The 103,623-nt window shown below is 38.9% G+C and overlaps 4 protein-coding genes and 1 long non-coding RNA gene across 5 annotated transcripts; 4 read left to right on the top strand and 1 right to left on the bottom strand.

Moving 5' to 3' along the window:
- The first annotated feature begins 33,852 nt into the window (after nucleotides 1-33,852).
- On the top strand, nucleotides 33,853-74,416 carry fgf11b (fibroblast growth factor 11b). The gene is made up of 6 exons (XM_079448071.1): nucleotides 33,853-34,214; nucleotides 34,310-34,914; nucleotides 54,731-54,841; nucleotides 57,362-57,465; nucleotides 68,182-68,380; nucleotides 69,382-74,416. Exons 2-6 carry the CDS (start codon nucleotides 34,722-34,724, stop codon nucleotides 69,513-69,515), a joined length of 741 nt encoding a protein of 246 aa, XP_079304197.1. The 5' UTR covers nucleotides 33,853-34,214; nucleotides 34,310-34,721; the 3' UTR covers nucleotides 69,516-74,416.
- Nucleotides 74,417-80,177: 5,761 nt separating this feature from the next.
- cldn7b (claudin 7b) lies at nucleotides 80,178-84,781 on the top strand. Its single transcript, XM_079447871.1, has 4 exons — nucleotides 80,178-80,678; nucleotides 82,676-82,840; nucleotides 83,048-83,132; nucleotides 83,324-84,781. Exons 1-4 carry the CDS (start codon nucleotides 80,456-80,458, stop codon nucleotides 83,478-83,480), a joined length of 630 nt encoding a protein of 209 aa, XP_079303997.1. The 5' UTR covers nucleotides 80,178-80,455; the 3' UTR covers nucleotides 83,481-84,781.
- Nucleotides 84,782-85,278: 497 nt separating this feature from the next.
- LOC306889147 lies at nucleotides 85,279-87,787 on the top strand. The gene is made up of 2 exons (XR_013786174.1): nucleotides 85,279-86,491; nucleotides 87,501-87,787. It is a non-coding gene; the product is annotated as an uncharacterized lncRNA (long non-coding RNA).
- A 5,228-nt stretch (nucleotides 87,788-93,015) lies between these two features.
- On the bottom strand, nucleotides 93,016-95,965 carry LOC306889242 (uncharacterized protein). Its single transcript, XM_079447990.1, has 5 exons — nucleotides 95,890-95,965; nucleotides 94,569-94,697; nucleotides 94,329-94,427; nucleotides 93,953-94,227; nucleotides 93,016-93,695 (listed from the first exon to the last, which is right to left on the bottom strand). Exons 2-5 carry the CDS (start codon nucleotides 94,607-94,609, stop codon nucleotides 93,613-93,615), a joined length of 498 nt encoding a protein of 165 aa, XP_079304116.1. The 5' UTR covers nucleotides 94,610-94,697; nucleotides 95,890-95,965; the 3' UTR covers nucleotides 93,016-93,612.
- Nucleotides 95,966-96,032: 67 nt separating this feature from the next.
- ponzr2 (plac8 onzin related protein 2) lies at nucleotides 96,033-98,523 on the top strand. The gene is made up of 5 exons (XM_079447991.1): nucleotides 96,033-96,116; nucleotides 96,206-96,282; nucleotides 96,777-96,890; nucleotides 97,038-97,192; nucleotides 97,311-98,523. The coding sequence occupies exons 3-5, from the start codon at nucleotides 96,785-96,787 to the stop codon at nucleotides 97,431-97,433; spliced, it is 384 nt and encodes a 127-aa protein (XP_079304117.1). The 5' UTR covers nucleotides 96,033-96,116; nucleotides 96,206-96,282; nucleotides 96,777-96,784; the 3' UTR covers nucleotides 97,434-98,523.
- Nucleotides 98,524-103,623: the final 5,100 nt, after the last annotated feature.

The following is a 103,623-nucleotide window of genomic DNA, read 5'->3' as shown; positions in this document are numbered from 1 at the left end:
ACACATAAATGACGGTGGAGAAGATAAACGAAAATGACAAGTGCTACGTTCGAGAAAACTCGGTTATTATGACGTAAAATTTCCAACTTCCGACCTCAATCCGTTCCAGTCAACCACGCGTCACATCCGCATGTTTCCAACGTGATGTCGCTATCAGATGCAGAGAGAACGTTATATGGTAGCTGTAGGCATTTGTTCATAAACAGTTTCTGGATATATTAACGTTCATGTTGATACATATTACGTGTTGTAAAAATAGTTTAAAGTAGGTTCACATAAGCCTGCGCAGAGCTGGCCGCCATCTTGTTGTTGGAACGCAGCATAAGCTGTGCTGCCATACTTTGTCATACTTTAGTATGCAGTATGCATACTAGACGCAGTATGCAAATCTTGCACAGAATGTGCATATGCTATTATACATGTATGCATGAAATCGGAAAACATACTATACTTCTTAAGACGAGCAACACAGAACACAATCCACAAAATAATGTATCCCACAATGCCCTGCACTTTACCTTCCCAATTGATTCATTATTTGATCAGTTTTGAAGGTCCACTGTATGAAATTGTGAGGTTGCGAACTGCAGACAACAGCAGCTCGCTCCGCCCCTTCCCCCTCCCCCTCCCTTTCGAAGCACTACGGTGGCTGACACAGGACAAAGATGTTGTCACGTTTTCACTTCTTTCCCGAAAGAACGCTTCATTGTGTATCTTCTTTATAGAAGGTCTTTATACACCTCTGAAGACATAGGCATGCATATTTTATTGCATTCTGTCAATAGATCCTCAAAAAAAGCACATTGGCCCTTTAAGAGTGATTTTGTTAAAAAATGTTGATTTACTTCATTGGGGGAAAATGCATTGTATAACTGGGGACTATAACTTTAGCATTTTTTATTTTACCTACAGTAAATACTTCAGGCAGTAATTAAACTTAAGAGTATAATTTGAGTGTGCTGATTATTTTTACTGTGAACAAAACTGAAAGAAATATGCAAATTAACTCCTTAGATGACAGCTGGATGCCACCCAGCGAATCTAACATGCATGTAATGAGGTCACGTGACAAATGAAATGAGGTTGTTGCATAATTTGTACAGTTTCACATACTGTCGTTTGAAAACAGTAGGAACTCAGTGTACTGCACTGGCTGCTTTTCTACTCTGAACATTGTCTGTTTTCACTCTATAGGTTTATTTCCCAAAGTGAAACCCTCCAGGTCACAGCCAGAGAAAAAAGAATCAGCAAACGAACTCATCAAATAAAAGTCATTAAAGAAGACTTTGACAAAAGAAGGGGAGAAGCCATTGACAAATAAATAAAGGAAATTCAGGACACATCCCAGCAATAAGGGGACATACAAAAAAAGATTTTTAAAAATCAACACTCGGTTTGGTCAGACAATCAATATATCACCATGGGCCGTCCACTTGGATAAATATAAACTAATTACACATACGATTCCAATTTCTACTAACAAATTAGTCAATTACCCTAATTTATAATGTCTCCGATTCGTATCCAATGTGGAAAGAGGGTTCAGTGAGGATGTTAAGTTGATAAAACTGTATGTTTTCCATTAGTCGGTTGGGTCTGTAACGCCTACCCTACAGCTGACTGCTGTGACTCATGGCTTATTCACAGTTCTGCCTTTTAGTTTATTAAGTCTTTTTTACACCAATTTGTTTCAATCCCACCTTTTTACACCACATAAGGACAAACTGTCCTTTTCGGCTGTGTGGGTTGCGCGTGATCATGTGTGTGTGTGTGTGTAAAAAAGGAGAATAGATGTCTCTTTCATTCCCTAAGCAGCCAGCAGCCTTTGCTCTCAAAGTAGTGTACAAAGTGTTATATGTATATATGAAGCATCTTCCCTCCATAAGAACCTTCTTACTGTACCTGCTTTTTTATCAAACATGACTCAATTATGATTACAGGATGAATATGATCTGTTATGACTACAGGAAGAATGTCACACCAACTTCTTAATATTCATAAGCCTGGCAGGAATGATATATAATGGCGGCCTACTTCAAAGCATGTCTGCAGGCTCCTTTTACGCAATATTATGCTTTAAACACCAAAAGTGCTCCATTATCAAGTGTTCCTGTAGTTCTACTGGGATGGATTCCCAAGGAACCAACAAATGGATAAGACGCACCTTGACTAGATGATAAAAAACCAATAAATGCAAAAAAAGTTAAACTTTATAAAAGCGACCATAACATGGTATAAATTAGAATACACGATAACAAAGATTAATGGAAATTCTAAGTACAATAAAGTACCTACAGTAATGCATTATAGAGATGACTGAAGTGGGTGTTTGTTGCATCAGAGCAGACTGCCATGCAACCACAAAACCGGATCCATCTCTTATTCTTTCCTTTGGTTCCCAATTCTCTCTCTGGCATTATTAAATCCAGCCCCTGAAAAATCTAGGTCTGCCAAACTACATGCAGACTGTCATGCCAAATCCCCCAGCAGACCACACACACACATCCACAGCTTAAAAAGCATCTCCCGCTCTCGCCAGCACCCCTCTCCGATCCACCCACCCAAGCGAGTTAACCCACACATGAAAGCGAGTGAGACAAGAGAGAAGAGCCAGCCTGCAGTCTCCCGAGGCCACTCTCTTCTGTTTAGAGGCACCCACAGCTTTCTTCTTGAGGGATTAAACCTTCACCGCTAGCCAAGCTAACTGGCCCTACCGAGAAGCTTGCGGGGAGACAGGAGGCAGAGCTTCAGCTAAAAAGACCACAGTTTCCCTTGTGGCTTGCGCACTTATCCGTTTAGGCTTCGGTGTGAGTACGTATAGCATTAATATGGATATTAAAACACTGTAGAGCGTTTGCAGACAGAGAGGTAAACTTTACAGGAGAAAATGCCACTATGGCACAATGTTGCTGCCGGTCAATGATGGAGCATGGTACTCGTAAAGCCAGGAAACGTCATTTCGATTTCCAAGGAAAAATAGCTTGAATGCACTTAAGATAGAAGTGTCTGTCTGCCCTAAGGCAATTTTTATATTAATATAGAAAATATAGATATAAAAATATAGAAAATGTGCCACTTTTTATAAAAGTTATTTACGTTTCTGAATAAAAAGTAAGAACTTTTAATTAGATTTAAAAAAAAATGGGCCTCAGAAAAAATATATAATGTAAAAAAATGTCTGGTTACACAGATTGCCTGAATGGAGTACAGAAACATTTCAGCTTCATGAAAGTTTGGCCTTACATGTTTTTATTGTTGTATGGACTGTTAAAGTTCAAAATCATTCACTTTGGCTTAATCTTTGCTTGAAAATTTTAGAGACATCACTTTTGGGATATAATTAAAATGCACATGAGTTTATCACATTGACATATGAAAAATGAAAATATATTGAAATATAATTAACTGAAATATAAATATATACAGCCGCAGAAAACATTAAGAGCCCATTTCAAATTTTGACTAAAGCAGCATTTCTAGATGTATTGTGGCAATTCCAGTCCAGTGACTGTTGAATTTCAACAAATTCAGCATCTTTTCTGTTATTTTTTTCCAGTTCTTATTTTCTGCAAATAAATGCAAATAAACAATATATTTACTTGAAATTTGGGAGAAATATTGTAAGTAGTTCATAGAATAAAACAAAAATAATAATTTACCTAAACCTATGAATAGTAAATTCAGAAAAACTAAAAATAATTTTGAAATTTGAAATCTGTTATATCCCACCTTTACTCAATCATTATACTGCTACAATACTTTTTTGTAAAGTAAAGAGCACCCCATGAGTATTTATTGGCAAGTTTAAAGTTGTCACAGCTGTCTGGGGATTGCCAAACATGTCCATATTATGTTTTAAAGAGCCAAATCTCGTGTGCCTTCTTTTTATTTTATTCAGTTCTCTCTCTCTCTCTTGCTTTGGGTAATGAAGCTGATCTCTCGCTTCTAGTCTTGTTACACATATATAAGGTAATGAGATCCAATAGGAACAAATAAAACTGCCACACATATTCCTAAGATGTTGGCCATTCCTTTAAGCGTACGAGAGCCCTGAGGAAGAAATGGCGGGGGGGGGGTGATTTAGTTCAGGGTCTGGGACAGCCTAGATGGGTCCCATCCATCTTTGAAAGTAATTACGCATTGACGCTCCCTATTGGGAGGGGCTCTCCATGGCTTTATAAATCACCACTCGCTACAAGTAACAGGCCAGAGGGAGAGAGCGCTTTAACTGTAACATACTGTAGCGTTTTACCGTGTAAGCCTACTGAAGGAAAACAATGGTTTCACTACCACGGACATGCAACAGAGAGCCTATACATTCTGTTCAAAACAAATATTCAGGGAAAAAAAGGAGGGCCATCAAAGTTAATTCACACTATTGGAGCATCAGTTTCCTCATCAGTGATCTGTGGCGATGTACTTGTGTTTTTAACATCACACTGTTGTCCTCAGGGAACGTCTGGCCATTTTCCAAACCATGTTGTCTTCTAAGACAGTTACTGCTAACACAGCTAGAGTCAAGTTCTTGGGCGCCTGTGTCCCTCTCCAGACAGAGTGATTGGTGGCACTGGTCCCAGCTGGGCTGGCATATTGATTGGGGGTCAGAAGGTTGGACGAGCCCAATTTGTTTCCCTCAGAGACAGAGCTGTCAGTCAGGCATGTTGTACGCCCCATTTAATGGCAGTGGCTATGAGAGTGATGGAATTACATGGGTGATCCCTGTGCTTACATAGTGATATGTTATCAGCCTTCTGGGATCTCAGCTATTCAGTCACTCCCTTTCAGAATAATGGGTAGCGAGAAAGGGAGGGGGGAGAAAAAAAAATATTTTAGGGAAGAACAATTCTGGGCATTTAATCCGGAGACTCATTTCTATCAAAGAAATACTGTAAGCCTTTCTAGAATTGTCCTTCATGCAGGAAGCAAAAGACATCTACACTCAGTAATAATTCAGATTTTTGGCCACTTGAGAGGAAAAAATGAATGCCGTACTAAACAGATGACTATCTTGTTGTACGGCAATCAAACACAACTTTGGCAGCAAGACAAAACAGGCAGCTTCATTACATTGCTGGAGGCGGCCCATCAACATGCCTGCTTGTAAATCTGTCGCTGTCCACAAGCTAGAGGTGCTGAAAGGTCTACAGGCAGGACGGGCCAGCTGCTCGACATCCAATTTTATACATCCTTTTTTCTATATTATTTCCGCCACCACACCTAAATTACATAAATTATTAATTACCATGCAAGGCGTAAAACGGCAACGTATGTAGCCATTCTACTCTTTGACACTTAACCTTTCTTGCATTATGTAATGGTCATTTTAATAATTCTTGCACACACGGAATGATGTTCAGCTGCTGGACAATTACACCCTGAATTTTAGCGGGTGGATTAAAATAACTCAAAGGCTACAAGGCACATTAACACTTTACTGAATACAAATTTATGGAGCCATAAGTTCTACAGCCCGATTTAAAGGTCAGACGAGAAGTAAGGCAGTTCAATTTTGAATTGCTCAGCATCAACACCAGAGCTTGTTTGAGAGCTCTTGCAGATTTAATTTCTCTAATCAGTTTAAACTTTGAGCGTATAAGAATTACTGAATTACATAATATTGCTTGGTAAATATCAACAGACCAACATGCACCTCAGAATTTTAGATTCACATTGATGAGCGCTCGGAACGCATCAATCGATCAGCTTCTGACTGTGTGTGAATGACTCAACCAGCGGGCCAATCGATAGTCAGTGTTCATGAATAATTCACGTTCGTAATGTCGTTATTTTTCATTCTCGCATTAACGCTCGAGACGTGCTGCGTGGCACCCGTGATCGGAAGTAGCTGTTCAAGCAGAAGTGAAATGCTATTAGTCACATATATTTCGGCATGTCAAGCAACGCGTCTGTCATTACAACGCATTTCTACAAAAATCCCATTCATGTGCAGGACAAATGGGAAACTTGTTTGCTAACATATTGACAGTGACACAAAATAAACAAAAAATTGCAAAACTACCAAGTGAATAATGTGCTCGATTTTTACAAGCTTTTAATGCCCGATGCCATGGAGACCGTAGACAGCTGCTGGTAGGACTCACGCTGAAGCTGCTACAGAACCTACATAAACAAAAATCTTGATTCCACATTTTTTACGTCTTCTTGCGACTAAACCAGAGTTTGGCCGTCTTGCCTGCCTACGCATAACAAACAGCCTTACATCCTCTTACGTGTAGGTTCTGACCAATAAAAGCCTCTAATCTCTCAAAGCCAGGTAGAAAGGGTCAGGGAACTTCAAGCCATGGAAGATGTGGGGTGAGAACTGATGTCTTGCAGAGCGTGAACGGCCTGAGACGATCAACATTCAGAATGAAGAGAGGAAGCGTGAGGTGGAATCTTGGGAAGGTTTGTTGATGTGATTACACTAGGCGGCACTCGACTATGTTTAACACTCAAGGGTGGGAGGGCCACACTAAAACTTCAGATCAATACGCAATTTTACAATCATCACCTCGTCCATAATTGGCTTGAAATGAACCCGTGGAATGTCAATATCGGTTCGAGTGTCACTGTTCGCTCGAGTCTTCTTGCAGTAGCGGATGAGTCGCTGAACCCAGACCCTTGATAAACTCCTTCCATTCACCATTGTTGGGATGCATTTTCCACTCTAAAAACACATTGTGACACAGCCAGATGCTCACCTTCGGGGCAATTTACTGTGCTTGAAATAGAACACGTTTTACACAAGGTAATTAAGTTGTGACGCTGGATTTATGCCATTAGTGTGAAATAATGAATGAAAGAACTAAGTGCAAAGAATCTTCAGCATCAATATAAAACTGGCCACAACAAAGAATGCCGGGTAAAAAATCAACATGACTCAACAGGTAACACTAATACAAGCAATATTTAAAGTGATAGTCATCATTTACTCACCTTCACAAAAGAAGATATTTTAAAGAATGTTGGTAACCGAACCGAGCAATACTAACCACCTGTCTCCACCGAAATGTTCTCAGAACATCTAATCTGAAATTGCAGATATTCCCCAAAGCCCACATCATGACCTGCTGACTCAACGGACCTCAACCATGAGTTTTCTTTCGACCTTTTTCTCGTCTTTCTCTCAATTTTCCTTAGACAGGTGCAGTGCATTGAAGAGCAAGAGAGCACCATGTTCTCGGGAACATTAAGGCTCAGCACCATCCTATAAAATACCTCACTGAGGGATTACGAGGTTCTTTCAAACCCAAGCGAAATTTAAGACGAGTGGACTGTCTGGCCCTTTCATTCCCATCCAAGATAGACCGTGGATGCTGTGTTTAGCGTGTCTATCTATGGAATCCAGATTCGTACACCTGGAATTATTTCAGGGAGCAGCAGAATCACTCTTCTCACACCACCTCTAACAAACGCCTCTGCCTTCACTCACGTCAAACAGGCAGGAAACCTGACTCAGCATCTACGAAGCGACAACACGCTACCTGCTTCTAGCCGGTGCGCGCTTCGCTGCTTCAGGTAAACTTATGATGGGAGATTTCTGACAAGCTAGTTTTATAAGCAAGCAACTGATTTTTACAAGGCTAGGCCTCTGTTGAGCGTGCCGCATATCACGTGTGGAGGTTGAAATATAGATCTAGACAAGAAGAGGCTGTCAAGTTCATCCGATGATTCACTGCTTGTGGCGATGCTGTGAGTGTATCATGCCTCACATGCCAGGACAGTGATAATGGTACCCAGATTTCCAAGCACATCAGGACACACAATACAACGACTGTTACTTTACAATCACATCCCAGAATCCAGTAAAGTGTGTAGTGAGTACAGACATCGCGGTAGATATTAAACCGTCGGTAACTCAATGAACATGACTTCTTTTTTTAAGAGATGGCCTGCTTATGTGAAGCATAATGCTTATCTGAGCATCGTGTGCTTAAATGCTGTGTCCTCGGATGAAGATAATGCACTAAATAATTTTTTTATTTTAGCACCATAACTGAAATTGTGCTTTTTGTGTGGGGGTCAAACCTTCAAATAATTTCTGCATGAGCACAATGCAGCTTTGTTGCTGTGGGTTTAAAAAGTGAAACTCTGACCTTGGGTATCTACATGTAGCAATGAAAACACAATTATCATGAATTCTTTATATAATAATTAGCCCTGCATGCATTAAGCAACTTTGGTGCACTGAATCAATAACATACAGTCATTATCCGTTGTTTTCATTACAACTGTCCATCATGAACACAAAACCTCCAAAGAAAGATTTTCCAGATTTTTTCATAAGTCTCTTTTAAAAGGGGCCAACACAAGAACCCAACCCTTTCAGTTTTGCCCAGTGCTCTGAGAATTTTAATGTTTAATAGGGCTGCAGTCCATGTGAGCGCTTCCCCAGACGGCGTGCACGCACAGTAACGTCAGGCAAGATCGAAGGGCACATGCAGGGGGCTGGATCAAGCCAACGCTGCACTTTTCCTCATTATTTACCTGTTCTGAGGCCCGAAACACAAGTATCTCACCGCCTTACATCACAAACAGCAGCTACGGCTCTGCTCATTTTAACGAACACCCTTTGCTCTGACTCCAGGGCATTCCGGCTGCGCTTCATCCATCTATCAACATATTGTAAGACTCATTAAAATTGGGTCTGATGTGGGCATTCAGTAAAAGCACTGCAGGAGGGAGGGCTTAGAAGGGTGACGGTTCATTTGAAGGAAACAGTCAAACAGAGCAAATAATATTTCATATGGCCAAATTTCATATTAAGTCAACCAAAAAGTACACCTCAACCTGATCTCCGTGCAATGGATCACTTAGGAGTAGGTCACCAAACTGAGATATTTTGATTCTCCCCTTGATTAAATGAAAGCTCTCGACAGAAAACACGGACTCCAACTGTGCTCATGCACAGTAATCCATTTGAGATACTGCAGCAAAACTCTGGTGAAGAATGGAAAGCTTCGAAAAACACAAACTCTAAATCCTAGTGTGCATCAGAAATATACAGAATAGCCAACGGGCGATATCAGACATTAAGATTGAACAAACAGCACTTTGGAGTCAGAATCGGGCATTTCCTCAGCCTTCAGGGAAACAGAGGTCTTCTTGTCTGTGTTGAATTCTGCCATTGACAGAGCACTGCTCAACCACCACAGCATATAAATGCGCCCCTCGCCTTTGATACGGGAACGTAGCCGTCTATGCGCGCCACGGTTTTCCGTGCACCTCGATACCTATGCGCGCATGGGCGTCGTGGGTGTGCAATTGGGTTAGGTGGGTTGTCTGGTTGGCGTGATCCGGTTCTCGCCATCCTATCTCGCACTTACGTAAATGCCATTAAACATTTAACAAGAGGCGATGGGAAGTATGTGGGTTGCGGATGTCTGCCATTATTCAGGGCGCGTTACCGTTATCTATCAAGTGCAAAAATAAATCAATCCCCACGTTGCCAAGGGGACGAGAAATGGACGCAATTAGAGGCGCAAATGGCCGGTAAAGACACATCCGGGCCAAGCGACAGACGTGTCGAGATCTCATTTGATCCAGATCTGATGGACGCGTCGTGATTCCGCGTTTTCTGTTTGCATCACGCCAGAATTCAATAGCAGGATATGCGGGTAACTGTAACAACATTACGGTATCTCCGGAAAAAGCATTTCTTATCATCGGGTCAGGGCTGTCTTTATTGGCCAAAGCGCACCTATATTTAAGGTTTGCTTAGTGAATGTCTAATTAGACATTTCGTTCCTCAGCGGTGCGCAAAAACCCACACAGAAGCTTCGCGCGCGCGTCTCGTGCAAACACAGATATGCTGTAGGTACTCGAATAAAAGACGCTTACCGTGATTCAACGGTTTCTCGTCGACGTGCCGGTGTTATTCAGACTTCAGTCCCGGAGCCGGTGTTTATGCCATCGGTATCTTTTTTCAGAGGTAATTCGTCATGAATGTGTCGCAGGCTCTCGCACATCAATTTACCGTCCTCGCGTCGGTCCGTTCGTCTCTTTCTCAAAGCAGCGAACGATAAAGTGAAGAACGCGTTAAAAGAAAGAAGGGAAGTTTAAATAAAGGAACAGACAAGCAGGGGGATTTAACACCTCTCGACCCCCACCTCCTTTTTCGTTTTTTTTCTGACAACACCCTTGTCTCTCCCGACGGCGAGGTTAGCGCATATTCGATCACAGTAACGGATGAAGGGAAACGCTAAAATAAAACAACAACAGAAACAAGTGCGTATAACGCATTAGCGGCTAAGTCGGCGTGGGAGACGCGGGTCCTCTATTGTCATGGCGACTCATGTTAGAGTCCTTTCCTCCAGACAGCGTTAAAAAACACAGAATAAGAAAAAGCATCCGGTGGCACGACTTCTCATCGGATCTCTTCTTTTGAGCACCAGACAGAAAACGGCATGGATTTTCGTTTTTCCCGTGTTATCTAATGATGAAGATTTTCCCCAATGGATAATGATGTGAATCTGGCTTTCAGATATCCATTCCTCACTTCACGCACAGCTGTCAAGATTCAGGAGTCCTGAATCGCAATGTACGACTTTCTCTCTCTCTCTCTCTCTCTCTCTCTCTCTCTCTCTCTCTCTCTCTCTCTCTCTCTCTCTCTCTCTCTCTCTCTCCCTCTATCTCTCTTACACGCACGCACACACATTTAACAGCTACCGCAGATTGATTGCAATTCTCTGCACTACCTCCGGTGGCTGTAGCGTCCCTTACGTTCACTTTTGCACATACTGACGCTTTGTGTGTGCTGAATTTACATTCCGTGCCGCAGCTTTGAGCGCTCTCATCGAACGCTAATTAATTAATCAACGCGATTAAGACGTGAATGCACGTAAAACCTCCGAACGTGTCGCCATGGTGAAACGTTTCGCCCGCCTCGAGGAGCTGCATCGGCGTGACGTCAGAGCAAAACGTCAAAGTGATACAGATGTTCATCAAGCATGCTGAGCTCACTGTGCGCCATGGCCACCTGTGGACTGGCGAGATAGGAAAGGTGTGAGACAGTGAGTGTGCGTGTGAAAGAGAGACCGACATAAATGTAGGCTCCTGTATTCTATTTGAATACTTTGTAACTGTACTGCATAACTAATTTGTATGCCACTGAAATGTATGGCCCATGCAATATACCTACACCTTGTATTCATAGTTTTGACTAACAACAATTACTTGCCGTTTAAAACTAGCATATCATATGATTTGTGCTTTTCAAACGTAGATTATTTAGCTTTCTACAAACCAGCAGGGCACTCAAGCACACACAGAGAATAACAAATATTTATTTCATCGATTTATAAGCTTTGGCGAGCCAGCGTATAAGAAACACCCAGATGAGCTCATTATAACGTCTGTTCTTTTTCGACAGCCTGCAGAACTGAAAGAATATACAAATACGTAGTTTATATTTTAATAAAAGCACTTCCATTATGTGTTTGCGTAGGAGGGTTGACGTTAGAGGTTACATTTGATGTGCTTGTGTGACAGCGTTTGTAAAACAGATTTGAGCTTAGATAACGAGTCAGCACAAGGTGATCTGACACCCAATTTAGTCAGAAAACAAACTACGCGTAAATAGTTCAACGTCGCCCTCTACTGCATGTAACAAGCAGTCAAACGTTTTCCTGCTTTTACTCTGTACTACAACAGAAGCATCAGATGGTGGCACCAGACAGGGTGAGTGTAAATAAAATGAGTGTTGGTGTCACCGAGCTGTGTGTTTAGGAGATTGTGACCTCAAGAAAAAGTTGAAATTGACGCACGTGTACGGGTCAAAAAGATGTTGAAACACACTCCAGCAGCATGTTAAAATAACAATTTATAATACATGTTCAACATTTCACATTTCATGTGCATTATTTTAGTTAGTTGAAGGTCTTGCTCCTAGGCAGGATGTGTTCTCTAGTGCTAAAGTTTATTTCCCCTTAAGACAGGTAACAGAAATGTGTCATTACTTACTAAAAGCCTTAGTGCGTTTTCCACCACTTTAATGGTATTGCATGGAATACAAAAATTGGGACTTTTGCACTTCACGAAAAATATAACAGCAATTGAGTTAGAGATGACATCACAGATTAACAAATGATGACATTTATCTTTTTTGGGTGAACTTTCCCTCTTAACTTCCGCCAGAGAGTGGCGCTGTTTCACAGATCCTGTTGAGTGCTTCACTTCTCAGATCCTTTCCCACTCACATTCTCTCCTACCTCCTTTTTCCAATGTCTTGAACCTCAGCAACCCGCCCCTCTCTCTCTCTCTCCCCCTCTCTCTCTCTCTCTCTCTCTCTCTCTCTCTCTCTCTCTCTCTCTCTCTCTCTCTCTCTCTCGCCCCCTCTCGCGCGTGGCTAAGACTCTTTTTTCCTCAATATCACTTGAATGACAGTTGTAAGCCTCTTAGGATATTTTCCTGCTTCCTTTTCAAATGGTGAAAAAAGGAGATTCACTCAGCAGGGACATTTACCTCATTTCCCATTATATCTATTCTATTCTTTACTCCCATCCTCTCCCTCACTATCACTTCACAGTTTAATTGCCATAACAAATATGAAAGGGATTTATCAAAGGGCGTGAGGGCCTCGGTCAGGAGATTCCCAGAGGAATTTGGATGGATTTGTACCTCTGTAGGCGTAACACAGCAAAAGACGTTTAATATTGACCAAACCAGAGACTATGTCACATGAGACATACACGTGCTTTTAAATATATACGAGTGCTGTTAATATCACGAGGCAGTAGGGTAACCAATTTTGAATCTTCAGATTTAGCAGGGTGTCAAGGAGCACCCCTTTGCAGCCATTTTTGGCCATGTCGGATGTACAACGACCTAATTAAGGTGGTAAGCGGGTTTTAAATATACTGGTACATTGGAACGGTGTTGTTATTTACAGATGTTCTCCCAATAATAAAACAGTTCAGCAGTGCCTGTCATCTTCAAATAATTGAAAAATAAGTTACATAAAACTGTAAATCTCTTTTCCTGCGATAATAATTTTTCTGTCAAAGGCAAACAAACCACTCAAATCTACACATTATGAATCCTAATGAAAACAGACAATCTCACACACATGATCAAACACTTCCTATTACCAGGACTACCCGTTGCCCGAGCATTATTCTGCAAAACATTGGCTGCAAAAGCCTGACACATTGCAGCCGCTCTGACAATACAATGCCATATAAATACAGCTGTCTCACCACAGCCGCACTGTCTAAGGTTGGCTACAAGCTGTGGCCAAAATGAGTCAGAGTCACATTAATCGATACAAAATAAACGTAGCTCATTTGTTGTAAAATATGCTGGTGCAATGCTGCCAGAACCTCTATTACTTCAATATTTGTGTTATGCATAACAAATAGGAATTTCTGATAATAACAAAGGTTTAAAAATGTAAAAATTAACACATCATGTCCCAACTTAACTATGTTTATAGCTTGTGGGAAATTTTGAACAGTCAGAAAAGTTTTTATTGGAATCGTGGGGTTTTATCATGTCAAACACCAGGGGACAGTAGAGAGCAGAGCTGCGATAGCCACCCAAAAGGTTTGTTCTGATGAACACAGAGAAAGAGATTTGGAAGAATGCTTGAAACCAAACAGTTCTTGGCCACCAAGTGTTCATCAGAACAAAGACATTTATACAGATTTGGAACAATTTAAGGGTTAGTAAACGGGCAAACTGTTCTTATAAACTCTCTGAGTTATTTACTGTTGGATTTCAGTTTTTGCAGTCCCACATCTGCAGGTCTGTCACTGTGGTCCTCTGGTGTCCTCATTAACGTGCAACGTGTTTCACTCGTCCGTGATATTTATTGAGCTTTGATCATAGTCTAAAAAACTACACAGGGTGCAAATGACTTGCATGACATATGCTGTCATGCAGATGCCCTTAAGCTTCTCAACCATCACGTGTCAAGAGCATTATATAAAAATACAAAAATATTATTTTTAACAACATATTTTCAGAAAAGATGGTATTTTATGACATAACAGTTCATTAATGCTGTCATGACATCTGGCTTTAATGACTAAGGATCTAATTTGATGACATAATAAGAAAGCAAGAGGTAACATTGAGCCCCAGTAGTGTAATGCATGCTCCTAGGCCTACTGAATTTGGACAGACAGAGGGGTCTTTCTAATGGGCTGGCATGAGCCAAAATGTTTTTTACAACCAGGTTTTAATTAGGTGCCTCGGGCTGCGGTCAGGAGAGACGGCGTGAAAGCGAACTGCAGTTTCGGAACATTTTCATCTGGCAATTAATTATCACGTTCAATTTGATTAGAGATAACCCCTTTTAGCAAATCCCATTTACATACAGATGCAACTTTCTAATACCACCAGTTAGTAAAACACACCCACGCAAAGAAATTCACATCAATTCGACTTAGCCAAGTCTTTTTCCACCGTTTCCTGATTACTTTCCCCAAGGCTCCCCGTTCTCTCCCACCTGAGTGGCGGGAGCTCAAAGCTGGATAATACAAACACTGAATGAATGCACAGGAGAAATCACAGGCTTTCTAATTGCTGTACACCAGCGCATCTCCTCAGATAACACCAGATGCCTATCGCACCTGCAGCCTGCCAAATCAACCAATTTGGAATCCATCAGAGTCTCTGTCGGACCCCAGAGCCCTTCTGATTACGCAGCCGCCGATGCATCATTAAAAATGAATCATCTAATCGAATGAAGATGCGGCGAATCGTCCATCTTACTGATTTATGCAGCTGCCGCTCGGCTGCGGCGCCTCGATGGGGGTCGCCTGCAGAGGGCGGCAGCGGCACGCTGCATTACAGAGGACCCCGAACATCTACATCTGCTTCGCTTTCTTGCTTACTCACTCTTTCTCTCCCTCTGTCCTAATCCATTGGAAGCTCTGTTTGCAAGAGATAGTCACGCTTTGAGTAAAACTATCAGGAGTGAGGCTGAGAAAACGGAGAGTGGGGAAGTGGAGAGCGAGGGAGCGTGTGAGAGAGATTGCGTATGGAGTTGCTCTCCTTAAGGACATGGCTGAGGCTCTGTGTCTGCGCTGTGGTTCTGCTGGCTCTGGATGCTTTGATCTGGCCCGGACTGGCTTTACTATTCCATCCTCTCCCTCTCTCTATTCCTAATATGTGTGGATGAGGGATGCTATTTCACACAATCAGCACAAACCAGGCCCTTGCTCACTCCACCTCAGGGCCCAATTGATACCATCCTGTACCTCCTGTCTTCAAGTCCTCAATCTTTCCTCAACACCTCCTTTTAAATGCACATCTTCTCATTAGGCTTTATATTCTTGTTACACCTTTATTTTTTAATGCACACGCTCCACAACTATTAAAATATTCCTGTAGTCAAACTATTCTGACCTAATGTAACATTCTGAATAAACTAGTGAATATTCTTTTCCGGTTTTTCTCTTAATAATTTGCTCCTGTCGTGAATTTATGAATTTTTGTCTTTTTAACTCATTCATTTTGTTGCATCGAAATGTGTTTACAGGGCACGCTGTATAAGGGATAATGTACAGCGCATAATCTCACAGGAATTTGTAACTATTTTACGAAGTGGCTAATTTGTACGAAGTCATATTTTTATTTGAAATGTTTTAAACAACAGTAAGTTATTTGTATGTTTTAGTACAATTTGCTTTCATGGCAGTGACGAGAGGTATGGGGTGGGGCTTTTCCCAATAATCGTGTCTAACTTGTGTGAATTCGTACAATGTGAATTGTACCTTTTAAAATAGAATTTTCATGTAATCAGGGTCTTATATCACACAAAAGGGGTTATTTTCGTGATAACAACCGGCTGGATGTACATTATTCCGCTTATTGCACTGCCACTTACCTCATGAGGAAATTATTAGTCACTAAATAATGATATTAGACACTAAACATTCAAAAAATGTATTAGCTCATTTATAACAATTAAAGCAGTTAACTTTCGGTTTAAAACGCTTTTACATTATCCCTTACATAACATATTGAAATGCCTGTACATTATCCTTTACATAACATCCATTCAATGTCGGGACTGACCAATCAGAATCATCTGTAAAATATTTACAATTAACCAAAGCCTTTGAGAGATAGAGTCGTTACAACGAAGTTCAAAATTGTCATGTGATTCACGGAGCCTTCAGTTATTGATATAGTTTCAGATTGTGTTTTCTCTTTAAATGCTTTCTTTCTTTTTTCATTGATTGACTTACTTCTTTAAATGGATTAAAAGTTCGTCCCAATGGGTCTGTTTTGCTTCAGCTCCATGTGTTGGGAACTATTGAGAGGCTTCAAGAAAAAAACTGTTCCATTGGAGTCAACGGAATTGACGCAACTCTCTCTCTCAATGGCTCTGGAATTAACCATGTTCTTAACCAGAATAATTGTGTATGTGACACATAAACATTCCATTTGAAGCAAAGAGCGATACGTTTATGACACGATAGTCCATGAGTTTTTTAATTTGGTGTTAAGAGATAATTCATATTAAAGAGATGAAATTATATGATAGAGCAAGGATATTAAAACACGATCCACACACACACACACACACAGAAGCACATGGCACCAATCTGCTAAGGATAAGCAGATTAAGTACACGGTGTTTCCCGGAATGTGCATGGGGAGTGGTCCCTACTGACATCCTAGATCCACCAGTCTGTTGTGCTTATGTAACCAGGCAATGTTTCTGTTACCATGCTGTCAAAACAAAAGTGTTACCATACTCCCAAAACACCAGCAGAGTCTATCTAATTTGAACCAAGTCTATAAATCTCTCTCATTTGTTTTAAAACTTTATTTAATTTATGATTTTTTAAAGTGTTAAAAAATAATATAACATATACGTTTACATTTAGTCATTTAGCAGACAAAATACATAAGTGCATCAAAACTAGTCCATTAAAGCCCAGCACAGTATACAAAGCTAAGAATTGTGAGGTTAGTAAATTATTTTTTTTGTTTAATAAGAAGGAAAGGGATAATAATTACGATAAATCAATTAGCGACGTGTTAATGGAAGAGATGCGTTTTTAGGCGTTTTTTAAAGATGGCAACCGAGTCTGCTGATCTTGTAGCAGCTGGTAGATCATTCCACCAATGTGGAACAGATCCAGAGAAGGTACGGGAGAGTGACTTTTTTCCTTTTTGGGGTGGTACCACTAGTCGTTGTTCCTTTGCAGACCGCAGTGATCTGGCAGGAACATAGGTCTGCATCAGCGAGTGGAGATACGATGGTGCGGACCTGGTGGTGGTCTTGTAGGTCGGGAGCATAGCTTTGTATAAATTCTGCCATTCACCCCTGTGTCATTTAAAACCTGTATATCAGTATCTCAAGATATTTTGAGAATGTATCAGTGGTTTTTGTGTCCATACAATGAAAGTCAGTGTGGTTTGGTTACCAGCGTTCTTCAAAATATCTTCTTCTGAGTTCTGCAGAAGACAGAAAGTCATACAGGTTTGGAATGACATGCGTGTGGGTTCATATTTATTTTGGACTGAACTTTTTTGGTTATACAAATCATTAAAATGATTTAAGAGAAATACTTAACCATTCTGTAACTAAATTCAGCTGAATTTGCACAACTCAAATAGCTTTACTCACTTCCAATGTGCCTTGCCGGTGTTCCTAGTCTCAAGTGTGAGGAATTGGTTCAACTGCTCTCTCTTTAAAATCACACCATGATGTTCCCTCTTTAAAATGGGCTCCACATATTTGGTGCGGTGCGATATAAAAAAACCTAAAGAGGATTCAGAACAGCCATTAATCCTTTGAGAGAGAAAGGAATAGACCCTCGAATCAGATAGTCTCACAGAGCATAAATCTGACTTGATATATGACTTGAATTTCTCTGACTTGTACAGATGTAATGCAAGGTAAGCTCCACTTTATATAAACCACTGCTTTTATTGACAAATTATTAAAGTCGAGCTTTCAAGCATCACTAATACTATTATTCATGCTTGGAGTTAGGGGTTTGTTCTAAATAGGATAATTTCTCTATAAAGAACTCTAAATATTCTCACTTGCAAGATGATGAAATGTGTAAAAAATCTATTTGACTTCCATTAATGCAGGAACTCGAGCCATATCTACAGACCAAAAGTTCAGAGGCTTGGTGGTGTGCTTTTTTTAGTTCGTTGCCTTTGGTCCGCGTTGCGTTCACATTTCAATCGACCAAATAAACCACCAGGAGATGCTGACATTAGATATTATTTACTAGAATAATTTAATTTACTAAATAAAACACCATGTAGCGTGTTTTACCCTTTTTTGGGGGGTTTATTTTTCCCCTGTAAAGCTGCTTTGGAACAATGCAAATTGTGAAAAGCGCTATATAAATAAAGTTGAATTCAATTGAATTCAATCGAAGCGCGACAGAGTCGCTTGTTTGGTGCGTTGGGGAGCAGCATTCACACTTACACAAATAAACCGCACTAACAGATCAATCGCACCAGAGTTCGTTTTAATCATACCAAAAGCACATCCTGTTTAATTTTTCAGATATTTTATGTTTCTAATTTCACATAATTAAGTCTTAAAAGACGTTTAACATGTCAATTCAGTTCTATACGATTGTGTAGTGTTAAAAAACCATAACATGAATCACGACAAAACGGTCTATAGGGACGCATCCAAAAACATCTGACACAAAACCATATGGAATACTTGTGTAACAGCAGTTTCCTCTTGCAGTGGTGTGTAAGTATGACTCAGGTTCTCTCAGCAGGTGCATGATGGGAATCGTTAGGAGGGAGGACACCTTGTTGGGGGGTGGGGGTGTTCGCAGTCTGTTTATCAAGGTGTGCTGCACAGTGCCAGCCAGTGTTCCCCCTTCTGCCTCTAATGTTATCCATCCATCTTTCAGTTCGTCCTTGTTTTCCACTCACCCTAATGTGCCCCCTCTCTCTCTCTTATTGTGAGTGTCATGCTCTCTCTCCCCCTCTCAATTGTTAGTGCATTCGTCTTCATTAACAGAGTGAAAGTATTAATAGCTTCCGAGGCAACTCATAAAGGGCGTTGCAGTTACTGTAGGTTTTAGAGGGGATTTACTGAGCAAATAAATCGTTATAATGGAATGGGGTACTCTCACTGTTGTTGTTTTCTGTCCCTCTTCTAGCGCTCGACCAGCGTTTCATTTCCCTCAGCTGTACTCTTGTTTCTCTAAAAGGGTTTGGCTTGAATTCAGAGACTTCAGCTCCTCTCTAATTGGTCTAAAAAATGGAGCTATACGTGACTTAATGCTGGGTAGAAGTGACTGGCATTTCTTCTCCTCAATGCCTTCATATAGGCAGATGAGAGATGTTAATTAAAATGTTCTTAAATTATATATTTCTCTCACATCCGAAGGAAACTCAGGGATATGCGGTAATTGGCCAGCGTTCTGAAGCTTTGATGTGAAATTGCTCAGGCAATGTCGGATAAAAAACTGGATTATGATTCGTCAGGATATTCCTTTTCTTTCCTTTCCATTCCTTTCCTCTCCTTTCTATTTTGTCCTTCTTTCATTCGCTCTCCTAAAATGGCACTTGTCCCTCAATAACCCTCTCTATTTTCTCTCTCCTCTCTGTGTGAGATGTCACATCAGAATTCACTTTCTTTCAAAAACAGAAGAAAAAAATCTATTTCCCCATCGCTCCTGCTCAGTGGTCTCACCTCTCTGCTCGGTGTTGAGTTTGGCATGATGTGTTCTCCTCTGAGGCTACACTTGCTGCACTTGTGAGAGAATTCACACAGCTGTGCTACTGGGTTCGGATAAATGTGGCCAGCGGGGACGTTTGAGAATACAGCAGTCTGTGGAAAGATAACAGAAACATTCTCCATAATAACTGCTGTACTGTGAAGAAGCTATGTGGAAACAAAACTGGTCTTCAAAACTGGTTACTCTTCTATTCATAATATAAACATTTGATAAATAAGGCTGATATTTAAAAACAGATGATAAAAATGAAAAAGTATATTTAGGTTTAAATCTTTCATGATCCTGCCTCCCCTTGTTTTGGTTTTCGAGTCTTGTGGCAGGATCATGTCAGTCCCATGTGTTTTGTGTGGAGAAGGAGCATTGTTTTGGTTTGAGAAGCCATGCTCTCTCTCCAGTGTCACGTCCTTTAGTCCCGCCCCCTTGTTTCCCCGGTTAGCGGTCCATTAGTGTTAGTCTTGTCTCCAGCCCTGGTCCATCTTTCCCTTAGTGTTTCAGTCCCCTCACCTGCCTCGTGCAATCCTCCTGTTAGCTTTCCCTTAGTGTTTCATTCATGTCACCTGCCGCCACTCTCCCTGTGTCATCAGTCCTTGTTAGTGTTCCCCTTTTTCAAGCCCCATTTTTCCTCTGTCTCTTGTCGGTTCATTTTGCACACTTTGCACATTTACCCTTCGTCTGTCTGGATTACGCGTGTTCCTGTTCCCTGGACTCAAGTTTGTGGACTTAGTTTGTTATTCTTAAGACCTTGTTTGTTTTGTCCCCCTTGTGGGAAGTTTTAGTTTTCAGTCTTGTTTGTGTTCATGTTTTCCCCATCGAGGGTCTTTGTTTTGAAATAAAGTCTTGTTGTTCGACACATGTCTGCCTGCGCTTGGGTTCTGTCCACAACCATAACAAAATCCATGGTTCTAATTTACAATAGTAAACAGTACCATATTCATGAACCGTAATGTTCAGACAGTACTCAGTACAATAAGGCAATTCTAGTGTTGGATGGATATGTTTTTCAGTCAAGACTTAACTCTACTGTATATAACCTCAGAGAATGTATTTATTACCAATATTTGAACCATCTGCTTTTTTCCCTAAACCCCCATTGAGTCCATACATCAGAAAAATTTCAGTCTATACACAGTTTTAAACAAAAAAAATCTGAAGTTGCGATCGTTTGCACATTTGTATTTTGACGCATTTTGGAGCAAAACAGACTGACGAATGAGAAAAGAATGGGCGTGGCTTGCATTTTTCGCAGCAAAATGATAGGATGTATACAAAGAGGAGTTGCATTTTGAAATTGAACTGGTCGCAGACTGACAGTTATAGTGGAGGAGTTAATGATGCTCCGCCTAAGCCATCAAACGTACGTCATTTGAGACGAATAGTGATAGAGGGCGGAAGTGCATTTTCAGATTTCCAGACATTCATGTGTCCTCCAGACTATGAGGACACAGGAATTTTCAAAACAGAATGACCCACACTGATCCACTATTAACAATAAACGCTGCAATATTTATTGAAAATAAAGGAATTGTAATTTTTTATTTCACTGGGACTTTAAGATGAAAGGAATATGCGTTATGTAATTAATATGACAAACCAGAAGCAATAATATAATCAAACTTCTATATTTAAACAAGTTTTTATATTTAAATTATCATGTACCATTCATCAGGAATAATGAAGTGTTATGGATGTGACAATTCTGAAAGCGGCGCATTCTGTGACATTCTGAAACTTTGTGACAATATGAGAAATATTGTAAAAACTAAAATAAAGTGCTTTAAAATGTGTTTGTAACCATTGTGATTCTTAAGGAACATTTTTAAACGTATGCAATACGTATGTTTGAGTGTCCGATATTCTAACATAGATACCAAATGCTGCTGCTGAATTATTAACAACGTTATCATATGTGTAGTAGTAACACAATATCAATAATCAAGGTGATTAAAGGGACAGTTCACCCAAAAATACATTTCCATGGTCATTTAATCACCCTCATGTAATACAAAACCTGTATTTCTTTTCTTCTTTTGTGGTTTTGTGTCCATACAATGGAGGTCAATGGGGGCTAATGTAGTTCGGTTACCAACATTCTTCAAAATATCTTCAAAATATAAAATATCTGCAGAAGAAATAAAGTCATACAAGGTTTGAAATGACATGAGTGTGAGGAAATGATGAAAGAGTGTTTTCTTTATTTGGATAAACTATGACAGCATGTTGTGACATAAAAATATTCAATTAAAAAAATTAAGATATTAAATATAAACAAGCAGTGAATTGAATGTAGATTAATACACATTTTCAATCATTTGCATCAGAAAGTCAACAAAGTCACCATGCTACAAAAGAGTTTTACATGTGTCTGATAGACAGGCGGCAGATTCTGAGGTGATGGGTACTTTGAGGACACAGACAACATTACGTCCTGAGAACATGTCTACGTCTGAGGTCAGATGTGAAGTGATGTAATGATTTAGAAGAGTGTGGGGGGCCTAACAGCTTGAATCACCTCATCATGTTTTTAATGGCTTTATGCACAGGTAACAGGAAGTGGCTCAGACAGGAGGTGGATGGAGAATCATTTCGTGAAAGCCCTTGAGAAAATCTCTCTCCCTCCGTTACCGCAGCTTGGCAGCGATCTCTCACCCACGCATTCTTATGGAGCACTTAGCATCTGGGGACTTATTTGCATTTTTTCAATCGGATCTGAATATCTTGTATTAGAATCTATATTTTCGTGGCCCGTCGATTCAGCTGTTCCCGGTGTGAGGGAGGGAGGTTTCTGTGTGTGTCCTTTTTTGTGTTGCAGGGGAGACTGGGTTTCCTCCGATGGATCTGAAAGGTGATCAGATATCAAGCAGAACAGATCAAGGGCATCTTTGACTTCGGGGAGATTCCACCTTTATTCTGTAAATGTACACATTGTTCAAGGAACAGTCACCCAAAAATGTTCTTGGCCACCATTGACTACAATAGGAACAATTGCTTTATATGTGTCTTTGTTCTGTTGCACACAAAATAATATATTTTGTAGAATGTAGGAACACAAAGAGTATTGGGGCACTTTTAAGCACTATTGTAATTTGTCATAGTCTATGGTGGCCAAGAACTGTTCGATACAAGCATTCTTTCAAATATATTTCTCAGTGTTCATCAAAACAAATCCATTTATACAGATTTAAAACAACTTGAGGGTGAGTAAATGACACTTTCTTTTGGGTGTCTGTCCCTTTAATGTTAGTTAATACCAATACAATCATTGTGCATTAACTAATGTTTCAACTTTTGATAAACATCAATAAATGCTGATAAAAGTGTGCGATGGGACAGTTGTCAAATGTTGTGCAACGCAAGATTCATTTCTCAAACTCAATATCATTTAATAGCCTTTATGCTCGTAGAGTAAACGGACGTATTAAATTCCAGGGTCTTGGCAGCCATTTCCGTGCTGGCTCCATACTGTCATGGTGACCTCGCAGGAAACTCACGGTTCCTGTTCTCGCTTGGACACTTCAAATTATGATTATGGCAGGTTATGTAAAGGCTCTTTTGACAAGGAGACGGAAGGGATACTGTTCATGCAATGCGGGGTGTTCTGCAAACAGTTTAATAGAATGCTGATCCGAACACACGCTTGCGCAAACACACGCTGAGTACACTCACGGGTGTTTGTCTGTCTGGAATTAACCCCAACTCTGCACTCAGGATCAAAGGTAAATGATTACACCGAGCGAAAGCCTCATAATCCCGCCAAAGCTCCCGAGGCATTATGGGATGTTGTATGCATCTTATGTTTGTTAGCATCCACGGTAAATTTCTATTCATTGAGCTTTGGTCAAACACACCCTTTTTTAACCGTCTCAAAATTACCTGAAAAGTGTTGGGAGGTAATTTACTAAATGTAGTGATGCTACAAACTCAGCTGCATTTTACAGTAGCTGAATGTGACATTTTCAAAGGCACTACAGCAACTGTGCTCCTGCAAAAGACTTACTCAGCGCAAATGCTAATTACCCGTAATTGACTTTTTTCCCAATGTTCCCAACCTCCGAAAGCTTAAAATTCTAAACAAAGCGCAAAAATACTAAACAAAACCCTCTTTTTTCATCGAACCATAAATAAAAGGTAAAAGCACTTATTTACTAAACAATCTCCAGACTTGTTTCGCATCAGCGTCTCACTGTTCTGAACAGGTTTGTCTATAATTTATGCTGCGTTGTGCCGGTAGCATTTAATTCTGTTGTATTTATTTTCCGCCCTTGTGTTTCGGAACGTCTGCCGAGTGCTGCTGTGGGCGTCCAGGCATCAGTGCGTGGGACAGCTGAGGAGAAGAGACCTGATGTTGAAGCTGTCACAATTTAAACAGACGTTCAAGTGAAAACTGTTCATACACTGACTCACAGATGACTCTGGTGCCCTGGAACGAGAAGAGGGGGGCGGGGAACGGCGACGACTGAATCACCCTACAGAAAGTGGTGCTAGAGAAATCAAGAGCCACGGATACAGAGAAAAAACAGCAGAGAAAAACATAAGAGTGTTAATCGAGATGCCAGGTGAATTTGCCCAGTCATTTTGAATTATTCATGCCCGAGCTAAAAAAAAGACAGTAGAGAGAGAGACTGCAGAATCAAAGAGAGCAAATAAATGAGTGCCAGTGAGAATAAGTGAGTGTTGGGTTCTCTAACTTCACTCCAGGGATTCAGGCCTGAGCTTCCTGTGAGTTGACACAAGACAATTCCCCAATACTTGCGTTTCGCTTTTTTCTTTATCTCGTTGGGTGAAGTAAAAAAAGCATATTTTTCTGTATTTAAATCAAATTTCCAAAGAGTTTGATGATGCAAAACTTCTTCATTATGAGAAATCTAACAGAATTTTTTTTCGAAACACCACCTCTCTGAAGCACACTTGAAATGAGAGAATTCAGTGTGCGCAGAAGGAACTTATTCCCAGCTAACACTGAAAATTAAACAGACTATTATTAAGATTAATCAGTTAAATAGTACGCTTCATAAAAGCATTTAGTAAGACAAAATCAACAAAAATATGAAGTAATATTGAAATGAAAGAATGTGTGATTGATGAACACAAAAACACATGAATGTGGCTGGATTGACTAAAAGTCTAATCATCTACCCTAAGGTATGTGAAACTATGTTTGAAAAACATTGTTGCCTCAGCAATAAATTAAGGGGAGGGACTAAAATGATTAACTAGACTAAAATTGAACTAAAAATATATTCAACTTAAATAGCAATGTAAAAATAAATTAATAAATAATAATGTAACAAAAGCACATAACAAAATAGCTACAATTTAAACTAAAATTAACATGAAAATAAAAAATGTAAACGCCAATTCAAAATACTATTAACAACAATAAAACGGAAAACAAACCTATTATAACCTATTATAACCTTTCTTAAGACATTCTTCATACATTCAAGTAAATTTGCTAACCGACAAATAAATATTTAAACAAGTACAGAATGAAAAAGAACAAACAACACATATTTTGTTTCACATTTAAAACAAGACTCATTTACATTAAAACTCTCTGTAACTTCCTTCCAACTTTCTGCCAAAAAGTCTACACGATAACTTTTACAATACGTTTTTCTGTCGATTGTCTTCTATATAAGTGTCTTTTAGTTGCCTGTCAGAGATTTCTTTATATAGCTCTTCTCTCTGACATCATTTGCTTCTAAAGAATCTCTCTTAAATGGCTTTCGAGCTCTGCCAGGCAGACACTAATGCCTTTACATAATGCCCTTCAAATGTTGTAATTAAACAGAAAATAAAGCATAAATCGGAGGTGGCTGACATTCAGCCAATGGCCGATAGTTTTAGACAGTTGGAGAACATCGTGTGTCTATTAATAGTGGAGTACCACGCCAATGTTTACAAGTGGCATTTAGTCATGCTTGTACTCGATTAGACAGATGTGAACTTCTCGCCTAAACCCGAATTACCGCTAAGGCCCGGCACAATCGCGACAAATTACACCCGCATTGCCGTGAATGATCTGACGCGCTGCTCTATTGTAAGGATTAATCTCCCTCGGTAATGCTGACCAGACTGGCAACAGTCTGGCTTTCCCATCTTCTCACACTCTTCAATCCTGCTTGTGTTGTGCTTAAGTGTGCGTGTTTCTAATGTAGCTAATCCGTCACCCTTTTTATCCCCGTTTTAAGGGTTGTTCGGTGTGTGTCTAACAAACCAGTTTCGATTAGTTCCTTTTTTCATTTTTGCTTATATACATCGACTTTCATTTCAAGGGGATCCGTTGATATCATTCATTCTTATTGACTGTTCAGAGTACTGAGAAATCATAACAATACAATAAATTGGATTTTATGTACAACTTATAAACAACATGTGAAGACCAGTCCAACAGACAAAAAACAGAATCAATGTTTATGTGGCTAGAATCAATGAAGCAGGGATAGTATGTGGTCTCAAATACAGTTCATGTGACCATTTAGATACTCTTTATTCTCTACACAGTCTATTTAACATAATATTTGTATATATAAACACCAACTCACCAGTGTTTGTAACTATTTTACAAGATGTTTTTCACAAGCTATTTTACAAGGACCTTTTTCACAAGCCTGTGATGATGCGTTCAACGGTCATCAGCATCGTAAATCTGTATTTTCATTTTTAAATAAAAATGCATGTACGTTTTTATAACGCCATACTTTGTACAATACCTGTGCATCAAAGGCCAGTTGCATGAACATAGCCTCTAAAGACTGTGTCTTAACAATAAGTCTCACTTATAGCAATAAGTCTTACTTTCTACATTTTATTAGACCAATCTACATTTTTATGTGACTGACTTAATGTGACCAGTTTTGAAGAAAAAATTAGATGACTAACTTGTAAACGGTAATGCGAGGGTGTTTTTCAACAGCGTCTTAGGATGTCACGGTAAATTTGACATCATTTTCCCTTTTGACTGCCATTATCAGACTTTTTTCCAATAATCGTATGTTTCTGTACGAATTACATCGTATGCATTCCAATTAACCACCTCATACAATAGTTATAAATTCCTTTGATCTCAGGTTGAATAAACTTGTTCTGGACCACTCAAGGGTTTTTACGTAGTATGGAAAAATGGAAGAGGGATTCTCCCACATGTGTAAAGATGCTTTACCATACACACGCGAAGCGCTATTGAGCATGGAAGCACAACTGGTTACGATGGTAATGAATAATGACCCCCTTGATCTACCAAATGAAGTACATTACACATCTGAGATAAAGATGTTTAAAACAATACAGTATTTCTGTATTGCATGCAATTAAAATATAATAAAAATATAATGTTATTGAGACAATTAAACCTTATATTTATTAATTTAGGTGTATTCTTAACTAATGGAGGCATGTGACTAGCACACTGAGCATATGGCAAGCCAACTAAACAATAGTTGCCTCTCTCCACATTAAACATGAGGTTCTGTCATGATCCTGCCACTAGATCAAGAGAATCATGCATGTATTAATTAAACGATGTATTAATTCGAATCTAAGTATTGACAACGATGAACCTGAAGAAATATCTAAGACTGTGTTGCTGAAACACATTCAGTGTTCTAAAGTGTTTAGGTTTAAATCAAATCCCTTTTCATTTCAACGAAGTCTTCATATTACACTTGAACCAACCCACACATTCATTACAGAAAACACAAGACTTAGAGCAGAAGAATGACTTCAAACCGGTAAGCTCAGCTCTTTTGGCCGAGGGACGAAACTGATTTATTGGACATTTGATTGAATGCTTTTTAGAGACAAGCAATAAATGTATCATAAGTAACAGATGTGTCATAATCGCCAATATAGCAAGTGTCTGTTTTGTGATCTGATTCTCTGTGATGACAAAGCGCAGATATTTTTCAAAGACACATTTATACCGATGATGAATTATGACACAGGAGGGCGATGCTGCAAAACTTGCACACAGCTACTACTGTAAATTGGTTTGTCATGAGTTCAAACTCGCTGCCTTAAAGTCTGGACATACAGGTTACAATGGTTTAAACTCAAAGTATCCGGAAATACGTCAAATATTAAAGTGATTTGTGGGTCACATTTAAAGATTTAGTTATAATCTAATACTATAAACCTTTTTTTCCGACTCACCCAATCTCATATTCACAGGCTGGTATTTGAGACCCTGCTTCAGGGTATTCAGAATGGCTTATCCGACAGTTTTGTCTATAAGTCTCACTTTATGGTGTCATACTTTTTTTTCTCAGAGCCACGCTGTATCTCTTGATCTGCACGTCTGTCTCAGATGTGCTGCATTCGGGTTACCTTAGATACTGAAACATTACAGAAGCGCAGGGGTACAGCAGTGTTATCACTCAGACGTCTCCCCTTTTCTCCCACACACACAAACACTGATGTTCAAACACAAACATCTCCGCCCAAGGGGCTTAACCGATTTCTTCCTTTCTCGTCGATCTCCATCAGTATTTCGCCGAGGCAGTTTGGAAGGAGTAAAAAACCCCTCTTTCAAAATTTACACTGATGACAGAGACATCACATGCTGAAGAAGGCCTCTTTTCCCCATCTGGAAGATTTTGAGTCAAATTAATCTTTCATATTTTACTTTTAAATTCCTCAAAGGGAAATTCAGAAAAAAACTCTAAAGAAGGGAAGGAAGGATTAGGGCGTGCAGATGCTGGGAACCCTGGGGTGTCGTCTTTTCACGAAAATAACCTCTCCCTTACTGTCTGGCATTTAAGGCGCCTAATATAAATGTATCTGCTTAGAATATCAGGGGCTTACTACCACCTGAGATCACAGTTAAGGTGTTCTGCTAAATCCTCTGAAAGTCATAATATTTTATCAGTAAGAATACACACAACTGTAGGCATAGAACCGAGCCATAGACGTGAATTGCACACCACTTCAGATTAAGTTAAATTATATCAGAGAGTTGTGACCGTCTCTGGAAAGCAAACATTTCTGCCTGGAAGCAAACATTTGCCATATTTGTCATCATTTCTTCTAAAATATGTTTTTTGATGCAGTTTTGCATGCCAAACCCTGGAGCGAGTTAGCATTTTAGCACGTTCGGTTTCATCTGCCCTAAGTCAATAGTTTTTTTTTATTATTATTGTTTTAAATGCCTGAAAAAAGTTATGTGATCAATATTTTCACGTTTCAAATATGACATAAGACACTTGTTATAGCCCGACTGTGATTTTTTAAAAGCTTAATCATGTCTTAAAAATGAAAAAATTACATATTTTCCCCCTTTTTCTTGTAAATTTGCGGCCTTTTCTGTAATTGAAGTTCTTTTTTAACTATATTTAAAAATACATGACAATTCTGTTAAATTACTGGTTTTGACAGTGTTTTTTTTAAGTTTGAGCGAGCAGGCGGACGCTTGGGGTAGTGGTGACGTGGATATCGAGGGACCATGGTGTAGTCTGTTTATAGCCTTTTCACTTCTGGCGCCTGTACTTAACAAATGTAATTTGTTAAGATTATTTTGAAGAAAAAAACTTATAAGTATCATAAACCTTTGTTAATCACAGATCTTTTCTTCCAAAAGTCTATGGGAAAATGCGGTCGAGGGAACCACTCTGCTGCTAACTTCTGGGTCAGTCTACAAAAATATGTCATCCCTGCGGCACTCTATTACGGTAAAACCATGATAAATATAAATATGCTTTAAAAAATAATAATGTATCAAGTCACCATCGATATTTCTATATAGTTATACGGGGCTGGGACAGGTATACTGTAGTTACTACAGTGTAGTAGCTATTGTATATTTCCGAAGGAAAATGATTGTATTGATCACTGTAAAATAATGCAAGTGCAGTGTTATTGTGCATAACTGATCAGCATGCAATAGAGTGTTGGCCATTCATCAACCTTTAGTGACTGAATTGCCATAAATTCATCATCATGCTTTCATTAGAGGTCTGAAAGCCAGTGGATGGGTGGAGCGAGAATGATCTGTTGTCATTACAGACCTTCATTCATGGTGAAGTCCCTTAAGAGAATGCAATAAAAATAATGCAAGCAATTTAAAATGAGTGTTCACATATTATGTGCAACTATCCACTACAAACTAAAAAAATGAGAGACAGAAAGACAATTTACAAATCTGCATATGCACACGCTCACACACAATCCACTAATCTTAATATCAGAGAGGTACTTTCAATTCAAGGCTAATTACAAGTTTCTGTGGGTAATGTCACAAATGAAAAGGCAATGCATACAACCCTTTTCCCTAATAAGATGTTGACCCAGAGGTGATGCAAATTATGAGAATAATTTCCGAAACAAAAAATGTAGATCTTTTGCACACTTACATAATGGAAGGGGGATTACGAAAGAACACATCCTGTCATCTGTTCAGGCAACGATGAATAGAGTAGTGAGACAGAGAGAAAGAGAGGAGATGAGACGGACTGAAATAGAGATAAGGCACTGGGAAAGACAGAAAGACAGAACTGGGCCAGTCGGGTCAGGCCGAGCACCGCAGACACATGGGGAAACAAGGGAGGAGGGTTGTTCGTGTTTGTCGGAGAGGTCAGGGAGACCTTTATGGAAAGTAATTGCTTGGAAAAGCAGAGGAAGGTCACACCACTCATAAATCTGCAAAATAAACTACTCTGGACTAGTATGTCTAGGATAAAGATGAAAAAATGACTATTTCTTTCTTTGTTATTTACAATGACAGTAGATGGGGGATAATCGCACACAAAAAATGTTTTGTGGGATGATTTTGCTTTCCACAACAGTACAAAAATGGTCTATATGAGTCATTCCATATTGCCTCAATTTATACAACATTCTTGTGTGGAAGACACTGTTTAGTATTCTCTCAATGGTCATAATAGAGAATAACTCTTGTGATAAAACTGTAAAAAATTGTTGTCTGTCAGCTTGTCCCATACTTCAGTATTCATACTGAAAATTAAAATAGGCATTTGGCTTGTGGCCTGATTTGTGAAAGCAGGTGTTCGAGTTTAAAAAGCTTGACATTTACTATATCTTCCTGTTCTTGAAAAGTGTAGAGGTTGCATTTTGCTGTTTCGTGTGGAAAGTGGAGTTACAACCCTTGCTTTTGAAATGAATACTACTTAAATTGTTGCCATTTATCCATCTTTCTTAACAGCTAGGAACTTTAGCTGTCATCTGACGATCAGCTGTTGATGGATTGTGACCTTGCTTATTGAGGCGACGTCATTTCTGAACCCTCTAAATCAAAACAACGCTCTCTTAGTGCACTCACAGAAGGACGCCAAATCCAATTTGATTGATTGACAGGGTCTGATTTGCTGATTTATTGGAAACGCACTGAATAGCTGCAAATATTTGTCGTGGAAGCATCTTGCTATCGCTACAAGCAAAACAGCCAAGACAGATTCAATAAGCGCTTGCTAAACTTCTCAGCACTGCGTATCCATATAATCAATGCTAATCACGAAGCAATTTGGCACAGAGATCATGGTCGAGTGTTGTCCCTCAGGACGAAGTCTCCAGAGAGCTTTGTATATTGGTGCGTGGGTGATACGGTGCATATTGGTGAGGACTGTTCTTGTGAGTTTGTGTGTCCATCAGTTCTCAATGTATGACATTCCTATAAAAAATACAGAGCAACAAAAGTGAACCACGCCTAAGAAAAAATGTCCCAGCCCTAGGAATACTGTCCCAGGATTGACAAGGATGTTGATCCAGATCCACTTGTCAAAATCCAATCATTTACTTACATTTCCAAGCCTGCACATACTTGCATAAACGTCTGTGTTTGCATTATTTCGTATTTGAGGAATACAGACACAGCTTGTCATAGACCAGTGGAATGCAAAAAGGAGAAGGTTACTGTCTCTACCTGTCTGTGTCACTATTACAATGAAACAACCTCCCGTCCTGTCGCACCCTGTCTCTTTAAGCGAACCGCCCTTCGGGTCCCGTTCATTTCACATGCTGTATTTGCAGAGTGCCAGGAGACTAGAAAATACACTCAGATAAAGAGAAACTGCAGTGATACCAGAGAGAAGAATGAAAAGAGAATGGGAGGGGGGATTGGGATGAGTAATAAAGTAAATGAGAAATAGAAAGATGGGATAAGAGACAAAAGAGAAGCTCTGATCCAAACCTTAGTAATCTGGCTTGATGCCGACTGCCTACATAGCTGACTTCAAACGCAATGTCATGCTTCCTCATAAGAGACCGATTTAGAATGTTGTACATAGACTGCAAGTACACTTTACAAAATAGCAATGGAGACTCAACACGCAGTCGATTTCAAATTTAGCTCGTTGCTAAGCTAACGTTGCATTATCATAGCCGGTGTCTCAATCAGTTCCCTTGTTCAGTTGTCAGGGCACTGAACAGGGAGGCAGCTATTTTAAGGGCTGTCTCATTTCGCAAAATCGTTCCAGTGCACTGAAACGATCGTTCCCAAAGAATTCCCATAATGCACTGCAAAAACCAGGGTTTTTCATTACTGGAAATCACTGGACAAGTTTTGAAGACGTTTAACCAAAATCGCAGGAGCCAATTCAATGAACTTCATGAAACGCAATATAACGTTTGAAAAGACAAGTTTATGGAAGTGATGCAGCTTGTCAATATACAGCTGTGGAATTTTTTTTTATGTGGCTCAGTGGTTAGAGCATGGTGCTAGCAACTCCAAGGTCATGGGTTTGATCCCAGGAGATTGCACATAGTCAGAAACAAATGTATAGTATGCAATGTAAGTCGCTTGTAAAAAAAATCCTGAATAGATTATCGCTGCTGTGTTGCTTAAAAGTGAATATGAACTAAAAAATACAGAGCATCTTTTGTCAATTATTAATTCTGATGTAAAGTGAAAGTGACCTATTTGTCAGATATGTGGGCTCATATACAAAATGAGACCCATCCAGAGAGTAGTGAACACACGCACAGGAAGTCGTGAACACACCTACATCCGGAGCAGTGGGCAGCTATCACTGCAGCACCCGGGGAGCAAGAAGGGGTAAGGTGCCTTGCTCAAGGGCACCTCAGTCGTGACCCGCCAGCCCTGAGAAACGAACCTGCAACCTTCTGGTCACGAGTCAGACTCTCTAAGCATTAGGACACTACCGCCCCATTTTTTGCAATCGATGACAATGTCGCCAGTTTGTCCTTACTTTGTGACCACATTCTGAGGACGTGTTGGCAACGTTCCATGTCTTCGAATTTTTGCTAACATTGCAGAAACATCGCAGCCATGTCCTCAAATAACATGGTGAATTAATCCCATGAAGAACATTGTAGTGACGTGGTATGCTGGTCTCCAGATAATCTTATGATCCCAAAAGCATCATAAGCCTATATTGATCATAGCTCCATTGCTTGTACTGTAGCTAAGCTAACATTGCATGACTCAAACAAAAATACCTGCACACAAACATTGGGTAAACTTCTTTATTTTGTTTACTACTATTTCAATATATTTCAAAAAATATATAACATATTTTGCAACGTATTTTTCTTTTTTATTGAGATCGGTGAAGTGCATTCTGGCATAGGTTTATCTGCAATGAATATGCAGCGCTGTCTTCGATTCTGGTTTAAAACTATATCTTAGGAGGCAGCGTAATTAAGATGTCTATCTTTAAGAACAGCCTTCGAATGGGGAGAGCCAAAGACGTCTTAAAATTCTTTGTCCACCAGGTTCTACGGCAAAACTACTTCAGTTACTTTTATTTTATTTGCACAAGGGAACAGAACTCTAAACCAGTAAAAGTGGTACAATCCTAATCCAGTAAAAGTGATTGTGTACACGAGAATGTGTGTAGGCGAGTGAGGGGGATAAATGTGTGTGAAAGTGTGTGTGTATTTGGCAGAGATAACCGACTCCGAAGGCTTGACTGCGATGTTCTTCCGGTGACTGAAAACTGTCACCATTGGCAGCTCACACACACACTCACTCTCTCTCTCTCTCTCTCTCTCTCTCCTCCACTCTACTCATCAAGGACAGTCGTATCGTACGGTAGAGCGAGGGAGGAAAAGAATAGCATTAACTCTCTCTCCTGTCTTTTTCTTCCTTCATCTCTCTCTTTTCTCTCCTCCCTTGTTCTCATTCATCATTCTTGTTTCACTCCCTCTCTTTTCCCCTCACTCTCTCTCTCACGATCGCTCTTGCTCTCCCTCCCTCACTTGTTCTCTCATGAATGTCACCTTTACTGGTGGGAGCCGCTGGATTTGCGCACACACACTCATACAGACACACACTTGCTGGCTTTGGGGTGGAGGGGGGTAATGTAGGGCTGTGGGGAGAGATAGCGTGTGCCAGAAGAGGCAGAAGGGAAATTTCTCGGAGTCCATTCTTCTTTTTGCCGTCTCCCGTCCTACGACTCGGGGCTTTGTTGGTCCCAGCAGCTGAAGCAGAAGTGCCTCTGGACGTCGGAGCGCTGGATTACAGCTCCAGATTATTATTTTTTAAAGTTAGCCACAGGGACGGTAGGCTGACCATCTGCCTGGAACCGTTCCTGATTCGAGCTGTAAACCCTGCTAGTGGTGAGTGAAGAACTTTCTGTTATGGACCAATCCAGCATTGTTTTTCTCTGAAACAGTGGTCTAAACTTTACCTTTGTCTGTGTCTTTGTCTTCAGAAAAAAGAAAGACACAGGGAGGGGAAGTGAGAGGAGCAGGGGGGGCAAATATGTCGGCAATGTCGCAACGATGACTTCGCCAGCATCTTTCTGGTTCTTTTTGGGGAAATGTGACGGTGTTGATTTATGTTTTGCGGATTTGATTTACCATCAATATGTATTTTGCGAAACCAACATGAAGGACAATCCGTGGACGGGTTGTGAGTGGACCAGAACTTAACCTTTTCTATTTTAGGATTGGGAAACACATCGGGACACGTGAGGAACCTACTCTAATTCTCGCTCTCCGCTCCGGATTTGATCCTTGACTTTTATATCTTTGCGCTGCTGGTAAAGAAGGCGAAAAGTTTATCCAGAGAGGGTCTCCTAGGCAGACAGAGACCCCCCTCCCAAAGGCGAGAGGGGGGGGAAGATGGCAGCTCTCGCCAGTTCTCTCATCAGACAAAAACGGGCTGTCAAGGAAGACCAGGCCAACCGACCGATACCCAACAAACGCAAGCCGTGCCCCAAGAGCAACAAGTCCCTTTGCCAGAAACAAATTCTCGTTCTCATATCAAAAGTTAGGTTATGTGGCGGTCGCAGAGGAAGAACAGAAAAAAGGCCGGGTAAGTTCATTTTATACTGTATTATAGTAGTTTGACCGGAGCAACTACATTCATAACTGGGCAAAAAATTACCAAACATTTGACCAAACATTACAAAATGATTTCATGGTTTCTCCGTTAACACTTCACAGTGTCACTCAAGTTGTCACTGTGTTACAAATGTAAGCATACACAGCTGTAATACATCACAGTCCAGTATGAAATAAAATCATGTCTCTTGAGTAATCTTCCATAGGTCACATAAAGAAGAAGCTCATTTAGTTGCAATCAGATTTATATGGGATGAAAAGGGTCTGACTGTCATTTATGACATGATCGAGCTGAAATAGGTGAGCCTTTTATAAGGTGTGATTTACAGTCTTTTGAAGCGTCCCACATGCATGGGCTATTCTGGGTTGCTTTAAGACCTGCCCTGAGGATGCTAATTACAGAGAGACACACCATCTCCTCTATACTCACGCACGAGTGAGCACGTCTGCGTATTAAAGCAACACTCCACTTAATTCCAATTGTTTTCCATGAAAGATTGTTACTCTATGACATGCGATTGGAATTTGGACTACGGCCATGTTTTAGTACCGTTAACCTTGCCATTGGCCAAATAGGAAAAAACAACACGCTCTCTGATTACAGCACTGATATTGAGACAAAAGCCCAGCAAATGTTATGCCAACCTACAGGGCAACAACGCAAACAGCAGCGTCCACAACATGGTTCATGTTTTATTGAAATTACAACCTCTCTTTAATTAGCCTTTGGGTGAAGATGGGGACCAAAGTGTTTATGTAAATATCCCGAGTCTGATTATGAAATTGATCCCACAGCCTGAGATTTATTACACAGTGGATGAAAGAACAGTCAACCCAAAACTAAACTGAAGGAAGGATACGGAGATATAGCAGTGAGTGAGTATGTGTGAGAGAGGGAGTGGGTGTTTTGTACGTAAATGAAAATGATTACAGTCAGGGATATTAATCTAGCTTTTTATCCATCGCTCTCGCCATTGAACATGAAACGCACCCTGATGCAATCACAAGGGGTAAAAATGCATGTAGAAGAGGAAAAACAGAGAGGGAAAAAGAAAAGCTGAGAAAATGAATGAAAGAGAGTCCATTTATGTGTGTATTTGTTATGGCACTGAAGTAACGCTGAAAGCCTATCAGGCTCCTGAGACCCTATTTTGTAATATTTACGTTCCTTTGAAATCAACCGAACACGTTATTACATTACACTTCAGCACCGTAGGATAATGTGGCTGGATACACAAAAAATTATTTTCACACACAGACATATACAAAAACAGGCTCAGGCAACTTCATTCTTATGGCATTATTAGCGTAGTTTATATTTCCATCACAACTCTATCCCCATCCTATGCAAAATAAAACTTTTAACCACCTCAGTCTCTGACCTTTCAGAGTTTTGCTTCAAAATTTCAGCTCTCAAGAAGCCAAAAATTGACAAATTAGTTGGCGTTACTTGGGCACAGCGGTGGAGGATCATGAGATCACTGCAGCATTGTCGGGTCAGTGATCTAGTGCGTCCATCATAACAATGTCGAGCCCCATCTGGACCTCTGCGAACCTGTCTTGCACACCTTTGTTTGGTTTTGGACGGGTTCCCCTGCAGCGCTAAGATGATGGCCAGGTTGACGTTGAGTGTACTGGTCTTTCGATCGATGCAGCTCATTAACGTATATGGATTAATCAATGATCACCCTCTCCGTTTGCCCAGTGCCCAATTTCACGCAAGCTGGAGATGGTATAGAAATGTGAAACACACACACACACACACACACAATTATCTTAGTAGCAAAGGCTTTACCGTTTTATGAAGCGCTTCCAGTGAGTGTTTGGTTTTATTCAACAACAAATCTTGTTACAGAGGAGAGAAAGAGGGAGGAAGAGAGGTGATTAATATCGGTAAAAGAGCAAGAAAACCCCTCTCATATGGGCTGCGTTCACACAGTCAATGTTTGGGAAGGACGACCGTGTTTATTAATAGAAGTGAGTTAAGGATTGCCCTGTTCACACAACAGCTTACAGAAGCGGACTGAATAATATAAACTCTGAATACATATAAACACATAACAGAAGTATAGACATTTCAATTTTTGCAGCAGGTATGTTAGTGATAGTGAAAATAAATGTAAAAACATAATAAATGGTGACTTCCATGTCGCCAGCACAATCTAGGACATTCAATTGCGATTATCTATCAATTCTCTATAAACAAATTAAAATAGCTGAAATAACATCTGTCTCTATATCACCATCTCTGTTTCAAACATAAAACTGCAAGTTACGTGTGTTTCAGTCAAATGAAGTCAAACTGACATTTCCCATGAAATCATAACCAACAACACAAATTAAAAAGTATTTGTTATAAGCTAACCGTTGAGAATAAGTGTGGTGTGCGTCTTTATTTACTCCCCTTCCAGTTGTGCCAAATCTATGTGTACATTTCTTTGTTCTGACAAACACCTACTATGATTTTTAATACTGTGCTAGTCAATGGTGGCCAAGAACTGTTTGGTTATGAGCATTCTTCCAAATATCTTTATCTCTGTTCACCAGAACAAATAAACTTAAACAGACTTGGAACAGCTCGAGGGTGAGTTAAAATTGTCAGGTTAAACTGTCCCTTTAAAGATTTAACACGGTGGACAAACCTAATGTGATGCCACAACCTTATACAAAAAGTTTATTATATAATCTAAGCTCTTAAATTTAACTAGGTGTAACTGACAAATACTACAGCTCAGATGGGTGTTAAACAAATAGCAGAGCCATTGAAGAACAGAGTTACGATATTCGCATAGATGTTGGAAGAATGGAATGCGGAAGTAACTCTTGTCATGGAGTGACTAATAGTTCCAAACATTGCACTGAAGCCCATTCATTTCAATGTGTCCCAAATGCATTTGCTGTACAGTTGGTGAAATAAAGGCATGTTTATACATTTTAACGAATTGGCGGACATATATTATTTCATAGACCTTACATTCATATACTCCCCAGACAAAATGCTATAAATCAAGTCAAAATTTTCAGTGTACAAAATGTGCTAATATATTTATAAAAATGTATGCACGTATAGTTCATGTTGTTTGTCCTGGTTAAATCCATTCAAATAGGTTGACAGCATGGATTTGTTTGGATCTATTGAGCACTCCATGAACCACGTGACCACACAGCAAGGTCGAGTGTCGTAACTCTGTTTTTCAACGGCTGAGGTTTAACCCTATTGAAAATTCTGTCATCAACCTCTTGTCATTTTAAACCTGTATTACTTTCTTCTGCAGAACACAAAAGAAGATCTTTTGAAGAATGTTGGCAACAGAAGTCCATGGGTGCCAATGGTTTTTGTTTACCAACATTTTTCAAAATATCTTCTTTTGTGTTTCATGTTAGAAATATATACAGGTTTAAAATGACAGTAGATGATCACAGCATTTTGGGGTTAACTATCCCTTTACAGTAATTGTATTACGTAAAGTTCCGGCGCTCACACCTCCTTTAATATATCTACAAAGTCAGACAAGATATCTAAAAAGACAGAGGTCTGCAGATGTGCAGGAAGGAGAATGCAGCAGTTCTGCACACTGGGCTGGGAGTAAAGGAGTCGCTCAGGGCACGAGGACGTGTCGCTGAAGGAGGAGACCATTAAGCTGACCGCTGAAGATGGGCTCTATCTCGCTTACTCGACAACACCTGATCGCACTGCACAGTGTTAGGTAGCCTCTCATCCGAGTACTCAGAGTGCCAGGGGTCAGAAAGAAAGAGAGAGTGAAAGAGACAGAGGATGAGATAGTAACGCAGAGAGGAAGGAAGTGGGGGAGAGAAGGAAGAAGGTGGACGAAAGGGGAAAGAGGAGGATAGGCAGGTGGAAACGCAAAACATGAAGAAAAAAACGATCAATGCGGAAAACAGAAGGGCAAGCGAAAGGAATGCTGAAAAAAGAGAGGGAAGTAGTCCATTAAAATAGCAGTCCATATTTTCACAGCAACAAGGGTTTGCTCATTTTTTTGCAATGATATAAGAAAACCTCCTAGCAAAAACCCAAAAGTTGTATTATCTTTGAGGAATGTTGGGTTCAAGATAAGGTAACCTGTACATTGAGTTCTATTGATTACTACATAAAATCATTTTAACTTGTTCCTCGGTTTTTAAAAACAAACAAAGATTGAGTGTACAGTAATACTCTTGAAATGGAATCCTATAGGGAACAATATTTATGGGATCAACATTAAATACACTCTTTTCAAAGACTAACCACAAAACATATATATATATATATATATATATATATATATATATATATAAATAAAAACAAAAATGGTAGCTATAAAATATTTCAGTCCCTTAGACTTCCGCAGAATGTGTTTAAAATTGGTTAGGTTGTCATGATTATTAAACAATCGCTCGTCTGAGGTTATTTGACCTAACCACAGTTATTTCATATAATCACAATTTCTGTGCACCTTAAGAAGACAAAACGTGAATACGTAGTATTTGCATCCACCGTCCTTGTTCTGCGAGTACTCTTACATTTTACCATCATTTGCGACGAATCAGCTTTTTATCTGTGTTGATCAGTTCAATAAATTCCAAAGTGTATCAATACTTCATAATAAAACCTAAAATACACAATTAATGAACTAATAATTTTTTAGACAACTAATAGGCTTTATGCATATGATGACGTACTTCCACTGAAATCTCAGCCAGCTAAGCCACTTCCACTCTCATAGAGCTGAGGTGATTTGTCACCAAGTGATAATAACACGTTTACAAAAAAATCTTACAATTCTCGTCAAAAACATCAATTTCGTGCGAGTGCAAAAGTTGACTTACTTTTCTTTTAATATTTGTGGATGTAGCTTGAAACATATACAATAATTTAGTTTTTTCACATTTTCATGAAATGTTGCAGTGTTAATTATAAATAAGTTATCGGTGCAGATCATTTTTAACTAATGTGCCCTGATAGTCTCTCCTCAAGTAGCCTACATGAAATGTCTCGGTTGAGGCGGGACTATGCTGACTTTCCAATGGCCAGGCTTTCAACAATTCAGTAAATTTCCAAATTATGCGACCAAACCCCACCCTACATTTTTCCTTATTCAGAAAGACATACAGGTACGTCCCAATTCATAAGAAACCACATCTTGCATTTCATGCAAACTTGGAAACTATTATCGATCTGCTGGTACAGCCAAACTAACAGAATCCAGTTTGTTTTCTGTGGTCCAGCACACAGTACCTAATCAAGTAATTAACACAGTTCATTAATTAGATTGTTAGTCCACAAATGAACAAAATGATCAACAGCTCTCAGGTCCCTCTGGATGAGCCCGAAATGGATGGAGATATTACTTGAGAAAAAAAATTCAAACGACAGAACTGAAAGACATGGAGGCATCAGGTTACCGGGCGGTTAACACTATCGATCTGTGCGTCGGGGCTGAGTTGGACGATGTGTGATTGACCATCTTAAATGTGTCAGGGAAGAGAACCCAGATGTGACTAATGGCTCCTACAGCACACATTTTATTGGTGTTAACATTAACCGAGGCATTCTCAGAGCTAACAGCATTAATCTGCGCTATCCTCCACAAGAGAGCCTTAAATATAAATTGAAATCTATTAAATGAATAATTAGTGTGCTATCCATCTGTCCGGTTTCTGATGGGTACTAGTGCTTCGAGTTTTAGGCTCCAGAGTCTAAAATCTGCAACGGTTGACCCCTGACAACGGAAGCGCCCAAAATGTCTTACAAATCTGCCCTACCGGGAGCCCGGTTCCAGACAAATCCGAGCTCTGGCAATTGCTGCTTGCCACCATCTGTATGAAAGCAATATCCGATTAGTTTTTGGTGTGCAGCTCGAGCCGGACAAGTTTCCCAGACTTCTTTGTTGATAATGAGGACATCAAACATCAGCTTATGCCGTTATACAACCGAAGATTAAGAAGGCCCTTCCATAATCTTTCAAAGAATTTAAATTTGAGATGGAAAAGATAACTAAAGCTGAAGGAATTTATGGTTTTGTTTTGGTGGGTTATTTTCGTGCAGCATATATATCATTCCTCGGGTATGAACGCTGGACTAAGCGTGCAGATGGGAGGGAAGGTCCATCAGTTCTGAAGAGATCAGATTAGGGCTTTATTTGTCTGAAAGAGATGGGAGAAGGAAACATTCATCATATGAATACATTATGCGTATGATTAGTAAAGTCAACTCATCCTGGAAAAAGGAAATAGAAACTCATCCTGGAAAAAGAACTCATTCTGTCACATACAGAACAGTACAATGATCATGCAATGATCATGCTAACAAAAGACATCATTGGTGGTAAAAGGTTTGACAGACTAGCATGACATTAGGAAAGTCTATGAGATTTCAAAAATGGGCAATAAAAATGGAGGAAAGGAGTTCTATTGCAATGACGGATTTGGTATTTGGGACAAACTTCTAAAATTAGTGGGTGAAGCAGAGCTTAGTAATGAACAGAATAAAGAGTGCTTTATCTTTTTGGTGAGCCAAAGACGCCGTGTGGTAAAAGAACAAAATGCATTTAATCTACTCCCCGTTTGACTTTTGTAGGGACATTTTTATAAATATGTTTCAGAATGTCTACATACATTTGCTAGATACATGTAGTACTAAATAAGTTTCATAACCATGTCTGATTGGAATACATTGTATGGTAAAGCATATAGAATGAAATACGCACGCAGTTTGTATGATTACATACATTTCATGACTCAACAGCAGGCATATAAATGTTATAGGCAGATACACAAAAGATTGTTTTAAAACGGAAAAAAACTAAGTTGAAAAAAAACAATGGCGAGGTCCAAGAATAACCAATAGTTAACTGATTATCATAATACAATTTGAAAGCATGTGACACTTTTACGGATAGATATACATTGGTAAAACCACAGTTAGTTGAAACGAGATAAACAATTCCCCCAAAATTAAATGAAATAATTCAAATTCATGTTCTGCTTTTTTATATACGGGTTGGGAATGACATAAAGGTGTATAAATGATTAACAGATTTTTCTCACTTTACCATTAAGATCTTTGCTGTTACTTTGCAATCAACAGTGTGCTTTTTAAAGCATTTAGAAATCTCTCTGAGTGCAATGAATGAATTCTGGCACCTTGTGGGAGTGACGGAAAGCTTTATTCCCTCCTAAAACGATGAGTAAACACATCAGAATCGGAAACACCCTCCTGCCCTCTTGTCTCCCTCCCTAATGACATTGCGAATGACAAAGAATGCCTTAATAGCCTCTCTCACACAGCGCTTGAAATTGAATTTGTGGATACTTTGATTAAACCTGACAAGGACAGATTGAGTTTGACCTCTAACAAGATGGACACACACAAAGGAGGAGTGCGTGTACGCGTGGGGCAGAGGATAAAGAGGAGCAGACAGAAAAAAGTAGACATTTACCTCAGTAATTTCTGAGCACTTAAGCGCCTGGTGTTGACGTCATGAGCGAGCAAGGCTCCATTACTGGTGGGCTGCCATCCCAGAGACTCAGATTGCTTTATACTTAAGCAGAACACGTCCTCCACTGCAAGTACCGAAACCTAACCGGCATGTTAAATCACCTTTCATTCAAATTCTGAACGTTCAGCAGCGTGCTATACAGTATTTCAATGCTTGCTAGTCATCATTAATCCATTCTTTCAGGCTCCCTCTCCATCTCATTTTGTCAATTCAAAACAAAAGAATGGGACGTGCCTGTCGTCTCAGGGGATGGTCCGTGAGGTCTTTGAATGACATTGACAGAGTCTTGTCAAACATACAACCCCAAGAAAGACTGACTGGATCATCAATCCCTCAAAGAATAATAATAAAACACAAGCGGGGTATATACTGGATATGAAATGTGCTTGCTGATAGCATTGTTTATTTTCATACGCTGTTTGTGTTTATGTTGTACCTGGTACACTGAAGAAATAATGCAAATTAATTAAGGTTGGAAACGCGTCCAATATATATTAAATATATATTTCTTTATCATTTGGGAAATTTCTGCAGCCATCATCAGAAAATGTACCCCCCAAAAAAAGAATCAAGTACCACCAGCTAATTTCATTAAATATTCAGTTGCCCTAGGACAAGATTTTTAAATTGTACAAACTTTATCAATTGGATAAGCAAAAGCAGGTTTTGGTGCCAAAGTATTGTTGGCAAAAAAAGGAATGGCGGCCCCTCAGTAGTACGCAATATTATATTCACCCAACTGGGTCTTGTGATAGAAATGAGTTTCGAAAGCCTCAGAGAGATGTGCAAGTGCAAAAGCAGCTCAAATGGGTGCCTTCTTTACTTATTCCTGCAATTTTCACTTTTGCTGATATTTCGCACGGTGAACCCAACCCACAGAATTAAGTAAAAAGAGTGGATGCGGTAGAGGGGTGCAGAAAGATAAGGAATGGAGGTAAAGAAAGAGCTAGGCAAAATCTGATAATGAAAAGAAGAACTTAAAAAGGTCTGACGGTCAAGTAGGACGAGTTCCGGAACCAATATTCCCTACTGCAATGAATGATAATGTAACAGATGGTGGATTTTACCATTTATTCATTCACACTACATTATTTATTGAAAATCTGATGTATAATACAGTCCATTTATTATTTTCTGAATGTCATGTGCATACAACGGCATGTCATTTAAGATGTTATATCAACTAGATACACACAAATGTCTCGATTTGTAATGAGGATGCGGAGGTGCCTTTAGAATCCATTTGCGGAAGTTTATTGTCAACATCCAAAGACACACAACTTGAGATCAGTCCACACAAGCAAACAATCCAGAAAGGGAAATCCGTAAATCAATGGTCAGAGAACTAGGCAGAATCATGCACTTGCAGACAAACAGAAAATCAGGAACAACGCTTGGTAAGGCAGGGTTAAACTGGCAATACTTCGCGATGTAAAAGCACATGGTCACAACTTAAGTAGTCTCAAACAGGAAGTGAATGTAGAAGCAGCAGAGGGAGCGTTCAGTCAGTACTCGGGTGATGACTCCGTCTGCTGGCTTGGCATTACACGATTTAAATTAATTGGGGACATTATGCAAATTATCATTGACTTCATTCATATAGATCATTGACAAAAAAACGATATGTTGACCTGTACAAAGCCCAGAGCCGGACTTAGAGGTAAATGAACTGGAGAATGAATGTCAAAGATTTAAGAAGTACTTCACACTTCGTATTGGTAAGGGTTAACGCCATTGACATTGTGCAGACTATTTGTTTGACTGAAGCAAAAGATGCTCACCAGGAACACATCCTTCTTGGCGAAAGCGGTCACGATTGAAAGAGCTCAAAAGAATAACAAGCAGAGTATGAGAGAAGAGAAAAGACTTGATGAAGAAGAAAAAGAATACAGAGGCGGAAAGATAATGGCGAGAGAGGAGAGAGCTAAGACTGTAAAACTGCTGAGAGGTGCAAAGAGCAAGAGACAGTGGGGAGAAAGAACCTGGTAGGGAGTCCTAATAAAGGTTGAGGGAAGCCCTGGTAGTTTGGCCTTAGTCAGGGAGGGGAGTCACTGATGCCCTTGGCTTCTCGCTGAAGCAGCGCCTGTAATTACTCTGTACTCTCTTATCATTATGGGGTAAGCCTGCATCTCACAGCTATAAAGCAGCAGGCCACACCGTACCAGACATCTTAACACTCTGTTCCAGAACCTCTCTCACACACATCCACAACATAAAAAATGCACAGAAAACTGTTTTAAACATGCTAGCTGGTCAATAAAATGTGGTGTGCATAGAATCTTGTATCTTGGACCAGCAAAAAAAAAGTTACCTGCTGGCTATACCAGGGTAAGGCAGGCAAGCTGTTTTTGCAACGTGATTGTTGACCAACTAATGGCCCGTGTACACTATAAACCAGCTAGTATGTTTTCCGAGAACACTGCTTTAAAGGGATGGTTCACCTAAAGATTCTGTTATAATTTACTCACTCCTACAAAACTGTATGACTATATTTCTTCTGCAAAACACAACAAAAATATAAATATATAAATAATATTTTAAAGTATGTTGATAACCAAACAACACTGTCCTACATTGAATCACAAAACTACTGAGACATTTCTCAAATATCTTAATTTGTGTTCCACAGAAATAAATCATATGCAGGTTTTGAACAACATGAGGGTGAATAAATATTGACAAATGTATTTTTGACAGGTGAAGGCTTTCCTGTAGCTCAGTGGTAAGAGCATGGCGCTAGCGACGTCAAGGTCATGGGTTAGATCCCAGGGATTGCACATACTTAGAAACAAATGTGTCACTTTGGATAAAAGCATCTGCCAAAATTCATAAATGTTATGTTAATTAATGATACTTTTAAAGCGACAGAAAAAAAGTTTTCTGTGGTACACAAAAAGATGACAGCCTCGGCCACCATTCATTTTAATTCTAAGACCATTCTACAAAATGTCTCACTATGTTCCATTGCTCCATTTAAGAAATTAAATCACAATTTAACAAGACTGATTAAATAAATAAACATTTGTGAACTAACACTTTCCAACAATTTCCAACAAGGAAACACACACACAAATGCATTTCATGCACGCACACACTTACGTACACATAAGGCTACAGCACAGTTAACCTCTATCGATCCATCAAACCGTCTCCCTATACCAGCAGGAAAATTAGGGTGCAACTTTTGGCTCTGTTTCAGCGTGGCTGATCAAACCACATGCACATAATTGAACGCACACACAGAGGTCTCATCTCGCTTATTGCATTTTCTGTCTTTGAGAAGCAGTACAGGCAGTGCCGCATTTTAAATAAACAGTCAACGCTTTCAATACGGAAAGCAGTTCCTCTTTACAAGAAAGTGCATATTACAGTTTGAGGGGTGATTTTGTAAGTGGCCAAAAGATTTGAATCAAATACAAAGCCGGAAAGCTCCAGAGAGAAAAGATTTATTATCTTAATCACGCATTTGAATCATTTTAGCCAGTGTAGGGAATATCCTTGCATCACTAATTCTACAAAACCACCATCGCTCAATGCTGTTCCCAGGGGAACACAGAGAGAAGGATATGAGACTTTGTCGCATGTATGTACGTCAGCTGTTTAATTTCTTCACTGGGGGTGACAGAAGCAAGCATGAGAAACACAATGAAACAGTACGAGAATACCAGAGCCAACCGTGTTAATTAAAAGTTATCGATGCGTGAGACTCAATTAGACAAAGCCAGGGGTGAAAGGGGGTAATGGTAAGGTGGGGGAAAGAGTGAAAAATATTGCCAAAAACAATATGGAGAAAATGATCTGTTGCAATGCAGAACATGCAAAAAGCCTAGAGTGAACTGATTGGATGAAAGAGGAAAAGCCAATTGAGTCACAATGTGTTAACAAAGTATTCAATCTACCCAACTGGGAATTGATTCATTTGTGTCATATTGTGATACAAAGAGGAAAGAATGTCATACGGGTTGGAATATCAAAAGACAATATTTTTCAGTCAAACTATTGTCAATATTTACAGATCAGTCTCAGATCAAACAAGACATTTATTTTGCAGTAAGTTTATTAAGCTCTGTTTCAAACAAAATGGCAGCAAAAAGGCACTTTTAGTCCAGTGTGTATGGTGGGGTCAGACTATGAACAACATCAAGGGACCAAAGTGTGAAGTGATTTAAGAACAAAGAAAAAACAGACGGCAGGAAAAAAATTGCTGATGTATGGTGCAGCTAGCAAGGCGGGAGGAGAGTCGTGAGCGAGACCAGAGACGCGATTGATAATAAGCATCAGCTGCGCATTGCATCGGTCTCGCATCTCTCACGGAGAAGCTCCAGAAGCATTATAGGAAGGAGGCGGGAACCAGCGAACGTAAAACCGACTTTTAATTTAACAAATAAATAACAAAACGAAAGAAAAGAAAAATAATTAAACATAACATAGAGTCCAGGCCTGGTCCTCTCTCATCGTACACGCCTGTCGCTCTATCTTTTATGCTCCCGGAGCTCCTCCGTGAAAGATGCGAGACCGGTGCAAAGCGCAGCTGACACTCATTAACACTTGCAACAATTTAATACTTTCTAAGATTCAAATTGATCAAAGACTTTCATAAGACACACTTTTACTTGATGTAGTCAAAACAGCAATTCTGTGAATTTTTTTAAAATGTTTTTACCTATATGTATTTTGCATGCTAACATAATACGCTGCATGCCAATTCACAAATTATCTGTCTCTTATGATTTTCAAAATCAGGTTTTTAACCCTGATGTAACCGTATGGTCTCCATTTTACAGGTGAAAATTCGAAGCATTCCACAGCTGACATTTCAAATGTGCATTCACTACTTCACGTAATACGTAATTACATTGAAAAGGTCACGCTTGACGTAGGCGGAAGTACTAAGTGTTTACAAGTTGAACAGGCAAATACTAAGTCAAATGCCGTTTACAAAAAAGGGAGTTAAAAGGTAAAACAACGATGTCAGACGATTTTGAACTTGGAGGAGAAGATGAAATGGATTTATTCACTCTGCCCTATCAACGTCAAGCGTGACCTTTTCAACGTAATTGCGTATTACGTAAAGTCGTGAGCACGCTTTGCAGAACCGAGCAAGGCTAGCATTTGTGTTTATAAAGCATATACAGTTTTCTTTTTTTTTTATGACCGATCGTTTTGCTAGATAAGACCCTTATCTGGTAACATTTAAAGCCCATAGAAGCTGCACTGAAACTGTAATTTTGACCTTCAACCGTTTGGAATCCATTGAAGTCCACTATATGGAGAATAATCCTGGAATGTTTTCATCAAAAACCTTAATTTCTTTCGGACTAAAGAAAAAAATACATAAACATCTTGGATGACAACAGGGGTGAGTTAGAAATAATCCTTGAAAGAACCGTCTCAAATGAGTGAATTATAATGAACGCCTGCTAGTTCTGAACAGCCATCAAAACTACCGAACATACAACATTGTTGGCTAAACTATTGTCACGTTTTGCATTTCGGAAAATTGTATTCTCTGTCATCAAACAAAGATTTATCAGTTGTATTGACTGCAGGCACGAGTCCACTAACGCTACCAGCCAAAAGTAATTAAAGCTTTAAATTTGAACAGCAATTTAATCACTGGACTTCCAAACACTGAGACATTTTAACACAAGTATTGATGCCAAGTAATTTTGTGACGTCAATTGCTAATCGAGCGATGTGATAGGGGGACGCGATAACTAGCTGTAACACACCATAAAAATTGGGTTTATTTTAATATACAGATGTAGGGACAATCAAATTCATCAAATTACAATGGACAAAAGAAAGAATATATTACATTTCATATTGTATAAATACTTAAAAATATATTTCATTTAACTGAGAAATTGTGATACTTCCCCATTAAGAAAGAGAAGCACATTCAAAACAAGCACAGCAGTAGTGCAAAGCCTAGAACAGAAACAGAACAAGATGCTGAGGAATTAAATGATTAACGTTATCTAATTTGTTAAAAGTTGATTTGAAGTTGCTAAGAGGAAGGATTAATGCCTAACTGCATTCCAAAGTGAATGATCTTATTTTTGGCAAATTGCATTTATTTGATGAGTTTGTCTAACTTGATAATTGTATATGCTGTTTAACGCTGAAGTCCGCCATTACGTGGCGAGCTGTGTAAATATGCATTGCTTAACATATTATATAAATGGAATATATGTGTTTAGTGTGTGTAATGGAATTTGATTGTGTACATTTGTACTATTTTGAGTTGTTTGAATAACGTGGTGGTCTTGTTGTGCTTTACGGTTTTGTATGACGAGATTGTGTGCACACGTGGGTAAAGACGTGCACAATAGAGGAACCAAGATGGCGAGCCAACTCAGATTGTGAACTTCTCTTCCTCTCTCTGTTGCCGTGCAGGCATGTTGCTTTGCTCGGCAACCCACTGACAGAGCGGTAGGAGAGATTCTTTGTTGGAATCGGAATTGGATGATAAATCCCTTTTCGTATTTTTTTCGCTTCAATTGAATTGGATCACTTTTGCTTTTGCGCAAATCAAACAATATTATAAAGGTACCGAACTTTATTCCACACAAACCGAATTTGAGTGAAGAAACGTACATTGAATAGAGTATTAGTTGATGTTATACTGATTCTTGTTGTGACATGATTGTGTTTATCTTGTGTATGACAAGCTCATTTTGCACCTGTGAAAGAAACAAGTTAATACCGGAAAAGATACACTTATTGAATAGCAAGCCAATTAACCATCCAGCTCGGGTGGATTTAACTTACTTTTTCTCTTGGAGATCGGGAAAAGAAAAAGATTACAAGTGTGTTCACCTACCATTTGATTTGAACATTATTTTGTTTACTTTGTTTTTCTGTTTATCCTTTCTTCGTTGATTTAATGCTTGTTCTGTGTTGTCATACAGTAAAGTGTTATTTTAAATCGAACCTTTCTGGTCCCCTGCGTTAGTTTTCTATCTCCTCTTTTCAAATCTAGAATTGGTCCAGTGCACAGTGTTTGTATTACAAAGTGTTACATCATTTGGCGAGCCAACCAACGAGTGGTAAAGGCAGATATAAAATGACCAGAAAACAGAGTTCTTACTGATACTGAGGTTGTTCAAACAAGCAGTGTAAAAATCCCTAACTCGGTTATAGTCGGCGGGGTAGTTGGTGAAGAGATTGATGGAGAACTATGTGATTTCCTTAAACAGTAGGGGTCTATTCATAGGATAATCCCAGTGGACTCTTCAGAGTATGACAAACAAGTTATAGTAGAATTTGCATATGAGGCAACTGTGCAGTCCCTTTCATCTGTGTTGCCATACAAGCTCCTCAAGTTTCATGCTAAGACTGACATTACTTACCACATTAGATCCTTAGCCAGCACCTATGCACCTGTAGTCAGTAAAACAGCCAGGCAGACCTACCTCTTTGAGTTGAAAGAGATAGCAAAGCTAACCGGGAGAGATTTGGCTACTCTCCTCAAAGAGGAACTTTTTACCTAGCACAGACCACGAGTCACATGTTTATCCGGGTGGTAGCCGGTCTCCACCAAAGACATCATCTGATAGAAAAATACAGCCGGTATGGAACCTTTCCGATGTAAATTCTACAAAGTACAGAGAGTAATTGTTGAACACAGAGTAAGAAATTAAGAATCTGCTATGAACATGCATCCCTAAGACTTAGACCATTCTCTGGACTCAGCCAACCAATGAGGTGGATAACAAGACTTGGCAATCTAATCAGGAGCTCCTACTCAAAGAAGCAAATCAGCCAGACCTATACAAATCAAGAAAAAACCTTGAACGCCTACTATGCCCTGCTGTTGATGTAGTGAGACACCTGAATCTCCTCCAGCCATCTATCGGGATATCTTAGATTCTACTTTCGGAAATTTTCGAAGATCAAGATGACTCGTTGGCAAGGTATTTTAAATCAATGCAAGACAATGGGGAGAAGTTTGTTAGAGGCTGTTGGGACAACATGCTAACATCAGAATTGCACTTAGAGCAGAAGAAACAAATCAGACCTACCTTTGCAGAACTTCTACTGTTACTTCGCACAGCAGAGGACAAGAGAGTCTCCAAAGAGTCTCGTATAAAGCAGGACTTCGGTGCTTCGAAGCAGAAAGTTTTGTCCCATTACACAGGTTTTTACCCCCTCATCACAGTCTACTTCGAATTCTAAGAGTGAGATTCAAGACCTTAAAAGACAGATAGTGGAATTACAATCCCAACTCGCACGGATAACACAAAAAGACTGCCAAAAGACTTCAAGTAAGCCAGCGTCTAAATCTGTGACTCACAATCTAGCAATTGCAAAGTCTCTAGCTGATGCTCCCTTACCCCAAAAATCACAATTATGCAGCCGAGACATAAATAGCAAAAGCAATAGACTGAAGCCATGGTATTATTTCAGGTGTGGTGAGGACGGGCATATCAAGCCCCAGTGTGAAAGTGAGCTGGCCAGGAAAAGATTGTCTGTTGACTGCAGTTTGAGAGAAGTGAGACTTGGCAGCAGTGGACCTGAGACCATTGCAGCCGGTCAAACCCAAGTCTTTAAAGGAACAGTGAATTACAGGATGCCAAGCGCAGAAAGATGGGTGATCGTGGAGTCCCCAGAATCAGCCCCATTGCCAGGCAATGGTAACAGTTGGTAACAGATAGCATACCAAGTCTGCCATCTCGTTCTGAAAAACGAGTCAGATCATGATATAACCTTGTCTCCGAAAGCAGTGATAGCTGAGATTCATACCATCAAGAGTGTTCAGCATATCAAATCTTCCAAATTAGACTCTCGAACAGAACTTGATCCTGAACCAAAACTAACTTTTGACTTTGGGAACTCTCCAGTACCCAGCGAGTGGAAAGAGAGGATAACTGAAAGATTGGACTCCATGCCTGAAGTATTCGCACATCATGAGCTTGATTTCGGTCGCACTGACAAAATGAAACATCATATAAACCTCAGCAATGAAACACCATTTAAGCACAGAGTGAGGCCTATACACCCTCAAGACATTAAAGCTGTGCGCAACCACCTCCAACAACTTCTGGATGCTGAAGTGAATCTGAATCTCCTTTCTCCTCTCCTATTGTAGTCATCAGGAAAAAGAATGGTAATGTCAGACTATGTGTCGATTACAGAAAACTGAACCTCCAGACTGTAAAGAACTCTTTTGCTCTGCCCAACTTTGAAGAATGTTTTTCTGCACTGATTGGATCCAGGTGGTTCTCAGTTTTAAATCTGGCTTTTATCAGATTTAAATGTAAGAATCAGACAAACATAAAACTGCTATTGTTTGCCATTTAGGATTCTTCGAGTTTAATGGGATGCCTCAAGGTATAACAAATACCCCTAACACATTTCAGAGGCTCATGGAGCGGTGCATATGAGAGTTCTACTTGAATAACATGGTGGTCACGTTGTGATTTATGGTTTTGTATGACGTGATTGTGTGCTCACGTGGGGAAAGACTTGCACAATAGAGGAACAAAGATGGCGAGCCAACCCCGTTTTTGAACTTTACTTCCCTTCTTTGTCGGCAGGCGGGCATGTTGCGTTGCTCGGTAACTACCGATAGTTTTCAGTACCCAAAAGAGAATCATTAGCTGAGATTCTGCTTAGTCCAGTCATGCTCGAGCTGCTTATCAAATGAGAGTGTAAGTGTACAACCGTATAGAGTCTGTCCAACACGTAAAGAGCTATGTGAAATGAGAGTATATGTATATATGAAGAGTTTGGTTCCAAAATGAGAGGTTTTTTTATTGTGCATTACAATTAATATCAATCAAACTGCAGTTGGTTGGTTTTAATATAAACCATAATAACAAAAAGTACAGCTAACTACCACAATAAAACACAACAAAACATCATAACATTATAAAATACATGATTTTAGAAAATTCCTAAAAATTGATTTAACTCATTTTGGAACCAAACTCTTCATATATACTGTATATACATGCGCTATTCTGCCACCTTGCCTGCCAAATGATCACTTACCTTCTTTTTTTAATGGCTAATGCATCACGCCACGTAGAAAGTGCCAGAGACAATTTCCCATTGCTAACAACCTATACCTTCTTGATGATCTCAGAAAAAAGGACTACAGCGAAAACCATCTCTCTGAGCTTTCGCAACATCTTTGTGTCAGTAGGATTTGTGGGGGTGAGATCAATATGAGCTTTCACAGGTCCTGGGAAAAGTTCAGCAGATTCTACAGTCTTCTGAAATGCTAAAGGTGTCGTGACAGCAAAGAGAAGAAAAGCCACACACTCAAAAACGTTTTTCCCCACTCTCTCTTTGTGCGGGATGCTTAGTAAAAAATTATTCAACAGCCATCAGATAAAAAAAGTGCAGATCATATTTCAACCAGGCTCACAATTAAACAATATAAACCTTTAACTAATATTTTTCACAGTGGAAACTCATAAGCCTTCCTACCTCTCCAGATAAGCACTTTTTAATTTTCTCTTTCATGCGAGATTTATTTTGTGCACCTTAGGAGGTCAAACTAAATATTTTATGTGCAGTTTTATTTAATCTTTTTTCAATATTTGCTACCCTGTTGACAAACTTTGGGACTGTTTAAAGCACTAATTGTGTGGTACTGCTTTGCTCCAATAAACGTGAAATGTTAACATAGATATTAAATAAACATGTTAATGAAATCCTAGGTTAAAGGTTTTTATAAAATAAAAATACACCATATTGGGTAACAGGGAGTTATATTGCAAGCCAGTGCAGCCCACATTTCAACTGGGCTTGTAATATTAAGACACAATTTACCCGTTGGAAACTCATAACAAGTCAACCCACCCCTCTTTATAATGACTTTGAAATTACCCCGGTACCCAGAGAGTTTTATTTCATCAGAACGGATTGTAAAGAAACAGCACCTAACGCAACAACAACATGTTTTTTTTAAAGCTGGTGTGTTTACACAGAAGCGTAATGACACACTTTTGCTTTGTGATGGGGACATATTTCAAAACCTGCATGCTGACAGAACGGAACAAGCTCCTTTCCCACTTGTTTGTCAAATGAACACAAAGTAGGCCAGAGGGATTGTGCTAATAAAACATTCAGCTTCTGTTCTTCTCCTCTCATAAATAAACGTGCAATGCAAATAAATATTTTAGGGAGTAGGATGCACTTCAGTCATGCAGTTTATTTCAAACAAAAAATGAGGTAAAAGTAAATACAAAGCTTTAGATTGTTTATATTTAGAATGCAAATGTTGTCTCTGAGCATTTTTACATGAATATGTTTTAAGTTGCATGGGGAAAGTTCAGGACTAAACCATGATCTGGCTCATGTGTGAAGCCTGGAATAGGTGGCCTAGTCCGATCTGACCCATCAGGTCTTTTGGGTAAATCTAGTGAGATCTCAAGTGTAACAGCTGCGTTCTGGATAGTGATGCTAAATAAGTCAATACCTGAAAAGCGACAGTCAATGTGGAAGACTTTGGTTTGCTCAGTTTTTGTTTAAGATAAACTGAAATTGCTTATTTTTCCATTAGTGGACTACTAAAAGATTAGCAAAAATTGATGCCATAGAATATTCAATATCTATATAATATCTATTACTGATCTTTACAAAGTTTTTACATAAACATAACGACATCTTAATTTCTATGCATTATCAAACCAAAGCAACTCAAAGCAAATCCTGACCTGCCAATCATGTTGATTGATGCTAGTGGTGCTGAAATTACTTAAAGGGGTCCTAGTTTGACTATTTTCAAAGTCTTTATTGTGTTTATTAAGATGTCCCGCCAATAATAATTAGGATTTATGATGTCACTAACTCACTAAAAAGTTTGTTGTTGAGCCATTCATTGTAGTATTAAAGTTTTTGTAAACTTTGACGCCGTCCGTAAGACCGTGCCACATTCGGCGTAGACAAAATTAGAAACTTATGGGTTTGAATGCGTTCTATTGTCTTTCGTCACAATGCGATCAAATCTGCAATAATTTTAGGGTTTTATACTTTTAATGTATTTGAACGTTTGTGTCAGTTCAATGTATTTTTCATTTAGGAGAAATATTTGAAACTAACTAGTCGAAAAACAACTGAGATCTCCTTTGATTATACCGAAGAACGATGTATTTGAGCATGTTGTTTTGTTTTAATATATGGTTTACAGTAGGATGTTTTGTATGAATTCCAAATAAAATATTTTTCATGTTGTGCACAACATGACGCTCCGTGTAAACTGTCATGCATGTAAAACACAAGCTGTGATGTTTTCTCCTCAGGCTAACAGCGTGTCATGTTCTCAATCTGCAGAGCCGCAGCTGAAAGGCATCGTCACCCGCCTGTACAGCCAGCACGGCTATTACCTACAGATGCTGCCGGATGGCACCATGGACGGCATAAGGGACGAGAACAGCTGCTTCTGTAAGTGTATGCATGCACATGCTCATTATTCACACCTGACATGCTCGACATGACCCCTGATTGGTCAGTTGTCGAAAGCCTTATTGTTATGAGTTGTTGTGTTGCGTCTGCTCAAGTCTGCTGCCTTGACCGCTAGACGGACCTTCAATAAATGTCTGCTGTCCGCATCACTCTTTTTCTGCGTCTTTGAGTCTCCTCACGCAGGTTTCTGTCTATCTGTCCGTTGTAATTAATTTGAGAGCTCAGTGTTGGCATGTGTCCGGTGTGTGAGGCCTAAGGCCAGGTGTATAACACTTAGCCTACTACGGTCACTGGTGCCAGTTTGAAGATTCACACTCCGTAACGTGATTGAAGATCACACTCGCTGTACTTTCTCAGCTGAAATGACAAGCTTAATTGTTTAATGCTGATTACTGCTCCTCTATATTTAGTCATTGAATAGTTGTTTTATACAAAATGATGTTAAAGGAGCAAGCAGGAGCCAGAATAGCTACTCACCAACAGTTCACCCAAAAATAACAATTTTGTTAAAAACCGTTATGTGAGTCTCACCCAAAGATGACACCCATGTGCTTGTCGTACAAAACCATGGTTATTGATAGAAAGTTGGATGTCTCTTTTCTGCAACTTCACTGGATTGGTTAAAACATATCTGTGGAGATTTGATGCCATTCAGACAAGAGAGCATCAAAAGGTCAGGCACCGATGTTGGCTGATGGGGGTCTGGCTCAGCATTCCAAATAATCCCAAAAGTGTTCAGTGGAGTTCAGATCGGAGCTTTGTGCAGACCAGTACTTTCTCAACCCTCAGTAAATCATTTGGCCCTCACTTTGTCCTCCGAGACATTGACATGCTGGAGCAGAAAAGCACCTCACAGAACCATTGCCACAAAGTTGGAGGTAAACAGTTCTCTTGAATGTCATTGTTGAAAGATTTACCTTTACTGAAATTAGGGGTGCAGCCAATCCTATTAATTAGAAGTGGATGTCATACTTTTGGCCATGATGTGTATTTTAATCAGATGTCTGGACATATTTCACCTATTCACTCTTGGATGTTGTCGTACTTTGTTAAACAAAAAAATTGGTTTAAAACCAAACACAATAGAAAAAACCCCATTAAGAATTACACTATATACGTTTTTCCTCCAGTTCCTCTAAAATCTGTCTGCACACTCATTCAAGCCTTGTTTATACCAACGTATTGTGTATGAGTTCAATTTTAGGTCTCTGTCCTTGACTGATCGGTACAGTAATCATTTTTATGTTGAGGGGCCAGAACATCCACAAAAAAGGAAGCGACAAAGGAAAACATACCAAGGATGGCAGAAATGTAGTGTTAGTTGTGATTGTGCTTTTTGTTTGTACATATAACAGATTAAGAATTACATTGGCTTGGCAGTTGTCATTGTGCACTAGTGAAGCACATTCCTAGTGGCTTGTCAAGGACTAGCTTACATGTCACGGTTATATGTGGCAATGATAACTGTAGCACATGTTAAATATATATATATGTCAGGCTCTTTGACGACTAATTGTAGAAATAATCTCCCCCCATATTTGCTATGTTTATCTTCCTCTCATTTTTATAGATCCATAAATATAAATTATGTCATCATTTACATGCCCTTGTGACATTTCAAAAATGTTATATGCTTCTGTTGAATACAAGAAGAGAATTTTTTAAGAATATTTTCACAGCTTCTTTCACATGAAGACATTTTCCATTCTGCAAACATTCTTCTCTTGTGTCACACAAAAGAAAGTCTGGAGCATGAACATTTTTAAATGGTGACAAAATTGTGATTCTTGGCTAAACTGTTCCATTTAATGTGCAGTATGGTTTCTTGATATACTGTATATCATGGATGATACATATCAAACAGTATCCATCTTTCTATCAAGGACAACGGACGGAGGACAGATAGTGTCTCTCGGACTCCCACATGCACTCACTTCCTGCCATTATCTTTGCCATCTCTGTTAGTCATTCATCCTATGTTGGGACCATTTGACTGACATGTAAAGCAATGGTTCTCAACAATCGACTGCGGCCCGAAAGGGGGCCCCAGCTGTCTCCCAGGGGCAATGTCTTATTACTTGGCAAATTATTTTATTTTATTAGTGAATGCGAAGCTCCATTTCATTGCGTAGAAAGTGGGATGGGGCCTTTGAATATTGTTTAATACACTGGGGGGCCTCCGAGTCGAAAAGGTTGAGAAGCCCCGATGTCAAGCAACCAACAAGATTTTTGTGACATTTTCTACATTAGATTTTATTCCGTTTGTGACTCATAAGTCTTGTTGTACTGAAAACTTTGTAAAAACATGCAGAAAATGTCTCTTTCTCCAAAGTGCTCTTTGTCAACCCTATACCTTGTAAACACTTAATGTCTGCCTGCCTACTGCTTCTCTTCACACACTCCATATGTTCCCCTGACATCCCTGACAATGATTTATTTTCTTCCTCCTGTGTTTTATGTGGTTTTCTGAGGACACACCTCTTTGATTTTGGTCCACAGCACAGTTCAACTTGATTCCTGTGGGTCTGCGGATAGTGGCGATTCAGGGAGCGAAGACTGGCTTCTACCTGGGCATGAACAGCGAGGGGTACCTCTACAGCTCCGTAAGTAACTGAACGCTCTTTTGAAGATCGTGATTATTATCATAATTAGAATGATTATAACGATGCCCTCCGTGTGTCTCCACAATAATGATTCACAGATAATTGAAAATGTGCAGCTATTTAAGAGGTAAATTATTATGCAGAGAGGATAATTACTCGTCTCATATGAAAGAGTTGTGCCAAACAAACTGCCATGAAAAAGTGAATGTTGGATAATCAGAAAGATGCGGTTTCTGTCCGTGGTGCTGAAACCCTCAGGCGCTGTCTGTGATACTGAATTCCTTGAGTTTTCCATTGGGTCACAGTTTGCTGCTGAGCTTCTGCGATTTTTCCCTTGCTGGCAGATGCAATATGCACACTAATATGGAGACAATATTAAAGCAAAGTAATACTTCTTTTATTTTTGGCAACAAAAGCGTCAGTAGCCAAGATAGATCCTTCTTTAGAGCAATATAGAGAGTCACGTGGCTTGTTCAGCTCAAAAAATCCCTGTGTCCTCTGCTTAGTATCAGATTCCTCAAGCTCTCCCCATAGTGCAAAATTCCTTGGGTTCTCAACTTGCCATCAATTTTCTCAGGCCCTACCCTTGGGGCCAAATTTTAAGTTCTCCTCTCAGTGTCAGATTCCTCAGGTCATACATCGATTCTGTTTAAAGTGTTGATTTTGTGTTTATAGTGTTGATCCGATTTGTAAACTACGAAAGAATATGATTTATTTTCATAAGTGCTTTCATTGAGATCACAAGTTAACACATCCACATTTCTGAAAATATTCACACGACTTGATTAGAAGAATTGAAATTTATATCAAGTATCCCATTCCTTACCTTTCGATTTTCAATTCCCAACTCTAGTGCAGATTCAGATTTGTAGCAATCCACCAGAATGGTTTAGTTTACAGTTCTGTTTGCTACAAAACATGTTTGAAAAAGAAACCCAAAAGCAATGCACAGATTGCACACACACACAATCTCTTTTAGAGGCTAATCAGAAACCTCAAATGGCTCTGGGAGCGTTTTGACTCCTGTGTTAAGCGTACGAGAGACCCCACTGCCGTATTGAATGTTTGACGTTACCGCTCCCAAAGGTCAAGCTTTCTCATATAAATAAACACAACAATAACAAAGGATTAGCCAGTGCAGTGTGACCAATTACCCAAATTGTGTTTGATGTGGAGCAGAGTGGAAAGCAGCAGCATTAGCACTCAAGGTGGAGCAGATATTTAGACTGTGTCACGACTAGAGCGGGATAAAAGGCAAGAGAACGTGATGAGACAGCTCGCAGAGAGAGAGAGATTGAGTGTGTGTGTTTGTTAAGCTGTGTACATATGTGTGTGCGCATCGCAGAGCTGGCGATTAGAATGCAGGGATGAGAGAGCTTTTGTCTACCGCCTCTCTGTGAACTGAGAAATGAGGGGATTTTCTTCTTAGAAGTGGTTCAAAGGGAACCGACTCTAAATCAAACCCAGCGTAGCTTACTGATGCACTGCGATTGGGACATACTGTCCTGTTGTGGCTGTCCTGTCTCTCGGTTTGGTAACTTCCATTATTACTGTTTTTGTGTTTACTACCATAACCGTCCTGTGTCATTTGTACTCCCTGTCCCCTGTTTGTTACAAGGAGAGTCGATTATTAGTTTGAATTCTGGGTAATATCATGTGAGAAAGGTAGTTTCATTTTAATCAATGTCAGAAGGGTTATATAAGCAGATTAATTTGCCAACAATATATTTGTTTACAATGCTGCTTATCTGGCATCTGGAAGCAGTAAATCATGGAAATCATCTCTAGGCTCAGTTATATCACCAGCGCGTTTGTAACCTACTCGTGCGTTTTTGCGCACGTTTCCGTACAAGACCGCACGAGCGTGTTCGATAACGATCGGCTTAGTGTGTGTTGCCGAACAAACAAATGGGAGAGAGGGAGAGGACACAGCCAATGGGGAAACACCTCACTCCTTGGGGAATGGGGCTCCTCCCCTCTTCTCCTCAATGCAGTTAAAGAGAAGGTCATTCATAATATGCCAGTATATTGTCAAGCCCTGTGAGTATCTCATTGTAATAAGCTCATGTAAATTAGAGGAGCTGCTTCAGGGACTGTGCTCTTCTGCCACATAATGGATTTTATACATCCCCTCGAGGAAACGTCTCTCGCGTCTTCATCCACCGTTTGGTGCAAAGCCTATAATGACCATTAGAGTTTAAAATGCCCCGTCAAATGTGAAAGGAGCAATCCGGCTGCATTGATTTAAAAGGTTAAAATCCACTACATCTCCAATTATTTCGACATTCCATTGCCATTCTATTTAGAAAGCGACACATTTGGGAAAGAACAACATTGTTCAATTCATGAAGGGACGGTTCACTCAAAATAAAAATGCATTAATCATTTTTCACGCTCATGTTGTTTAAAACCTTTATATGTGGAGCACAAAAGAAGATATTTTGAAATGTCTCAGTGGGTTTGAATGCATACAATGCTAGTCAATGGGGTCAATGGTTTTTTTGGTCACCAATGTTCTTCAAAATATATTCTTTTGTGTTCTGCAGAAAAAACAACGTCATCTGGGTCATTCTGTCCTAACTTTTTATTTAGGTTTTATTGCAGCTTGCGAACCAGCTGCAGAGGTGTGTACCAGGGATGATTTTTGCATCTTAATACTACTTTATTTACTCAGAAAGTAATACTATGGATGTTGCCTTTATTATATATTTGTTATATTTGTTAGAATTTCGATTTTAGCGTTAAATTACAACTGCACCAAGCTCAGAGCTTCAGTACGGTGCTGAAGGTATAGCTCTACTTGTTTGACTGTTGGTGCTGTAGCCCTGGAGAGCGATGGAGGATGGACTGCAGAGGGAACCTCCGAGTTATTGGTCTGCATTGTGGGAGTTGTGTGAGCATCGAGCTCTGTGAAATACCTGTTGTGAAGTTATGAAAATGGTTTTCAGTTAAAAATAGAGCCCGGTCTTGTCCTGACCCATTTTATAGACCGTATGCTGTGGAAAAACCCTCCCGGGCTGAACGCAAGGGTGAGAAAGAGAGCACAAAGAGGAAATGCAGAGTGGGAGGCGCTGACACAGTTGTAAGATTCTTGACAGAAATACTGATCAGCCATTATTCAGATGTTTAAACCTTAGATGTAGGGCGACTTGCTGCAAACAAAGTTTCAGACTTGATGATGTAGGTGCGTGCGTGGGTGTGCGTGGGTGGGTGTGAACTCTGCAAGAAGTGCCTAGCGTGTTTTTGTGCCTTTATCTCAGGTTTGATAAATGGTTTCTATAGACTGCTCTCTGCACCACGGATGATATTGAGATTCAGAAAGCTCCCGTTATCGAGATGCAATCACACGCTGCAGATTCAGAGAGTGATGTCGTTTGTAAGGTAAATGAAAAGACTGAGACGTTCCGACAGGAATCCAAATTAGAACACATGCAGTTTCATAAACAAACCTCATTCCCAGAATTCCCCCACAGACAGAGGAAGTGGAAGGGGGGGAGAGAAAAAGACAGCTTAAGCGATTTGCAAATCTTCTCATTTTCCCTCGCAGATAATGAACTGCAGATTGTAGCCGTTCATCCTAGTAAACCTTTTACGGAATTTTTAGCTGTAGCCATTTCCTGTAAACCCTGTTATGAACTTCTTCATTTGGGATTCTCATTATTTCGTGACCCCTCTGTCTCATGTCTCACATCCGTATTTGTGATGGCTTGAGGAGGGGTTGGCCGTACAGGCCAATGAGTTATATGGGGGCTCAAATCATGTCTGCTGTAATCCTCAAAAGCAAAAATTGGATGTAATTCGGTAAATTAATAATAACTTTGGATGCAGGGTAAATTTAAATACAGTTGTGGCCGAACGTGCATGTTGATGGCATATTTGCACAATTTTGCTTTTAAAGACTCATCAGGCCAATGGAAGCATCTTAATATAGCAAAAAATCTACTTGGTTGAGGCATTTATTTGGCAAAAAAACGCTAAATACAGCATATGAGGGAATATGTGTTTTCCTAATATACAAAATTGTGTTTGGTTTCAAAATAAGATGACTCTATTTTTTTTCATGTTATGCTTTTATTGTGTTTTATTGTGTTAGTTAGCTGTATTTGTTTAGTTATTATGACTTAAAACAAAACAAATCAACTGCTGTTTGGTTGAAAGTAATTGGAATGCACATCTCATTTTGGAACCAAACTCCTCATCTATAGAAATAACAAAAAGCTCATCAGACATTAAGAATATTTTGACTACATTTTTATCACCTAATTATATTTTATTTATACTGTTGTTTTTAAATAATGAAAAATTAAAAACAATATGTAATATGCAATATAATATAGATAACTAAGTCTTTAGAGGTGTTTAAAGACCTTACCTAATGAAGCATTATGTTTTATTACCTTAGAATGAGCTATTTCTATCTACATGCACAGCGTTCGCCATGTTGTTTCTACAATATCCTTAAACTGACAAACTGATTCACAGAGCATGTTTCATAAATACGTTATCTCCTTCAGCAAAGAAGCAAAAACGTGATGACATTTTAGTCCTGTGTCAGCCACCGTAGTGCTTCGAATGGAAGGGGGAGGGAAGGGTGGAGTTAGCCGTTTCTTGCAATTCGCAACCTCCCCACTTGATGTTGCAAAATTTCATTCACTGGACCTTTAAGTGAAGCCCATTGACACAACATGCATTTCAATTTTTAAAACATATTTTTAATATGATCTTGTAATAAAGGGCAAAGTTGTCAATTTTTCAAAGCTGGACATCACTTTTGGCCATTACTGTATGTTCTCTCATTTCAAAAGCCCATTGACACATATGCTTGATTAAATATAATCAAAAAAACTATTTAATAAAACGAAGTGCTTTTTTAAATTAGTTTGGAAACCATAGAGCACTTTAGTACCCCATAAAAGGTCACCTAATATTCCATAACATGGATCTTATTGACAGTGACTCTCCATTCATCATCTGAAACAAAGATGAATGCCATCAGTGATCAGCAATAACCCCACCCACGCTCACCAGCTCTGTGCCCATTAGTGAAGCGTCACCACAGGCACAACATAAATGGATTATGACCCAGTCTGCAATTGTTTAATCTCCATTGACGTGTCTTGCCACTGATATGTAGACGTATCTCATATATACTGTAAGTAGCAAGACACATTACACGCACATACGCTCACATGTGCCCTTCTGATGTGAAGTGGAAGTTTAATGATACATAAACACATACGCTTTATGGTAAGATATGTTGCGGAAGGAGTGTAGGCTATTGTTTAGGGTCCATTAACATCTAACAATCCATTAACATCTAACAAACGCAGAGATGCGCCGCTTTCTCACCATTTACTGTTGCTCACATTCGAAAGTTATATTTGCGGTTTCTCCAAAAACGCAGAAAATTCCTAACAGGTTATTACAGAAACAATTTATGAAAGTATTGTTTTGTCATCTCTGTCCCCACCAATTTTAAAAACGAAGTTACGCCACTGGCCCCAAATAATATATACAGTCAGAGAAGACTGTTGTGTAGTGGCCACTTTTATTCAGACCACCTCAGACTCACTGTACAAACAATGTCAAGGTTAGGTTGGTTATCGCGGTCCAGTGTCGGGAGATGCTGTAACTACACCCTTTGGCATTTAAATATAATACTAAAACTAAAAATATATTTTTTTTTTATTTAGTTTCCAAAGTTCTAAAGCACCAAATGCTTACATATGAGGAAAGTTTTTAAAAATATTTTGGTAACTCTAAACTGTATGTATGATAGAAGTAAAGAAATATAATAGTCTTTGTTTGCAAAAAATGTATTTGTTTATTGTTATTATCAGTAGTAATATTTTGATTCTTAAATGACACTGTTTGAATTATGGGCTAAGAAATTATGTGTGGTTATAAGAAGATGTAAAACACATAACCATAGTGGCTATTGACTGTGTGTGTGTGTGTGTGTGTGTGTGTGTGTGCGTGCGTGCGTGCGTGCGTGCGTGCGTGCGTGCGTGTGTGTGTGTGTGTGATTGTGTGTGTGTGTGTGTGTTGTTACAAATGGAACAAATCACATTAAAATAAAGCTATAAATTAGTGTGAAAAAAGTTATTTATGTTTACTTGGCACAGATATATATATATAATATTAAACTCTTTCAAACTAAGGAATAACATAACAAAATATGTATTTGTATTTTAACATTTTCCTTTAAATTTGCATTTTATCAATCTTCTTGAGGTCTCATCTTATTGGCTGCTTTTTCTTTATTATTGGGTCTAAGTCATCCATTTCAAATAAAATTCATAAAATTTTGTTCCCACATAACTAACTTTCAAGCATGTTTTCATATTAACATGTTTTTTACATCATTGAAAACATTTCAGTCTTGAGACTGTAAACTGGAAGGGTTGTAAATAAACAGTGTATTTCAGTTTACTCAACATACTAAATTGGTTTGCATTTGCACAACACTACAGTTGTAACTCAGTGGTAGTTCATTGTCTGAATAAGGGTTGTCTTGTTTGTTTAAACCAGATATCACTTCTAACAGTATTTATCTAGAGCTGCCTTTGCTGGTGAGGGCCATTCTTATTCTTCTTCCCAGCATGCATTCCATTGCTCAGCTGCTGGCTTTCGGCTTCTTCTCTTTCAATTTCCATTCTTCACTCTCTGCAAATTACTGCCATGGGCCAGCTCCATTCACAGGATGCGTGACACTTGTTTAGAGCTTGAATTGTGTTGTGACGAGAATTCTTGTTTTGTGCGTTTCACATGATTTTGAGATGGGCACATTTTCTGTCTACTTCCTGTCTCGATATAACGCCTGTAGCTGACGTGGATTTGGGACTACTACAAAGTTTCACTGAATAATACATCTGTCTTTGAAATAGCATAATTAATATAAATTATTCAAGTGTGTCTTCAGCATTGTGTTACGTTTCAGAACTTCGTGCTGCGAATCTAACACAGAATAGAGGTCAGGTTTGTTTCATTCTACCCAAAATCTTCCAACAAAATTTTGTTCAAAGTGTCTGTGTTGCAAAACTTCAGTGAACTTAATCTTCTGTAACAAGCTCCAGGCTGTGTCTCGTTCTAAGGTCTCTCATGGACATTATAGAGAGTTTTAAAAAATGCTGAATCGTGCACTTTTCTTGTCTTGAAGATGGTCACCGGCTTAACGTCGCCGTAAATCACTGTTTTGCTTATCACCATGACGACCATTAAAGGTGCGACGGGCCTTATGAAACATTGCAGATTGCTCTTTGTAGCACTTCAGCGGCCGTCGTAAACTGCCCCCCCAAGCAAAATGTTTTTGAGTTTGCCATGTGGCAGTTACAAGGTCATTAACTCCATTTCAACGAGAGATGGAAACAGCGCAGCAGTCGGATCCCACACCCTCCGTCTGTCAATTTCATGCTCTCTGAACCAAAAGCTGTGAGAAGTTTGCAGAATGTCTTGGTTGGGGACGTCATAGCTTAAAAGCCTGTAGCGTCTGCAGAGTGTGCGCAGGCGTGTTTTTGGTAGGGGCTGCATGTTTGTTTGTATATGAGGGTCACACTTGAAGAAATAACAAATGTCTTTTAAAGGAACAGTTCAGCCAAAAATGAAAATTCTGTCTTCATTTACTCATCCTCAAGTTGTTCAATCTGTATAAATGTCCTTGTTCTGATGAACACAGAGAAAGATATTTGAAAGAATGCTTGTAACCAAAGAAAAATGTCTTTGTAAATGTCTGTGTTCTGTTGAACCCAAAAGAAGATATTTAGAAGAATGTAGGAAAGCAAACGATTCTTGGGCACTTGACTACCATTGTCATGTTTCCTTTGGTAGTCAATGGTGTCCAAGAACTGTTTGGTTTCAAAAAATAATATTTTAAAGATATTCTTTCAAATATTTTTTTTACAGCTTTAGTATTATAACAGTACATAATACAGTAGCTAGAGTAAAAGTTTCTTTAAAAAACACATATAGCATATCCGTTATCTAAACATTGTATTTTTCATACAATTAAGGGTTTTCTCAACCAAGAACTAAAATATCTGTGAAGGACATCTGAAGGTTAAGAAGGATTTTTTGGTGTCTTTCTGAAAATACACAGAGTATATTTACACCATCGATATATATTTTCAGTTTAAAAGCATAAAAACCTGAATTCATTTTAACACAAAGTAGGCTTTATCTCTATTTTAGACACATTATGACTATTTACATTTTTGTAGAAGATTGATGTCACACCATACACCTGTTTAGGCTACACAAATGAAAGAATATCGCTTGAATGTGGGACTATACTTAAACATATAGATTAAAAAAGATCGGCATAAAGGAATAGCAAAATTTGCCCCCATTCGCTTTCCAAGGTAATTTTTATTCCTACTATGATAGGTCAATGCAACCAATTTTGCTGTGAACTACTTAAGTGTGTATAACCAGGGACAGGAGTTGAGAATTAGCACTAGCTATAAACTCTATATGCTGCGCATCCGTTGCAGTACTTGTATTGTAGCAATGACTATATGCATTGTCCCTGTCAAATAAATAAATAAATAACCCCTTTTTACTGATAAAAGCCAGATTTATCACTGTGTTTATATCCAGATAACAGATCTAGTCGTGTAGGGATGCCGTACGTTCATAAACGGATGTGTTGTCATTACGACCAGATGAAAAAGATACAGTATAATCCGACACTGTGTACATGGATGGAGAAAATGGTGGGAGGTGGAGGACGAGAGGGGGCGGAGCAAGGGAAACTTCAGAGATCTGCTCTGCATTGTAAAGAGGCTGAAGCGGTCATCGGAATTCTCCGCACGTAGGCCGGATATTACCTCTTTCTTAACATGTCATTTCAGCTTATTCCTTTAGGACAAGCCTGTCTAACTCCCTCAATGAGAATTAACTTTTTATTTATCCCCATAATCAAGATACATCTCAATGTGAACTCACATTCACAGATTTTCACATCTAGAATGGTCATAGTAATCTTTTAGAGAGAGATAGAGTCTGAGCCCAGCTTGGGAATAGAGGTCAAGTTTGGTTTTGGCTTCATTTATGTTTGTTGTAGAATAAAGCCAGTTTTGTACCATGCATGCAAGCATTGCATATTGGATGCGTCCAAATCATAGTCCGTAAAAAGAATGAATGAAGGGAACCCCATTTACTTCTGTAAAAACGTTTTTTTACATGAATAGGGTGTGGTTTATGACCTATACTGCAGCCAGCAACCTGAGGGTGAAATAAATGCTTTATGCTTTGGTTTCACTTTCAGGGCGTGTGCTGTACATCTGGTCCAATTATAAGATATTTGAGGATTGAATGTAAAAATGCTTTTTCAAATATTGCGGTTATCGTCGTCTTTATCATCATTAAATTTGTACATTTTGACAGCTTTGTGTGCAATGTTTTGGATAGGATGTCTATCAATTTTAATCAATTTATTTAGAAAATATATTAAATATAATGACTTTAATAAAAATAAATAACGTACTGTAGTAACTCAATTTTTTGTTTTGTTTTAGAGCTACAAGTCAGTTACGGAAACACAGTTTGTGGAACGACACAACACAAAAATACAAATCGCCTGCGATTTCCTAATGGCTGCCACAGGCTTATATTGTAGCATGTGATGTATTTTAAAAAAATTAGTTCGGAGGTACATTTTCAGGTCGTGTATTAAAAGTTTGGTGGCTTGAGTTGATGTCCTTCAGTTCCCCGATAGGTAACTTGATTCACACGATCAGATTGTCATTAGTATTCCATGAGGCTAATCATGTATTGATCTCAGTCTGTGATGGAGATTCCTAGGACATCAAATGGAGCCAAAAGCTGCTTAGTTTGATGCGGAGGGTTGGAGGGAGGGTGGGCTGGATAAAATGAGAGAAAGATAAAAAACCAAGAGAGCTGATGAAGACAATTCTTCTTAGATAAACAACTGAGCGTTGGACGTAAAAACAGACAGGCAGAAATTTGGCAAAATTCGCTGGTTTTCACTCCAGTCGAGCTGAGCTGCTTCATATTGCGGGGAGAAGAACACTGTAACCCTATTGCGCTCTTCCAGACGCCTGCATGTCTTCTGTCTGTCCCTCACTATCTCCGTCCGATTCCCTCAGTCTCCGTTGGGTTGCTGAAAGGCCTCAGTCAGCCATTTCTGCTTGGCTACCCTCGGTAAATCAATCCTGCTGATTGGGTCTGCTCTCTGACAGGGCAAGGACCCTGACGAAGACTAAGAGAGATGTATACATGTCGCTCTTGGTTACAGTCATCCGGCAACAGTGGCTCAGATTGGTGGGAAGAGCTGTAAGCGGCTAGGAGATGAATAGAAGCCGTGAGGTTATCTTCTGAGCCGACCAAATTAAAGTTTTAGCTGGAAAGTGGAAAGTATTTTTCTTCATCTCAGGCCGTGACATTTCAAGTATATCCTAGATTTGTGGGTTGTGCTACTATGTAAGCATGTACCTTTGGGGCCAGTATTAAAATCATCAGTCATGCAAATGAATGCGCAGTTAGAGTAGAATAATCTACCTACTGCTTTCCGGAGAACATTGCTTTCGAAGAAACACCATCAAGAGGTTTTCATTTACTTTCTATAAATTCAACCGAACCAGTCAAATGTACAAACAGTGTTGTTTTGGTTCATAACGTGCAAACTGTTTCTTGTGTTCATGTGCACGCAATTCAGATGAAAGATCTCATAAGGATGTTTGTGTCTTCTTTTTACAGGAGAACTTCAACCCAGAGTGTAAATTCAAAGAGAGCGTGTTTGAGAATTACTATGTGACATACTCCTCTATGCTGTACCGCCAAAGCCAGTCAGGACGGTCCTGGTATATCGGCATCAACCGGGACGGCCAAGTGATGAAGGGCAACCGTGTGAAGAAGACCAAAGCGGCCGCACACTTTCTACCTAAAGTCATCGAAGGTCTGTTGGTAGATTTGATTAACTGCATTTTGGGATTTGGATAAAATGCCTAAATGTTACACACAAACGGCTGACACAGAACCTTCTTTGGTGAATGAGATGACGTTTTTCAAAAACTCTGTAGAGCAGTTTATCCGTTTGGGGCTACTGTAGAATCAACATGGTGAATTCCATGTAAGGGGACCCACGATGTATGTAGATAAAATACATTCTAAGATATTCCAAAGATAAGGCTTCATTATGTAAGGTCTTTATGCACCTCTGAAGACATAGTTATGTATATTATATTGCATTTCTGTCAATAGATTCTCCCCAAAATTACACATTGGACCTTTAAAAGGATATTTCACCCAAAATGTTATAATTTTTTCATCATTTACCCACCAACATGCAGTTTCAAAACCATGTGACCTTTCTTGGTCAATCTCCTCATCTGTGGCATTTAGGGAATCTGCCAAATGAATAAATGTAGGCCTAAATGTACATTTTTTGTGTAATGAAAGGGAAATGAGACTAAAGCTGTCAAAATGCAATTACTAAAAAAGCACTATAAAAGTATCAAAAAGTAGTCTGTAGTATAGTTTAGTTTTTCTGAAAATCTTAGCAGCCGCTGTGGTTATCTAGTAAATGACCCCTTAGACTTGCTGCATCCGGTTTAATGTCATTTGGTTATGAGGATCAGGAAAATGAAAGCAAGAATGGCATTTTTATGGAGCTTTTTATGAATGCACTTTCTTCAAAAAAGGATTCTAAAAAATATCCCTTTTGTATTCCACAAAATAAATCTATACAGCTTTGGAACAACATGGCAGTGAGTAAACGATTCCATGATTTTTATTTTGGAATGAAATATTTCATTCAGGACAATCTTGTATATTTGGTGTCCATTTGGATTTGGATCCGAATGGTTGCACTATTTATGAGACAGTAAATTATTTGTTTTCGTGTGTTGTTGCCTAAAATAACATCAATCTCTCTTTGTTCTCCTCCATTTCCTTCAGTGGCCATGTACAAGGAACCTTCGCTGCATGTGCTTGTTGCAGAGCAGAGTCCTCCTCGCAAAACTGTAAAGACTTCAGACTCCCCCTCCCACCAGATCGGCAGGAAAAAGGCCCCCAGAGCTGATGCTTCATAGCACGGGGGCCACACACAGGGAGGGTGAGGGACTACTAGAACATTGAGAGCTCCATTTCCCATCATGCAATGGGGCAGGAAGAGTTGGGCAAGATCAGACAGCGGCCCCTGGCTCAATGCAGGGCGAGGGGATCCCCATCCCACGGAAATACTTCACAGACCAATGAGTCCACACTGCAATGTTTCAGAAATAGGCCCCCACAAACCGTCTGCCAATTTCAGTGGCTATATAGCAAAATACAAACATCATCCATCCTGCCAGGTTTCCACTAAATATATTGACTTTCTTTCCCTGTGGTTTCTTTTTGTTAAAGTGGTTTGTTAGGTGAATTTATGTGTGAGAGCAAAAGAGAGAGAGGGAGATTAATTTTTAATATCTCCATTTTGATTCTAGCATAAGAGACCCTTGCTGGTTCATTTTTTGCCATCACATTGTGAACATCTGCCCTCTGTTTTCTGTGCCAGTCAAAGCTTTAAAACTAAATGAGGGAGATAAAATTGGTTTTTATTGGGTCCTTCATGAAAAATCAATTTCTATTGGTCAGCGGGTGTAGACTAATACCTGCCAGAATTCATTATGTGGGACAGAATCAGATCTCAACAAAATACATTAGATTACATTTACATTCTTCTGCTGTATTTTATTGTAAACAACACCAGACTTGATTTGATCTTGACAGCAATGATGAGTTTAAAGCGAATCCACAACCCAAAGCATCTGTTTTTGGTTCGGCTGTCACATTTACCTGCGGGCGAAAAAGAAAAGCAAGTAAATTCTCTCGTGACAACACTATTCATGTTTAATGGCCAGTGGGCTCTGCGCGACATCCGTATCATTGGCAGACTATCGAGATTATAACAGGGCTGTTGCTTGATAGTTCTTTGATGGAATTCGTATATGCAGTCCAACCACGATTGCTTGAATTATTTACTCCAAACATTCGGCTCGTTCAACCAGCGCGGACGAGACATTTTAATATGCTAATTTAAATTATGGAGAGCTGATCAATAACACGGTGTTCGGAAGCGTTAGTATGTGCGTGGTGAAGTGTGAAAAAGACAGAATGATGTGAAATTTGCTTCTGTTATTTATTTGAGTCGCGGGCACACGTGTGTAAACACTTGGCTCGCGCGCAGAGTTGATTTTACATCTTAATGGCTGAGTCAAGTCTGGGCATTTTAATCTGCGTGGAGATGTTGACTGACGACCCTCTCTGGATGTCATAATTGACACATAACCGCAAGGAAGTGCTGTGACATGGAAGCAAAGGGATCTGGGAGCAAACAAGCTCTTTGTAATTCCACGGGTGTCTTTCCTTCTGCAGAAACCAGCATCGATTTTCATTCCATGCATTTATGTTGGTTAGATCTGGTTTGGGTCAGCGTTACCAGTCCATTCACCAGCAGAACTTTGTGAAGTTGATTTATCAGCATTAACACACCAGCATTCGATGATGGGAATAAGCATCCAAAACACTAAACATTAGCACATTTCTTTTAGCAGGAGGACTATCACTTTCTGTTCATACCTGGCATACACACATGCAACTCTGGAATATGATTGGGTATGGATGTGTTTGTTAATAGCTGTTCACCCTTTTGTCCTTCAGAATGTAAGAGACTATGTCCTGCTGTTATGACATCATTCATTTGTTGGCCAATAGCAACCACTGTGGCTGCAGATGATGTGACGTGATTGGATGCAGCTTTTGTCAGTCAAGGTGAACAGCAAGTAAGGGTGCAGTGAGACAACAGCGGCAGAGAATAGGGAGTATTCTGTGCTTGTTTTGTTCTGTGTGAACAGGGTCATGCGTTCATGTGTATGTGTTCGTGTCGCATGGTCCACCTTGATGTCCTTGAGTTGTGGCCTGATTCCCTGTTCTGAACACCCAGACTACAAAAATGAAACTCAGCGCTTACTAAGGATAAAAAAGCAGCAGAAAGTTGGAAGAACGTTAAGCGAATGTTGTTGAGGGCTTGCGCATGTTGCCGAACGTTTTAAGCATGTTAAAAACGGATTGTGTATGTAGACGTCTTCATGAAGTTTGTTAATAAAAGGAAGCTTATAACTCTTTCTCCGCCATTGATAGAATTTTATTTCATGAGATAATGCTTCCATTGGCGGAAATATCCGGCTTTTCATGTTTTTAGTTTTATACAGTAGGGTGCGCTGAGATACATTTGAACGAGTACAAATCTACCGATCCAAAAGCAGCAAATACTTTATCTATGTTTAATAAAAATTTAAGTTTTCGTTTAACATATATTTTTGAAAAAAAACGACTTGCATTCTAAAGATAAAGAACAAAAGAAAATGTGATCAAATAAAAAGATAAAAATTCCCTTTAAAATCAAAGGCTTGTTCTTTAATTTGATATATTGTATGTTCATTGTAGAAAATATTTTAGGGACCCTCAAAGTTTTGTGAAAAAGATCTAGCTTTGAACTTTGTTCAAAACATGGCTGAGAAAGAGTTAAAAGGAATTCAAGCGTGTTAGCAAACGCAACAGGATGAAGACTTTAGTAGATAAACTAGAAGATGTTTGGCTGTGCAAGACAGTTGTAAGGAGGTGGGCGACTGTCCCAATGAAAGATGTAAGTAAGTAGAAAATTAAAGATTTAAAGAAGAGTAGCTGTAACTGTAACCAGATAAAGACTTTTCTGAATAAACTTTGTGTCGATATCGGCGAATGTCTCAATGTAAGTTGTTTATGGGTAAAAATGTAACGGTAAGAGTGTGTAACAAGAGTAACTGGATAAGGACTTTTTGCAAATAAACTCTAGATAATTCTGTCTGTGTGTGACGCGTTTTGGGACGCAGACGATCGACTGCGTTCATGCTGTCCTTAGAGTGTACGTGTATGATTGAAGGTAGCTGGTGGAGAAAAAGACAGCTCCAGAGGCGCTAGATTATGAGAAAGAAAACTAGAAGATCATTCAGCTGGATTCTTGGAGGAGATGTGTTCTTTGTTAATGATGAGAGCGGCAGAAAAGACTGAAATGGTGAACAACTTTATTGCTGATTGAGCTGAAGATGGTCCTTTGAGGGTGGAGGGAGGGCATTTATGTATGTGCGGTACCTACCTGGCCAACTGAGATGTTGAGAACACAAGGACGAATGTGGCGCACACACGCCCCCTCATGTGTGTTCCAAAGTCACGCTCCATTTCCCGACCAATCTCCCCAAACCCTCTCCTGTGTGTCCTGTGGCTATTAACCTTCCCTCCAGCTCAGTGTGTGTGTGTGTGTGTGTGTGAGAAAGAGGAGGAGAGAAAGAGACAGAGCAAAGTAACGATCGATTGACTCCATAAAAGCCAAACTGGAGAGCAATAGCCAAGCGCTGTGAGCAATAATTTCCCTGTGCAAGTGAGGAAACCGAGGACATTAGCAGATGATGGACTAGGAGTTCTTTATTGGGACTTTATATGGAAAATACACAGAGACTAAGTCAATTCAGATCTTAAGCCTAAACTTTGTGTTGAATTGCCTCAAATAGGTCTCTCTCTCTTGCCAGACCTGGTTTTGCTGTGAAGTTAGAAGTATTATGCTCCCGAATCTCTCTTGACTCTTTCTCTTTGAAATTAGGGCAAGTTCTCAAGGACGCTGAGTGTTTTCTGTTTCATTTGTCCTCAATTCAAGCATGCAAAAAGAGTCAGACATGCGTGTTCCACAATGGCTGGAGGAACGCTTTTGAAACTTTCATGCTTCGTTTTTGTGATGTACGACAAATTTGATACTATTTATCTCAGAGACTTAAATATAAGTGTATATATTACATGCAATCAAAAAAGATGACAATACTGTATGTGGCTGCTTTGGGGGGAAATTACTGTCTGGACTTGCCAAAACTGCTGTGAGCCATAAGGACTGTGGACAGTTTTGAGATTTTAAATGTTTTTTTGTATTTGCTTTTTATTTTTACTTTATCAGATGATGATGTTGCAACTGAAGGCCATTTTACCCACAGTAAAATCCAGGGAGTCAGCAGTAAACAAAAAAGTCACTTTGAAGAACTGATTGGTGCTTCCTTGATCCAATAATTTATGAATAGATCATTTTTATAAGATGATTATGTATGAAGCTGAAACCTTGTGTTTGATTGTCTTTGTTTTTCTGCGATATTTTTCTGAAATGTATGTCCCAGGTGGTACCTTGGTTTTATATTAATTTCACTGAAAACACATTGTTTTCTTAAAGCCATGTTGTTGACCAAGGTTTGATTTTTCAAGACCTCCTCACCTCCTACAATGAACTATTAACTTTGGAGATGCTTTCCAAGTTGCAACCTGCTCAACCTGAAAGCCAACCTCTCTTTATCAGGATTTTCTGCAGGTGTCTTCCAAAATGAAACGAAAGCCAGTCCCTTAGGTTCCCTCTCCTTGCGTCTTCCAAGATTCCAAAAGAAGTCTTCCAAAAGAGTGTGGCAATACCTGCCGACTAAAAAGTGGCTTCCTGCCTAAATCCCACCCCCAATCTTTCGGTGAACACAGGAAACGGAGCTTAATCCATGCCCTTTCAAAAAGCGAAGCGACCTAAGTGGAGACTCATGGACAAACATACACGTACGAGCTCTACATGGCACCAGAGGGTGACCGCAGACTAACAAATCATCTGGGTGTCCCCTGGTCGGACTACACATTCAGAGCCCCAACCAGCATTGCGGTGTGGCAGCGAGCCGCTCTGAATCCTGTACCTGCGAGAGTAGACTCTTTTACTGCATGCATCCCTCATTGGACGTACTAGGAGAGGACTACCCATTACAGAGCACAGGTTGCACCCTTTCCTGGCCTCAAAACTTGCCAACCTACTTTCTAGAGCAATGAAACATCTGTGGGCCGGGAGAAGGGCGGGTGGGCGTGTCTTATTATTATTACTATTACGTATTATTGAATAAAACAGTTATATTTGTATGATTGTAAGAAGACTGTATTGGAAACGTTTGTGGGTTTGATGCAAGATGTGTAAATACAAGTGTCACAAAATTATGATGCACAATATCCGAGGCATGCAGGAAACAGATGGTACGGACAGCTGCAGGTACTCACAGGTGAAAGACAGGTGACAGGTGACAGACAACCTCTGCTCCCATCACTTAGCATTGGCACGCTGCTCACGGACAGCACATTCTCACAAACACACTTTCTGCGTGCCGTATTTATTAAACGGCCCGTTTTGTGTCACCAGAACTTAAGTTATCATCACATTGGCCACCTACAAACAGCCGCATTATGTCACTGCATTACAGGAAGTCTCTCTAATCAGATGAGCAAGGAAATTTATACTGCAGGGTGGATTATAAACTAGCCCACAGACTGCTTATACACACAGCTTGCTCATGCATACAACTCATCATCATGCATTATATTCCAGAGCCTTCAATCCGCCAATTTTCATGCAGAGGTACAAACTCTTAAAACAAAGTTCTGCATGCTTATGGGTTAATAGGCAGTGGATAGATGAAGAGAACATGTGTTTTTGTTCAATTTCAGTGGAAGGCGTAATTCAAATCCCTCCGCTCTTAACTAACGGTAATCATAAAGCTAATTCTGTATCGGACTTCCTGCTGTGAGAACATTCAGAACGGTTCCGCGAACAGATTGCTAATCTCAGATATTGACGGTATGTGGGCTAAACGCGGAAGAAAATGACAACAAATGCGGTGCATAAATCATAAAAGTTTGCCGCCATAATTATTTCTCTACAAAAGGTTTCTGAAAGTTACGGGAAAACGACATCACAGATTTGGGAAAACATCCGCAGTTTATACGCACCCGGCAACGTCTGCTCACCCCAACCTGGTTTCAAGTCTCCAGGCTGAGCTTTAAAGAAGCTATGAGTCAGTCAGCTTTGTATCAGCTCTTCACCTGCAGCAAAACTCAGTGCGATAAAGGTAAACCACAACAGTAATGCACGGATCTGTCAGGGGTGATAAATGCTCAGTTTCTTTCCTATAGTTAAATTCAAGTGCTAAGACTTCCAACTGACCACATAAAAGCTGATTGCAGGGTAGCCGCTGCAATCACTCATGTGCCCATGAGGAAATACTGCAAAATGTTAGAAGTAATAATTCATCCATGCATTATTCATAGACGTGTCCCCGGGGGAGGAAGGGGAAAGAGAGTCGAGGGTAGCAGGGTCAGAAAAGTACCCCTGCATGCTGCTCCTCATTACATTTGCCATCTGGGCTGAGCGTTCAGACCGGGGCTTCCCTCGGTAATCTAAGTCCACACACACACACACACACCTGCCCTCAAGTGTAATACACACGCAGAGAGGATTGTACGGGCACATACACATCTACAAACACAAGCTTTTGTTTCCCTATAAGCCTCTTTGATCTCTCAGATGATGATTTTGATCATACATGGCACTTTCTCAAAGCCTTTCGCTCTGTATGCTGTGTGCATCCAAACCTGGCGTTCTACACAGCATTTGAACTCTTCCCTGAATCCTTCAGCTCTGCCCTGAGGCCTCTGGAACATTACTCATGACTTGCCGCTGAGCTTAAAGATTGTAACACTTAAACCAGCCGTCAGGGGCTTTAACTCAAAGCACTGGGAAGAGTTCAAGACTTGTTTTACACTGCTCTCTAGTGGAATTGAATTAAAATAAAAAATACTCAACCGCTATTGATTTTTTGAGAATGTCTACCTGGAGTTTAATTTGGGCCACAAAACATTTGTTCATGTTGTCGCAACTGAAACGTCTATAAACCAAAATGTGACTTCACAACATGCTTTAAATATACTTGGGGGGGTTGCTTTTCTTTGGAGTGTCAATGACTAAAAGGCACAATACAGAAATAATAACAGACATACTTTTGATATTTTCTGTACATGCCTAACCCTGTTTAATAGTGCAATCTACAATCTACATAAAATACTACATAAAAATGCATTGGGATCTCTATATTTATTTCACAATGGCAATAACATTTTGACAATAAAAAAACGTAATTATCTATATAAAATCACCTCAGCAGAAAGAAAACAAATAAAGAAAATTAAAGATGAATTTGACTTGACAGCAATGTTAACTATTTAATAATAATATTTAATATCAAACATATATTTAACATTACAATAAACATTAAAATGCTGTAATAATATTGTTATTGTGAATTTGTTGGCCATTATATTTTGTATATGTATACAAAGGAAGGTTAGGCCTATACATCATTATTATTAGTAGTAGTAGTGAATATTGATAATAATAATAATAGTTAGTGAAAACGTAAATAATTAATAACATAAATATTTTGCAACTAAATTAAAGCTCATAAAGCTAAAGTTGATGTTATGAGCTTTTTTGCTGCCGTATAAAGACACAGTGTATAATCTTTTTTAATGCTGCACATAAATATATTATACAAACGCTCTCTAGCTTGCAACATAAACACACACACACACACACACACACACACAGTTTATCTTTTAGTTCCTCCATTATCCACCCTTGTGAGGCTCGGGTAACACCACCATTGATTTCACTTTTATCTCATTCCCACACACGCTCCTCTGTCCTTTATTCGCACATTCTGTCCGTTTCACCTTCTTGTTCTCATTAGGATGTAAATGGACATTATTGTTATCAGACCCCAAGAAATGAGAACAAAGGCAGTGAGAAAAGGGAGGGAGAGAATCATTTAGACATTCAGTGATGTTCAGCATTCATTACACCGACAAAGGAAAGAACGAAACAAACGACAGGTGCAGTCTGATGGCCTGCGAGCTCACAATGGAAGGACACGACTCCCACTAGCGGTTGGATTGCACACTACCGCAATACTTCCGATAGGTGGCAGTAGCGGGTAGAAACTGCGGTGTGTTTTGTTTGTTTGAGACAGAGAGCGAGAGTTTCCATGAAACTTGGTCGTCATAGCAACCGCGCACGAGATCAAAGTGATAATAATACCATCGGCCACAAATTCCAGGCTATATGTGTGCAAACACCATAGAGCTAATTGCGTTGTATAACAAATAACATGATTTACCATTAACGAGGCTACAGGACTTTGTGAGAATGTGAGATTCTCAACTGATACTTGTCCCATCTGCCTCCAGCCATGAGTCACCATCAGATGACAGTTTGAATTACTTTACTTGGAACTCTAAACAGTTCTAGGGGTGCGTCTAATAAGACCCCTCTCCCCCACCACCCAAACATAGAGGTGACGTTCCAACTTCAGCACAGACAAAAGCACAAAGAAATACTATTGTACTGTCATGATAAAGATATTTATAGGAAGTTTGCATTTGCACACCATGTCAAAAATAAACATCCGACTGTATCGTTCTCTGTGTGCACATGATGAGAAAGTGACTTGTGTGTGTGTGAAATGTCTCACGAGCATAAGAGAGCACGAGATAATATGTGAAACATGTATATTGGATTGTGCTTGAAGAGAGAAATAAAAAATCTTTCTGTGTGTGTGTTTGTGTGCGGCCTGGATTCCAGGAAATGTTCAGGGTTGCTGTGGAGTGGAATGGTAAAACCTGTTTGTCCGGTACTGGTAAACCCCTCCCCCTAAGAGAACTAGAGCAAATATGCTTTTACTTAACAGTTTCGCATGCTTCCTAGTATGAGTAGTTTTAGATCTTTACAGTAAAAAACGGCTTGGACGGATATGTTGGCACCATAGACTGTATAAAACAGGTTCGCACATGTTGGTTAGAAGTCTGACTGAAACCTGTGACATCATTGATTGTCAGATGTGACACTCCCTTTTCTCATGTTTGTTGTTCAATGTCTTAAAAATAACCATGACTTTTGATCATAACTTTTTTTAAAGGTAATTATAAATGACGGAGTATATGGCAAGGAACTACAAATAAAAGCTCTTAACATTGTGGGATTGTAATAGTACAGATGTCACATTTGGGAAAAAGTTTACTGGCACAACATTTTTGACACAAAATAAGCCAAGGTCACTAATTTTACATATACTGGTGAATACTGATAAAAACACTGAAAATGTGTCCAAAAATACAAGTTATTTAAACAAAAATAACACACTTACACTTCGACTAAATAAAACTAAATGACTACAGTGTTGAACATTATTTTCTTTCCGACATAGTACAGTATAACTCATATGCTGTCAATACTGATATTGTTTACTGGAAAAGAAGCTGTGTTACACAACGCATTTTGTTTCCTGTCTCACTATTGTGGCTTATAGTCTTGTGCCATGATTCAAGTCTAACAATAAATCCTCATAGTATCATGTGTGTTTGCTAGTAAACTCGTTTTCCAAAAATATGACACACGTTTTCAAATGTATAAACATTTGTTAAATTACTTTCTTAATAGGGTTTGTATTCAATTAAATATAATGCATTTTAGCACAAAATTAACCAAAGTTTATAAATTAACCAAAGGTTATATTTAAAGCTATGTCAGTAATTAAGCAATTCAGGTGAATTTAGATTATGGATACAATTCTATTAACAGTACCTGATTAAATAATAATAAATTACACTGAATGGATGAATAAATAAGTAAAGTCAATTGATGGCAAGGACAACTACAGCCGTTAAAATGTTTACATTCCGCTGTATGTCCACCCAAGTTCACAGTGAAACAGGAAGCTGTGTAATGACGTCATAACTTCAAATGACATCTTTGTGTGTTCAGGTTTTTGTAGAAATAATGTCAGATGTAAACACTGATGGGATGAGCCAAAGGAACATAAACAACTACCTTATGTGAAAAGCAGTATCAGCTCTATTTGGTAATAAGTTCCTCATTGTAAACAAAGTGGTGTTTTGGGGATTTACCAACTATGAAGAACACCTGTGTTACACAATCTGATTCAGCATCACTACTCGTTCTCTATTCTGCAACAAACGTAGCTTTTGCGCTGCTTAATTTGTGTTAAAAATGAAGTGATTTTCATATGTAGCTTTTAAATCACTTGAAACACCACCGTTAATGTGAGTATTAATGGATACTTCACCCAAAAATGAAAATTCTGTGATAATTTGCCTCACGTTTGAGTAGTTCCAAATCTGTATAAATGTCTTTGTTCTGGTGAACACAGAGAAAGATATTTGGAAGAATGCTTATAACCAGACAGATGTTGCCCCCCATGGACTACCATAGTAGAAAAAAATACAATGGTAGTCAAAAGTGCCCCAGAACGGTTTCCTGTCCCACATTCTTCAAAATGTCTTCTTAATTGTTCAACAGAACCTAATTAAAATTATAAAGTAATTTTTCCAACTATGGGAGCCAATATCTGTTCCATTCTTCCAAACATCTTTCTCTGTGTCTTGTATACATATTTGGAACAACCCGAAGGTGAGTAAATGATCACAGAATTTGTATTTTTGGGTGAAGTGTCCCTAAGCCTCAATCTTTCTTAAATTGTTCAAATTAGATGCCGATTACAAGCTTATTTCCCAAATTAGCGAAATATTTACAAGTTATGTGGCTTAACATCACACCTCAACATTTCGAAAGATGAGTGCAAAAGGCATTTAAAGTTTATGTATCAAAACTAGATAAGGTATGATCATCACGTCGTCACCATAACAAACGTTACTCATACACAATGTCGTCACGAAACCCCCCACTTCACTTGAAAGCTACTGAACAGAGTCATCAAAGACGAAACTGAAAATGTCTCCGCCCATAAAGAGGACGAGACTCTTAAAGCTCAAATCAGAAGCTCGTTCCATTTTCAAGGTGCGGCTTCACTCAACAGGTGTCCGTGTGACTGTGTGCGCGGCGTTCTTAACGGATCTTTTAAGACATAAGCTACATTTCTTGTACCAGTTTGTAGCTCTTTTAAATAACATTTTCGAACACCTTATATTCAAAGTCGGTGGATTACGGAAACCAAACAGACTTTTGGAGCAATCTTTTGTCGTTTAACTCGATTTAGAATATCAGAAAGACACAGTTTTATAGTTGCTAGTCTTGAAATTTATTGAGAAGATGGCGAATAAAGGAATGCAGCTCCTTGGCTTTACTCTCGGTCTTCTTGGTTTGATTGGGCTCATTATTGGCACAATCTTGCCTCAATGGAAGATGTCTGCGTACGTTGGAGACAATATTATCACAGCGGTGGCGATGTATCAAGGCCTTTGGATGTCTTGCGCTTTCCAAAGCACCGGACAAATGCAGTGCAAGGTGTATGACTCCATCCTTCAACTCGACAGTAAGTGCGAAACCGACTCGTTTTTTACAAAGGAAAATATCTACTAACGTCAGATTGCTTTGTTGTTCTCCCAACACTTCGTTAATTTCATAAAGTAACCCTGAGCATTTTTAGAATACGAGTTGCGGTAACTTGGTGAACTTGTTAAAGCCGTTGCTTAGGGAAGCGGTTTCCCCGGGGCGCGCACGCGCGTTCTGCCTTATGGTGAAATACAGTCGCTTTCTTCACACTGTGGTGATAATGACACGAACATTTTAGTCTGTTTTGGTGCCAAGATACCAATATAATTGTTTCCAAGTGTCTCGTATACCTTTGTGAGCTGGGTTATTAAAACTGTACCTACATGTGTGTGTGTGTATAGGCCTATATATATATATATATACATGTATGTATGCATGTATGTATTCAATGTCATATTTAACAGAATGGCGGTAAAATGGTAGTGTTATTTCAGACAACACACTAAGCACACAACTCGTTGTCCACGCCCTACTCGCCCTACTTGTTCAGGTTACCGGAGACACGCACCTGTATTCCGTGCATTGTTTAGCAAAATCGTTTGGTTTTGCGTGAAACACAATTCATTATGGTAATCATCTTATTGCATTTAAAATAATGTTTGTTGTCATAATAAACAGATATTCCCGCAGAGCTGGGAGTTGTTAGATAATGGTTTCTTTTGTTTCGGGGTCAACAGACGCTCAGGCGGGTAAAAAGGCAGGAGGCCCTAAGGGAATGATTTCAAATATACCTGTGAACCTGATCACATTCATTTCAAATGGGATCCTTTAAAAAGTGAATATATTTAATATTAGGGTGAACTTCGCAACAAACCTTAACTTTAGACTGATGTTTTGGGTGATGTTACGCTTTTACTTAAAGTATGTTAATGATTATACCCACGGGCGTGACTCCCACCATTGCTTCTGTACCTGTAGGGGGAGGGTCGATTGTCTGTGAATGGCTCAACTGTTTTGCCAACACTTTGTTAAAACGCAAACAATAGTGCGCTTTAAACCATAGTCGTTCTTCGTCCGTGCGCGAACACTTTCTGTGTTTCGTTACTTTGTCTCAAACTCTCGCACGCATTGATTCAAACTCGCTCTCATTCAGCTTTTTGATCATAATGATTTTTCTACCATTGCGTTTATGACTGTGTTAAAATGTGCTTAAGTCATTAAATCAGATACCATATCTGTGGCTTTGATAAGAGTTGTGTAAAACCAACTGTCTTATCATTGTGTGTTTCATTTGATATCTCATGCAAACAAGACCTATTGCTATTTGGTGATATGAAGTTGTAGTATTGTTTGTGAAGACAAATAAGTGCCGTGATACGATGAGCACAAGTCATTCCTGTTAAAGTTGTTAAGTAGCCTATGTAGTTGACTGTAGTTTTTAGTACCCTTTGTAAGAGCTTGATAAACAATTGGGTTGTTTAACCTTGTGTTAAAGTGGTTTGAAATGAAAGCCAAATCAAGCCAATCCCACAGGCCAAACAAAATGTACCTAGATTGTTACACTGACACCGAACTTCTATACTCCTGTAGCTGGTCAAACCTGTTCCTTTTCTATGGAGCTAAAGGGCAAACTGCTGCCCACATGTGTACAATCTTCCCTGCTCTCAAAGGAGGCTTCCGGTTGGAACCGGTCTCTGTTGCACCTGACTGCAGGTGTAGAGGGGGAAGGGTTTTACTTGTGAATCACAGGGCGCAACAAAAGCCTGTAGAGAATTGGGCCGTTTCCAAGGCCTTTCTTCTGTACTTAAACTTTTTGATTCGGCTGTATTGTAAACAACCGTACTGTGTTGCAACGCATATCTTTTGTGCTGAACTCACTTTAACCATGAGCAGTAGATGAACAACCTGTTATTGTTTAATGAAATCAACTTGTGTATACTTTCCCATGTTAAGAATTGTTAAGTAGTTTTGATTTATAGAATGTCATTTGCTTCAAATATTTACATTTTTTTTCTCTCTCCCTCCCCCACGTTTCAGGTGCTCTCCAGGCAACTCGTGCCCTGATGGTTGTAGGGATCATTCTCACTGTAATGGGACTGGGTGTGGCCAGCATGGGCATGAAATGCACAAACTGTGGCGGTGATGACAAAACTAAAAGGGCTCGCATTGCCATGACAGGTGGCATCGTACTTTTAATTGGAGGTAATTTTGTTTTCTATATTAAGGTTAAACTTTTTTTCTTATGTGTAAAGTTTGACATTCTCTGATTTACTTTGAAATGTCAAGCTACAAAAAAAACTTTCATCAGGTTAAAATATCCAAAGCATGCTGGATCTGCACAAAATGTAACCTGGACAGATCGTATGTTTTTCAAGAAATAACTTTATAAATATTTGTTTTTTTTCTCAGCTCTCTGTAGTATTATTGCCTGTGGCTGGTTTACAAATCAAATTGTCAAAGACTTCTACAATCCCTTCACACCTGTCAATACCAAGTAAGTCAGTATGTGGCTGCAAACCACATCCGTAACACGTTTAATCATTGGCCATTGCTTTGACTTCTCTTTATTTAGTTCTCTTCCTTGTATTGAATTAACAACACAAAGATGAAAGTTAAAGCCTGATAAAATGATTTTTGCATCAAAATTATGCTTTAGTTCTGAATTAAATGATGATATTTCTATAGGTACGAGTTCGGCTCTGCCATTTTCATCGCCTGGGCAGGTGCCTTCCTGGACATCATGGGCGGGATCATGTTGGCAGTCTCATGCCCGAAGGCTAAATCATCTCCCAGATACCCCAAGTCCTCCGGACCCCCTAGCAGCAGCAAGGAGTACGTTTGAGTCCCATCAGTCATTCACAAACTGGAGAAGACCTTACAGAAAATTGCTGGTGAAAGTTTCCCTGGTCAGCTGACTTGAGAACTGGTTTATTTGGTTTTGTTGTAATTTGAAAGTTGGCTCGTGATCAAACAAACAGGTCAAATCGCTGTTCTGGGGCGACTTTTACTGATGCTCTGATAGAGCAGCCCACCTCAGAGGCACAACTGTTTTCTTACTTTTGATAAGCACCATTTACTTAGTTACTTCTATTGTACATTTTCTGTTACTTATACAGGGAAGGGTGGTTCTTTTATAGTGTGTTCCTTATTTCATAAAACTGCCCTGTTTAGTGATCGTGAAAGCAGGACAAATCATCACGAATGCCCTTTAGTTACAAAAAGCTTGCTGTAAAGCCATGTCCTGAATTTGCTTTAAAATTAGTTTTGCTGGGTCCAGATAAAAATCATGGGATACTAAGCTAATGATAAACTTCATAATATGACGAAGAACGATTATTAAAAGCACAAATCTGTACAGTACTTTACGTTACAAGCAAGGTCAATCTTGTGGTACTACAATTCAAACATGAAGAAAAATTACAATAGAGGGTGGGGCACTTGTTGAAGGTTAGTTTAGTCTGTCTTTGAAGCACAAAAGAGTTCACTATTTACATGTTTTACTGACGTGCTAGTTTCTTTTACTGGGGAACTTGATCAACACCTGAACTCTTAACTGTTATAAAGTGAAAGCTTTCATTTTGTCTTTTGTCAACGCCCCAATGTCTTTCCCTGTTACATTTATTAAGCCAGTAAGTTACATTCAGACTACTCATTATGTTCATTGGTCAGGAGAAAAAAAAGCTGTAAATATGTTCTGTCATTTTTGTCTTCCCGCATGCCCATTCTGTTCTGTATCTAATATGAAAGTGGAAAAACCTGTATGACCCTGGTCACACTTTTCTTGAGTGAAATATTTGCTTAGGTTCTTGCGTTTGGACCGCTTGAGGTGGGTTGCTGTCAGTCAATTTAGAATAGTCCTATTATAACTGTGATGAGCTCATGCAACTATTTAACTTTTTAAGTTTTTTGTCAAAGTTCGCAGAATACATTTTATGTAAATAAATGGTTTTTAAATGAGACTGTACCTTTCTGTTGAATTATTGTAAGTTTGTTCATGTCAATGATTTGCAAATACCTCGGCCAGTAGAATGGTATATTGACTTGCTGTGCCTGCAAAATTTGCATGTTCTGGCCATCTCTGCAAATACGACCCAACGTAAATAATCCTAAACGCGACAAAGTAAAAGATTTGTACAAGAGGTGAATTATCTTGATGTTTCAATCAATTCAGTCAAATTTGAGATGTTGCAAGTGTACATACAGGGCATTCCATGCCATGCCATACCTTTTATCGAACGACTAGATGGTTTTGGTCAAGGGTTTACTTCACGTCATTAATCAATTTTTCAGGGGATGGGCGGTTGTCTGTAGTAGAATTCTAGGTACTTTTTCCTTGAATGCTTATGTAAGCGTGTTTTTCTATCTGCTGCCATCCACTGGTTATATGTTGCTACTGTATCTCCTTTCAGTCAGTACTTTGAGATATTGTACGGAACGGGTGCCATTTCCGTCCCCATTCCCCAGGCCATTATATTTAAAAAAAAAAGCATATATAGTAATTTAAAAATACATTTTATTACTAGGCGAAGTGCCCTTGCACATTAAGCAAGGATTTAAATTTAAAACATGAATGAAACGGAAACAAATTCGACAGAACACGCCACCTATAGGCAGAGCAGGCAGATGCCCACAGGGCCTCTGGGTTGGAGGTGGGGTCCCCATGACTTCGACGCAGGCTGTAAGCGTCTCAGCCTGTGAGGAAAATTGGGCAGTGGCTCAAGCCACTGAGCTATCCGTCCTTCACGCGAACGCGTTCCGGGTGGTTCCCCTCCGGGAATTTCAAATTACTTACTTAATAATACGGGAGAAATATCGAAACTGGAGATGGGTGAGAAAAACGGCCAAAACTCCCGGCCAAAACGGGGGTTGTTGACCGCTAAGCAAATTTGCTGTCGTGTCCCCACAGGGTTTTTACTCGGTCGTGTTACCCTAAAACAGGGTCGGTGACCGGAAATTTCATTTCCTACCTGTCAGATTATCCTACCATGCGCGCACATCTATTTGACGTCATTTTTTGCGCTATAAAAATCATCCAACCTGTTTATTTTATACTGCTACGGGAATGGTGTGTTTTCGTTGTTAAATCATTCTACATATTTAATTAATACTGGTTGTACAATTTGACAATTGGATGTGGGGCCTCCATAACTTCGACGCACATAACATCAAGTTTACTGCAAGAGAAAGCATACGCAGCAGTCTTGAGTCTTGGCTGCGCGCAACTTTCAAAATGCAACGCGACGCATTTCCCCGTATATCTCTTTTACAGTCATGTGTTGTTTGTCATGACGAAAATTATTATTTTTACGCGTTTGCCCATTTAAACGTTCTATCGATTTCTCTTTAGAAAGTGCGCGCGCATGTGCGCCAGTTCTCATACAGCGTAAGGCTACAAACAAGTTCTCTATCGCGTCTTTTTGTACAAGTACTTTTTGTACAAGTATACTTATATAAGATAGACTACTGTGAAATACGAGTTTATGTCAAAAACACATGAAAACAGTGTCGTGCCCCGATCACTCGTCGAGGCTTATATTCTCGGGCATCCCTATAGACTAAAAACCTTCTGCTTTTTTGTCGTGTTAACAGTGGCGGTTCTACACGGAGGCCTAGGGAGGCCCGTGCCTCTGTAGAAATGTCCCTGGCCACCCCCGTGGCGACCAAAAAATAAGTATCAATTAATTATGATTTTACATGCGAGCGCCAAAAGCGGAACTAATACGACTCAACGTTCTACACGGGTAAATTAAAGCGGCGCACCCAAACACTGTAGCCGCCTGCGGTGCTGCTCGGCTCAGCAACTGCTCTTGGAGAGCTGAGCTACAATTTCTCCTGGTGCAAGAGTCGAAGCAGGTAAGAAAAAATGATTTGATCTCATAAGTGACTTGTTGTTCTTGCACATAACCATGTTACTTTTGTTCCTTACATTGATAATAAAATAAAGTTTGTAAATGTCTGGTTTCGATATGTTTAGAAACATATTCATATCTAAGCAAACTTATTGAAGCAGAAGCGAATATCTAAATGTCAGTATCCTTGCTACTAGGTCTACACAATGCCCTTACGGAACAAAAATATATGGGAATATACTTCAAAATGTAATGCGATATATTACATAATGCATTTCCATATATGGGAAACTAGTGCTTATATTTTTCAATATACTGCAATATATGCATTGACCATGAATGGCTAATACATATACCATATTTATAAATGAAGACAAAAATAGCATTACATGTTATATTTACAAAGTTGTATCCTTTATTGTGTACATATATTGCACACATGTTCCCATAATAGGCAAAGAAATGTAATGCATGCCCCTAAGTTCTTTTTCTTATAGTTATCATGAAACGAGGAAGGGACATAGCATCCTTTTTTGCCCGAATAAACAAAAAAGTGAGAGAAACAAATCAAGGTGTTGAGGAGCAGGAAGAGGGAGAGCCAGATGAGTCAGTGGAGGTTGGAGAGAGAGCATGTGATTAAAGTAAGGGCTCTGACACAGAGAGGGAAATTCCAGAGGGTGATGAGCATGAAGAAGAGGGTGAGGAGGAAGAAAATATACAGGGACAGAGAGGGGAATAGCCAGAGGGACAGAAAATGGATCCATGTGGATCAAGTACTGCACCATCAGGTTTGTGATGAAGAAGGTCTTTAGTATTTGCAAAACAGTGCAATTATAATTTCCTTGTTGGCCTACTGTGTGTCCTTAAAATGGTGCTTTCTGCTGTAAATTCCTTTTTGTGACAATATGACTCTGTTTATTTTTTTAAGTAAATACTTTGCTTATAAATTGAAATACATGTCGATATACATGCATAAGTCATTAAATGTGTGTTTACTGTACATCTTTCTACAGATATCAGCAAGTCCAAGAATGATGTACCAGTCTTGCCCTGCCATCTTGAATATATTCCCAACCACTTTGATGGGGGACAGAAAACGGAGCTTCAGGCCAAACTGGTATAATCCAGCATTGTTATGCCAAGTTAAGTGAGGACTCAACTGTCCACAATAGGAAATGGCACATTGTTGTACCCTGGATGCATTTTTTATTTTGCACCTGCACTCAATCTTGCACTACTGTACAAAATAAATGTTTATATGATTGTAAAGTAAAATAAAGTTTGTAATCTTTAAATATCATTTGTTGCAATTTTTTTAATGTGCCCCTCTGGTTAAACACTGGCCCCTCCTTGGCCCCCCTAGTAAATTTTGTCTAGAACCGCCACTGCGTGTTAATAAACAACAAAATGCTAAATCAGGAACTGCGCTTGACTAAAGTTATTTTAAATCATTGTGTTTATCATACATTGATCAAAATATCAGTGTTTCAGTTCTACATTATTCAGTTTCTTTGTTAAAATACTACTGGACTGTTAAATAACCCACCGTACCTGATAATACGATTTTGTCAACCCCTACTTTGGCCTAAATAGTCTGTCATTCTTTCTTTCTTTTGAAGTGGAAGTGGAACACCTATCCTGTTGAGGAAAATCAGTCTAAAATCTTTGGAAAGATTTGACAAACAAAGAAGGAACAGGTGTGCAGAGATTTAAAACTGTATTGCTCGGGCCAAGAAAGTAGTGAGATGCCCAGAGGGTAGTCTGACAAATGCACATCTGACTCCAACATTTATACAAAACTTGCAAGGGGTTTACATTATTTTTCACCAATCAGGTTTTAGTCATGATGTCACCTTATTTTATTAACCAATCCCTCTCTTATCTACCACCATTATGTCATGGTCATCATGACCTGTTTCCCCTTCTTCACCACCTTCTCTTGTCTTTAACTGTAGCCAAACTGTGGCCTTACTCAATGATTTTAGTCATAGTGTGACCTGATGGGCAATTTAATAGGTAGTACCAACTACGCCACCTGGGGACTTTCACCCCAAGGTGTTAAAACACCAAAAACTCTAGGCACGCAAGTGCACAGTTACCAGGAAGTTGAGACACAGGTAGAAATCAAACGGTTACAAAAAAATAAATAAGTCGCACTAAACCACCCGCTCAACAGCACCCCACTCTAACCAACCCAAATACAGCACTCACAGGTGATCGTCACAGCAAACCAAATCACGCCCAAAAAGTGAATCAGAGGCCAATGCCATGTGATCAACTTCTTAGATAGTCCACAGCATAAAGTATATTATCCGCTACAAACTCATCATAGAACAGAATAATGCATTACATCCGTTGCTTGATACATATCCGGAACTAAGAGATTAACCTGGGGCGAATGTCCTTTACTCAGGCTGAATGACCCATGAAACACAAATTTGTGCCCTGGTAGTCACAAAAGCAAAGAATAAAACAAAACAAACAAACTAAATCAAATCAAACTAAACAAAATAAGTAAGGCAAAACAGCAGTGTAGTACGGATCTGTCCGTGCCAACCCAGAAAGACCACTGTGGGGGTTATAAAAAAGGTCTGTATCTCTCCGACTGCATTCAGCCAACATACGGAGATAATCGTTTCATACGAACATTCCACTCTGCACTCCCCCTGGGTAGTTGGAAACACGACAGCAAAGTGACTCAGAATAGCTAGATCTCTAAAGGCCACTCTAATCACATCATACTCCCAGGCTCAACCTGGAACAGACAGATCACCCCATCTAGTGGGGCCTACCGGTAAAACATATCCCACTACAATCTTGTGGCGATCACCGTTTGAGAAGGAGAGGATTGGTGTGCAAGGCCTCTGTGTGTGTTTGAAGCTAAGAAGTGGTTGAGAGCCTGAGGGGATCCATATGTGTGTATGTGTCTGTGTGCATGTGTGTGTATGTGTCTGTGTGCGTGCATGCATGTGTGTGTGTGCAAGTTTGTATGAGGTCTCAAATAAATCCATGTATATGGGAGTGAGTAGCCAGGAAGAGGAAATGTGAGAGAGGTGGAATGGTGTGTTTTTGTGTGCAAGTGAGTGAGAAGAAACAAGAAGCATTTTATATTTTAATGCGGCCTAATGGTTAGAGCGTTGGGCTTGTGATCAGAAGGTTGCCTGTTCTAATCTCAGTGCCAGCAGGTCATGACTGAAGTGCCCTTGAGCAAGACACCTTACACCTGACATATTGATATGAGATTACAATATAATTAAACGTCTTATGGAAATTATTTATGCATATTTTTTATACTAAGCCTATAATGAAGTATGTTTAATGTGTGATCTTTGAATTATAACAGCCTTTAAACATGAGATATTAAATGGGTTGGATTTGAACACAAATCCAAAAAATTTTTTTTAAATTTTATAAATAAGCCCTCATCTTGTAATCCTTATGCTCCAAATAATAATTAAACATATATGATGTTCGTATCTGAGAGGTGCACATCCTAAATCTCTCTTTAATGAACCCTCATATGTAAACCAACAGAATTACAGACTTGACACTGTATTAAATGTTTACAGCCAGACTAAAGCTGTTAAAGCAGATGTTATTTAAGAAGCTCCATGAACGAAATTTTTTGGAACAGTTGCAAGATTGAACAAAGAATCTATATGAGACAATTAACTATTGTGTATAAAGTTATATTCACAGTAGCACAGACGGGGATCTCAAGAGAATAAGGAAGCCCCATGACAAGTTGTTCCTCAGGCCGACAATCACTTTACCTACAATCGACACCACCAGTTGGCCACTGCAATTCATGATAAATGGTATACAGTAAATGGAAAATTCACAGTGAGTCCATTTGATCTAACTAATTTTGTGATATAGGGTTTGTTAAATATTGGGATATCATGTTTCAGGTCGAGATTTATTATAAATTTTCTAATAGCTTCCTAAATTTCAGAGTGCAGCAAAGTCAGCTATAGATCAAAATATTTTTCTGACCTCATTTGTACACTTTCAAAGACCTAGGAGTTTATTTTCAACAATACATTCAGTAATTCATTCGAAGTCCCAGTGTTTTACGGCGCTGTCAGCTGAGCTCGGTGACCATTTCTTTTTACATTTCTGTGGATAAAGTGAGTGCTTTATGTTCTTCTTCAGCCTCACAGCTCCCAGACCTGTATTTGAATTCGCTGTCCAGTCTATTTATCTTTCACAATTTCCAACATGATTCTTTAATGGAACTTTCAGATTTTGTGAGCAAAAGGAAGGCAACCATATGAGCACATTTATGGCTTAGATATAGCTTACTAATCATTACAAATGCCATAAACAAAATCAATTAAGAAAATGTTTACGATTTAGGTTTGTTTTACATTTAAAGCATGTTCTTGATATACATTTTATATTGCCTCACACAAAATCACTAGCAGTGTAAGCAGACATTTTCGCGTATGGCAGCCTGCAGTTACTTAATATTATACGGAGGTAATAAACAAACTCACACACATCGGTTTCACTAGAACCGGAAGAGAAGTACTTTTTATATAACCATATAAGGTAGCTCACGTTTCAGGTACTCAAATGACGTGCACATATGGGACCACACGTATTACAACTCTTACCAGACAGTTAGACAGAAACATAATTTAGATCATAATTTAGAAAAATGCATATTAAAGTTAAATGCATATGAAACATCCTTAGATAAGAGAAGATGAAAAGAATGTATTATCATGCTCATCGCGTCTTGTTGACACAGCTCTGAGCTTTGTAACTGAATCAGCTGCAGCCTACGTCCAACACGTTAGCGAGAGACGGCAAAGCCAATCATATAGCAATGTGGGTTAGAGAGGCGGGACTCAACAAATGCAAAGCCAATCCTAATTGGCGACGTGAGCTGCGGAGGCGGGACACATTGCTGAAAACATATAAGGCATGTTCGACTTGATTGCGGGGCCGCAAGATCCGACAGGCGGATGACATCAAAGTACCGCGAGAGCGATAAAAAAAACATTACAAAGTTTGGTTTCGAATCGCTCTCGCGGTACTTTGATGTCATCCGTGTGTAGGATCTTGCGGAGCCGCATCTAGTCGAACAAGCCTATTGTGTACCACAAACTTTTTTGGTTCAGTCATTTAATTAACTGTATCCCTGACATTAAACAGTAAGAATGGATGTAAAAGGGGTGCGATTTTCTTTTGATACATTTTGTTTTGCTGTTCACGCTGTTTTTGGATGGGACAGCGTACAATACTCTCACGTGGGGACAGAGTAGCCTATAGATTCAGAGAATTGGTCAAGCAGATAGCTGGATATTTTTATTATGTTTATTGTTTTCGCAGATAAAATATACTAAACTTGTTTTTCATTTATTATTTCATTCATATAATCAAAGCTGTTATGTGAGTGGTGCACATGTGTGTAATTGTCATGAAGCTGCCAACCAAGTGAACTGCTGAGCCTGATCTTTGTAGCAGAGAGTGGTGGCGCCAACGGTAAATGGGCAGTGGCTGTTAAACCTGAAGACAGCCTCATCCAGACAGCTTCCATCTGTGCCAGCTGGAATGTGGGTCCCTGGGCGTGCACAAGGCGACGCAACAAGACAAGTCTTCATCAAAACCCCATCCTGACAACAGAAAAGAACTAAAAAGAACTACTATTTTCGAACGAACCAGACTCATCTTTCACGTGCCATTCAATGTGACTGGTTATTTGACATTATCACATATGGACCTATTTACCTATTTAAACCTATTACCTATTTATGTACCTTTTGAACTATTTCACAACTTTCTACCCCAACAATTGAACTGTATTAAATGTGGAAGCAAGTAGTCCCTTTGACAATACATGATCACAGCCAACGAGAGTTAAAAACTCCATTTGATCCCTGCTCATCAGTACGGGCCATTAGACTTCTTGGACAGATTTGACAACAGACACTGCCGAGCATTCTGCTTCAGGAGAACATATTATTAGCAGTATTTACTTCAATAGCTAAACTATACCTATTCTCTATAACCACCCTTGGAATGAACACAGTTGTTCGACCAGAGCTTGATAGAGCCACAGGACATTTAACATTACAGCACGGATGCACTACCTGGCGATATACTGTACCATTTCATGTGAAACCTGATTGGCTTACACTGTGAAAAACAACCTGAGATTTCTGTATGAAGTATGGAGACAGATGTGTATTGGTTAGATCACTTCAGATGAACTCTGAATATCTCACTTTGTTGGCTCGAGCAAATAAAGTTTAATTTCATGGCATCTGGAACGCTTGTCTGTTCTTTCTGCGTTGGAAGGCTGATTCATCACAACAAAGGTTCAATCTCCTCTAAGAGTATACGTTTAATATGTTGCACGGTTGCAATAAATGTAACCAAATTAGCCCATAAGATAGCATCCCCATAATCTTAAGTATTATTAATTAATATAATGTAAATATATTAATGTCAATATAAATTGTCCATCTGTGTCAAAAATTGGAACTCTGAATGATAATATGCATACAATCAGCATGTCTGATAAAATAATGTTTTATTTGAGAGTACATTATATCATGGGAATAATCAAGCATGTGCATAGCAATTTGAAGTGATAACAACATAATGCATCATGCAAGATGTCACAAGGCAAAAAAGAGTGTAAACATCTGAAGCTTTAGATGCAAGGCATCTAGAGAAGTAGCAAATGTGCTTGAGACAACATTGTAGGCCGATATTTTTCTTGTTGTTTAAATAGGATAACATATCCCCACGTGAAAGAGCACACATTAATAACAGCATATCTCCTATTTTTACACAATGTCTACGTTTGCTGGTCTTCGACTTTGGTCAGAAATTAATAGACTGTGAGCTTTTCTCCTTCTGAGATGCACAAATGTAAAAGGCGTACCCAGCTCTGGTCTACCAAAGAAACTACAACGCAATAAATCACCTGCGTGACCTTTTGTGACTGCTGCTGCCATGCGCAGGGACTAGTAAACTACAGCTGAAACGCATGCGGATCTCGTGTGAATCTGATGGGTCTCTTTCTTTTCTTCTACTTGAAGGTGTCCCGACTGACCCGTGGCAGATTTCAAGAATGGCTGGTCCAGAATTTTAAGACTATGCGGCGGCTCAGGATGGCGCATTGCTGGGAGGCACAGGTAGCGCTCCGTTGTTGTTAAGGACGTCGTCCAAATCTTCGTCCTCTATAACAACTAAAGTAAAGTTCACAAACATTATCCAGAGTCAAAAACTGGGTTATGCGTTTGCATTACATCACAATGTAGGCACTTTTATAGAAAAAGTTATTATGTTAACAATCTGTAAATATAATCTGTATAATGTATAATATATCACTAATTAAAGTGGTGACATGCCTACTAAAATAATAAAATGATGATTAGTGCAAAAGTGCTGGTTTGAGGTGATAAATCAGACAATAAGGCCAGCACCTTAACAATAGGCTACTAACCTCTTCGCGACCGTCCGATCTGTCCGAGTTTGGGGGCCCTCTGGCCTAACCTTCTCTGGGGAGAGTCGTCGCTCAAGGGGTCCTTGAACTCTCCCTGCAAATCCTCCATATCACATCCTGATCCACGGGGGCTCTCTTCAAGCTGTCCGGAAGGAGGCATTAGCTCGGGCATGTCCGCTATCTCCAACATTCCTGCGGCCGGTGTATCGGTCTCCGTTACCGCGCTGCTCATCAACGCCTCCTCCGCGCCCGTGTGCTCCTTCTCCCCCTTCTCCCTGCTTCCGCAACAATACAGCATTCAGAAGAAACGGATTGCAACGAAACGGAGAAAACACCACCGTTATCAAGAATGTGATTTTGTTTGTCTATACGTGACCTGTTTTTAGAGTGAAATATGTTTTTTATATCTGGAATGATACACTGGAAACAGCGCGTTGAAGCAGCATCCCTCGGAAATGACCGTCGTGTCCTGTATCTTTCAGGATGCGGTGTAAGAACAAATCGTTTAAGAACAATATGAACAACAGTCCTTCGTACATTCAGCTGAGAAGGAAAGTGTGATCTTTGCGGATAAACAACGCAACAAATAAATATTAAGTGATCTTTTTCTGTTTACCTCCCAGAAGAACATTTCGTGATAACTCGGGGATATCCCATGCAGCTACACCCCCTTACGTCATAACTCTTTAGTCTTGATCGATCAACTTTAATCCTGGTACCAAATCAATAATCCGCATTTAGATTGCTGAAGGAGACAGACACACATGCATTTGTTCATGCTTGCAATAAATACATCATTCAAGACCACCACCGAGGTTGAAGTGTCCCATAGTTGCAGTATATTCCAGAATGAGACTAGAGATAATATCAATATTTTATCTTAAGAGCATGACATGATAATGAGTTTAAAGTTTTCGTACAATTATGGTTATTATATTATTTGTTAATAGTTATAGTTTCCAAGGTATTCCCTTATAGGACCATTGTAACTTTCAAAACACAGAAAACACAGTCTTGACACATCTTGTTGACAAGCAGCATTGTCAGAAATTGCAGATAAGATTCTGGACATTCGTTGGTTTCACTCAACACTAAACATACTAAACAGAGACTCAAAGACGATTAGGACACGATATGATTTTCAGCAAAACAGCTTTGAAACATTGTGAAAAATAATAATAACTTGCCTCACCAAGTCCGTCATTAATATACATTTCATAACCCTGATAGCACACTCCATCTGGTTTACCTGTATAATTGACGTCTGCATTTACATCTTCAAGACATCTGCAATATATAGTTTGCTCATCTACAATACATCTACTGTCAGATGTCATAAAGACATCTTTAAGATGTCTGTATAGATGATTATGATTTAGAATGGGTGTAAAACTGCTCTTTCTAATTTAGCAGATGTTTTTACATAGCAGATGTTCAGATCTTTAGCAGACGAATGTACAGACGTCTCCGGGATGTATTGCAGGTGAGCAAACTTTGTGTTGCAGATGTCTTGCAGATGTAAATGCAGACATCAAATAGACGTACGCCAGATGGAGTGTGCAATCTGGCACTTAAGCGAAATGTTTAATGGATGCTAATGGACACAGAGATGTCTTATAACTTCATTAGAGAACAGTTATATAAGATTTCATCCTTGTCCTTAAAACTCTGATGCTATAATTATTGTTCGAGTTTAAATGAATGATTTCTCTTTAAATAATGTTAGCTCTGTTTGTTCGGGTGTTGTTCTTTCTAAATCTCTGAAGCAATATTTCATACTTCAGGTAATTGATTGTTGATCAATCCTTTCCACACTTCCTCCCTTTCTCTAAAGCTATGAATTCACGGTGAAGTTAAATGATCAGTTACCATGGTTACAAATTACCTTTCTTTTAAAAACGGGCTTGAATAACCCTGCTTTCTTGGGATTGACATACCTCGCATTCTGAAACGAAAAACCCAGCGTTTCCCTTATTTCAAAGTTAATATACTCAAGAGTTTTCACTAAACCTCTTTTCTGAAACCCATGAACACTGAGTTGAAGGGAGCTAATTAATAAAGAGCCACAGGTGTTCTCATTGAATACCAAGTCGGGCAATCACAGTATGGCAGAATTCCTACAAGGAAGCTTTTAAACCAATGCATTCTTGGCCCACCTCATTTGGTATGTTTGATGCTTCTGTGTTCGGGTTTAACAGGTTAAGGAGGTTTTCAAGTTCGTCAAGATCATTTATTTTTGTCATCACCTGCCAGTATAAAAGCAAGATTGTGAACGCAGAATTACAAACACCTGCTTCTGAAACGTCTCCCACGTCCCAACAACACACAGGGTGAGTGTATATCTACACATATTCAAGATCTAAACATTTTTATTCAACTCTTGCATGTTATTTTAGGAGGATAATGGCCTTTTTGTATAAATACTGTTTACTTGATACTTTTATATTATTCAAAAATGTTTTTTTAGATCCTATTCAGTTTAATCATTGGTTAATGCATTGACTAATATGAACTAACAATGAACAATACTTCTACAGCCTTTATTCATCTGATCTCATGTTATACATAAAGTTAAAATGCACACTGTACTAACATGAACAATTCTATGGCCATTAACTATTAATAAAATATAATAAATGCTAAGAAACTAGCTTATTGTTTGATCATTTTAGCTAATGCATTGACTAATGTTAACAAACACGCACTTATTTTAATGTTGCCTTATCCTTTTTAATTATTTTATATGATGAAAACCATACAGCTGATCATAAGACCGTTTGTTGTGCTGTAATCACATATGTCTTTGTTTGTTTTCCATTTTTAGCTGTAAACATGTCACAGATGATGGTAATCACGCAGCCACAACCTGTCATGGTCGCCAAAGAATCTGATAAATGGGGGTCAGGAATTTGTGATTGCTGTGACGATGTGCCTGAATGTAAGTTATTTATACACAAAAAACTTAGCCTACAAAGTTAAAATCTCCAGCCTATGTGTCTGCTTGTGTGTCTAGAAAATATGATAGAAAACTATGTAACTAAGTAAACAGTATCGTGATTTTAATTGTACTATTCTCTGTGAACAGGCTGTTTTGGCTACTGGTGTTTCTGGTGTTTCACCTGTATTAAAACCAAGGACATTGGCCAGTGTTTATGTCTCCCCCTGCTGGATTTGTGTGGGATTGTTCCACCAATAACCATGTCCATGAGAGTCTATATGCGCAATCGTTACGGGATCAAGGTTAGAATCACCAACCTCTTAATTGAAAACGATCTTTTCCGTATTTTTTATATTGTAATGATTTAAAATGTGACATACCCCATATGACATCACAATATCCCCTGTGTGTTTGTTCCAGGGCACTATGTGTAATGACTGTCTGGTGGCCACTTTCTGCAGACCCTGCGTTTGGTGTCAGATGTCACGAGAAATGAAGGCTCGGAATATCCAAATTACTCTCGTCGGTGCCAAGAATCTTTAGACTCTTACAATGCTGATTACAAAAATCCTATTAATGCTACATGAATCATTATAAAGAGAAAAGTGTTGGCCTAACTGAAAACCTGAGATTTCATCTATTTAATGTATTCAGGCTTTCATATTTGGAATTACCGTGTCTGACGCGAGGCGACACGACACACGGTTTGGGATTGTCGCGGTCGCGCCGCGTTGCATCCAGTGTGGACACAATGTAAAATTGTAATCGGTTCTAATTGTCTTTTGTCGCGCCGCATCCGGTTGAATTACCAACGATGAATTAATCATTTTTATGGAGAGCAGACGTGTCCATCGAAAACCAGATTTAGAAAGGCTTTTATTTTATAAATCACTGTTTGTTGTACGTGTTGTAATAGTTATTTGTTTACATAATTGTATATAGCCTGTAAACACAAGATGTTTCTGTTATAGTCATATTGTATTGAAATAAAACAAATTAAATAATTTTTAAAAAATTATTATTCAGATGCTGCAAGGATAACACTTAATAGGGACCACCTATTTTTTTATGCACATCTTCATAGCAAAATAATCGAATTTCAAGGAATTCTTTAGAATTGGTCAACACTGCTAAAAAAAAATGTTAAACGTTTTTTACTGCATTGCATCAGTTACAGTGTGTGCCAGTTTGATAAAGACAATTAACCCATCTGAAATGGGTTTATTAGCTAAAAAGGTCTCTGGCAGTCTCAATGGCCTCATGTTGGCAGGATGCTATATCAACATCATTGTGATTAATGTAACAGTCCCATGGCCTTCAAATAAGTGTAATAAATGTATATAATGGTAAAAAGGGAACAGGTTTCTCTCATGTGCCAGAAGAAATCTGGCCCCTGCACATTTTTTCAATCTACACATGCAAAGTATTTCTATCACTTTTTAAAGTAATGTACAGTAGCTGCTTGTCAATCAGAAATAGAAAACAGCACATACATTCATTTTAAATAGTATTTGAAAAGTTATCAATTCACCTTTCATTTTCTCTGCTGTTTTTTATGTATCTTGGAGTTTGTTCCCATTGTTTCCATTTTAATATGTAGCAATTATATAACAGGCAATAAAACATTAAAAGCAGATCTTGTCACTCTTTTAGTCAGCAAACGGAAGCGGTGATAGTTTTCTTCTGAACCGTGACCTTTGGGAATTGATTGGAAGTTGAAGGCTTGGCAAATAGGGCGTCATACCCTCAGGTCGAGAAATGTCATTTAGAGAAGTCAAGGTGTTTGAAAGGAGGGGAAAGTTTATAATTTTGATGAACGATTATGAGGGAGAACAATGTTTTAAAACCCACACAAATAAATCATAATAAAAACGGCAATATTACATGAAAAAATAAGAATTATCCGTTTTGATTTCATAGTTCAAAGTTTACTTTTGGCAGCAGTGGCACTGCTTTCCACTGATACGGGTGAGCAAACGATTAAGGTCTAACACAATGTGACATTTATTTGACTTTGTAGCAACAATGCAGTTAACTTATATGAATATTATTGTGTTTCTGTATCTCATGCAACAGTTTGTATTTCATTGTTAAATAACACAAATTTAATTTACATTTTTTTTTTAATCATTTTCTCACCCATATTTCATTCCAAAGAATGACATTATTTTCTGGAATTTCTTTTGCTGTAGTTATGCAGCTAGTTGCCAGTAATACTGTAATTTCTAGAGATTTACGGTGCAGAAGTATAAGAAACACTGCATGTGTTCTGGTTCAGCAGCATTTTCCCCTCTTTGACGTCAACACATATTTAACATAAACCTTTTTCCTTCTCAGCCCTATAAATACGCTACCGTCATTTTGAATCAGTGTCTGAATTTGTTTAAAGAAAGTAATTTTTCTTCACCAATTACACTGCATATTTACTTTTGTGAATAGCCATGTAAGATATATATACATAACAGAAGCAAAACATATTAGTGTTCTGAAGAAGTCCATTGATAATATAACACATGTACTGCTTGGATTTCATGTTTTTTGTTGCTAACAGGAATGCAGTCCAGTTTTTTAGTGATGGAAACTACAATTGGATACATTTGCCAATTTTGATAGTTTGATGGATTAATGCACTGAACTCTAACTGTGGTCAAGTTATACAATTTATTAAAAACTAGTGAATAATTATTTGCCAGATTATATAAAAATTCAAAAGCAGTTGTTTGGTCACATTTTGTCCACAACACAAAAATCTGAAACATGTGAACAGGAACAATCAACTCTGGTTAAAGTTCACAACTGTGTTGATCATGTTTTTTCTAAATAAATAAGTAATATGTGCACAAAATAAATAAATAAATGAATACTTATGTGCATTGACATAATGCCTTTATGATTTCACTTGTTGTGAATGGCACAACAAGTGCAACAAGAAAGTGCTCGACACAAATTGTAGCGTTATAAAAGGTAAAGGGGACAGCTCAAAGATCCCCTCTTTTCCAAAATGATTGATAAATATAAAGGTTTGTTGATTATTTTTAATTTATATAACGGATACAAAGCCGAAAGTAATTATTTGATTGTGATTTACAAACTGAAAATGAAAAACGACAGACACCCAAAAAGGAAAATTATGTCGTGAATTCATTCTTTATTTCAATTTATTGAGAGGAAAGCCCCTTGAGATGTAACATCTCATTTTCAAAGGGGTCCTATAAACATAAAACAAAAGTTTACAACACAAAATACATAGAAATACATTCTAACATTTAAGACAACACATAACACAAAAACCCGCTCAACCAGTCCCCAACTCCCAGCATACTTAAAAAATCAATCAACAAAACCATAAACAGACAAAAGAAAGAAAATTATTTCAGGCTAGCCGTGTTTTCTTATCTTAAAATAACTTGCATATGTTTTTTATTTATTTGAAGAGTTAGGCCTCAAAATGTTTTATTGTATTAGTAAGCTGCCTTTTTTTTGCGGGTATGGCTTAATTCAAAACAAACCAACTGCAGTTTGATTGATATTAATTGGAATGCACAATACAAGAAGTTATCTCAATTTGGAGCCAAACTCTTCAAATAAATCAAAAACATATCCAAGTTATTTTAAGATAAGAAAAAAGGCTAGCCTGAAACAATATAGAGAAGATACTGATCTCAAAGACTGAGGAAGATAACTCATCCTCAAATTGTTCCAAATCTGTAGGAAACTCTTTGTTCGGTTTAACAAAAAGAGGTATTTGGATGAATGTTTACAACATTTCTGGGACACTATTGACTCCATAGAACAAATATCGTTCATTTTTGTCTGTTAAACACAAGATATTTTGAGGAAATTGGGAAAACGGTTCTGGGACACATTTGACTAACCCCAAAAATGTCACTTGCTAATAACATTCTTCCAAATCTTTTTTTTGTATTCAACAGAACAGAGACATTTTTTTAAGAAGTTTGAAACAACTGGAGGGTGACAAATCCACGACAGAACTTTATTTTTTGGGTGGAGTATCGCTTTAAGTGTGCCGTAATATTAACAATAAAGTATATGCAAACTTTTAAAATCGCTGGGTTATTTTCAACCCAACAGTTGGGTTAAATAAACACAGAAAATTATAAATTTGACCCAACAATGGGTTAAAACAACCAAGTATTGAAACCCAGCATTTATAACCCAACGGTTAGACTTGTCTCTTTTTGATCCAACCAGAGCCTGAAAATAACCCGGCATTTTTAGTGATAATAACCTTTACATTTGTCGAACAAGTCCAACAATGGCTGCTACAGTGATTGTCCAGCAACCTTATGCAAAGTCAAATGCTCAGATGAATTCTTGGAGTTCAGGGATATGTGACTGTTGCCAGGACATGCAATCTTGTATGTACGCTACATTACACATGAAGGACTTATAAAAAGTGTGTTTCTGCTGCCAGTGTCAAAATGTGTTCACATTTGACATTCATGGCTTGCATTTTATCAGACTTGATCCCATCAAGCTGGGCAAGAAGCTGAGAATGATTATGATTTCCTTGTTCTTAGGCTGCTTTGGGTTCTGGTGTTGCCCTTGCTTTGCTTGTTCCACGACTGGGAAGTTCGGGGAGAGCACCTGCCTGCCTCTGTTTGACCTGTTAGGTCCGGGTCTCATGGCTGCTTTCGGGCTTGCAATATGTGTGCCGCCAGTGACTCTGGGAATGCGAGTGGCAGTTCGCCACAAATACGAAATAGGGGTGAGTACCTTCCCCTCTGCCAGTACAGCAAACTAAAACTAAGGAATATAATTATCAACACACCACAGTCCACACCTACTTTCTTAAAGGGACAGTTCACCAAAAATGTAACCAAATACTTCTTTATAGAAAGATATTTGAAAGAATGTTAGCAATTGACATTTCTGGGACATCATTGACTAATTTAGTAGAAAAAGTAAAATGAGATTCAAAGGTGCCCCGAACTGTTTGCTTTCCAAAATATAAAATTTTGTGTTCAACAGAACAAAGAAATATACAGTAGATAGCAAAGATAATCACTTTACATAAACACATACCTTTAAAAGGTAAGAAATCCAGAATCCATAAAACAGAAAGTGGTCTTTGAAATGGTCTCTTCATTTGTTTCACAGCTGTAAATCATCAGCAAATGATCTGCTTATATAAGATGGTTCATTTACCAACAAAGGAGCCAGTTTAACAACATAAGTTATTGAATCAGTTTATTTATTTGCACTTTAAAAAGGAACTTATCTCACCTCAGGCCTACTCCATGACAAAATCCTACACAAAAACTACAAAACTGCAAAGATACGTTGAAAACAGTAAAAGTATATGATTAGAATTTAGAAATAAGTTGTTAATTTGGCAGACCACCGTTCAGTGAACTACGTTTGTTAAAACTGTGCTACCTGCTGACATGATCAGGCACTGTGTTTACCAGCCCAAAACAACGAGCGCTTCCACTATGCATTAAATGAAATGAATGTGTAAAATTGTGATAATGTACCACGACCCGCGTCGCAAAAACATTTTAAAAGTCATATGATGATACTATAATATAAATATAAGGGCTGTATAAATAGTATTTTCTTATTTCTACAGAGGTTTTGTCTAATTTATCAATATATACATACAGTATATGCTTAAACATTTCTAGTGATGCTCACTTACATGAATGTCGCGAATCATCATGAAACAGTATTCTTTCAGACAAACATAGTGCTAAATGTTATAAAGAAGCCAATGTAAATGTCTGCACTGACTTCAGCCAATATCTCTCTGATATTTTTTGTACACTTGCAATGGTTAAAATGACACAACCCATGGCACCATGCTTGAATAGAAAACAAGAATAATGTGCCTAATCTGGAAAGACCAAAGAAATCGAGTTCAAAAGTTGACGCCCATTATTGTTGAGTAAAGCAACTCTAATAGAAGCTTGTGGTTAAATAAACAAGTAATCTAACATAAAAAATGCTAAAATGTGTGCAAATAAATTCTCAAATAAAAGGTAATATTATTAAGTTGTTTGATGAATTAATAATTAAATTAGTTGTATGTTTAGTTAACAATGTTAACTATTTATTATTACAATTATTTTTATCTTGAGTAATTTTGCCATCAGTCGAAACTAGTGTTAAAATAACTTTTAATAAATGGTAAAAAGAGTCACTGTATCATTCCTACACTTAAGTTTGTATTATTTTATTTTATTTTAGAATCTCAATAAATTAATATTTATTATGGTTCTGAAATAGTTCAAATGACTGCTAAATTGTTTTGTAAACAATTGTAAACTGGTATAGTGTAAAGGCTTTATAAATATAACTTACTGTTACAAACTGTAAAAGTGTATTAGTCTGCTCCTCTAAAATGCATGCTCATATTGAAAAAATAATAATTTTTGGATACGTTCCCCTCACTTTCCTTTTCCCTTACTGTACCCTGTGTTTATAATGCCAATTCAGATTTTTCACTTCGACCCAATTGACTTTCATTCATAAGGCATCATACAGTATATGACTTCAAATTACTTGTGGGAGCCCATCTGAATGTATAACATTTTAAATATCCTCCTTGATAATATAGAAATCCACAATAATACATTAACTTTGCAAATCATTCAGAAAGAAATGCAGTTCAACTTATTACTGTAATCAAAATGTGACTGCTTTATTACTGCCCCCTAGGTGCTGGTGATAAAATTGCATTCATGTGGACACCAGCTGAATGTAAATCATC

Source organism: Barbatula barbatula, assembly GCF_947034865.1.
Source record: "Barbatula barbatula genome assembly, chromosome: 24".
NCBI classification, from domain to species: domain Eukaryota; kingdom Metazoa; phylum Chordata; class Actinopteri; order Cypriniformes; family Nemacheilidae; genus Barbatula; species Barbatula barbatula.
Note: the sequence above shows the minus strand (reverse complement) of the source record. Positions and strands in the feature narration are given on the sequence as shown.

Coding starts and splice junctions, on each gene's coding strand:
- cldn7b (XM_079447871.1), top strand. CDS start 80,456: ATGGCGAATAAAGGAATGCAGCTCCTTGGCTTTACTCTCGGTCTTCTT. Junction 82,841..83,047: donor CATCGTACTTTTAATTGGAG/GTAATTTTGTTT, acceptor TTTTTTTCTCAG/CTCTCTGTAGTATTATTGCC. Junction 83,133..83,323: donor TTCACACCTGTCAATACCAA/GTAAGTCAGTAT, acceptor ATATTTCTATAG/GTACGAGTTCGGCTCTGCCA.
- LOC306889242 (XM_079447990.1), bottom strand. CDS start 94,609: ATGGGATATCCCCGAGTTATCACGAAATGTTCTTCTGGGAG. Junction 94,428..94,568: donor ACGAAATGTTCTTCTGGGAG/GTAAACAGAAAA, acceptor GCATCCTGAAAG/ATACAGGACACGACGGTCAT. Junction 93,696..93,952: donor GATCGGACGGTCGCGAAGAG/GTTAGTAGCCTA, acceptor ACTTTACTTTAG/TTGTTATAGAGGACGAAGAT.
- ponzr2 (XM_079447991.1), top strand. CDS start 96,785: ATGTCACAGATGATGGTAATCACGCAGCCACAACCTGTCATGGTCGCC. Junction 96,891..97,037: donor CTGTGACGATGTGCCTGAAT/GTAAGTTATTTA, acceptor CTCTGTGAACAG/GCTGTTTTGGCTACTGGTGT. Junction 97,193..97,310: donor GCAATCGTTACGGGATCAAG/GTTAGAATCACC, acceptor TGTTTGTTCCAG/GGCACTATGTGTAATGACTG.
- fgf11b (XM_079448071.1), top strand. CDS start 34,722: ATGGCAGCTCTCGCCAGTTCTCTCATCAGACAAAAACGGGCTGTCAAG. Junction 34,915..54,730: donor AAGAACAGAAAAAAGGCCGG/GTAAGTTCATTT, acceptor CTCAATCTGCAG/AGCCGCAGCTGAAAGGCATC. Junction 54,842..57,361: donor GGACGAGAACAGCTGCTTCT/GTAAGTGTATGC, acceptor TTTGGTCCACAG/CACAGTTCAACTTGATTCCT.